This window comes from Xenopus laevis, chromosome 2L (genome assembly GCF_017654675.1).
Source record: "Xenopus laevis strain J_2021 chromosome 2L, Xenopus_laevis_v10.1, whole genome shotgun sequence".
In the NCBI taxonomy this organism is placed as follows: domain Eukaryota; kingdom Metazoa; phylum Chordata; class Amphibia; order Anura; family Pipidae; genus Xenopus; species Xenopus laevis.
Window position 1 is genome coordinate 66,674,508 of NC_054373.1, and position 121,896 is coordinate 66,796,403.

Consider the following 121,896-nt stretch of genomic DNA (forward strand, 5'->3'; position numbering starts at 1 on the left):
TGTTATTTTACTTAGGTACAGGGCTATATGGGTCAACACTTTAGAAACAAATTACAATAATGACTCATTCTTTTACATTTTCTTCCCTTCAAATCAAGTGGAGAACAAAAGTAAACTCCCTCAGCTGAAGAAAAGGAAGAAGAGGCTTCTGCAGCAGAAGAAGTGAGAGCCCTTTCCTTGTAGGGGAAAGAAGAAGGAGCTGAAGAGAAGAAAGAGAAGAATATGCTTCAACTGAAGAAAAAGCTCCTGCAGCAAAGCAAAAGATAGAAATAGAAAAAGAAGAAGGAGCTCCCACTGAAGAACAGCAAGCTCCTGCAGAGGAAGAGAATGAAGAGGGAGTGTAAGCAGAAAGAGTTCATGCAGAAGAACACCAAGCCCCTGCAGTGGAGGAGAAGATAGAGAGAGAAGAAGAGGAAGGAGCTCCCAATGAAAGACAGACATTTCCTGTTGAGGAAGAGCAAGAAGAAGGAGTGGAAGAAGAAGGAGTTCCAGCTGAAGAAGAGCTAGCTCCTTAAGTGGAAGAACAAGTATGACCTTCTGAGGAAAAAGAGGAAGGAAGCTCCTGTAGTGGAGTAGAAAGAAGAGGGAGCAGATCGAGAAGAAGAAGCTCCTCAGAAGAGGTAAGAGATCATCAAAGATCCTCCGGTAGTGGAAAACGGGACAGGGAGGCCATCATGAAGAGGCTGCAGAGGGTTTGGGTAATGTATCAATTTACTGACAATTACCCTTCATCTAGAGATGCCTCATGTTTTCCAATGCAGCTCCATTTTACTTCCTGCTGTTCTGAGCATTTTAAATCAGAACAATAGAAAGAAAGTCATACACCCTGTGCGTTCAGCCCACAGGGTTGATCACTTCAAGGGTGTACCTGATAGACCAATGTATGGTTGCATTTAGGGTATAAAAGGCTGCTGACAGATCTAAGTCTGCAGATAAAGTGGTGATTCTATAGTAGGCCAATAACAGGGAAGGTAGGTAACTCTAATAGGGCTGCTGGACATTTGGCTTAGATATCCACCTTTGGAAATGGGTTGCCTCTGGGAAATGGGCTGGCACCAGGTAATCAAAGAGTATAAAATAATAAATGGTGCAGGCTCAGACTGAGATTCATAATAGGCCCTGGCACTCCATGTGTAGAGAGACCCAAACAGTCCCCACAGGCCCAACAAATAGTGCGCTTTCAAAGCCAGACTGAGCCTTTAATATCAGAAAGAAACCAGTATTTCTCTGAAATTTATTGTTATTTCAACACTATCAACTATTCAACTTTTTCTTTCCAGCATTCCACCTGAAGACACGCTTGCTGCAGTCAATTCACAGCCTCCACCTGAGTCATTTCCCTTTAACCCTTTTACTGCGAGTGAATGTCTATGTGTGTGTCTCTGTATGTTTATATCTAGCCATGATCCAGGGTGTAGCACCTACTGCCGCTTCATGGAGTCAGGAAGAATTTTTTACCTTCAGTGCAAATTGGCCCAAGCACTTAGGGATTTGTCTTCCTCTGGATCATCAACTTCTTAAGTGCATGTTAGGGTGGCTGTGTGTAGGAGGGAGGGTGGGGGAGTAAAAGGGAGAGTGGGTGTGTGTGTGTGTAGGAGGGAGGGTGTAGGAGGGAGGGTGTGTGAAGGGGGGGTTGGGGGGTATAGGAGGGAGGGTGGAGGTGGGTGTGTGTGTGTAGGAGGGAGGGCAGGGGGTACGTGTGTGTAGGAGGGGGTGCATGTTTGTAGGAGAGCCTATTGGTATGTGTGTATGTATAGGAGGGAGGGTAGATGTGTGTGTATGTGGGCATCTAGCCATGATCCAGGGTGTAGAACCAACTGCCGTTTCTAGGAGTAAGGAAGGAATTTTTAGTGCTATTGGCATAAGCACTGAGGTTTTTTGGCCTTTCTCTGGATCATCAGCTTTTTCAAGGCATGTTAGGGTGGGTGTGTGTGTAGGAGGGGGGGTAGGTGTGTATAGAAGAATGGGGTGGGTGTAGGAGGAAGGGTGGGGGTGGCTGTGTGTAGGAGAGAGGGTGGGGGTAGATGCGTGTTGGAGGATGGGTGTGTGTGTATGTGACCCCAAGCACTCTAGGATCATCGCCCATTAGGAATGCCCCAACATAAATTGCCTGTTCATTTGAATAGATCCTGTACTCACTGGCAGGTTTCCCCATAAATTACATATATGTCTGTGTTTTTCTTTAATGCCTATGGTGAATATTGAGGGAAGGGGCTCCTGCGCCTCGTTCTACTAAAGATGACTGATCTGTTTTGTGAAGGGCAATTAATACAGCTATTATTGATACTATACCAGACAATTAGTATATGAAGGTGCTTGATATTGGGGAATGCCTATGCTGGATTCTTTTTGGGTACCACTCTCTCCAGATTAGGAGACATCCTTTTGGGGTGGTGGGTTCCTGCTAAAGCGAAGGAGGAATATTAAATTTCTTCTTGCCCCTAAAGACACACTCCGTTGTTTGCTAGGCCAGCAAGCGATGTGAGGGGTAATAAGGAAGGTAGGGGCAAGTCAGGAACCCTGCGCCTGAACCTACAAGCTCCCCATTAAGTACCACAGTTCACATGGACATAAACCCAGAACAGTAACTTTTGGTTAAAGGATTATTAAGCCTGCCACCATGTCAAGGTAGACTCTTTAAGCAGGTACCTAACTCAACCTAAATTCCATTTATTAGTAGAACGTTTCTTTGTTTCTGATGTGTAAATAGGAGCCAGTTGGTTAAATCCCTTGGTCAAACAGTAAAGAGTCCCAATGAGTCCCAAATGAGGAAGTTTGTTGCCTTCAGGAAATCTGCCCTATTGTCAGGTGTCAATTCTCATAAGGGTGGTGGCAGATCTCTACTGCGGGCTAATCTCCCCAAAATGCCTTCCAACCGGCTAGAATATGAATCGCCAATGGGATGGCATACAAATCACTTTGGATTTCTGAAGTTGCCTCACGAGGAAACTTCGGGCGTCTTCGGAAATCCGAAACAATTCGTATTCTTGCTGGCGGGAAGGCATTTCGTGGAGATTAGTTGCCCGCAGTAGAGAAGATTTGTTGCTGGGTGACTAATCTACCCGTCTGCCACTACCCTAAAAATACCTTCCCCTGCTTATAAAAACAGTGGTTGCCAGGGGCCCTAAGAATTAAAAACATTGGTGGCAAGGGGCCCTAAGAGTTAAAAACATTGGTGCCATTTGGTTTTTTATAAGTTAACTTAGTTATATATTTATAAATAAATGGTTCCATTAATGTGTTGTAGGTTTTCTTTATTAAAGACAAATTGTGTGGGGCACCATTTGAAGCACATACCTAGGGTACCTAAATATTTTGGGCAAGCCCTATGAGGCACTTTTTATATGAAGATGTGTTCACCTGTGTATTCACCCCCCATGCAATTTAAGTCAGACTTGTAGATTCCCAAAAAGCCCAATCCATTTAACTCTCAGAATCCTCTAGAATGGTGAATGTTAAAAGCCAATAATAAAAAGTTCTAGTCCTACTCACTGGCCAGCACACACCAGTGCTACTTGAGTGATACTGTGGTAATGGGCAATTCAGGGAGTAGCATAAATTGCCCCACCTTTCCATTTTCATATACTGGGATATAAGTAATAGTCATGTCTTAATACAAAAAAGGAGGGGCCCCAATTTTTTTTTAAAAAAGAAACGTTGGTGGCAGGGTCCCCCTTACAAGTTAAAAAAAAATTGGGGCCCCAAAATTTTTTTTTTAAAAAAAAACATTGGTGGCAGGGGCCTATAGAATATTAAAATAATAATTTTATTAAAATATGGAAGGTATGGGAGGTAAAATATGAAACACTTTCCTCATGCAGCTGTGTGATTGGAGAATCTAATCCACCAGGTCTATGGGGTGATTGTATATCTAATTGCATATAATATATGCCCTAGTGGCCAGGGGATTAAAAAAAAAAAAAAACAACCCACATTGGTGTTCAGTAGAACTTCAGTTTAGCCTCCTTCCGTGACTTTGGGTCTTTTGGCCGCTTCAGGACTTCAATTTCGGCTGTTTTTGTGGCTTCGGGTCCTCTTGGCACTTCCACATTTCGGCTGGCCACACGCACAGCATCGGCGCTCGCAAGGGGGGCCTGCCTCTTTTCAAAACGACAGCACTGCCGGGCCCCCCTTCATGCCCGAGACTTGTCCCCCCCCCTATGGCGGCCCTGAAGCTTAGCCTGCCGCCAGCAGTAAAAAAGAGGAGGGCTGTGGGTGCATTCCATGGCTAAGTAAAAATGTTTAAATACAATGGAAGTGCTACTGCTTTGGTCCATTAATGCACATTTCCTGGTCCCCTGTCTCATAAGTTATTCAGTATCTATGCAAGTGCATGTATTTACAAAAACGGGTTTTTAGTTATAAAATTATGAACATTAAATTGATAAGCCACCATACCACGTCAAGGTAAACCTCATACAGTGGTCCCTAAAGCTGGCCATAGACGCAAAGATCCGATCATACGGTTTTCGGACCGTGTGTGAAGAGTCCCAACATTTTCGTCCCATAGAGATTGGTCTGCCGATAATATCTCTCTGTCGATCGGACGATTTTCAGTGGGAGACTGTTACCAGCTTTGTCAGACATAACTTTCATACGATTGCTGTCAGGGGCAGAACATCGATTGATCTGTTCTTTTACTACTTTATTTGATCGGAATGGTTAGTGGCAGATCGGGAGATGCAGAAGTCTGATTATTCAAGGATTCGAACGATCGGATCTTTGCATCTATGGCCAGCTTAACTTGTTTACCTCCAGTAATAGTATAAAAAGGCTTGTACCTCCATGCATAGTAGCATTACTTGGGATAAGTGTCTCCTGACCTTGGCAATTTGGCATTTGTTTGTCTGAGGGCTAGGTCCTCCCCCTCCACTAGCATTTGTGGCTTTTAAGAGATAGAGACTGCCCACAACCCTCCTCTTTTGTATATTGTATTACAGTCATGTCTTACCCTTGGGCCAGTGAGGTGTTGCACTACAGTCCAGCCTTCTCACAATGGGAGTGAAAAACCACCTTCCCTTCCACGCAGTGCTGGCACATGGAATCAATATGGAATGAAATGTATGTGAAGGTCACATAGGAACCAAATTATGTGTGGGTTCTAAAAAGAGAAAAATTAATTTTGCTTATACAATATCTGAAGGGCTGGGGTTAGAGTAATGAGGCCTAGGAAGCCTAAGGCTACAGCTCTTTAGTTGAAGGTCATAAAATTAACTAAATGATCATCCAGCCAACAGCTATAAAGCCAATGTTTCAGGCCCCTCAGCTTTTCTTACAACCCAAGCGATACATGATAGATATGTTTATGGGCAGGTCCCCTTGCTGAGGGGTCTGATTTTGCTGCCTAGCATCACAGGCAACTACCATTGTGTTTGGCACAAAAATCATTTGCCAGAAACAGAGCAAATAATAACCCTAAACCATATGTGTCCAGTTGGGTAACTCACCTTCACTATACTGTATCTATTCTAGCCTGCAGCCCGGCTTAACACTCAAAGCTCCTCTGCAGCTTTACATATTGGAAGCAGCAGTCCTGCCTGCTTTATGCCCGAGATTCTTGCTATCTATATAACAGAGAATTCTGTCTCAGTGGCTGCACACATTGTATGTGATTCTTATTGGAAGGTCCAGAAAGTAAGGCCTGCCATGTAGATAATCTCAGTGTTTCTCCACATTTATTGTTGGAGCGGATACATCCTCAAATCAAGGAGAAAAGTAACTGAGCACACGCATTCCAAAAAGAAACAACTGAATATCTCTGTGTTAACATTATTTCTCTACAGAGAACAGATCAACTATTTCATTATATTAAGGGCAATGGCTTTTAGATTTTTAGGCTAAAGCAAAAAATAAAAGTTCAATGGTACATTGAACAAATGTATCCAAAGTGATTGCTACATTTATAATATCACTTTTCCTTCTTTTTACAGTTAAGTTCTCTTTAATTATATCTTCCTCTTAAAAAAATTGTGAGACTACAATGCTATTTGTGACTTCCCCATACTTCCCCATACCCCATTAAAGATGCTGATGTAAATCATCAGCATGGAGACACTGAGGGATACCAACAGGATCCCGAGCATCCTGCACCTCACTCCACCCACCACATTCCTAGACAAATAACTACTAAACTGTTAGGCTCACTTAGTGGTTCTCTTCCTTTCACATATATACACACTCCCACATACTGTATATACCATTACCATTTTCTTTTCTATTTTCTATACCCCTCTTCCACCTGCTACTTTTACACCACTCAAACCAACTATCCAGGTGAAGAAACAATTTATTGTTCACATAATATCACTAAATTTGGATCATTCTCCAATACACTGAACCTAAATGTTTACTCAATCAATGTAAATGGACTCAACTCCCCTTGGTAAAGGAAAGCTTTAGGGCAGGAAATGAGATTTAAAAAGGTTTGTGTTGCATTGATCCTGGAAACGCATTGTAAACTCAATCATATGCCAAAATGGTAGGATAAAAAATATTTTGATCCATAGCACTCCACAACCAACCAAAATAAAATGCACAGCCATTCTCTTAGCTAACAACTTACCATTTGCCATGGAAGCTTTAATGTAGATCCTCAACTTAAAGGGATACTGTCATGGGAAAAATGTTCTTTTCAAAACGCTGAATTTTGCACTGAAATCCGTTTCTCAAAAGAGCAATCAGATTTGTTTAGATTTAATTTTGAAATCTGACATGGGGCTAGACATATTGTCAGTTTCCCAGCTGCCCCCAGTCATGTGACTTGTGCTATGATAAACTTTGGTTACTCTTTACTGCTGTACTGCAGGTTGGAGTGATACCACACCTCCCATCCAGCAGCCTATCAACAGAACAATGGGAAGGTAACTATATAGCAGCTCCATAACATAAGATTACAGCTGCTTGGTAGATCTAAGTACAGCACTCAGTAGTAAAATCCAGGTCCCACATGCGACACATTCAGTTACATTGGGTGTGAGAAACAACAGCCTGCCAGAAAGCAGTTCTATCCTAAAGTGCTGGCTCTTTCTGAAAGCACATGACCAGGCAAAATGACCTGAGATGGCTGCCTACACACCAATATTACAACTAAAAAAAATACACTTGCTGGTTTAGGAATAAAATGTAGAGTGAATTATTTGCGAAAATTCGCCAGCGTGACGTAATTTTGCCACTTCGCCGATTTACTAAGGGTCCCTGGTGTAAATTTGCTAGCGAAGTAGATAGACTCTAGTGGTACTTCGCTCCCTAATGCCAGGGCGAAGTTGCACTCTGGCGAAGGGACGTAACTACACTAATTCACTAAGATGCGGATGTTTCTGAATGTTATCTCTTGCGCCAGAGTTTACTTCGCTAGCTCAGACCAGCTGAAGTGCAACAGAGTGGATAGGAGTTCAAAAATAGTTGAAAATTTTTCTAAGTCCCAAAAAATGCTGGCGTCTTTTAGTTTTTTCAGGGTGATAGGCTGAAAAAGATCGTAATTTTTTTCACCCCTACATTTCCTAACATGGCACCTAAACTATACAGTGGGCACATGTGTAGGGCAATATAACACCTCTATTTTATTAAGGTTCCCTGGCCTTGTGTATTGTAATGTAGTTGCTGCAACATATATGTCCATTGTACTTTAACTTCACGCCGGTTAATTAGGCTAGACTATACATTTTACTCGCATTCTCATAGAACAAAAGACAGAGTAGCACAATGGGATTCACAGATCCAACAGTGTGCCTGGTGCGATCATGATATGATACTCTCTGAGGTAACCCTCCAAATCCCCTCCACCACACTCCCCACATGAAAACTAAACGAAAGGCTACTAGCAGATCCAGAATGCATAAAATACATAACTCAAGAACTGAAAAACTATGTTAAAGAAAATGTGAAACCAGGAGTATCTCCAGTCTGAACATGGGTAGTGCACAAAGCCTATATCAGAGGATGTCTTATCCAATACGCCTCTCGCAAGAAACTGGAAAGATTACCTCTACAGAAGCAATTAGAAAATGATCTAGCTACTCTAAAACAGACCAATTGGTCAAACCTCACAAAACTTGTCTGTTGGCTTATCGAAGAAGTGAGGCAAAAACTGAGAGCCTAAGATAAGAAGAAGTGGTTCCGCACTCCAATTTTAAAACATCGTAAATCTTTATTCATCCATAATTTAAAAGAAACGCACACTACACATGCTGCTTGACGCATTTCGGGCGGAAGTGCCCTTAATCATAAGCCGGAGTCGTGAGTCGGAGCGGTAGCACTGATTTATCTTCTTCTAAAAACTGAGAGCCTGTCACATAGAAAAAGCTAAAACAGCTATTAGGAAAATAAACCATAAGTTTTACCTATATGCTAACAAGCCCGATAAAATGCTAGCCAACCTACTACGCAATCACAGATGCCAACTGTCACGACCGGCACCCAATACCAGAACAAGTGCCAAGCACCCTGGTCTCGGTTTGGCTTCACCAGTAGTGTGACCACCGTTGGGCTTCGGGAGGAGCCCTCAGCTTACTTGGGTGCCACCTGGACTTAACGAGAGGTGCAAGGCAAGATGTTCTGGCTGGCAAAGGGGCACGGCTGTTAGCAGAGTCTTTTGGGCCGAAGGTCACGGTACAAATGGAGCAGGCAAGAGAATCGTCAGACAGGCTGGGTCGAGGCAGGCAGATATCAAGAATCGTCAGGCAGGCAAGGGTCAAAACCGGGTAATCAAACAGATGGGATCAGGCAGAAAGAGTAGTCGAGACGCAGGCAAAGGTCAGAGTTCGGATATTAGAATAGTCAGGGACAGGCAGGGATCAAAACCGGAAATCACAGATAAAGGTTTCAGGAACAAACAGCACAAGGCTCCAGGAGCTAGCATTTCTTTTTTTAAACTGATGTAAACCAATAAAGGATGATTTTTTAACTAATAATCTATCTGAGCGATCCTTTCGACTTTGGTGTGCAATGCAACGACTTGGATGTGAACGGTGAAAACATCTCCCTTAGCGACAGACTTCGGGGCGGCAGCACCCGGGTCACCCCGTGGAGAGGGTAAGCTGATCCTTATGTATATTTATCTATGAATATAAACAACTGTTGGAAAGAACGTGGGAAGGATTGTGTAATAAACGCAGGGCTCTGGGCAGGCGCACCCGGGCCAATTACTACCAACGGTGAGCGGATTTTAACCGCTGTAAATCTCTGTGCTATAGAGGATCAAGCGGACAGAAATTATTTATATCAATTTAGAATCTCAGAATTGGTGTTGGGATATACACTTTGGACTGTTAACAAGGCTTCAGGAACCACTCGAATAAATATTCTATCACGGGCACCCTCTGGAAGCCCATACAGTCTATTTATACGGTTAAATTTGGCGCCATTGCGCGCTGGCGTCATCACGCCAGCGCACCTGCGCCTTTAAGAGACACTGAGGTGCGCGTGCACGCCCATAGTGGGCCAAGACGGCGCTGGAGCATGCGGCAGGCGTCCCCGCAGATGGCGCGGCGTGCGACCCCGCCGCACAGGTATTTCTATTACACCAACAAGGTCACCTCTAACCCAGACACCAGCTAGAACCTTTGCTAACGTTTATCAGAAACTATATACAACTGCCAAAGGAGGTTAAAAAGAAACCCTAGAATCTTATCTCAACAAGTTTGCACCAAGCTCAATTAGCATACAAATTAAGCAAATACTAGACAGTGAAATCACTTATCAAGAAATAGAAGCCACCATCAAACACTTAAAAAGAGGAAAAGCGCCAGGACCAGATGCTTACACTACTCTCTATTACAAAAAATGCCAGGACCAACTAATCCCTCACCTGCACCAACTGCTTAAACATATGTTATCAGGTCTACCCCTATCCCCAGAAATGAATAAAGCCAAAATTTCAGTGATACCCAAGCCCCATAGAGATCTGTTAGCCACAAAGAATGTCCCACCAAATTCCCTACTAAACGTGGATATTAAAATCCTAGCATCAATAATAGCCACAAGGTTTAATAGGGTCTTAGTAGTGACAATTCAAATAGATCAGATTGGGTTTGTTCCAGCCCACCAGGAACCAGATAATATAAGAAAAATCCTTAACTTATTAGATCAAGCAAACAAATCCAAAATTCTGCTATGTTTGCTTGCTGACGACATAGAAAAGGCATTTGATACGTTGAGCTGGCCTTATTTATTCACTATCATAGACAAAATGGAGCTAGGCACCAATATAGGTAATATGATCAAAACTTATTACCACAATCCAAAAACCGAATTAATTAACCTACAACATTCCCCCCCAGACACCATTGATATCCAGTGAGGCACAAGGCAAGGGTGTCCCCTCTACCCAGCCTTATTCGCTATAGCCATGGAACCCCCTAGCTAGAGCTATAAGCCAAAATAACAATATCAAGGGCATAATGGTAAAAGGTAAAGAATACAAACGGTCACTCTTTGCAGATGACCTATTAGTTAAACTTACCAACCCACTTACATCCCTACCTAACTTTATCAAACTCTTACAAGATTTTCAAGCATCTCTGCAACACAGAGATGTCTAAAATACTACCCTGCAACATACCCAATCATCTAACAAAATTGATAGAACTAAATTTTGGTTTCATGATTCAAAGGGATTTTCTAGGTTATCTGGGAATCAAACTAACAAAAAACCCAGCATTATTACATTGATGACGTTTCTTCAGCAAGAACGACTCAACTGGGATGAAACCTGGTTACATACAAAAGAGAGCTACAAATGTGGTTAAAAGAAGTGCATTACATGCAAATACATTTCTGTAACGAAGACCTTTACCTCCACCACTACCACAAGAAACTATGATATCAAACATTATATTAACTGTAATACTATAAATGCGATCTATCTTCATGTGAAAAGTGCAAAAAACAATACGTGGGCCAAACAAGTCGACACTTAAAAGATAGAATTAGAGAACACATTCTTAATATTAACAACAAGGAATCACAACACCAGTGGCCAGACATTTTGTTGAGTGCAATAATAGGACTTCCTCATATTTGAGAGTTACAGGTATAGATCGAGTAGTTACTAATATAAAGGGTGGGAATATCTATTCTGAGTTATTAAAAATAGAGACCAAATGGATTTTTTACTTAGGCACAAGGAAGCCCCAAGGTCTAAATTTTGATTTTGATGTTTCCTGCTATATATAATAGTCATTCTTTTTTCCCCTTTTCTCTTTTTCCCTATTATTAATATATTTACTTTGTACTTTATATTTTGTATTATGTATTCTGAAATTAAGTTAACCTATGTATTGTTTTGGCCTTGGGGGTGTGTCTATTGAATCCGAGTAGCACCGCCTACTTGTTTCCCATTGGCTATTTTACTTTTAAATATCTTGTATGTATTGTTCAATGTTCAGCCTATGACTAAGTGTCCCTGGTAGACACGAAACTCGTCAGGTCTTCCTTCTGTATACGGGCTCACCGTATACAGCGCTAAGCTCAAACAACGCATCTAACCTTAGCATATACTGGTTACATAATTGTATATTTAAAATACTTTTGGGCCACAAAACTAGCAGAACTAGCTCCAGCCCATGCAACCCACCTACTCCCCCTGTGGATGAACTATGTCATGGATATGTGAACACTACTAATTATCTGATCTCTTTCTAAAAAAATTAGATTAAGTTCTGATACCCTAGTGGCTCCAACATGTCTGTGCATACCACAAAAAGAACAATAGGCAGAGCCATCAGGGGGAGATAATCCCATCACTCAGGTTCCAATACATTATCCCCCACCTGCATGGAAGCAATAGGTACTTACTGGTAGGCTGGGCTAATAGGAGCATAAAAATAGCTTCCAGAAGAGACTTGGAAGACAGTTTTCAGAGAGAGAGGAAAGAACTTCTGCACATCAGATCTACTGCTTCCATTACTCTTCGACCATCATTTATTTTGGACTTTTATATTTGCTTGGGACTTTGGAGCTGAATTAATATTACTTGTCTTCCATAGATAATGTAATATAGAAAATGTGTTGCAGTCAAATACCCCGACTTACCGAGTCACAATGCTCTCCCAAAATAGATGGTTAAGGAAAACACTGGAAAATCACCTCAAAGCTTCCGATTTCTAGCATTTCACCCACATAGCATAAGGTACAAAGAATAAACATTCTAAATATGAATTCCAGGGGTCCACTGAACAGTTAGATGTCCATTGTGCATAGGATTACCAAAGTATCTGGCATCTACAGACCCCAAAATAAAGTTAGCGCATACAAATTGTTCCAATAGGTCACACTGAAAAATCAACACATTTACTATATTTTTGGGGGTAAAAACACGAAGAAATATGTTGACCCCCCAATGTTTTCCCAAAACTACTGGAAAATCACCTCAAAGCTTCAACTTTCTTGCATGTCATTCAGTGTCAGACTGGGACACCAGGGGCCCACCCAAAAACCTTTGACCAGGGGCCCACTCTATTATTACTATTATTCTTCCTCTCCTCACTCAACCTCTATTCTCCTAGTCTCTTTTCTTTACATACTATAATCTATTATTCCATCTATTTACTCTCTTTGTTCTCATAGAAATAGGGAATGGCCATGAAATAGGCCAAATGTTTAGCAGCATGAGGGCCCACTGACACCTTGGGCCACCGGGACTTTTCCTGGTATCCCGGTGGGTCAGTCTGACACTGATGTAATTTCCCACATAGCATAAGGTAACAAGAATAAACATCCTAAATATGAATTCCAGGGATCAACTGAACAGTTTTTTCAATAGTTTTTATTTATGCTTTTTCATTTTAAAAAAAAAGAAACACAAAAACAAACAAACAGATGCGAATTTGCCACTGGAGCCGGAAGATAAGTGACCAACTTTATAATACATTAGTTGTCTCAAACTTTTGAGGACAACCCGGGGCTATGTAAGTCAGTTTTTGGCTAGGGAGAGTATTGGTCACAAGTGCATGCCAAAAAACGAAGGTTGGGGGAGCAGTGGACTTCCAGTGAAGCAAAAAAAAAAAAACACAGCCACTGTATCCATTTGGGTAGTAATCATATAGTGTACAGTAGGTCCCCTATATAATAATTTGGCTCAGGCTACTTGGGAACCCATTATCATGGTGGCGGGTTTTCAGATTGGGGGACTATCCACCAATGTGCATAAATTAGTTGGCCACCCATTGTGGGCACCTGTAACGTGTTTAAGCCCATGTGTGGGTGGTCCCCTGCCCATAGAAGCTTGTGTAGTATGGCAAGTGTATAACAATCCCTAGAAACTTGAAAGTTTGTACCACTTGTAGGCAGCCAATTATTAGTGGTGACCCAGTGGGGAGTGTGTCTATTGGGAAGATGATCGATTTTGATTAATCAATTTCCGATTAATACACAGACCAGAGAATTCAATAATTTCCTCTATTATTTCCAGTGCATCATCTACAGCCCTGTGGGGGTTGGCTAGGTACAGGACCATGTCATCTACGTACAGAGATATTTTCTCGACAATTCCCCCAACTGCAAGCCCCTCAATATCTTGAGATTCTCTGATCTGCATTGCCAATGGCTCAATGGCCAGGGCAAATAACAATGGGAAAAGGGGAACTCTTGCTTTGGGATTATGGTATAAGGCCCATATAGGGTTGCCACCTGGCCGGTATTTTACCTGCCTGGCCGGTAAAAATGAAGGTTGAGCCCAATGTTATTAATAGGGAAAAAAGTTAAATATATAGGAAGGCCGGTATTTTTTTCCAGAAAAGGTGGCAACCCTAGGCCCAAACCAGTGCCCAAATCCAAATCTGTTCAGGATATCCCATAGGTAGGTCCAGGAGGCTGTGTCAAAAGCTTTTGCAGTATCGAGTGACACCACTATTCTTTTACCAATGATTTTCTAGAGCCAGGTTATTTTCCAGTCTCCAAACATTAATGTATGTGGGTTTTGGTAACTGGGATCAGCTTTCTGGGGGTAAAGTAACCCACTGCACAATTACAACTCAGGAGAGTGTAGTGTCTTTTCGGCAGTTTATTTTCACTTGCAGCACATAAACAAAATAAACAATACAAAATAAAATCCTTGTCCCTTAATGGGCTTCTAACTAACACAGGTCAATTTTCCTAACTAACCAGGAGGAGGCCTACCGCCTATCTCCCCAAAACCGAGAACATTCAGAAACCATACAAATTCCCAAACCTTGTGGTGATTTCAAATCCTCTCAGTGAGCTCAGTAAGCTCACAGACAGCTTCCCTGTGTCTTTTCCCAGACTGGAACTCTACTTGGCTTATCCAATAATGGGGTATACGCTTCTGCTACCTTGGAGTTAGAGATCCACTTAGGGGGAAGTCTCCATAGCCATGGGGCAGTGCTGTTTCCAGTTAGAGTTAGCAATACTGAGGCGTGATCTGAACACACCTGGGTGGAAAAGTGGACTTTTTCTAGGGCCTGTAGTAGGTCTGTGCTGACTAGGATAAGGTCAGTTCTAGGGCTGAGGAGGAGATAGTGTAACAGGAAAACTGTTGAGGTTAGGGTTTCTCCACCTCCATGTATCTGAAAAGCTGGTTGCCTCTAGCCATTGCGCATAGACTGTAGAGTCCCTCGTGATGGTCTGGGACCATATTAAAATTTCCTGCCCATATAGTGGGAAAGTTACCCAACATGACTGGTTTTTGCAAGATCTCATTAAGAATCTGTATGTCCGCAGGAGGTGGGAGGTACACATTAATGAATATGTAGGTGGTTCCATCTATCTGCCCTTTGAATATCAGCCAACAGACTCTTTCTGTAATTATGCATTCAAATTTGAAGTTGAGGGGTTTCCTAATCATATTAGCAACTAGTCTAGAGTATGTGGAGTATTCTGAATGCCAAATGTTTGTAACCCAGAACCGTTTAAGGGCCCTCAACCTCTGTTGGTCTCCTGTAGCATAATGTATGCTCCCGCTTTCCTTAACTGTCCTAAAATGATTGACCTTTTAATCTTGTCATTTAAGCCCTAACATTCCAGGACAAAAGAGTAAACTTCTGTTGTATCAACATCATACCATCAAATATATTGTTGCATATGGAAAGAACAGCCTGGAGCATTAAGTAGAGTTCAGGGCATTAAGTAGAGATGGTGAGTGTGTGAAGGTGGGCCTCTGGCCCCAGGCCCCACCATGACTTCACAGCAGCATATTACAAAAAGCATAAGAAAAACGTGGCAAAGAAAGGAATACATTAATCCCAAGATAAACAGGGAATGGTAGTCCAACATCAGGTAATAACTCTATCAAGTAATGGAAAAAAAAACAGGAATTGTTGAGCAGGCACTCAAAAAGGCAGCCTTCCACCAGGCAATAAAATTAAGTAAAAATGTTTATTATGTTTATTATAGCCTTACGCGTTTTGTGTTACACAAACTTAGTCATAGGCTAACTACAAACAGTTCAAAACACAATATTTAAACACAAATACGCCAATAAAATTATACTTCCAATTAATTAATTAACAAAAGCCAATAGCAGTTAAGAACATACATGTCAATTAGGGCTATAACTACACTCCCATATGAGGTGGTGGATGCCATCTTTGTAACGCTTTAACATGAAGCAAAATCCAAACAAGAAAAACTTTATTTACAAATAGTAAAAGGGAGATGAACAATCCTAGCCTTATTAAACTAACATAGGAGATAAAGCAAAAGGACAGAATTTCTCCTCAGAATTAACAGGACACATCATATTCATTATTTAATCATTTAGGAAATCTGGTAGCCAGTACAAATATCCATTTGGTATCAAAATGTAACAACATTTTCAAATTATCCCCTTCTCATAAAGAAATCCAAATTTCCTGAAGCTCATTCTAAGAAGTTTTTGACAGCAGTGGTCTCAGACTTGTTTTTAATTTTACTTATATGTTCCCGTGCATGTTCTTTTAGAGTCCTGCTAGTTTGCCCTACAAATTGAATGCCACATTTACCACCATGATATAAGATAAACCACATGGTGGGTATTACAATTAATGAATTGGTTAATTTAAAAGGTTATATTTATAAAGTGAGAGGAAAAGAAAAAGTGTCTCCTACTGCCAGACAATTCTGTTTAGCTGAAAACATAACGACCCAATCAATATTCTGAAGGGCAGCCCTCAAGGCAATAAAATTAGCTTTTCTGAAATTCATGTTTTTTGTTGCCCGAGTGTATATTTGTTTTTTGCACCAGACATTAAATGACATAACATTATGGTCACTATTACCCAGGGGTTCAATGATTTGCACATTTGCTATAAATCCTGGGTCATTTGAGATCACTAGATCCAGAATAGCATTTTTTTTGCTCCTCAACAACCTGTGCCATACAATTGTCATGCAACAAGTTTATAAACTTGTTCCCATTAATTGACCTGGCAGTACTGTTGCTCCAGTCAATATCTGGATAATTAAAATCCCCCATTATCATTACTTTACCCAAACTAGCAGCCTTTTCTATTTGCATCAGGAGCTTAGCCTCCTCCTCCTCACTTACATTAGGGGGTCTATAGCATATCCCTACAATTAATATGATGGACTCTTTACAAATGGGGAAGAATGCCAACCTAGTCCAAAAACATAGAGGTAGTGGGAACACTTACCGACTCAGCTGTGTTCCAGTGTGCTGCACGTTAGCCGCAATCCCCCACAGCCACTAATAATGCAGAATTTGAAGAACACGTAGCACCAAAGGAAACCAGCATTTGTTCATTAAAAAAGTCTAAATTTATTGAGCATTTTTTAAATCCAAATATAGTGTGCCCAGACATATTAAGGGCTGTCCGCTTGAAGAACTCCAACCATAAGACTTCTGCCCCCTCATTTTCTAACATAACCTCCTCCTATATATAAGCTTTTAAATCCTGCCTAACAAACAGACATATCCCTCCTCCTTTTCTATTGCCTCTCTCCTCTGAAATAAAGTATAGCCACTGATATTCACTGCCCAGTTATACGACTCATTCAGCCATGTTTCAGTAACACCAATCACATCATATTTTCTCTCCAGCACCAGCTGGATCACTTCCATTATATTTAGCACCTCCGACTGCTCGCCTGCATTTCCTCTCAACATCACCCGTGGAGTTCTGCCCTAAAAGACTTAGCAGGGACCAAATTAGAATTCAAAACACAGCTAAACTATAAAATTAAAAACACCCTCTCAGGACTGAAAGAAAAATGTTTTGAATATGGCAATAAGACGGGGAAAATGTTGGCCAGAGCACTTAAACAAAGAGTGCAAAGCTTGGATGCAGAAAAGGCATTCGACAGAATGAAATGGCCAAAATGAGAATGCATTCAAGACTTTTATATTTGGAAAGGGAAAAGCAGAAGAATAGGGAAAGCCGCCTTACACAAAATGAAAAATCTAGGAGGCCTAGGAATGCCAGATATGCAACTATATTACCAAGCTACAAACTGAACTAAAACTTTGGAATACACTAAGCCAGATTCAGAGATACATTTGAGGGCCATTGAAGACACATGGGCAACAAGTCACTGTACTTCCTACTACGGGTAAAGAAACAAAGTGTACCAACCCCATCCTAGAACACCCACTGAAATTTAAAGGGGTTGTTCACTGTCAAACACCTAGTTATTTTTAGATCCCCAGAAATAAATTACCTTTTTCTAATAACTTTCTATTTTAAAAATTTTTCTAATATTCAAGTGTAAAGTGCCATTTTTTCACCTTCTAAAGCAGCTGTGGAAGGGGGGTTGTCGACACTGTAAACTATTCTAAATTGATACATTTAGTTGATACATTTCTTATCTGTGTCCCTGCTGAGCAGAATCTCTGAGTTTCATTACAGGCAGCTGTTCGAATTGATACAATAGTTGCTAATACTCCAGAGATGCTGCTGAAAAATGGATCAACTAAATGTTGCAAAATTGTAGTTGAGACAGGGACATTAAACTTAGATTTTGGAAAAATGGTCAAAAATAAATAATGGAAAGTAATTGAAAAAAGTCTTTATTTCTGGGGAACAATCTGAAAACAATTGGACTGAAAAAAGTGTTTGGAAGGTGAACAACCCCTTTAAACAATTTTGAGTGGAGGATCTCTAATCAGAGTTTGCGCTACTCCTATAACTGCAGGCTGCATTCAGTAAATTAGATACTTTATATTGCCCTCTGATAGTATGCACTTAAATGTAAGCAGTGTCTTTTAGCTTTGATATACCTATACTTTCCTCCACTTACACTCTGATAAATGACCCACACAATCATATAAATATGGAAGGGCCCATTTTATCAAACATACTTTTCATAGTTTTGAAAGCCCTGAACTGGTTAAGATAATGTTTCTTTAACATATTTTTCCATATGACTGTAAATGAAAAATTTGAGCTTTGTTTCTAATCCTACACAAAATAAAGAACTTTCTGTTTTGTAAGGTCTGATTGATGGAACTTACTGATATCTGGTGACAAGTGAAGATTCAGCATAAGCAATTTATTGTTCCATTACTTGAAAGAGTTTGTTAACAACTTGATAGAGAACGGAAAAGAGGTCACAGGGCACACCTGCCTCAACAGGTGAGGCAGTGTATTAGAGCAGTGTTGTACTAACTGGCTGCATGGTGGTTTGTCTGAACAGCAGCAAAGCCTGTAAAACAATAATGTATTTTCCAGCTATCATTTATGGGATATGGGCAAATAATGAATGTACACAAATAAAGCAGCTTTACCCTTGCATTAAATTCCTTCAGCACTGACAGTATTGGTTAAACCACATAGGCGCTGGGGTTTTTCACTTTTCATTGATCACTAGCAGTTTTTATTAGAGGGTTTAATTTGGACAAAAAAGTATGCCTTTCAACCTCAGATGCTCCCCTTTTATATTGAAACTGTGCTTTTAGCCTTTCCTATTTGTGCAGAATTGTTGATTGTGTTGATTGTTTTAGGCCCCAAAGTGGTCTGCTGCCAAACATCTACTTCCGAGGGCTTATTAAAGTTGATAGTTACTGGTAGGGAAATTAGGAAGCATTTCAGTTAATGGCAAATAATTGTTGCTAGAATTACAGCATTTTGGTAGAAAGAAAATTACCTTGCTACCTGCGTTGACAAATCCATAAATATGGGATTAACAGAGAAGCATTAAACTCTAGGAATATTGTACTTTATGTGACCTTCAGGTAGTGAAGACCATAGCCACGGCACAGTTTTCGGCACAGAAATGGAGACTGACACCACCTTTTTAAGAGTTTATTTTAAACACAAACAATTCTTCAGCACACTTGCTTCACATAGGGAATAGCAGTCCCACTTTAACAGCCTCACTGGTGTTCACACAGACTCATGTTTCCAGCACTCACAGGCATGGACTTACATAAGTCCCAGAATCCTCTCTGGGGCTCACTCTAGAAAATCTTGTCTCCTGGGAGGGGTTTCAATCTTCCTCTCTTTTTGGAGCTCTCTCCAACTCTTTGCTCAGTGGAATCACATTCTTTTTCCCAGCTACGCACAAATCTTCTTCCTCCACTCAAGATACTGCTGTCAAGGAGATTTTTAAGGCCCCTCACCCTCCTCCACTCAAGGAGGTCTCAAGGGGGAAGCTCTGTGGTGTAGCTCACACCTACTTTTGACTATAGCTCATCTCCAGCCTACTTACTTAGCTACTTTTACCTGGGCAGCTGAACACAATAAAATGGAGCAAGGAATGAAAGGCCCACCCCTGCTCTCCTCCATCACTCCAGGGACCCATTATCCAGCTTTTCCTAAGCCGGTACACAAATTACAGCCATGCTTGCTGCAACAATACACGTATTTCCCTGGAGGTTTATATTCACCAGTCGAACACTGGTAAAATATACACAAGATTGTGCCCTTTTAATACACACATATCTTACATTTAGGAACGTTATTTCCTCCCCACAATCACACAAAGTCAACCCCCCAATCTAACTGTAAATACTGTATAGCAACAATAAAGTTTAAAGTCTCTTTCATAAACTGTGCATTTGCTTCATACAGTATTTGTTTGTTCTTGATATAGTACTTGCGTTCATATAATATGGTTACATATACTGTGGCATATGTGTGTATAAAGTACTAATCCAGGAGTTGCGCAAACATATCTTTCACTGTAACAAAGTGCCAATTGAGAAGCTTTGGAATGCAGATCTGACCAGCTTAGCAGGCTCTGCCTTCTGGGTCTGACAAGGGAATGTTCAATATGAGACAGGAAAGATTGACTAGTTTAAACCAATTGTCCCATCCACAAAATAAAAATATCAATTCCACTATACGCAAAACTTGTTTAATTTAAAGTATTATTATTATTATTAACATGTATTTATATAGCGCCAACATATTGCGTAGCACTGTAAAGTAAATGTGATTATACAACTACATCACATGAATTACATACATAGAATATATGGAGTAACAAACATCACAATCAATACAGGAACAAAAAGGTGAGGAAGGCCCTATGCATAGGCATACAGTCTAAAGGGAAGGGAGTAATACACAAGGTGTGGGAGTGGGCAAGATCGAATTAAGTGGGTGAGAAATGTGGTATTGTATGTGGTGTTGCGTTTGGTAGTTAAGCAGAGTGAGGGTAGGCTTCTCGAAAGAAGTGCGTTTTCAGAGATTTCTTGAAAGCAGAAAGGTTGGGAGAAAGTCGGACAGACCGTGGGAGAACGTTCCAGAGGAGGGGTGCAGCCCTTGCAAAGTCTTGAATGCGAGCATGTGAGGAGGTAATGAGAGAAGAGTTGAGTAGTAGGTCAGTAGAGGAGCGTAGTAAGCGAGTGGGTGAGTATATAGAGATGAGTTCAGAGATGTAGGGTGGGGCAGAGTTATGAAGTGCTTTGAAAGTCAGTGTCATTAATTTGAATTTGATTCTGAAAGGTAACAGAAGCCAGTGCAGGGATTGACAGAATGGCGAGGCAGAGGAGGAGCGGTTGCTGAGGTGTATGAGCCTCGCAGCAGTGTTCATTATGGACTGGAGAGGTGACAGTCTCTGGAGGGGGAGGCCAATTAAAAGAGAGTTACAGTAGTCTAGACGCGATATGATGAGAGAGTGTATAAGAATTTTGGCAGCGTCTTGGGTGATAAATGATCGTATTTTGGATATGTTCCTTGGGTGAAAGTGACATGATTTAATAAGTGACTGGATATGAGGAGTGAATGACAGGGCAGAATCTAGGATAACCCCAAGGCACCGGGCCTGGGGAGAGGGGGTGATAGTGGAATTGTTAACTATGATGGATACTTCGGGGATGCTAGTGGTGTTAGTTGGAGGAAAGAGAACCATTTCAGTTTTAGAGAGGTTTAATTTAAGGTAGCGTTGCGACATCCAGGTAGAGATAGCGGACAGGCAGGAGGAGACGCGAGTTAGGAATTCTGGGTTGAGATCAGGAGATGAGAGATAGATCTGTGTATCGTCAGCATAGAGGTGGTAGTGGAAACCATACGAATTTATTAATTTGCCAAGGTAGGAAGTATAGAGGGAGAATAGTAATGGTCCCAGGACAGAGCCTTGAGGAACTCCAACAGAAAGAGGTAGGAGAGAAGATGATACTCCATTGTAGGAGACACTGAAGGAACGATTGGTGATGTAAGAAGAGAACCAGGACAGGGCTGTGTCACGAAGGCCAAGTGACTGGAGGGACTGGAGGAGGAGAGGGTGAACTACAGTGTCAAATGCGGCTGAGAGATCAAGCAGTATTAGTAGTGAGAAATGATTGTTGGCTTTAGCGGTTAAAAGGTCATTAGTTAGTCGAGTCAGGGCAGTTTCCTTGGAGTGTTGTGGCTTAAAACCAGATTGTAGGGGGTCCAGCAGGTTATTGTCAGAGAGGAATGAGGTTAGTCGGTTGTAGACTAAGCGCTCAAGTAGTTTAGAGATGAAAGGTAGCAGAGAGATAGGTTGGAGGTTGTCAAGATTGGAGGGATCAAGAGAGGGTTTTTTCAGAATGGGGGTGACAAGAGCATGTTTTAGTTGAGAAGGAAACAGTCCAGTTGAGAGCGAAAGATTAAATAGGTGAGTTAAGGCTTTGATTAGACAAGGATTGGTATTGCGGAGAAGTTTTGAGGGAATTGGATCAAGCGGGCAGGTGGTAAGGTGAGAAGAGGCCAGAAGCTTTGAGACTTCCTCATCAGTGACAGGGGTGAAGGAGCACAGGAGAGACTGGGGAGTGTGGAGGGAGGGTGGTGGAAGTCTAGGGGGGTTGAGTAGTGTAATGTCCCTTCTGATAGTGTCAATTTTGTTTTTGAAGTGCTCAGCAATATCTTGAGCAGAGACAGATGTGCATGGAGGGGGTGGAGAAGGGGAAAGGAGAGTGTTAAAGGTGGAGAAAAGTTGTGCTGGTTTTTTAGAAAGGGAGTTAATGAGTGAAGTAAAGTATGTTTGTTTGGCTTGGAAGAGGCTGGTATTAAAGGAGCGCAGGGCAGATTTGTAGCTCCAAAAGTCTGATTCTGAACGGGATTTGCGCCAGCGACGCTCAAGTGCACGTGAATGTCTTTGGAGCGCTTTTGTATGAGCAGTATGCCAAGGTTGAAGTGGTTTGGGTCTAGAACGTTTAGTTTTTATAGGAGCAAGCTCATTTAGGGCAGTGGTGAGAGTACTATAGTAGACAGAGGTAGCCACATTAGGACATGAGATGGCTGAGATATTAGAGTGAAGAGAGTCAAAGGCAGAAGAGAGATGTGACACGTCTACAGCTTGCAAGTCACGGTAAGTACGTGTTTGGGGAATAGCAGGGGGTGAGGAGGGAGCTAGCGAGAGTTGAAATGTGAGCATATTGTGATCAGAGAGGGGAAATGGTGAGTTAGTAAAATTGGTGGTTGAACAGAGTCTGGTAAATATGAGATCCAGAGCATTACCACTGGAGTGAGAGGGGGAGTCTGAGCACAAAGATAAGCCTAGGGAGGAGGTTAGTGAAAGAAGTTTAGAGACAGAAGAGTTATTAATGTTGTTAACGGGTATATTAAAGTCACCTAATATGATGGATGAGATGTTAGATGAAAGAAAGTAAGGAAGCCAGGCAGCAAAGTTGTCCAGAAATTGTGCAGTTGGTCCTGGTGGTCGATATATAACAGCAATGCAGAGTGAAACAGGAGAAAAGAGCCTAATGCAGTGAGCCTCAAATGAGGAGAATGATAAAGAGGGAACAGGTGGAAGAACTTTAAAAGTACAGCGGGGAGAGAGAAGCAAACCTACCCCACCTCCAGGTCTGTTACCAGGTCTGGGAGTATGAGTAAGGTGTAGGCCCCCATAGGACAGGGCAGCAGGTGAGGCAGTGTCAGTAGGAGAAAGCCAGGTTTCAGTAAGTGCGAGTAGGTTAAAGGAATTTGCAATGAAATGGTCATGTATAGCGGTGAGTTTGTTGCAGACAGATCTGGCATTCCAGAGAGCACATGAAAGATTAACTGGGTTTTTGGGTATATCAGTAAGAGTTCTGTACTGTTTGAATTTGCTCCGGAGAGAAGGAGCTCGTGGCCGTGTTATAACTGGGATGGGGTAAGGGCCAGGGTTTGGGGAAATGTCCCCAGCTGCCAGTAATAGAAAGGAAAGAAAGACTAAGTGAGAGTGGGATTTATAAGTCCTTAGTTTGTATGAAAAAGAGGAGTTTTGTGGAATAGCTAAACAGAGTACTTTATAAACTTCATGTGTGGAGAGGGAAGGAAAGGAGAGAAGAGAGGCTGAGATTTGTATAGAAGTGGGATTTGCCGGAGGAGGTAGTGAAAGATGTTTTATGAAGCATGAGAGTGAAAGGAGGAGAAATGCAGGATAAAGCATGTTTGGAGTAAGAAGTAACAAACTAGCAGGTACAAACAAATCTGTTTTCTTCTTATCCCAGATGGTTCACTGTTGATTGCAGGGGAATCTTGTTCCTTTTGCCTTGTCAATCCTTGTTTAACTGTTATTTCTAAGCACTTGTGAAATGTTAGCACTCGTGCCATGCCCCAGACACTCGTGCCATCCCCAATACTGGTTCTGAATTTATATGTAGCTGATTGGGAAAACCAGAGCCTAATTTATCAATTAAATAGCTAGCAAAGGGCAGAGTTTTACAGACACCAGAACCAGCTTTGGGGCTATAAAAAATATCTCTTGTTCAGCGAGGAGTGGACACAGATGTGTGCTTGAGATATTTCTCAAAGAACTAAAGTAGAATAGGCCTGACAGACAAAAGTTATTGGGGTTAACAAATACAAGTAGGGATATACCAGAATAAACAGTTGCAGTATATGGATATGGCAGTATATGGATATAGCAGAATTACCAGAATAAACAGTTGCAGTATATGGATATGGCAGTATATGGATATAGCAGAATTACCAGAATAAACAGTTGCAGTATATGGATATGGCAGTATATGGATATAGCAGAATTACCAGAATAAACAGTTGCAGTATATGGATATGGCAGTATATGGATATAGCAGAATTACCAGAATAAACAGTTGCAGTATATGGATATGGCAGTATATGGATATAGCAGAATTACCAGAATAAACAGTTGCAGTATATGGATATGGCAGTATATGGATATAGCAGAATTACCTGTAGGAATGAGAAGAGATAGGAGTTACTTCCATGGAACTGCCTTGTTTAACTGTCATTTCTAAGCACTTGTGAAATATTAGCACTTAGGAAATGTTAGCACTCGTGCCATGCCCCAGATTGCAAGGTGAGGTATAATTATTCCCCCCCCCACCAATGTATTGTCTATAAAGATATATAAAGGAGTCAGCTTTATCCAGATACTGCTGTCATTTGAGGTTGGATCACCACAGCCTTTCAAATCAGCCCCCAGTAACCCTTCCATTATAAGTCCTAAAGCTGACAATATACTAACTGTCCCTACAGACTACCCATTCATATATATGACTGGTCATGCACATAGATCGTAAGCTCTTTTGGGCAGGGTCCCTCATCCTTCTGTATTGGTTATTGGGTGCTTTGTATGTAAACCTGTATGATCAGTGTATACACACATGTATTGTACAGTGATGCAGAATATGCTGGCACTTTATAAATACGTGCTGTTAATAATAATAATCACAACCATAATAGACATCCAGCAGCATGAACAATTGGAACTGCAGGAGGTAGCTGCTGAAGTCTCACTCCTTTATCTATTAAAACAAGGGCCATAACTAGAGGAAGGTAGCAAATGTGGCTGACTTGGGCACAACTTGTGGTGGGTGGCACAACCTGAAGGAGGGGCTGTGGTTTATTGACTGGTGGGGGGGGGAACGTGAATGGTAGTTGTGCCATCATTAGGGATAAATACAGTATGAGTCACTGACTGCAGGGGGGAGGGGTAAGGTAAGGGTAAGATCTGCCAAATTCAACCTCCAAATATGCCTTTAACTGCCTGCACAGCAGAAGACAAAACAGTGTGATTTTTTAGAGACAGGGTCAGACAGGGGGGCCCGAGGCCCATGGGGCCCCCCTCTTACTCCCTGCCCCTTGCCCCACCGTGGTGAATCACAATTGTGCATGCATGCGCACTGTTTTTTTCCCCGCATGCGCACGCATACAGGTTTTTTGCTGTGACCTGAAAATAATTTTTGCAGGGAGTAGGCCCAGTCCAACCATGTTAAGAGAGAAGGTGAGATCTGGAGTCAGTGGGCAAGGGGCCAATTAAATAGGCATATAACAAAAATATGCATTAGCTCAAAATTCGTAAAAATAAATTTTTATTATAAAATACATATTAAAAGAAAATGTAACATATTGACCCCATGATAATCACCTATGATTAAGTACCGGAGGGTATCCCGTCTCATATATATATATACGTATATATATAGTATATGGAATGCACAACCATTAGTAGGATCACCCGTAGGTCCTAATAGGGAACTCGGGTCCATGGCTGCGGGACCAATAAACAAATTAGTAACATGTTCACGCCCTAATTGGTTAATTGATAAATCAACCCCATTGGCAACAACACTTAATTGAAGGAAGGGAGATGGTTTAAATAACCCAGCTGACAGAGCAGCCTTTCTTATTTGAGAAAAAGCACCCTCCCACCCTCCGCTGGGTTTATCAGAATTTTCTGTAATATTGTTTTTTCCACTGTTTAATTTTGTTTTGTTTTATTGTCACAGCTTTAATTGGCGGAGTTATGCAAATGCCATGATAAAGGAAATGGTGGGTTATGCAGTTAAGGATCTGTAGCTTACGGCTTAGATCCACATCAGGCTGCTGGAGACCCCTGGGATCGATTGTTAATTCGCGCCTGCAGTCCTCATTGGCTGCAGCAGGCGTATATGTTGTTTCATGTTTAATAAAGCTGTGGCCAATACAATTGCAATCAAAATATGTGTATTTGTTATTATTTAAGGTGGTGGGCCCAGCTACATATTTTGTTCACAATTTTAGATTTGGTCCCTTGGCAAAATACAATAAAAAATCACCAAGAAACCCAATTAAAGCAAGAAATAAAATGATTTTATTTATACTGGTAATCAGCAATTTCCTGTGGTTAACAAAATCAGTGTCGGACTGGAAAAAACCTGATGGGCCCCAGTTCTCATAGGCCCCGTCGGCCCAGACATGCTCCCCGGCTGGCCCCATAAGGAAATAAACCGGAGCGACGTGAGCGCTTATGGGCGTCCAGCGCCACCATGTCCTGCTCTCGCAGCTAAGAAAATAAACCGGAACGACGTGTATGCGCTGCCATGACCTGCTCCCCCGACTGGCACATAAGGGTAACTCCCACACTGGGTGTTTTGGGGAGATTTGGTTGCCTGACGATTAATCACCTCGTCTTTGCTGCAACCAATCTCCACCAAACACCTTCCCTCGCTCTGCGCCAGCTAAAATAAAAAAACGCCGGCACTAAACACATGCGGCGGTTCGTTTTCTGAAGTCGCCCGAAGTTTCCACTTCGGGCAACATCGGAAAATGAATCGCCGCGTGTGATTAGCGCCAGGGTTTTTTCTCAAGAAAATACTATTTGGTTACAATAGCATAATAATGCATTTTTTTTCTTTTTCATCCCAACAAAACTTTTTAACACCATATTTTTTATAAAACTTTTCCTTTACTGACAGAATGCTCAGTACCACAAACTCTTTTATTAAGCAGGCTACAGCAACAAGTAAACATAACAAATTAGCATTTAAAATATGTACTAACAACATTCCTGAAGTGCATGATTGCCCCTGGAATTTTACAACACACTATTGAGTGAGATTTGTGCTTAGCACATGCCTGATTTTCCTCTTGTGCTCATTTTAGTAAGTTATGTGACCCACATTATTGTTCTTGAATTGTATTGCAGGTAGGGTTGCCACTTTTTCTGGAAAAAAATACCGGGCTTCCTATATATTTATCTTTTTTTTCTTTTAATAACCTTGGGATCAACCATCATTTTACCGGCCAGGCCAGTAAAATACCGGCCAGGTGGCAACCCTAATTGCAGGCCATAAGTTGAACCCTATCATTTGTGAGCTCCAGGGGCTCATTTACTAAAAGCACAAAAATACACATAAAGGAGGATTGTAGGAGCACTCCAAGGCCAAGTAAAAGACATAAGTACAATGGAAGCGCGACTAATCTGCCAAAGTTAGCTACAAACAAGAGGGGTTTGATCAATGTGCATTCCCTGGTCCCCTGTTCACTAGTATTGTAGTAGTATCTATGCAAGTGAGTATATATTTTTATAAACAGGGGTTTTAGTTACAAATTTATGATCATAAAATTGATAAGCCACCAATAACACGTAAAGGTAAGCCCCATATGGTGGTCCATAACTGTTTACCTCTGGTCATTTTTATAGGCTGGCGCCTCCCTGCATAGTAGCATTTCTTGGGATAGGTGTCTCCTGACTATGGGAATGGTCTCACAAGGCTTAATCTTCCAATTTACTAATAGCAGACACAGTGCTAGGAAGAAAAATATTCCACATGGCATGACAAGGTGTTACGTGCAACATTTCCTTTGCACACTGCATGTATCTATTTATGTATATTTTTGTTTAAATGTTAGTTGCATATGCCACTATTTACATTAAAACAATACATTAATAGAACACACTAGGGTCAATACAATAATATACCATAAATAATAAAATATAGTACAATAACATTCAAAATAAGGTCTAAGGGGAAGATTTATCAAAATGTGAAATTGATGTTTACTACAGAAAAATCCACCCAACATTCTGCACATTCCTATGATTTTATGAAACAGTGAACTCATTGATAAATACGATTCTAAAAATCACATAGGTTCTAAAAGAAAGTGGATTTGTTTCTCTGTGGGGAGCTCTTATCTCACATTCTGATAAATTTGCCCCTACATGTTAAATAGTCAAGAGGAATGATATCCCTTCCCCATGCAGCAATGGAGGCATTGCCCAATAAGTTGAGTTATTTGTTATGCTGGTATTACTACAAGAGGTAGACTTTGACTTTGTTTGAAGAGATTCTCTACAGAGCAATTCAGCAATGGAGCAGCAAGCAAGAAAGTTTCAAGATGGTGACAGTAGAAGTGGGTGGTAAAACCTGGTGGTGGCTCTGAATGGAATGGAGGAGTTGGACAGGAATGTATGCAGACACAAATGAAAAGCTGTCATGCTATGCAGAGGAATGAAGGCCTTTACAGTTATGTTTTACTCAATAGGCAATCATCGTAAGAGTTTTAGTACAGGTATGGGACAACCTGTTATCCAGAAAGCTCTGAATTATGGAAAGCCAGTCTCCCACAGACTCTATTTTAAACAAATAATTTTGATTTTTAAAACTGATGCTCTTTGTCTCTGTAACAATAAACAGTACCCTGTACTTCATCCCAACTAAGATATAATTAATCCTTATTAGAGACAAAACAATCCTATCAGGTTTATTTAATATTTAAAATAATTTTGAGTAGAAAATGTATGGAGATCCAAATTATGGAATATCCCAGGTCCAGAGTCTTCGAGATAATATTTCCTAATATAAAAAATAGTCAAAAATTACAGTATGTTCAGCACAAGCTACTGATTGCACCAATGTTGAAAAGGGGTTATGCTGTCCGCTTCAAAGCAGTGCAATAAAATGTATGCTTTAAAATTCATATTAATGATGGATCATCACTATGTCAGGGTGTTTTTTTTTTCTTGTTAGAATATGATAATATGATAAAAGATATTAAAATCTAACCTGCTTATTGGTTGCTATGGATTACCAGATAAGTAGCAAATTTAAGACCATTTCTTACATTACTCTCTTAGTTCCTTGTCATATTTATATAGCAAAACTATACTTGGGTTAATATGAGCTGGAGCCAGTTAACCTTCATGTGTATTTTTAGAGTGTGGGAGTACACTGAAGCACCCGTAAGGAAAAAACAAATAACTTCCTAGGGGCTTCATCCAAAACAAATCACCAGCCCACTGAGAAGCCTTCTGTACAAACAAATTCCTGCCTTCAACCAATTAAAGTCTGGTAGGCTGTGAGATAAGGAGTAGCCATATTAAAGGCAGTGGCCTATGGGGAGATTTGGCACCAGCCATTGAAGGCAGGGCCAATGAGGGGATTTGTCGCCCCTGGTTCTTCAGGCTCGACTGCAAGGGACAAATCTCCCTAAAATAGCTGGCAGTAAAACCAACATATTGTCAAGTCGCCCGAAGTTGCCTCTGGAGGAAACTTTGGGTGACTTGACAATATGTTGGTTTTACCGTCAGCTGTTTCAGTTATTTCAAATAGAGACGCATTTTTGGGAAATGTGCCGCTAGCAGTCGTGCATCTTGTCCCTTTACACATTCCTATATTTTTAGCACATGTACAAGACACTGGGCACTCAGCTTTAACACCCGAGTTCTTATTTCACAATGTCAATTCATGATGTTAATTCACAATGTCAGTGTCAATTCATTGGTAAAGGGGTTGTTTATCATTAAATTAACTTTTTGTATAATGTAGAGAGTAAAATTATGAGACAATTTGCAGTTGGTTTTCATTGTTTATTATTTGTGGGTTTTTACTTATTGGGCTTTTTGTCCAGCAGCGCTCCAGTTTGGAATTTCAGCAGTTATCTGGTTGCTAGGGTCCAATTTACCCTAGCAACCAGGCTGTGTGTGATTGAGCAATTGAAAGATGAATAGGAGAATTCTGAATAGAAATCAGTATTTGGACTACCAGGGTCAGTGAGCCCAATGTGAAAGCTGGAAAGAGTCAGAAGAGGAAGGCAAATAATTCAAAAGTAAACTTAAATGTGAACTACCACAAATACTTAAAATACTTATAATGTTTGAAAAAAAAAAAATACTTTCAATGTTTCAGAACTTAGGTGGACAATGTTGAAGGTGGTTTGTATGTCATCTAGTGTGGTTTCATAAAGAAGTATGGTTGATGGCAGGCATAACACTTCGGGGGTTATTTGTCAAAATCCATTTTTTTTAAAATAAAAAAGTCCGACCAGACTAGAATCCTCAACCTTATTTATTAATAAAAAAGCACAATATAATCAGATCGGGGAAAAAACTTGATAAAATCTAGCAAAAATCCTGATTTTTTTTTTTAATAAATCGTACCATTTGATTTCCCGAAAAGCACAAATTTTTAAGATTTTTGGCCGAAAAGTCAGAAATACTCTGATTTTCAGGCTAATTCCAGCGCAGACCATAGAAACTTCCAAATAGGATAGGGACCTCTCCCATTGACTTATATACAACCTCGGTAGGTCTGAGATGCCCAATTTTCAGATTTGGACTCTTTACATCCTTGGAATATTTTAGTTTTTTTTCATGAAAAATTTAAATTTTCGAGTTTTTGGCTTTCAGAATTTAATAAATAACCAATGTTATTAATTGAGAGGCTTACTGACACCAGAGATTTAAACTTTTTTTTGCATCTATCAAAACATTGTGTTTGCATGCTATTTATAATTTTGCCATAAAAGTATTTCCCCCCCCCCATGTTCATCTAAGAAATGCTGCCATTTTTGTGCAGCAGTAGTTAGTTAGCATTAGAAACTGTAACTGACAGGTTGAGAAGGGATATTCAGGTTGGCAAAAAAGTCAGGTTTACAAACTCCAATTATTAATTACTCACAAAAGCAGCCCTATCAGCAAAAAACAATCAACATGACCTATAGACAAACTTTTAATGTACATTAATAGTTCGAAGAGTAGTTTTTTAGTGACACTATCACTGTAAAAAGGTTGAAAATAGGAAGGACCGAACAAGATTTATTATTATTGTTATTATTAACTTCTTTTGAACTGTGACCTTCTATTAGATTCTATGAAATTGTTTTGGCTTCCTACTTTTGCTACAACATAAAAAATTTTGAAATGGCTTTATTGTTTGTAACAAGGTTGCACTTAGCGAATGCAGTGAAGGGCAGAGAAACCCTCCCTGTGTATCTTGACACTAAGCACTTCAATATATAAATTACATACAGTTTATACAAGGGATTTCTTTTTACTCTGCAATACCTCTTTTGGTGAAAACTCTGAACTGCAGACTTCTTAAAAATAATCATATTTAATATGATATTTTTTCTGGTGATATACACACATCCATCAAGTTCAACTTTTTAAGTCTATATATATGTAGATCCAGAGGAAGGCAAAACAATCCATGAAGGCTCTCCAATTTGCCTCAGAGGGGGAAAAATTCCCTCCTGATGCCAAGATGGCAATCGGACCAATCCCTGGGTCAACTTGTACTGTTGATCCAGGGCTGTCTTTTATAATCCTGTATTCCCTCAGTGGGAAATGTATACTTAGCATTGAAGCTATTTGACTTTTACTTTTTCAAATTTTATAGCAGCTGGAAATTAATGGAAAAATACAAATTCTAATTTTGTTTTTTACCATGACTTAACACAATCATCATGAACCCATTCAAGATTTTTCAGAAATATGTGCAGAAAAAAGTAATCACAGGAAAAATGACACATTAGCCATTATTTCCCCTGATCACATACATATTGATCACATACATATATTGATATGTTCAGAAAATACAGCTGATTTGGAAAGTTCCATGTCTCGACACACAATAATAAATATGTATAGTTTTTTGGAGATTGAATAGATTATGAATCCCATATCACAAAACGACAGAATTTTCAAAGCACTGCCCAATACTTTAGACTGCACAGAAACAAAGTCTACCCCAAACATATACAGTCATATGAAAAAGTTTGGGAACCCCTCTTAATTCTTTGGAGTTTTGTCAATCATTGGCTGACCTTTCAAAGTAGCAACTTCCTTTTAATATATAACATGCCTTATGGAAACAGTAGTATTTCAGCAGTGATATAAAGTTTAATGGATTAACAGAAAATATGCAATATGCATCATAACAGGTGCTTACATTTGGGCACCCCAACAGAGATATTACATCAATACTTAGTTGAGCCTCCTCTTGGACGCCTCCTATAGCCTTTGAGGAGTGTCTGGATTCTGGATGGTGGTATTTTTGACCATTCGTCCATACAAAATCTCTCCAGTTCCGTTAAATTTGATGGATGCCGAGCATGGACAGCCTGCTTCAAATCATCCCATAGATTTTCCACGATATTCAAGTCCGGGGACTGTGATGGCCGTTCCGGAATATTGTACTAGCCACCAAATTTGACAGTAGGTAGCAGGTGTTTTTCTTGGAATGCGGTGTTCTTTTTCCACCAAGCAAAGTGTTTTGTTATGACCAAATAACTACATTTTTGTCTCATCATCATTCACTTTGTTCGAAAATGAATGTGGCTTGTCTAAATGAGCTTTTGCATAGATTTTTCATACAACAAGCGACTGTCGTGCAGAAATGGCTTCTTTCTCATCACCCTGCCATACAGATGTGCAAATTGCGCTGAATTATAGAACGATGTACAGATACACCATCTGCAGCAAGAAGTTCTTGCAGGTCTTTGGTGGTGATCTTTGGGTTGTCTGTAACCATTCTCACAATCCTCCACATATGTTGCTCCTGTATTTTTATTGGCCTGCCAGACCTGGTTTTTACAGCAACTGTGCCTGTGGCCTTCCATTTCCTGATTCCATTCCATACAGACCCAAAAGCATTTGAATCAAGAAAATGATATAGTTTTTAAAAAAATACACATTATGGGAAATCCTAAATGGTTAAATATATTATGAGTAGGATTAATGGACAGTACACATGTTATAGACCAGGTCATACAAGTGCCTTGTAGCTCACTGTTTTATAAGTTAAATTATTGAATTATTTCTTTGAATGACAATCTCTATTTCAAGTTGTAGATCATGTAGCTTGCCTCATGAAAAAAAAACATAAAAGTATTTTTACAACAATTATTTAGTTTCTAGTCACGTACACAGCTAATGCCAAAAGTCAAATTTGATCTATAAAATGAATATTGTGGTTCAGCCATGTTTTAGTGATTCCTACATGACTGATGAAGTCAGCATATTTTATTGGTGTCCAGTGTTACCAACAACTATCTTTTTTTTTTTTTTTAAAGTTTTATTTATTACTAGTGCAAGGTCCAGTACACAGGGATATACACTTGTTGTACAATAGTGAAAGCAGATACAAAGGACACATTGCACCAGTGATTTTTCAATTACACCCTGGGAAAACAATTAGTAGATGGGAAGAGAGTAGAAAGGAAAAGAAGAAGAAAAGTAGAAAGGAAGTGTCGGCTTATAGGAGGGAAATCCATTACAGAGAACATGGTTATAGTACACAATGACTCATTAAACATATATACCCACATTCAGACACATTAGGTGAGACACTCTGTCATTATGTCCTCAAAGTCCATGACTCATGCCCTGACGAGAGACCCGGTAGCTTATTTTCATTCTGGACCAAGTAACCAATCAAGTGTAAGTTGAGACGAGTCTGGTTCCCTAGAAGAATATGACTCATTTTGTAATATCCACAATGACCAGATGGCGTTAAATTTAGTTGGGCATCCTCTCGAGTAGTAGACTTGCTCCAAAATCGGGAGCGCTTGCTCCACCAGAGTAATCCAGAAAGCAATAGTAGGTGGATGTTCCTCTTTCCACTTGATAGCAATAGCCTTTTTGGCATAAAAAAGTAGAAAAGTGAGGAGCGTTTTTTCCGTGCGAGAAGTGACTGTATCCGAAAGGTAGTTAAGTAACAATACTGTTGGATGCACTTCTACTGGTAAAGCCATAAGATGGGAGATGTAAGAGGCAATGTCCATCCAAAATCCCTCGATTAGCGGGCAGTTCCAGGTCAAGTGAACTTTTGCAGCGATTGCAAACATCAGGGAATGCAGGATTGATCCTGTGAAGAATATATGGGGTATAGTAGGCCCAATGCAAGTATTTAAATTGGATCAACCTATCACGGGCTCGTATCAACGGCGAGAAAGAGTCAGCTAGGATGACAGTCCATTGCTCCTGAGTTAAGTCTGGTATATTTGTAATCCATTTTTGATAAAGCTCTGACATGGATAAGCGTCCAGTAGGTCTAATGGAGACATATATGGTAGATAAGGGCTTACGAAGGCAGTCCTTACGAAGAACATTTTCAAGTGCAGAGATTTCAATACGAGGCTCAATTGAGCGGAATTGTTGAGTCAGGGCATGGCGTAATTGAAAGAATCTAAACAGCATACTATTAGGAAGGTTGAAAGTGTCCTTGAGCTGTTGGAACGAAAGCAAGGAATTATCATCATCAAAAACATCCCCAAGACATTTCACCCTGCATTGAACCCACGCATGTGGGTCCGGGACTAAAGCTAGCTCCTGCAAAGCAGGGTTGTACCAGAGCGGTGTGTGTGGTGAAAACATCTCAGGACCCTGTTGTATTCTAGCAAAACACCTCTTCCATGCCCTAACTGTATTGTGTACCATTGGGTTAAGGAAGGCTATGCCCGGGGGTTTCCTATAAACCAAGTTCCTCAGCCCTTCTAGTGAACCAACCATTTGTGCCTCCAATAACGTCACCGGATCCTCCGGATCTGTACTAAACCAGCGCCTAATAGATGTCAAGTGGGCAGCTAGGAAATAACCTAACATATCCGGCGCAGCCAATCCCCCCTCTGTAATTGGGGAAATCAATACTTTATATTGCACCCTGGGAGACCCTGGCGACCAATAAAGTCTAGTTAGTTGGCTTTGCAGGTTCCTAAAGAACCCAGTCGGTATCCATGACCAACAACTATCTTTAATAAGGAATGCCTTAAAATACTAAATAAGTAACACATACCCTGTCAATTCATAAAGATGTTTCAAAACTGTACGAAATGGCAAACAGACTTTTATAAAAGTTATAGCTTGTTTTATTGGCAATTCTTAAAGGACAAGGAAAGGCAAAAAAATAAAATCCCATTTTTACTTTCTTTAATAAAAAAGAAACCTATCTCCAATATACTTTTAAGGCCAAGGAAAGTGTGCTTGGTCCTGAATGTTTAAAGGGATGGTTCACATTCAAATTAACTTTTAGTATGTTATAGAATGGCCAATTCTAATTAACTTTTCAGATGGCCTCCATTTTTTCCTTTTTTATAGTTTTCGGATTATTTGCCTTCTTCTGATGCTTTCTAGCGTTCAAATGGGGGTCATTGACCCAATCTAAAAACAAATGATCTGTAAAAATGGCCATAGACGCAAAGATCCGATCGTATGAATTGAGGATTCGTACGATTTTCGGACCGTGTGTGGAGAGTCCCGATATTTTTGTCCGGCAGAGATCGGTCGTTTGGTCGATCGGACAGGTTAAAAAATTTCTGTCAGCTGCCGATAATTTCTCTGCATGTATTGCCGATCGTACAATTTTCAATGGGAAACTGTCACTAGCTTTTGTTGGACATAACTTTCGTACCATTGCTGTCAGGGGCAGAACATCAGCTGATCTGTTCTTTTCTACTTTATTTGATCTGAATGGTTAGTGGCAGGTCGGGAGATGGGGAAGTCCGATTGTTCGAAGATTCGAATGATCAGATCTTTGCATCTATGGCCAGCTTTAGGCTAAGCACTTACTGTACTCCTTGTTCTATTTATTGCCTATTCATATTCCAGTGTCTCACTCAAATAAAGACATAGTTGTTAGGGTAGTTTGGACCCTAGCAACCAGATTGCTGAACTTGCAAACTGCTGAATAAAAAGCTAAATAACTCAAAAACCACAAATATTGAAAAATGAAAACCAACTGCAAATTGTCTCAGAATATCCCTCTCTATGTCATAAATTTAAAGGTGAACAACAACTTTAAGGGACCAGCGAATATTGCAGTTAAATCCTTAGTAATTAGCAGTTCCCTTACTATTATATGACTTTATAGTAATATACAAAGGTCACAATTTTTTTTTCATTTCATGCATTTTGGGGGGGGGGGTTGCTCACATCTGTACCTCCTTGGGTGGCTTATAACATCCTTATAGTTTACAACATTATTCCCAATATTATATAAATATATTCATACTTGATGTAAGTTCCCGAACCAGTTTTACTATTATATGACTTTATAGTAATATACAAAGGTGACAATTTTTTTTTCATTTCATGCATTTTGGGGGGGGGGGGTTGCTCACATCTGTACCTCCTTGGGTGGTTTATAACATCCTTATAGTTTACATTATTCCCAATATTATATAAATATATTCATACTGGATGTAAGTTCTGTACAGCAAATATAAATATATAACATTGGGAATAATGTTATAACAACAAAAGACACAAGAAATGAGAATGCTCCTAGAACTCTTAGGGATTAGGATTTTAGGGGGGGGCATAAAGGGGAGGGGACAGGGGCAATGAACAGCATTGGGCCTAGGGGTGCGCACTACGTAAATCCGGCCCTGTAACGATTACCCTCATACAACCAAACACCTTGATGTCAGATTTTCTGGGCAAATCACTAAAGGTGGCAATCAACATACTGATAAAAAAGTATGAAAACATTTTTGAACAATATTCCGTGCTTGTATGGTGGAGGATTCGCCAACCATTATTGGCAGAAGACTTTGATATTGGCCAGCTCGTCGATCAGGCTGTCCGGAAAATTTTGATCGGGCACCTTTGAAGGCACCTGAACATCAGCAGTGCTGAATCGGCAGATAGAGGTAGCATTATATTCTACCTGTATACTGACGATTCAGCTCTACCTATGCTATGTTGAAAAAACTTGTTTTCCAGGAAACATTGTGATTGTAACATCGATCACCAACTTAATAGACAAGTTCGATTTTTCACGAATACCACTAGCCAAGAAGGCAGAGCTACCAGTTGTCACTCTCATTAGCCATGGTGGTTATTAGATGTAAGCAAAAGGACCGCTATTCAGTATATTGTTACAGCGATTAAGCCGAACTATATGCTATGTTCTATGCACTTTTTAACGCATTCTATAAGTATTCCAGTCTGTTCAGGTTCCTTCCATTCGCCTCACTAATGTTCCATTCGACCTCAAAAAACTCACAACTTCCCCATCGTCTCTGCCATTTTCTCTCGCTAATTAGCGCCTCCCTCAAACCTGAAGCTGCTTTCTGACCCCGGAAGTGACGTTGCGTAGATGGCGGCCCCAGGTTTGGTGGGCCCCTGCTCCGCCCTCGGGTGACAGTGCGATGACATGGGGTAGCCTCGATCCGGAGAGCGGTGACCCAAGAGCGGGTAACACCCTGGGGAGTGGACTTATTACCGTGTATTTGTATAGTGTCTTATTGATTCGGGTTCCTTCAACCCTGCAGCTCCCTCCCTTCCTCGTGTTGCTGGGAGTTTTAGCACAACAACAAAAGTTTAAGAATCCCAGTATAATTATACGCATGGTCATATCGTGATAAATCTGTTTCTAACTATACAATGGGAGTGTGAGCAGCATGCTTTATATACACTTCTTCCTCGTTTCCGGGTTCTTTTGCGTCTGTATTGTAGACTATACATTTACATACAGAAATGCGTCTGCATACCTATTAGCCCGCTCTGCAGCAGGATACAGGATACTATAATGTTCAGTTTCAAAGTATATACTAAAAATAATTTTTTTAGCATAATGAAATTATTGTAAACAACGTTTATAGATTCGCGAAAAAGTTTCATTGGTTTAAAAGCTATGTGTTAATGCAATTGCAGGTATTTTTCTCTTTTTTTTTTTTGTCTCCTGACTCATGAAGTTATGTTGCAAAAGGTCTTCATGTCTAATAAACTGGCTTCTTCTATGCCTCAGAGGCAGAGTGTAAACTGACACACACTGACTTCAGTTACATACATTTACAACTACATTTAAACCCATTGTTGGAAAGTGGTTTAGGATTACATTCTCTTAAACTTTGCTCTTGTATGAAATACAAACTTGGTTGTAGTCATAAAGAAGCTTCATTTAAGATGAACACTACTTTTTATTAGGGATGCACCGAATCCACTATTTTGGATTCGGCCGAACCCCTGAATTCATCGTGACAGATTCGGCCGAATACCGAACCGAATCAGAATCCTAATTTGCATATGCAAATTAGGGGTGGGAAGGGGAAAACATCTTTTACTTCCTTGTTTTGTGACAAAAAGTTACTCAATTTCCCTCCTCACCCATATTTTGCATATGCAAATTATGATCCGGATTTGGTTCGGCTGGGCAGAAGGATTCGGCCGAATCCCGAACCAAATCATGGATTCGGTGCATCCCTGCTTTTTATATGCTTGTGATTTAGAATTATTGTTATGTAATGTAATACATAGGCTCTGCTATATTTCCCATTTATGGTTTATTAGTGCGGTTTCTTTCTTGTTTATTGCAATCAATTTTAATTGCAACCCCCATGTTGCTAAACTTTTTTTGGCATGAAAATAAAAAAAGTGTCTTGTATGAAAACATTGATATGTAGCACTCCTTGTGCTTGCAGCCCTGTACATAATAATAATATGAATAATACATTTAATAATAATATGTAAAAATAATAATAATATTGAATCTTTAATATTTAATAATATGTAAATAATACATAAAATAATAATAATATGAATAATACATTTATAGAACAGACATGGGCTAATACAATAATAAATTATAAATACTAAATAAAGTTACAGCAGTGCAGCAGTGTTTTATTTAAGTATTTTACCCCATTCAGAAGTTATCCTACCACCATAGTCAAATTAGACCAAACATCCATATATCCAAATGTATAAAGGAATGATGCACAACCACAGCAGCAAGTCAATTACTGCTCAACATATTTCAGATGGATACCAGTTTTCAAGTAATGCATAGTGCATTAGAACCAACCATTTAAACCCATATGCCACATCACCAATGTCAAACATGCCTATAATATTCAGGCTGAGAACTGCATTGTTAAAAAAAAATAACAGCACCCTATTAGTAATTTGCCAATCTCTCAGCACTATGCCAGACTTCAGATGGGTCCTGGAAGTAAAATAAATTGGTTTGGCAATCACAGAGCTAAGTTCTTTAAAGAGGAACTCTGGCTTCCAAACCAAAATTTGATAAAGAGGGCCACATAACACAGAAACCCCTAATGTATCCATCACAGTTACCTGTATCTTCAAAACTTATGAATCAATGCCATTTTCTATGATGAAATCCAGCTGTTTGACAATTCTTCTCTTTCTCCGCCATTTGAAATCCTGGCAGGGTAGGAGGGACTAAAACACTGATGTTACAAATTGTAAAAACTACTCCTCAGTTTACAGACAGCATGCAAAAACTACATAACCCAAAATGCATTGCACTGTGATGTGCCTTTCCTTATTGAAATAACGTGTGCAGGGAATTGTAGGGTTTGGAGGATGCAGGCTGAGGACAGCTGGCTGTTGTTACAAAGTAACAGTAGTCAGCCAGCTCAGCAAAGTAGTCAGAGATATCAGCAGAAGAGCAGAGGGCTAGGCTTAGGGAACTGTCAGAAACCACAAAAAATCATGAAACTCTGCATATTTTTTAAATTATATATATTTCAAAGTTGCTTGAAATTATGTTTACTTTTCATAAAGCTCAAGTTATGTTTTTGTGGAGTTCTCCTTTAAGTACCCTATGCTTAATACCATGAGACTCTAGTTTCTCAGCTCTCGTCAACCAATTAACCTCTTTCTGATAATGGTAGTGAAAGACTAGAGGGATGATTTATGATTTTTAAAACCTGCATCTCAGAAGCTTTTAGGTGGCTAGACTTTTATTATTTTTACTTGTTTTTAACACAAAAAAGTTATTGCAGAACACTACCTGGGGATAAAATAATGTACAAATAACATCCAAACACTTTCAAAATGATAAATTAGTTTCTTAGTAAAGGAAAATTAAGTTGGTCAGTGTGTTCTTAAAATATATTTATATAATCAGGTTGAGAAATCTAAATGTGATTCACTAGTCACTTTAAAGAAAGTTACTAGTAAGCATAATGTCACAGGTGGAGTTTATTCAGTCTAAGAAGTATTTCATTTTCTTTGCAGAGCTTTTCTGTTGAACAAACTAAATAGTTTGTGAGTTTGATACATAGTAGTAGTATCAAACTCCGATACTGTGGCTTTACTTCCTGCCACAATCTTATTTCTACCATTTTCCCAAAATTTAATTTAAAGTTTAATGTCTCTGGTGTTTCTGTTTCAGTCTGGCAGCTCAGTAATTCAGCTGCAGACTCTAAACAGCTACAATTTTGCAACATTTAGTTGATATATTTCTCAGCAGTATCTATGGAGTTTTAGCAACTATTAATATCAATTCTGACAGCTGCCTTTAATGAAACCCAAGGAGTCTGCTCAGCACGGACAAAGATAACAAATAGAAATAATAGAAATAAATAAAAACATTTTGCCTGTTTTTCCAGAATTGTAGTTAAACGTGTAAGGGCTTTAGCACACAAGCAGATCCGGGGAGATTTAGTCTAATCGCCTCTTCTTCGTGGCGACAATCTCCCTGAAATGCCTTCTCCCTGCCTTCCGCCTGTTAAACTGAAAAATCTCCTGCTTCAGTGCACTCGCGTCACTTCGATTTCCGAAGTCGCCTCACGAGGAAACTTCGGAAATCGAAACGCCGCAAGTGCATTACATAATAAATGTATCAAGTAGTTTATCAATTTAGAACAGTTTACAGAGTCAGCAACCCCCCCCCAAGCTGCTTCAGAAAGATATAAAAAGGTGAAAAATAAACTTTAAGCTTCAATATGAGAAAAATGTTTACAAATAGAAAATAGAATGTAATTGTAAAAACTCCTTATTTCAAGTGAACTATCTGAAAAACACTGAACTGAAAAAAGTGCTAGAAGGTGAACAACCCCTTTAAACTTGTGTTTCAATGCATTTATTCCAAACTGTGAATTGTAAAATTTCTTTTTTTTTTTTTTTTTTGCTTCTTAGTAATGCCAAATGCCAAAAGCATCTGACATCGTCTTGATAAAAAAACATCATAAATTAACTGCCGTGCTCTTTGCTCTGTTTTCAGTTCCTTGCTATGGATAGTGCTATTACTTTGTGGCAGTTCCTTCTCCAGCTCCTACAGGAGCCACATCACAATCAGCTTATCTGCTGGACATCAAATGATGGAGAATTCAAACTTCTGCAAGCTGAAGAAGTGGCCAGATTATGGGGAGTCCGCAAAAATAAGCCCAGCATGAACTATGACAAACTAAGCCGAGCACTTCGCTATTACTACGTGAAAGTAAGTAGGAATTCATTTGGCAGAAGTAACAAAAATAATCAGTTATAGATATTCCTTTTTACTCTGTAATATAAATTCTGTAATATCAATTACTACCACCTAAGATGCATTGTCTAGCCACCAACTTTAGATCTACTATCTACCCCCACCCTTTTTGTTTCACTGCTTTAAATAGCCTTGTAAAGCTAAAGACAATTTACAGTTGCATAATCCTGCTTTTAAAATTAAATTTATATATTTATAAATATAGCCATAATGGTAAAGTTAAAATCCTCTTCTGCAGAAGGCCCAAATCTGTCAAGAACATAAGGAACCTCCCGTTGGAGTCAAGCAGAAAGGCAGAGACTGAGATCTCTTTATATCCACTAATTTTTAGAGTAGTGGCACACTGGGCAAATAGAATGCACTGAATGCACAGTATAGTGCAGTGGATGGGGGACCAATCTGATCTTTGCTTTTGTTTTCTAGCCGATTGGTTCCTCAGGGCAACATCACTTTTAATGTTTTACTCCACTTTTTACACAGCATGATAAATGGGCCCCTTAGGGTAAATGTATGTGGTTTGAACCCATGAAGCCTGAATACTATTGTTTTGGGAGAAGTCAGAAATTAAAAGGGTAGTCCGCTTTTAGAAATAAATTATTATGATGTAAACAGTGATGTTTTGTTTTTGAACAATTTGTTTTTCATTTCTAGGACTACAGCTTTACAATCAGGAATCATATTAATCCTTAGCCTATACATATGTTGTTTATATATTTTTTTTATAATTTGTCTTTTTATTCACCCTTCTCTCTGCAATTCAAAGTTTGATTGGTATGATAAAAGGGTTCATAGTAAAAATTATAAAATCCAAATAATTTTGTTCTAGGAGACTTATTTATTACAGAATGGGATTACAGGCTTGCAATGGCGATGCAAGTGGTTCTTATAATGTATCTAACTATATCATTAATGAATGTTTATATATTAATGCTCCATTTCTAATTTCAGAATATCATTAAGAAGGTAAATGGACAGAAGTTTGTATACAAGTTTGTCTCTTATCCTGACATTCTTACTATGGACCCACTTACGTTGACTCGTGGGGAAGGTGAGATGGAATGTAGTCCTTCTGATGCTGTTGCCTGCCTGAGCCGGGAAAAAGAAAACTATGGCAAGGAGCGAACTCCAGCCCTTCCCATAAAATCCTCAGGACGAAACGACTACATACACTCTGGTCTTTATACCTCTTTTACTCTTAACTCCTTGAATACAGCTGGAGTGAAGCTCTTTAAAGCTACACAAGTAGAACATCCTGGTGAGAAGAAAAGTTTTCAGGAATCCCCTTTATCTGTGATAAAATTTGTGACAACACCAACCAAGAATCCTGAGCCACCACCTCAGGTTGTCTCTTTCCCACCTCCACCTCCTGATCCCCATGAGAAACCAGCAGAATCAGAAATTCCTGTAAAATGTACAATATCACCCCTTGCCTCTTCAGTTTCCACAGTCCCAGAGCCCACAAATTCAACATCACCAGCAGTAGAAATAGAGGTTAATGCTGAACTGGAATCTGAGACTTCTGAATCCCTGGATTTTTCTCATGATGTGTCCTTGGAGGTGACAGATCCAGAACCTGAACAGGAACCCTATGTACTCGACATAAAAAGCACCTCAAAATCTAAAAAGCCAAAGGGGCTTGAGTTGGCTCCCACTGTGGTCATCACCACCAGTGATTCCAACCCTTTGGGAATTCTTAGCCCTTCACTAGGGACAGCTTCCCTGACACCTGCATTTTTTTCTCAGGTAAGTGGGCTTTTTTTTTTTTTTTGAAGCACAAGCTTGCTTATTCATCTGTTACTTTAATGCAGAATTTTAATTGATCACTTTGTTTAAGCCATAGCATTTGAAGGTTATGTTTTATTATAGTTTGAGAGAGTGGAATCACATGGTGTGGTTAATCAATGTGTAAAGTTCTTGTCAGACGACTATTAATAGCCATGTAATGGGGGCACCACCAAAGCACAGTGTGCAAGGTGCAGTACAAGAGAAATAGGTGTATAGTAGTGGTAATTAAAGGAACAGTAACACCAAAACATTTAAGTGTTTTAAATTAATGCAAATATCATGTACTGTTGCCCTGCACTGGTAAAACTTGAGCTGTTTGCTTCAGAAACACTACTATAGTTCATATAAACAAACTGCTGTGTAGCAATGTCGGAAATTTAAAAAAAGCTAAATGGCACAGGTTAAATAGTGGATAACTGATAATACCATTATGTTCTACAGATCTTATCTGCTATCTGCTGTGTAATTTGAGCATTTTAACCTTTGAATGGCTGTCCCCATTGCTAGAGAGCAGCATATTTATATAAACAATAGTAGTGGTCTGAAGCACGCACCGTAGTTTTACCAGTGCGGGGCAACACTGCATTATTTTTATATTTTTATTACTTTAAAACACTTTTAGTTTTGTTTGTTACTGTTTCTTTAAAGGAACAGTTCAGTGTGAAAATAAAAACTGGGTAAATAGATAGGCTGTGCAAAATAAAAAATGTTTCTAATATAGTTAGTTAGCCAATAAAGGCTGGAGTGACTGGATGTGTAACATAATAGCCAGAACATTACTTCTTCCTTTTCAGCTCTCTAACTCTGAGGTAGTCACATGGTACATATCTGTTCAGTGAGTTTGCAATTGATCCTCAGTAGTCAATGTAAACCAAGAGAGCTGAAAAGCAGGAAGTAGTGTTCTGGCTATTATGTTACAAACCCAGTCTATTTACCCAGTTTTTATTTTTACACTGAACAATTCCTTTAAGGCTAGTGCCACACAGGGCTGACTTTCTGCCTGTGGAAAAATACATGTTTTTTTTCCTTGCCTGCACCCGGAACAAGGTGATTTACAAAGATTTCACACCAGTTCCAGTCCCAGTGGAACTTGCAGTCTAAAGCTCTCCATAGACGCGACGATTCTTCTTGCTGAACAACCGATTTTAGGGAAGTCCGACCAATCCTTCGAAATTATCGTGTGGTTATTGGGATTCGAAAGATCGTACATCTTGCGATTTTTCGGCCGACATCTGTCAGGAAATTGATCGGCCATGTCAAAAAATCTTTGTCGGTCCCAGTGCAATCTATCTATGTTTGCAGGGCCAAGCAGGCAGCTCCCCTTTTGTTTTCCTCGCAAATTGGTCTTTTTAGTTGATGGTAAATTCGTACGATCGTTCTGAGAAGATCGTGGTCTCACGATCAGGATCTGATCTATTAAAAATCTCAACATCTATGACCAGCTTTAGGCTCCTATCACATTCACGAAAGTTTCGACATTATCAGGAGCCAGTTAAATATGTTTTATTTGAACTGTGGGAAGAAACCAGAGTACCGAGAGGAAACCCATTCAGACACTGGTAAACATGCAAACTCATTGCAGATAGTGTCCAAGTCAGAATCAAACATAGGACCCTAGCAAGGCAAAAGTGCTATCCACAGAACCACTGTGCTGCCCCATTATTATTATAAAGGCTTGAAAACAGGATATATTGGAGCAGCAGCAGCAAACAGCGCACCCTTCAGAAGAGAGAGCATAGTCATTCAAGCAAGGGATAAACCGTAATTCCATGATCATTCCTAAGGTAAAGGGACTTTTTGGATATTTTGGAATTGGTCACCATTTTTATAATTACATTAAAGATCATCAAAATGGGGCTGTTTCAGAGCTTTAAGTTCTGTATTTGTGAGTAGCCTATTAATTGCAGTGTAACAGAGAGTAACGATGGAAGCATGAAAATGCGCCTGTACACTTATCACTGGATAAGAAAAGTATTTGTCATAGGATTGGGGGCTGCTTTGCCCTCTTTATTTCATAACTTTTGGACTTTTCAAAAGCGTTCATGTTATTAGAGGTACTACTACCAGTACAACAGAGCAGATATATAACATCCCTGCATGTTTTTTATGTAACAGTGATGTTTCAGGGACACATAATGGATTGGATTATTGTCTTGCATATAAAGGTAGGTCTGTTGGAAATCGTATAAAGCATGAAAACAACGGTAGTGCTGTATGTGAATCCAAGGTGAGTCCAAAAGGCACAAATGTTGCGTTGTATGACATAGCTCTTCCCAGCACATCAACACTGTTATATTTAATGGCCTTCATTTGACAACAGGAAGGATTTTCGCCTGTATGGTTTTTGTTATTTCTTGTAATAAACAAAGACTGAAACTGGAAGTATTTTCACTTTCAACTTTGTTTGGTACTTGTAAGCAACTGTAGGAGGAGGAGAAGGTTGTTTAGCAAATTACCGGTCCAAAGATGAGTACTTTCTTATCTGAAAGCCAGACGCAAACTACTGCTAGAGCTAGAGAAGGTAACAGTTTTTTTAATCTAGTATAAGTCATTCTAAAACAACTGGACTTGCTGAGTAATCATTGAAGACGTTTCACTACTTATCCGAGTATCTTCTTCAGTTCAACTTCTTCTTCTGCATATAAACTCTTCCACCAATCCAATCACAATGGCACATTATAACTCTTTAGAGAGGTGACATCTGAAATTCACAAAGGTGTGATTCTATGGGGTTACTGTGCTAGGATTACCAAGGTGTAAATGAAACGGATCCACACACACAACGATTAATGCAGTCGGGGATTATCCCCTTTTATTCAGACACCAAACATGTTTGGTGGCTGAATAAAAAGGGATAATCCCCGACTGCATTAATCGTTGTGTGTGCGGATCCGTTTCATTTACACATTGGTTGCTAAGGGACCCGGCCGGGTCAAAGGAAGGAACGCACCACCAGCTTGCAGGATTGGTGAACTACAGGTGTGCGGTAGGAGAATTACATTGTAATCAAGGATTACCAAGGTATCATGCAACTCCCAGAAACAGGTGTTAACTTGTCAGTTGCATGAATGGATGTGTGAAGTGTTCTTTAACCGCCGGGGTTTAGAACAGCATGGTATGTAGCAGACAGATGGTGTCGAAGGCCCCTGCCTCTGTTCAGGGGTGTTTTCTCCACCTTGACATTAATCGCCTCTTTCACACTTCATTCAAACCAGCAGTCTTCTTTATCCAGGACTTGGACATTGTTATCTTTAAAGAAGTGTCCTTTGTCTTTTTGGTGTAGAAAGAGTCTTGCCCTGTAGAGTTCGCCGTCTTATGTTGAGCCATTCGCTTGGTGAGTAGTTGCTTTGTCCCCCAAATGTATAGGTCAGTGCACTCCTCACTAGACTGGACTGCGTATACCCATTGCTTTGTTTTTCATTAGGTGTTGGATCCTTTGGGTGTACCAGTTTTTGTTTTGGTGTGTTGCTAGGTTTAAAAAACACAGGGATGTGGTGTTTGTTGAAAATCCTCCTGAGTTTCTCTGACACTCCAGCTACATAATAGGATTTTTATGTTCTGCCTACCGGGAAGTCATTTATTTTGGACAAAAGACCAAAAGGAGTGGAAAAAAGGAGAAAAGACACAGTTATAATAGCAAAGAATAGATAAAACACCATTGTATTGGACAGGGCTTATCGGGTATGTGCTATGTAAGATGTGCCTTTTCTCCTTTTTTCAAGCTTGAATTGCTGCCCCCATGGCTATGAAGCATGTTTATATAAACTATAGTAGTCTTTAACATAATCTATTTTATCAAATTTAAAGGGATACTGTCATGGGAAAAAAAGGTTCCCTGGCCTTGTGTAGTATAATGTAGTTGCTACAACATATATGTCCATTGTACTTTAAAGGCATACTGTCATGGGAAAAAACATTTTTTTCAAAATGAATCAGTTAATAGTGCTGCTGCAGCAGAATTCTGTGCTGAAATCCATTTCTCAAAAGAGCAAACAGATTTTTTTATATTCAATTTTAAAATCTGACATGGGACTAGGCATTTTGTCAATTTCCCAGCTGCCCCCAGTCATGTGACTTGTGCCTGCACTTTAGGAGAGAAATGCTTCCTGGCAGGCTGCTGTTTTTCCTTCTCAATGTAACTGAATGTGTCTCAGTGGGACATGGGTTTTTACTATTGAGTGCTGTTCTTAGATCTACCAGGCAGCTGTTATCTTGTGTTAGGGATCTGCTATCTGGTTACCTTCCCATTGTTCTTTTGTTTGGCTGCTGGGGGGAAAAAGGGAGGGGGGTGATATCACTCTATCTTACAGTACAGCAGTAAAGAGTGATTGAAGTTTATCAGAGCACAAGTCACATTGAACAATTGTCTAGCTCCATGTCAGACAATTGACAATATATCTAGCTCCATGTCAGATTTCAAAATTGAATATAAAAAAATCTGTTTGCTCTTTTGAGAAATGGATTTCAGTGTAGAATTCTGCTGGAGCAGCACTATTAACTGATTCATTTTGAAAAAATTTTTTTTCCCATGACAGTATCCCTTTAACTTTTTTTATGGTATTGTCTTTTGATCACTGTTGCCTTATATCAGTGCCTGATTATATCAGTTCTCATGGACAATAGAAAGGAAGAGCAGTGTTTCTAGGTTATCAGTTTAGTCAGTTGACACTAACAGCCGGCTTTGAAGATAACCAAAAATCTTGTCATCACCAAAGTACTAGTTGCAGTGTTCCATTTTATATCTGTTCATATTAATCATTTTAGAGAATTCGTTATACTAAAGCCTTTCAGTTTGATTATCTTGCATGGAACATAAACCACAGATGTCTTTTAGGGCAATCACATAGAGCCACTTTGAGTTTCTTTTAGCACCATAATTTAGTTTTTTAGAGGCCAATTCATCATTTCATGGGCTTGAATGTAAGTGGCTGAAAAGTGGTGGTGCAGCACTTACAGGTGACAGTAGTTTGAAAAAGAATCCAAGTACATTTCTAGTCAATTATTGCCCTTGAGACTACTTACATTAAAGTCTGTGGCAGACTGCTTTTTGTGCTTTGGCACTTTGTTTTTTGGGCTACCAAAACATGCTTGAATATCCCCAAATAGCCCTTGTATGCCTTTGCTCAAAGGCTACTGTCTCACAAGGCTGTATCACGGCCACAGAAGCTGATGTGTTCCCCAAGTTTCTGCTGTGTCTCGGCACTCACAGACATAGCGCTGACCTTCAAACACATAGAGTGAATATCAATGAGAAAACACAAAACTGGGCATTTTCTTACCTATATCCATTCCTTGTGTCTGCACATAGGCTGACCCATGCCTGTCAGTTCAGGAAGAGTGGAGCACATTGGCTTCTCTCCGCCGGTAGAGGAAACACAGGTGAAGAGAAGCCAAGGTGCAACCTCGTTTAACATTAGCCTTATAGTGATGATGTTCTATCAATGAATGGAATCTGATCAGTATTTTTCTGTGTTACAGTACTTAGGCTAAAGCCACACATGGGAGTTTCTTTGCTTGAGAAACAGGATCTGTTTTCATCAGTTCCTGTGTGCATTGGCATACACTGTGTTGGCCTGTTTGCAGACACCTGGAGCAGAGGTTGGCACAAAAATGCATATTCTTGCATTTTATCGCAAAAATCAGTTCAATGTGTCTGCACATAGGTTGACACAGCATCTGCCAGTGCAGATTGAGAAAGGAGCAGATTGTTAACCTAACATGGGTCCATGTTTTAGTGTTCAGAGTTACAGACTGCAATTTATATATGTAAACTAGGTTCTGGTTAGATAATTTTAAGAACACCGTTTTTCTCTTCTCTCATTGCAATGAGAATGCTGATTTTTGTTATTGCGGTGGCTATTAAATCTAACTGACATTGGCTTTTTGTTTTAGACTCCGATTCTGCTGACCCCCAGCCCCCTGTTATCCAGCATACACTTTTGGAGCACTCTGAGTCCAATGGCCCCTCATAGCCCTGCCAGGTTACATGGAGCAAGCACACTGTTCCAGGTAAGTAATCAAGGAGAGTGACTGAAGAGTCAGGTTTCATTCTCAGTAGTAAGGGAATCTAAATACCAAAAATGACTTTATATAAACTTTTTTAGAGTGGTCATCTGAGATCTTTTGCAATTTTGGCTCAACAGCTGTCATTGAGGCTCAGAGTGTCAGCAACCCTAACACGTACTCCATTTCTATGCTTTTCTGTTAAAGTTAACAATGCTGGATTTTGGATACAGCTGTTGAGGCAAAATCTGGTATAAACAGTCTAAAACTACTAATATCTCAGACACAGCTAAAAATATAAACTAGTTGCAAATTGCAAAAGTGCTCAGAAAAGCAAACTTGTAAGTTTACATCTGTTATTTTTATGTAATGCTGCATTTGGAGACATCCCCAAATGTGTTGAAACTGCATCAAGACCATTTCATTTTTGGAATTAAAATGTGTTCAGATTGCCATTGTAATGCTTTCTTCACTTGCAGTCAGCCAACATCTGCATGGCTAGGCATGTATGGCAAGTGTGAATGGCTTTGTAAAGAAACCAAATAATATTTAACCTGAAGGCCGAATATGTTACTAGCATTTTGACAGTTGTTTCTACATTATATGTGCATTATTTTGCAGCATCTGACATTTGGTTTCTTCCTTTAGTTTCCATCTGTGTATAACAGCCACATGCCGTTCACCTTATCAAGTTTCGACAGCCCAACCACACCAGGACCCTTTTCTCCTGACCTGCAGAAGTCCTAGCAGAAACCTTGTAACAACAGAGCAAGCCTAGAAAATTAGTAGAGTGGGGTGTACTTGTTCAAAGAAAAAGTTGTATTATCATAACATAGTAAATATGAACTGCAAAAAAAAGAAGTATGACCTGCTGGACTATTCATCACAGAGCTTCTATATTTTGTTGTGCAATTCCATTTTGTATATGTTTCTAAATTCAGGGACAACGTGTTGCTGAAAATGTAACCAAGGTAATTTCTCGACTGCAAATTGGATGAAAAGTAAGGTGGAAATATGCTGAAAGGGCAATTAGGAGCCTACTGTCTTATTGAACTGATTATTTTCTTATTTCAACAGATTATTTACTTTTAGTTAAATATTATAAAACTCCTTAACTGTTTTATGCCCTGTATCGAATTTGTATAACAGGAGACAAATGCAGTTTGGAACAAATGGAAACCTTTGAACACCTCAAGCATAATTTAAGGATCAATCGAGGTCCATTTTGACTCAGGTGGAGGTACCGTTCAATTTGTATTATTTAAAGAGAATCCAAAGCACTTAAACACATATTAGGCCAAAGGGAAATAGTGGTCTTAATGCCATGTTAGCTATGTTTGCACTACCATAAAATCCTGTGTTCTAGTAATGTTTCTCAGCTAGCAATGATCAAACGCTTAAAATGTAGCCAATAAACAGGCATCTAGTCTTAATGGTGCAGTATCTCCAAGCCCAGAATCATTTTAATGTATGTACAAAATATGTTCAGTCTGTATAGATTAAAGGTAAAGCATACATTTTGGTCATAAGATGAAAGAAAAAAAACCCTTTAATGGCCCACACAACAGTTACATTCAATATATCTCTAAAATGGGGCAAAAACAGCAGAAATCATCAAAAGGCTTGGCACTAAATAAATTTATCTGATAAATGGACTTTTTTTTATACTAGTGGTGTTGGTAAGATATATTGCAAAACGTTAGGATTCCTTCTGGATGACTCCCTGTTGTATAAAGATAATACAGCAGATCTTGTAATTACACTTTAACTCCTACGATGAAGAAGTACCACATGGTAGATGTGCCTATCACGGGTCTTTCGTAAAACAAAAATATTAATGTGTTTGAGACAAATGCAAATGTAAAGGTATATATTGGAAATATATTTTGTCCCAGTTAAAGATTAGTACTTATTTGAGTGTGATTTTTATATGCTAGGCACATTTGTTTGAAGAAAATGGCTTTGTGCTTGTGGCAAGATAAAATTTGGCACATGCCATTATTTACAGCCTCCTACATAGGACCAATATGTAATATCAGTCACATGTTTGTTTATTGTGAATTTATTATGGATGTGATTGTTGAGTATGACTGGGTTTTAAGGCTGACTTCCATTTTAATGCTTTCCTTTGGCCAGATCTATATATGCGACATCTCTCTCTTGAATTGAGAGCTTGGAGGAGCAATACATACTGGCAAACCTGTTTCGTTTTTTGGCTCCTTCATTTCTGTGTTAACAGATCTAGGAGCATATGTACTGCAGTATATGTTTGAGAAGAATTAATTCATGTTGTATATTTTAGCTGGGTACTTGAACTGCTGTCTGTGAGCATTGCATTCCTTTGTTAACTAACTGAGCAGCAATTGCTAATTACAATTTTTTTAAATATTATATGCATAATACCTTTTTTTATATATTTCAGTTAGTGTTTTATTTAGCTGCCTGTAATGCTGTTAGCAGGGGTAGTTGTTGACCTATCTTTTCCCCAGAAATTGAAGCTTGCAAAGCTGATCCGATGCCCATGTGCTGTATATAACTCATAATAACTTTGCCTGCCATATTGGAAGGGTGAAACCTCCACTCCAGAGGAATGCTTGCCAAAAGGTAAAAAAAAAAAAAACTACAAAAATTGTCTGGAAAGTGGAAAAACTTTACACATACATTATACCTAGAAACCATATAGTATTTTTGAAAGTGTAGACTAAGGGAATATAGGGTAAAGGCATATATGACATTTGCATTTCCTGGTGTAACTTGCCCTTTTTACAGAAGTTTATAAATTTGGCTTAAAAAAGCTCACTCAAAAACCCATTATTTTAAAAATGAAAGTGCTTACTTTGTCTGTGAACAATGTGTAATATTGAGTAAAGTAGCATTGTTCCGTGGAAATGATTTTAATGGTTGAAACATTTTGGCATGTTTTATACTTTAGTTACTGGCCTTTCAGGAAAACAAGTAAAGCTTCAACTTCAATATTCTCATGTCGAAATCTGCCTGTGACGGGTGCTTGCCGGCATGGCTAGCATTGGTTGTTTTAATGCCAGCAGAGAAAACAAGGAGTGTGATAGTACCCTAAGGTTATCGTTATGTTAAATGTTCTAATAAAAGGGGGTAATTATTTGATAATAGTATCCCTTGAACAGAACAGAATACCCCCTTTTTTAACATTTTGGACATGCTTTTTGCCTATTGTTTTAATCAAAAAAATCTTTGGTTTATGTTATTTTTTTATGTAAACAGGGAAACTGAAGCTACTCCATGTTTAGTCTTTCAAGGTAGATAATACGAGTACCAGTATACCCCCCCCCCCCCGACTCACCCTTTGTTTTAACTGTTTGTTAGCAGGAGACCATTATGCCAGGGGATTATTTGAGCACTTGTCATCTAATTATTTGCCTCGCAAGGAGTAACTTCAGTTTCCCTGTTTACCTAACAAATAACGAAAGCCATAGATTTTTCATGATAAAAACAATAGCCAAATAAGCATATTCTTTGCAGTCATGTTGTACAAGGGGGTATATCGCCCCTCTAAGTCCATATAATGTATTCAAGCTTTTTGATCTTTGTACCTAAGCAAGGCAAAAATATGCTGCATATTTTAATGTAATTCAGGAAAAGGAATAATATGCATTATTTTAAATATAGGTGATTTTAATATGTACTTTTAGATTTGATATTTTAGCAAAGGGGTGTTTATGCAAATTATATATTTTATAAAAGACATTTGGAGCAAAGCAGATTTGGATAGAGCACTTGCACACACACCTCTGTAATGCATGGCTTCCTTACTTAAGACTGTTGGCCTTAACAAACAAAGCAAAAGCTATGGTTATCACTGTGTATGGCCAGTCATGCAGTAGCCATCTGTTCAGCCCTCAGGTTCCCTGAAAGGTTGGTCAGCGCATGGTCATGTTACATTAAGAGGAAACATGAAGTGTTGCATTTAAATGAACAGCATCCATTTCTCAAGCTATAGTTTTAAATATCTGAAAAGGAAGCACAGAAGGGTGATCTAATGGAACTGTTTTTGGTAGTGCGGGGCTTCTGTGAACTTCTTGTCCTCAGCTTGAGATTAATTGGTAAATCACAGCAATTGTTGCACCGCATGGTTTGCATGGACAAGAAAAGGGCATCATTTTCCCAAAAGAGCACTTTTCTACTCACTGATTACAGACACAAAACCCTTTTATCAAAATTAAGAAATTATGCACTGAGTTTGGCCGAAAAACTGAGCTGAATAATATATTTGTTTTTGTTTCATTATACAATCAAAACTTGTCTGTGGTTGCCAAATACTATGGACCGCTGGCTTAAAGGACAGAGAAAGTGCTTGCAGTGCAGCCCCAGTGAATATAGACTCTAACCGTAGTCCCTTCTAAGGTACCTTGTATTGTGAAGGCACCATTTTTATTCAATCTCACAGAAGTTTGGCATGGCAGTGCAGACATAGAAGATACCCTGGGCTAGTGTGATTTTTTTTTTAGAGAGCAGGAGCACCTGCCGAGGGTCAAAAGTTTGCAACTATATTTACTTGGGGGTCCATATTAAATTGGCACCCCAAATGTGAAGCAATTTTTTTAAGAATCTTTCTTGTTGAAGTGTATGGTTACAGACAGATAGAAATGTGTACATGTAGTCAGTGCAGCTCTGTCACTCCCATATAGGGTATCCAAGAAAACACTGACACTCAAAGGCAAGCAAAAGCAGGGTTATACCCTTGCGTATTTATTCTGCAAACGTGCACGTGTTTTCTTGGCTAGTTTGCTGAGGAGGGTGCCAATCCCTCCAACACCGTGCACCAGGCGCTGAACTGCCGAAGGCCAGGGTGTGCGAGCGGGCTACAACACATGACTCCCATATAGGGCTCACATCTGATAGCACTTGAATTAAACACATGATGTATAAAATAGGAAGAACACTATTGGAAAATGGAGAGCACAGTCTGTGTGTCAAGGTTTGGGAATACTTACCTGTCTTATTGTTGAAATGTGCTTTTTTTATACACAATCAAATGATATATGTTTCGAATGACTGTTGCTTAAACTTTTAATCAATACCTGGTGTTTTTGTCAGATGAATATCTTGTTAAATGTTTTTTATCCTTCTTCATTTGTTTCCCTAAATATTTGTATCTTTGTTTGCATTCTAGTATTTTTGTAAACGTAGGACTTGTGGATGAAGTACCATTATCTATAATATAAAAAAAGCATTGGTTTGTGTGACATATTCACAGTATTGTTTATTCTACAGGCATAAGTACATACTGACAAGACTAAAATGCAATGCAATATACATATTTTGTACAAGACATATAGCTCTATATTCAGCTGAAAAACCAAAAAGCCTACATTTTATCTGCTTGTTTGTAAATGCTTTGCATAAATTCAAATATATTTCTTTTTTTATTAAATACTTTATTTTATGGAAATCTGTGTTGTTTTTTTTGTACCTGTGAAAATTGTAATGAGAAGTTAGACCTAAAGGGTAAGTAAAATATCTACATTTCTCAATTAAATGCATTTGGGATTTGCTAGTGTGAGAAAACAATGGTTTAGAATAACAAACTACAAAATGGCAAAAATTACATAGCAAGGGCTTGTTCCCCTGTTTTATACTATGCAAGGGGGTGGGAAGTGGAGGGAGCAGCTGATGAGCTTCACAGAATGGTGATTTTGCTTGTCCAAATCAGAGAAAATGTGTTCTTTGATTGCCAGTACAAAAACAGAATTGAAGGTTAAAGTCATCTGCCATAGGACTGCTGTCTTGAATGTGTACAGCGTTCTGAAAGATTTAAAACATTAAATCCTCTGATTTGGTACCAATTGTCTCTTGAACTCTTCAAGCATAAAGGAGGCTGATCAATTGAATACCCATTACATGGCCAGGGTACCCTGTGTTTCAGATTTTGTCAAAATAATGATTCACCAGCTGCTGTGAACTCTAGGGTGTACATTGGTGCAACCAGCAGTCTGTAACCCCAACAAGTATATTAGTAAAGTAGTATCTGTATCCCTAGTACCTAAATGCACAATACTTTCCCCCATAACATTCTAATGCTATATAGTAACACCCAATGCACTATTCAGCTGACAAATAATCATGTCCCCTTGCAAGTGCATTTCTCCAAAGATGATAACCTCAAACTTTACAGTATACCCTCATAGTTTAAATTTTCCATCCCTCTTACCATTTTTGTTGCACTTCTCTGCACTCCATCTCATTATCAAATTCTTTTCTCTAAACCTCTACTTTTCAGCATGCAGCTCTCATACTGGATTTCTTATTTCAGTTGTTAAAACATGATGCTATACTGCCTAGGGTTGCAGGATTCCAACACGCATGATTTTGCAAATCATTTTGCTTGCACTAGACCAACCGGAATACAAGGAGTGATACAGAACAGTAAGTTTATCTTTTGTTGCACATGGCATATTTGTTAACATTGGAGACAAACATAATTGGTGATGTTGCCCATGGCAACAAATCAGCAACATACAAGTTAGAAAACAAAAGCAAAGATCTGATTGGTTGCTATCTCAATATCACTGGTGATGTGATACAATAGCCCTAAGCCTTGGGAATGCTTGGCATCTGGGGTTTTCTGGTTAAGGCATCTTTTTTTATTGTGGAGTACCATGTGTTATGCCATCAACATGAATATGTTCTATTAGTTAATATCAAGGTACAGGTATGGGACCTAATATACAGAATGTTCAGGACCTGGGGAATTCTGGATAACTGATCTTTCCGTAATTTGGATCTTCATACCTTAATGTGGTGCTGAGGAGAGTAATACACTGAAATCCGGATGTAGGCAGGCACCATTCCGGAACACCAAAGTCAAGAAGTAGAATCCAGAAGCCCAAAATTTAAATAATACAAAAATCTTTATTTTATATTATATATAAAAATAAAAACCTTACGCGTTTAGTGTCTCAAGGACACTTAAAGGGATACTTTTCAAAATGAATCAGTTAATAGTGCTGCTCCAGCAGAATTCTGCGCTGAAATCCATTTCTCAAAAGAGCAAACAGATTTTTTATATTCAATTTTGAAATCTGACATGGGGCTAGACATATTGTCAATTTCCCAGCTGCCCCAAGTCATGTGACTTGTGCTCTGATAAACTTCAATCACTTTTTACTGCTGTACTGCAAGTTGGAGTGATATCACCCCCTCCCTTTAGGAGGGTAACAACAGGCTAGCAGTTCCTCGGTGGATCTCTGGTGGATTTTGTGATTTGCCCAGGCCCTTTTTGGGTCTGGGTGAGTTTTTTCCCTAGAAAGATATACTGTAGCCGTTTTTTATCCCCTTTTTTTTTTTTTTTTTTTTTTTACATCAAGATGCCGAAAGGCAATGCTGCTGGCCCCAGAAGTGTATGTACACGCTCCAGGCTTGGGCCAGGGAAAGGTAAAAAGATGAAAGAATTGACAGTAGCTCCTGACAAAAAGAAGCCAAGTGATCACAGAGCAAAAGCAATGGAAAATATAAAATCAGCTGAGCCCCATGAAAGTGTCTCTGTCCCTTCTGATGGTGAAGAAATGGAGTGTACAGCAACACCTTCCAATGCAGAGGCAGGCAAGATGGCGCCTAACCAGGAGGTGGAAGCTCCTACAGGACCATGTGACTCCCAGTGTGCAAGCCCTGTGGTGGAACCGGCCAGTGGTGATGATGTCTGTGAAGAACCGACAGCAGAACTTCAGGCTGGAAAAGTGGCAGCACAAGTGGCAGAAGGAGTACTGCAGGAGGCAGACAAGAGGGACAAGCTGCGGAGGTAAGCGACACTGCCAGCTGGAGTGATTTGGGGCAGCAGGAGAGGCAAACAGCAAAGGAGCCTAATCAGTATGAGAAGGTTTATGGAGACTGTGTTAAACATACTGACAATGGGGAAAGTTTTGCTAAAGACTCTGTTCTGGACACTGACTGGGCTCTTAGAGCCATGGATGGGTTGAACAAGAAAAAGCAGTTTTTGGACAGTAACATCTGTAGGATTGCAATGGACTTTAAATTGGCAAAGGGTGAGAGCCGAGCAAGGAAGATACGGGAGCTTACAATTTTAAATAAAGATTTGGAGGAGGTGGAAAGTGAAATGGAGACTGTTCTTAAAAAGATTGAGCCCTGGAGAGAGACATATACTGTAGTAATAAAGAGAGATTTCAGCAAATGCAGAAAGGAGAGTCTGCAGCACAGAAGGAATTTGTTTCTAAAGTGGTGCTTTCTGGTAAAGCTGTGCAGGACATGGAACTGACTATTTTGGACGATTCAAACCCTAATGAGTTAAGTGAAAATGAACTAAGTAATGGTTTTAAAGGAAAAAGATTTAAATACAAATGCACTTAGCAAAAGTAATGAAACTGAAAAGGATTGAAAAATAGTCACGCAGAAATGAATTGAATGTTTCTAAGGTTCCTCCTGTTTCCAATGTAATCTAATAATATTGTTTTAAATGTTATGAGTATGGGGAAGCAGGGGGATGTGGGTGAAGGGTTAAACACAAAAGCAAAGGTGGTTGCAGAGAAAGCAGGTTCAGGTTGGGAACAGCAGTGCAATCACTGATAATGCAAAGTTGCCCTGAACCCAATGATTCTAATGAGATGCGGGGGAAGGGGTGGAAAAAGGAAAAGTGGATTTTCAGGGAAGAAATGACTCAGCTACTGTTTGGAGATGGAGCAGTTTAGGTCAGAACAATGGTAACATGGATTCAAAATACATTTAAGAGAAAAAATGTTGCAAAATCAAGTGGACTGGAGAAAAAGGGAAGGAGCCTGGCAGGAGGTTTGTAGCCAAGGAACCTTATTAAACAGGTCTCTGGGTTTTACACCTGATGATGTTTTTGCTTTAATCACAATATCTGACAGTGAATATGATGTAAGCTTTAAGTTAACACAAACCTTAGAGGCTTTTTGGTGTAAATATGAACAGAACAAAGGGTGCGGCTGAATGGGAAGGTTTTAAAGCAGTACCTGTTTCTAAACCTGACACTAAGTTGTAACTGTCTCTTTTAACATGAATCTGTCCCCCCTGAGGATGTGTTGGTTTGGCCTGCGCAGGCAGTGCACTGTGCTCTCCCTCTCACTAAGGTCGTATGATGAGGAAGGCTTCTGGGATTGTGGCTGGAAGGTGCAGGTTCGTTTGGAATATGGAGTTGCATGTGCCCAAGCATCTGCCAAACTCTTTTTTCATTGGCAGAGAGAGAGGGGTCTGTTTTTATGCCGGTCAGCCTAAAATTGTGCCATAGGTGTGGGTCCAACAGGCCATTTTGCTAATAAATGTGAAGTAAAAAATGTGCTTTGTGTGAAGGTCTGGGCCATGACAGTAAAGAATGTGATAAGATAAGGTGTAATTTGTGTAAACAATTGGGACATATACACCGGGACTGCCCAGAGGCATGGCATAATGTGCTGAAAAATTGCCCAAATATTGAGAGGGAATTTCAAAATGATCAGGTTTCTTCCCCAGATGGAAATACGGAACAGTCCACAGAGCAAGAAGGAATCAGTCAGGAGAACAGTGTCAGAAGGAAAAATAAGAAAGGTGCAGGTACTGAAAGAGAGGAGGTTGTTGAGGCAGGTAAAAAGGAGGTGGTAAAAAACAAAAAAGAAGTGGGTAATTGGACAGTGGTTGATAAAAAGTCAAGGAAGAAGCAAGACAAAATAACTGTTGCTAAAGAGATCCCTGTGTCAAACAGATTCATTCTCCCTGATGGGAAAAGTTGGGGGGAACTTGCAGAGGAGGATGATCTGAGGAGACTTGAGGAGGAGAAGGAGAAATGCTCTAAGGGGGTCCTCGGGCAAACCAGGAGGAAGAGAAGTAGGACAAGTGAAGGGGGGAAAGTTAAAAAGAAAAAAGATCGTAATTCTAATGAGGAAGAGTGGGAATCAATGGAGGAAGATGAGGTGATTGACTGGGATGAAGAAGATGGGCAGCCCAGATTTCAGGTTAAGAGAAGAGGTTCTATTGAGGAGCAGAATGGGGGAGGTAAAAAGTAATACCATGCCAGATTTTTCCTTTAAATTTTTAACATCAAATGTGTGTAGTATAAAATCAGATAAGGCTCGTTTTGTTGCATACGAGAGTCTGAAGGATTCGGGGGCTAATGTTATCTTCCTTCAGGAAACAAGGCTCACAAAGACAGTTGAGCTTTTTAGAGCAAAGAGGGACTGGCAATATGGCTGCTCTCTATGGTCTATAGCAGAAGACTCAGCAGGAGGAGTTGCCATCCTTTTAAGGGTATCAAGATTTTGGAGTGTTAGTGATGAGTCTGAATAGGATAGAGATAATATAGATGAGATTATATTAATATTGTCTTATGTATAGATGATACTAATAGAAGTAATATTGCGTGATAAATAATTAGAAATATTATAAGGTAGATAGAAGGAGTAGAGAGTAAGTGAGAGGAGAGAGTGGAGTGGAAGTGGTGCGCCGCCATAGAGAGAGGAGAGGAACAGGAAATATGAGATAGAGGGCGAAAGGAGATAGGGGGGGAGAGAGAGATTGCTGAGAAGTAAGAGTAGATGAAATTTGCTGAAGGTTGAGGCGAGTTTTGTGGATAGACAAGTTCCATCCCGTGTCTTCTGAGCGAAGGGTGAGAATTTAAATAAGGAAGAAGTAATAAATATAACAAAGTGTGTAAAGAAGTGTGTAAGTCAAGAATAACAATTGTAAAAGATAGATATTAGAAGGAGTCGTATGATGTGATCGAGAGATAGTGAGTACGTAGAGAAAGTCAGAGAGAATGAGGTCTGACCATTTAAGGGTATCCTGTGCTTTTGGGGGATTAGAAGGGTTTTAGGAGGGGAAAAGGAATATGGAGACTTAATGGGAGTTTGTTGGAAGATGAAGGAAGTTCAAATTCTTTTTAAAGATTTTTTTTCAGTGTCAGATGTCAAAGGTGGATTTTTTTGATTCTATATCCCAGTGGTGGGAGGGAGCTAAGGAGGAGTTACGTGTATTTTTTAAAAATGAGTCCTTTAAACGGGTGCGTTATAATAACAAAAAGTATCAGTGTTTAAGAAAGAAACTGGAAGCTTGTATATCAGTAGGGGCGGATGGGGAGGAAATTACCCAACTCAAGTTTTTAATGAAACAGTGCCAGTACAGTCGATTCAGATCGTTGGTGTTAGAGAGGGATTATGGGAAATCTGCTTCTCCCAGATCCTTTTCAGAACTTTAAGGAATCCGTTAGTAAAAGATGATCAGTGGCCCTTTTTTAATAATGATGGTAATTTAGCTGAGACAAAGGAAGGTATCCTAAAGGTGGTGAGGGATTACTATGCTGCTTTGTTTAAAACAAAAGCTTTGCAGAGGGAGGAAATAAAACATTTTTTGGAAAAGACCCCTGGGCCTGACATTGGTAATGTAGACTTTTCCTTCCTGACAGCAGATATTACAGGTGAAGAGGTGGTGGAAGCTATACAGCAGCTAAGGAAAAAGAAAGCTCCAGGACCAGATGGGTTAACTGCTGAGTTCTATATAACTTTCAGGGATCTATTGGTGCCTGTGTTGGTGGAGGTGTTCAATGACTGTTTACAAGGTGGGGGTCTTCCTTTCTCTATGAGGGTTTCTTCCTTAATCCTGTTATCAAAAGGGAAAGATCCGAGACAGGTAGAAAACTGGAGGCCAATTGCTTTGTTAAATACTGACAGAAAACTTCTAGCAAAGATTCTTTTTTCCAGACTCTCTAAGCTTTCTGAGACACTTCTGGTTCCCTTTCAGTACTGCACGGTTAAAGGGCGGAATATTTTTGGAGCTTTGTTAACAATAAGGGAAATTCTGGAGAGGTGTAAGACTCATGGCCATGGGAAGTTTCTGCTGTTATTAGATCAGGCCAAAGCTTTTGACAACATTAACCAAGAGTACTTATGGGCTACTTTGACAAGGTATGGTATTCCCCAACAGTTTGTAATTTGGTTAAGAAAACTCTATGCAGGGGCAAAAAGTTTTCCGTTGATCAAAGGCTGGATAGGGGAAAATTTTGAAGTTGAGTCAGGTGTAAGGCAGGGGTGCCCTTTAAGCCCACTCTTGTATAGTTTTGCAATAGACCCTTTTTTAAGATCATTGCAGGAATGTGGATTGGAGGGTATTGGTGTCTCTGACTGTCAGCCCACAAGATTAGTAGCCTATGCGGACGATGTGACTATTGTCATTTCTAATTCAGATGAAGTTGAGGCTGTGGATAGGCACATCAAAGAATATTCAAGGGCCTCTGGTTCTTGCATCAATCAAGCCAAATCAGAAGCTTTTTGGGTTTTGGAGACTGAACCTGTTTTTAAGTGTGGGGATTTTCCTGTAGCCTCTTCCCAGGTTAATATATTAGGTATCAAATTTGGAACAGGTGATAACGCGCAGGTTAATTGGGAAGAAAAACTGGTAACTGCCATGTCAAAGGTTCAGAGATGGAAATCCTGGAGACTGACTTATAAAGAAAGAATTGCTGTTATAAAGACTCTATTGATTCCGATTTTTCTTTACATTTCATATGTGTTTCCTTTACCAGAAGCCTTGTATGCCCGGATGTACAGCCTCTTCTTTCAAATGCTTTGGGGAAATAGGCTGAATCCCGTGAAGAGAGGGATAACATTCTTGCCAAGGGAGGAAGGGGGTCTGGCTATGATATGTCCCATTTTGTTCTTTGGTATAATTTTTCTTAAGTTTAATTTGGAGGTTTTATCTAAAAACAATATGTCTCTGTGGGAAAACAGTGTAAAATCTTGGATATTCCCCTTTACTAAGGAATGGTTGCAGGGAGGGCGAGTGAAGGAGGTTCGGGTTCGTGGTGGTTCTCTCCCATTGTATTTGGTGTTGGCTCTGAAAATGCTGAGAAAGTGGGGTATTAGCCCTAGAGCGTTGAATCTGACCCCTAGAAAGACCCTTTATAATGAAGTGCTTAAGACTCATTTTTGTTCCCCCATTGTCCTGAGAGACTGCCCCGGTGCCACAGAACAAGAAAGTATAAAGTATCTGAATAGTAAAAGGCTACCTAAAAAATTATTTGATATTTCTTGGTTGGCTTTTCAGGGTAAGCTTTTTGTTAAAGGCAATCTCAGTTACCTGAATGTGGTGGATAGGAACTGCCCATGGAACTGCGGGGAGGCTGAGACTCAGGAGCATTTTTTGGTAGAATGTCCAATAACAAAAACCTTTTATGATCAAGTCAGTAAAAAACTGGGATTTGGTTTTTTGAGTAATTTATGTTTCTCTGAAGCTGCATACGGGATACTGATCCGGGACTGTCTGTGTAATAAGGAAACACTGTATATCATAATTGCAATAATCCGGTATTATTTATGGCATTTACGTTGTAAGAAATCAACAGGTCAAGATGTTGATTCTATTGAATATACTGTCAATGCGGTGTTAAGGGAAATCCTCGTTATTAAGGCACAAGAGGTTAAAATCTATAAGGGAAATCTTAGATTATGGGAAAATGTTAATATCTCCTTTTGATGTTTTCATTCTGATGATATAATGTTCTGATTATTTTTGTGTTTGTTTATTTGTATTATATTAAATTTAATAAAGAAAATTCCCTAACACAAGATAACAGCTGCCTGGTAGATCTAAGAACAACACTCAATAGTAAAAACCCATGTCCCACTGAGATACATTAAGTTACATTGAGAAGGAAAAACAGCAGCCTGCCAGAAAGCATTTCTCTCCTAAAGTGCAGGCACAAGTCACATGACCAGGGGCAGCTGGGAAATTGACAAAATGTCTAGCCCCATGTCAGATTTCAAAATTGAATATAAAAAAATCTGTTTGCTCTTTTGAGAAATGGATTTCAGTGCAGAAGTCTGCTGGAGTAGCACTATTAACTGATGCGTTGAAAAAAACATGTTTTCCGATGACAGGATCCCTTTAATCATAGGCTAATGATTAAGTTTCCTTGTACCAGGGGTCCTCCTTTCATGAGGCTAGGTGAGAATGGCAAAAAGCTGCTTCTGGTAACTTTCAAGTTGTTATTTCAATTATTAATGCTGAGAGGGTAAGTGATTGGGGCATCGGGAAACCCTGTGGCCCTGAATCGCCCCTGCCTTGTACTATGTACAGGTATAGAATCCCTTTTTCTTGAAATTGATTAGCCAGACAGCTTTGAATTAAGGTGGCCATACACGGGCCGATAAAAGCTGCCGACAGACCGTGTCGGCAGCTTATTGGCCCGTGTATGGGGGCCCCCGACGGGCTTCCCCGATCGAGATCTGGCCGAAAGTCGGCCAGATCTCGATCGGATGGGATTAAAAATCCCGTCGGATCGCGGCCGCATCTGTTCGTTGATGCGGTCCCGCGATCCGACCGCCCGTTTGGTGAACGCTAGGATCCGATCGTTGGGCCCTAGGGCCCACGATCGGATCAGCCCGATATTGCCCACCTCAAGGTGGGCATATCGGAGGGAGATCCGCTCGTTTGGCGACATCGCCAAACGAGCGGATCTATCCGTGTATGGCCACCTTTAGACGAAGGCCAAATCCCAAAGAGTCCAACAATGAAAATAGCCGATACCTTCTTATGCATCGAACGGGGTGATCCCAAGCTTTATTCCATGGTGCTCTCGACACTGTTCACAAGATCAAACATTTCGGGACCACATGGCTGGTCCCGAAACGTTTGATCTTGTGAACAGTGTAGAGAGGTCCCGAAACGTTTGATCTTGTGAACAGTGTCGAGAGCACCATGGAATAAAGCTTGGGATCACCCCGTTTGATGCATAAGAAGGTATCGGCTATTTTCATTGTTGGATTCATTGCTGGCAGGTGGCTAGGCCAGTGCCAATGCCTACATCCCCTCCTGCCTTTCGTTATTGCATATCCCAAAGAGTCCTTTTCCCAAAGAGTCCATTTTAAGCAAATAATTCTAATTTGTATATTGATTTCCTTTTTTCCCATGTAATAATAGAACAGTATGTTGTAGTTGATGGTAACTAAGCTGCATGAATCCAAATTAAAAGGGCTGTTCACCTTTAAATTTGATTTTAGAATGATGTAGAGAGTAATAGTCTGAGACAAATTGCAATTGGTTTTCATTTTTTATTATTTGTGGTTTTTGAATTATTTAGATTTTAATTCAGCAGCTCTCCAGTTTGCAATTTCAGCAATCTGGTCCAAGTGCAGCCATGCATTGATTTGAATAAGAGATTGGAATATAAATATGAGAGGCCTGAATAGAAAGATGAGTAATAAAAAGTAGTAATAACAATAAATATGTAGCCTTACAGAGCATTTGTTTTTAGATGGGGTTTTTAGATACCTGTACATAGGATTTAGTCCTTTACCACTGTCACCATTTATTAACTTTTATAATTCTGTATCTTCCTTTTCTCTGTCCATTTCCCATATATTACAAACATCTCAGCCTGGCCTCCAGTGGAAACACCACAGCCTGGAGCAACAAAGAGCTGCGTCTGTGTGGGTCTTATATTTAGGAATTAAAGCAAGTTTAAAGTTAACTGCATGAGCCTTTTTGTATTCTCTTGTAAAATCCAGACAGTGTTTGCCATAATACAGAGTCAGTTAAATGACATGCAATTTCTATATGGTGGGTCCTATAGGAGGATGGCTGTGGAGGTGGATTATAATGGACAGATGAATCACCTCAGCCAATTCCCATTGAAATAAAATGCCTCCCACAGACAAGTGGGCTCAGTAAACCATAAAATGTGTGCTTACTCTAGTCCCTACAAATGACAAGACACCAACTGTTGTTAATAAAGCTTAAGGGTAGGGACACACTGGGCGATTTGGGGAGTTTTAGTCGCCTGGCGACTAATCGCCGCGACTTTTCTCCCCGAATGCCTCCCCTCGCTCTGCGCCTGGCTAAAATGAAAAATGAAAAAAGGGGTTGTTCACCTTTGAGATAACTTTTAGTATGATGTAGAGAGTGATATTCTAAGACAATTTTTTTTTCATTTTTTATTATTTGTGGTTTTTGAGTTATTTAGCTTTTTATTCAGCAGCTCTACAATTTGCATCTTAACCAATCTGGTAACTAGGGTCCAAATGACTCTAGCAACCATGCATTGATTTGAATAAGAGACTGGAATATGAAAGGCCTGAATAGAAGGATCAGTAATAAAAAGTAACAATACATTTGTAGCCTTAGAGAGCATTTGTTTTTTAGAATGGAGTCAGCAACGCCCATTTGAAAGCTGCAAAGAGTCAGAAGAAAAAGGCAAATAGGTAACTATAAAAAAATAAATAATGAAAACCAATGAAAAGTTGCTTAGAATAGTCGTTCTGTAACATAATAAAAGTTACCCTAAAGGTGAACCACCCCTTTAAGAATCTGCCTCCCTGCACAACACAATCTATCTCTAAAGTTGTTTTCTAAGAACTAGTATAGAGACGTAAATCTGAAACTTGTTGCTCCTTGGCTTATTTAATATCCTTATAGTAAAGGTCAGAATGATCTTTTTTACAACAATGAAAGAAGTGTTTGCGTTTCCTGGAGTCTGTTCATGAAGACAATTGTTTAAGTGTAAATGATGTAGCTGACCTCCGAGGGAGCTTGGCAGTTCATGCTGACATACCTACCATATGAGACCCATACTGGAAAAAACTCTATTTTTACTGTTGCAGTGTTTTTGTTGTGATCTGTAAAATGTAATTCTTTGCATGAATAAACCTTTCACAAAGACACATGCCAAATTGATTGCATTAGGGGCCTATTTCCAGAGTTACACCAATAAACATTTATTTTCGAATGACATTGGCTGGTAACCAAGGCACTGGCAGATTTTATCTGAACCACAAAATATCGTCATGCAACAGCATGAGATTTTGTAGGATCCTACAAAATCTGATCCCCATAACTGTAATGTAAACTCGGATCAGATAAAGTCAGATGGTGTGTTTTGCACATGAATCTGCGTCAGACATTTAATTTATTTTAATGAGAAGAAAACGTCTGTCACACCACCAGATTTTATGCGTCACATCGGTTTCAATAGAATTCATAGATATTTAATCATCACAATACAGCAAATAGTTTGGCTATAAATGCATATATAAGGAAGAATAAGGCTCTCTTGGTGGAATAACTTGTTCTCATATTTATACTGAACATCTGCGGGCCAAGATCATGAAAGTAAACCTTTGGTTTAGCTGCATTAGTACCCCGTGAAGGCAAAAACAGAATTTTTATTGGAAACTACCATATGATGCAAGTGTGGCAGTTGCAATGTACAGTAATGTGACCTGGTAATTTAACATTTCTTTTAACGTGAATTTAACTTTTAGCACATACATTGAGCAAGAATAATCTGGCTCCTTCTGTTAATTACAATACACTGATGTAAATTTAAACAGAGGGGTCTAAACTATTTAAGCACAGGCACCAGATAAGCCAGAATATGGTCCTTCTGCCTAACTGGTACATCTGGAGAGCTACTATGGCAATGCATATTCCATTATGAAAAGACTATAACTTTTCTTAATGGGTAGAATTCTGTACCCCCAATAACATTATTTACCCTGGAATTGCTTTACTACGGATAGCTGGATAGCTGCAGTTAAAGCAGCTAGGCAGAGCCACCTGTTGACTGAACATATTGTAACAGATATGCCGTCATGATTTATAAAGTCCCAGGTTGTTTTGACTTGAGATATTAATGATGATTTTTTTATATTGGATATCTATTATAATAAACATTTTCACTTTTCTCTAAAGCTATGACTGAACAAAGCAAAAACATTAATTCGGCACTAAAGTATAGTTCTGGAAGCTCTTTCTTCTGCCTTTGCAGTTTTTGGGGATAATAAAGTTGCATAATTTACCAAGTCTTAAATAACCCATAGCAACTACTCAGATGTTTGCTTTAGAACAGTGTTGGTGCCTAGGAAGTGCTAGCTGCTGATGGGTTGCTAAAGGTTGCATATTTTATTACAATACCGTTTTACGCTATAATCAAACACTTTTTGTGACACTTTTAAAGTCCATGTGGTGCACGCTCTCACACAAATTTGTTCGACTAATATCATTTGAAATGCATTGTCCATCTTATATCTTTGACATAGATGAGGGTGACAAAAGCAGTGCATTCTTTTTAGAAAGTTCATTTAGCTTTAGCTCTGATATGAAGTAGCTTCTCCATCAAGTTCTGGAGGTTTGCATGTAGAATCTACAGAGGAAAAAACATTAGTAAGAAGATGCTAATATTTCCCCATTTTTGCAGGTTTGAGCTGGAGTCTTTTCTGGTAATTGATTGGTTGGTACTTGTTCAACACTGCATACAAGCCTGATCTGGATGTCTACCATTTTTGTTTATTTTTTCAAAGAAACCTGGGTATTTAATAATTTCATTACCACTGAATAGGTGTAATGGGGTCTGTGGTCACAGGCTACAGGCAAGATAAGATTATCAAACAAAGCTCAGACTGACAGGAAAGCTATTGGATAAAGTGGACTATGGAACAATCAAATGTATTTTCATAATAAGTTTAGAGAAAGACATCAAAATGTAGAAGAAGAGGAAAAGGATATGTGAAGAAAAAAAAAATAAGAGAAAATTTGAGATTATGTTGCAACTACAGTAACTAGAAGAAGAGTTGGGAGGCCTGGGTAGTTTAACATGTTTGGTATATGTAATGTGGGATTGGACTAGTGATGAACCTGCACCTGACTTCCCCCTTCCATTTATAGACCTGCACCGACCCGACCCACTGATGACATCACAAAAATGGGTGGGGCAGGCAAAAGCCTATAAAACAGGAAGCCAGCAGTCAAGGTCTGCAACCTGCAAGAGGAGCAGCGAGGTTGTCCCGTGGGTATCAGGCAGCCCGCATATCGCTAGCCTGGACACCAGGGGGCAAATTCTCTAAAGTGCGAAGTGCCTAACGCTAATGCAAAGTCGCCAGCGTGACGTCATTTCGTTACTTTGCCGATTTACTAACGGGTGCTGGTGTAAATTCACTAGCGAAGTGGACCTACTCTAGCGCTACTTCACACCCTTACGGCAGGCGAAGTTGCACTATGGCGATGGGACTACGCTAATTCACTAACTTGCGCATTTTACTGAACGTTACCTCTTGCGCCAGACTTGCCTTCGCCACCTCAGACCAGGCGAAGTGCAATAGAGTAGATAGGGATTGCTTCAAAAAAAGTTGGAATTTTTCTAAGTCCCAAAAAACGCTGGCGTCTTTTCCTTTTTTAAGGGTGATAAGCTGAAAAAGATCGTAAATTTTTTTGGGGGTACCCTCCTTCCCCCCTACATTTCCTAACATATGGCACCTAAACTATACAGTGGGCACACACAACACCTCTATTTTATTTTATGAAGCTTTCCCAGGTTTGTGTAGTGTAAAGTATTTGCTGCTACATATACGTCCATTGTACTTTAACTTGGCGCCGTATGCAAATTAGGCATCACTAGCGTAACTTCGCTTTCCATGACGAATTAACGCTGAGTTACATATGTTCAGAGCTATGGCATATTGGGCGTTCTTTCAATCCAATTCCATAAAATAATCCTTTACTGCTGACAGTGGTATATCTGCCAAAATACACAGGGATCTGTAACAGTAGGTTTCTGTTTAAAGTTCACAAGAATTGAATTAGTGCCAGAGCCAATATAATAATGCAGTTTGCCTGAGACACTAGTACATACCACTATACTGGAATATATTATGGGACACCCAGATATCCATATTTTATGAACTGACAAACTTAGAACAGCAATATAGAAAAGAAAGACCTTTTTCTTCTAAAAAAAAAAAAGCCTTTTTTGGGTAAGATCTCTTTTATGGCTGACTCCATAATTAACATATCCAGGGACTATAATAATTTGTATCATGTTATAAATAAACATAATATGGCTAAGTGGGGCACTCTTCTCTACCGTAAAAATGCTGAAAACAACAAGCAAGAAGTAGGCATAGTAAATGCAATGAATACACCTTACCTTCTGACTCCCTGTTATGCAAACTGTCTACTACAAGAAAGACAGCATAGAGTGTGAATGCCAGTGAAGAGAGACAGATTCCGCACACCAGGAAACTGTAACTGCCCTGCGTCTGCATCACCTGCAAGAGCATAAAAAAAACAAGATTGTTGCACAGACAATGGCATAATGTAACAAACATTACCAAAACCACAATTTTGCACCAATACTGTAACCAACAGCAACCAATCAGCTGCAGGAATAAAAAGTTGTTCACCTTCCAACACTTTTTTTCAGTTCAGTTGTTTTCAGATAGTTCATCTAAAATAAAATACTTTTTTTCAATTACTTTTATTTTCTATTTGCGACCATATTCTAATATTGAAGCTTATACATTCACCAACTCTGTAAACTGTTCTAAATTGATACATTAGTTGATACATTTCTTATCTTTGGCCCTGCTGAGCAGAATCCCTGAGCAGCTGTTATAATTCAGTACACAGATTCTGCAAAAATGTATCAATTAAAGTAGCAAATTGTAACTGTTCAGGATCTGCACCTGGATCACTGAGCTGTCAGACTGAAACACCAGAGGCAGGAATATTAAACTTTAAGGGGGTTGTTTATTAAAGTTCAAGCTGGGTTTTCAAAATTTGAGTTTGTCAAATAGATTTTTTGTCAACACTCACATTTTCGGGTTATAAAAACAACTCAAATTTTACAAGATTTTTTTTTTTTTTAAAAAAAAAAAACTAAAAATTTTCGACATTTATTATACTTTGACCCTGGAAATAGCTTGAATCCAAAAATACACCATCTAAAACCTTTTGAGGTCATATAGGAGTCAATGACAGAGATTCCTTGAAACATTTGAAGATATTAATAGCCTGCATGATGTTTGAGTTTTTTCCAGAGGATTTTGCCTGAAAACTCAAATAAATTGAGCGATTTGAGTATTTTCCTGCGGAAAACTCGATTAATGCGAGTTTTCAGGTTTCGCAACTTGAACTCGCAGAATCTATTTTTTTTCCATTCAAGTTTTCTCTTAAGTAAGAGAGACCATTCTAGTTCATTCAAGGTGTTCAAAACTTTTATATTCAACTTTTGATAAATAACCCCCTAAATTTACATTTTAGAAAAAAGCAGTAAAATGTTTAAAAAATGGTACGCTATTGAAAAAAGTATTTTTGGTGCACAATCTGAAAACAACAACTGAAAAAAAGTGTTCTGGAGGAAAACAACCACTGTAAACAAAACTTCTGACTGAATATGGGTTACAACCAATGTTCCCTCTAAACAGGGGCAGATTAATGCCTAGGCTCTCCTAGGCTATAGCCTAGGGGCCCATAGTGGTCAGGGGCCCATAGTGGTCAGGGGCCCATGGGGTTTTTTGCAATTTAAAAAACAAAAATGTCACCGTCCACTGTCTGCACCGTCTGGCTGTAGCTCAGGGGAGCCCAGGACATCGATTGCAGACGCGGTCTACCAGTAGATGCTGGTAATATACCTGGTAGACAGCAACCTGCCAGAAGTTGAAATGGCGCTTTGTGGGCGTGACGTCGCAAGTCTCGTGAGATGAGACTTTGCACTGTTACGGCCTGGTCTGCGCTCGCCCATGGCTTCTCCCGGACTCTCTAGCGGCGCCCAGGCTTTCCCGTGGCAGCTGGACACAGGAGCTCAGGATGTGTGGGTGCCGGGAGCGGCGGAGAGGTGAGCCCTGAGCCTGGGGTAGGGAGGGGGGGGGGTACAGAGAGAGAGGGGCTTCACTGACACCATAAGACAGGGACACACACACAAAAGAGAGAGAGACAGCTAAAGCAGGGGAGAGAGACAGAGAGAGAGAGAGAGAGAGAGAGAGAGAGAGAGAGAGAGGACCAGGCATAGAGAATAGAGAAAGAGAGAGACTTAGGTGTAGAGAGAGAGAGGCATAGAGAGAAGAGAGAGACCCAGGTATAGAGAGAAAGAGAGAGAGTTGGTCATTCTGTGTCTTTTCATTATGAAACAATTCTTCTGTGCACATGCAACTCCATTTTTAGCCATTAAAATACACTCTCTCCTTGCCCCATCCAGTTTCAGATAAACTGTGACAACCTTCCCTTTAAGGTGGCCATAGACGTTACAATTACGATCTTATCCTGGAAAAGATCTTTCCAAGAAAGATCGTTAGTTTCAACACACAGGTGTAGAACTGAATTGTCAGATATACAGGCAGGGCCATATTTGTCTTTCCGGCACCCACAGGCTGGGCGCGGTGTCTCTGCTCTGCGCCCCCCCACATCCTCGTGCAGAAGTGCGAGCAAAGTGCACACTCTTCCCCCTGTCCCTATCTGCACCGAGGACTTGCGTGCACCAGGTTAAGGTGGCCATAGACTCCAAGATCCGCTCGTTTGGCGACATCGCCAAACGAGCGGATCTTTCTCCGATATGCCACTAAACTGCATGGCTATATCGGGGGTAATTCGAACGTTCGGCCATATGGCCGAACGATCGACTTACGATGCGCCAAGCGGCTCCGACGGGTCGGTCGGGTAAAAATCCAACCTTCCCGATCGATATAGTGGCCAGATATCGAGCGGGAAGACCCGTCGGAAGCCCCCATACACGGGCAGATAAGCTGTCAAATCGGTCCAAATGACCGATATCGGCAGCCTTTTCTGCCCGTGTATGGCCACCATTAGAGACTAAGAAATTTGCCATGCACGCAGTCCTCTGTGCTTCGGCAGGTGGTGCGGCTGGGCAGCATGCCGCCCCTGAAATCTTGCCGCCCTAGGCCCGGGCCTTTGTGGCCTTGCCACAAATCCGGGCCTGTATACAGGTAGAAACAATACTGATATTCAACACTAACAATGAGCAATGTTCGGGTGCTTTGAAAGAAGCCCGATCAAAATTTTATTGATTATGTGAACTCTGCTGCTGCTTTTAGCTACAGATTTCACAAGAGTCTTTTGTAGTCTAAAAGTATGATTTTTCATAATATCCAATTAGCTCCTAGCCCTCTCTCCCCCCCCCTCTGCTATAACTGAGCCTGGGGTAGGAAGGGGGGGTACAGAGAGAGAGAGAGGGGCTTCACTGACACCATAAGACAGGGACACAAACACAAAAGAAAGAGAGAGACAGCTAAAGCAGGGGAGAGAGAGACCCAGGAATAGAGAGAGAGAGAGGACCAGGCATAGAGAATAGAGAAAGAGAGAGACTTAGGTGTAGAGAGAAAGAGAGAAAGGCATAGAGAGAAGAAAGAGACCCAGGTGTAGAGAGAGAGAGTTGGTCATTCTGTGCCTTTTCATTATGGCGGTCGTGGGTATGTGTGGGTATACGGGGGTGTGCCCCTGTGGAAAGTGTAACCTAGGGGCCTCACGTAGTGTTAATCCGCCACTGCCTCTAAAGTCTAAAGCTGGCCATAGACGCAAAGATCCGATCGTACGAATCAACGGACGATCGGACTTTCCCATCTCCTGACCCTCCACTAACCATTCAGATCAAAGTCTTTACCATTCCGATCAAATAAGAACAGATCACCCAATGTTCTGCCCCTGACAGCAATCGTACGATACTTATGTCTGACAACACTAGTGACAGTCTACCACTGAAAATCGTACGATCGGCAATACACGCAGAGATATTATCAGCAGGCGACAGAAATTTTCTAACCTGTCCGATCGACCAAACGACCGATCTCCGACGGACGAAAAATGTCAGGACTCTCCACACATGGTCCGAAAATCGTACGAATCCACGATTCGTACGATCGGATCTTTGCGTCTATGGCCAGCTTAAGGCCAGTGCACACAACAAATTGTGGTGCACTCAACACATTTTAATTGAAAACACTTTTTTTTTTTATTAATTCTAACCAGAGCACACAGTTTTAAAAACTGTGCAAACACGTTTAAAATGTGTGCCCAAAAGAATTTTTTGTACACACAGCCAAGAAGGACTTAGAGGGAACATTGGTTACAACACTGGGAAAATTATATCTGATTTTAGTAAATAATCTCCTGTAACTTTTATGGAGATACCTTTAAAAAAATAAATAAATAAATATATATATATATATATATATATATATATATATATATATATATATATATATATCAAATGGAGAATCAGCACACACTGTAGCTGAAGTGAAAAGGTGATTTATTTTCATATAATGTTACATATTAATCCAATGTTTCGGTCCCTCCTTGGGACCTTTCTCAAGGATGAAGGATTAACATGTAACATTATATGAAAATTAATCACCTTTTCACTTCAACTACAGTGTGTGCTGATCCTCCATTTGCTATTTACCTCATCTTTGATCGTGCACCACTGGCTTTGCATTGTTTTGGATGGTGTGCAATGGTGCATTGCAGAGGGGGTCATGGTTACAAACTTTATGTATTGTTACAAAGTATAGAACAAAGTAAATGAAAAAGCGTACTTAAACTTTAAGTGGAATTAAATGTAAGATGAATTGTGTTGCATGATTTCTTTTGGTATCTGCTAAAGATAAGCATTTGTATATTACTTTAACAATTAGTAATAGTAACTTACTGATCCAACTAATATTTGAAGCACCATTTCACCCATTCCAGCTCCGGTAACAAGGGCTGTGGTGGCACAACCTGCAAATGTATATACCAATAATAAATCAATAATAAATATGGTTGCATAGAATGGTAGTTATTGAAGGCAGAGTGAAAATCAAACATTATTTGTGAGGTGGAGAAATTGTTTGATAAGAAAGCAAAATGATCATAGGCAAGCGACATAAAACAGTACTAATCTATACCATAAATGTAAGCATGCATTAGATGAATGCTCTTTCCTCACAGACACAGACCTATTATTATTTTCCCACTAGTACTAACAGTGACAATATACATTTAATACATGACACCTGTCTTAATCATGGCAGTTCTCTGCTTAAAACACATCCTGACTCACATCTAAAATGTATCATTAACAGTGGCGTAACTAGATATTACTGGGCCCCACAGCAAATTATTTTTCAGGCCCCCAAAATGTTTTGGGGTTGACTTGTTTCTCCAATATTTAGTGAAATTTTATATGAATTAGGGCCCATGGGGCCCCTATACCTCCTGGGCCCCCCTGCAGCCGCAGGGTCTGCTTCCTCTATAGTTACGCCCCTGATCATTAACTTAGGCACTCAGAGTTGATTACCTTGGTGATACACAGTGGATATACATTATGGACACAGGCAAGAATAACCAAACTTAGCTGATGGTGACAGAGACAGACCAAGAGGTACTGACATCCAATACAAATACCTCGCCCCCTCCTCAACAGCACCCCCACCACACACCCAGGAGTACACTTGGCGTACACAAAGTCAAGGCAGTTGAGGCAGGGGGATCTACTTCCTACCCTGGTTCCAGTCCTGGTTGGTAAGATACAAGACTGACCTGGGTAGTTAGATCTCTGTAAAAATGGTCTGCCCAGTCACTGGAGTTTTCAAACTTTAGCTGACTTAACAGTTAGCTTGCTTAACTTTAGCTGGCTTAAAAGTTTTGATGAATGAAATGTATAACCAATTCTTCTGTGCACATGCAACTCCATTTTTAGCCATTAAAATACACTCTCTCCTTGCCCCATCCAGTTTCAGATAAACTGTGACAACCTTCTCTTTAAGGTGGCCATAGACGTTACAATTACGATCTTATCCTGGAAAAGATCTTTCCAAGAAAGATCGTTAGTTTCAACACACAGGTGTAGAACTGAATTGTCAGATATACAGGCAGGGCCATATTCATGCCGCCCCTGAAATCTTGCCGCCCTAGGCCCGGGCCTTTGTGGCCTTGCCACAAATCCGGGCCTGTATACAGGTAGAAACAATACTGATATTCAACACTAACAATGAGCAATGTTCGGGTGCTTTGAATGAAGCCTGATCTAAATTTTATTGATTATGTGAACTCTGCTGCTGCTTTTAGCTACAGATCTCACAAGAGTCTTTTGTGGTCTAAAATGTGTATGATTTTTCATAATATCCAATTAGCTCCTAGGCTATCATTTTACAACCGTGTCCATTGTTTTTCTAAAGAAGCATTTCAGTAGATTCCCCAGTTAACCACTAAAAGTCTGTAAATTTTAAAGGGTACTTAACCTTTAAATTATCTTTTAGTATGGTGCAGACTAATCTTTTAGCATGGTACAGATGCACAGAGACAATTTGCAATGTCCAAAATACCTTAACAACCCGGCAGTGGTTTGAATGACACTACAATAAATAGAAAAGGGCTCTGAATAGAAAGATAAATAATAATTAAAAGAAAATTCTAGCCTCACAAACAAATAGATTTTTGGCCATCAGCGTAAGTAACCCCAAATTAAAAAAAATGAAAAAGGGAGAATAAAAAAGCAAATAGTGATGGCGCATCTGACTTGTTTCACTTCCAATAAAATTCACAAAGCGACAAAAAATTTGCCAAAAGCATTGAAGTCAATTTTTGAATGCGTCATTCTTTAAACTGAACAACTTTTATTCAGACTCTATACAATAGAGTCTATGGGCATATTTTTGCATCAAACATGGCAAAATATTTCGCTCATCCCAAAAGGACTATAAATAATGAAGACTGACTGAAAGGTTACTAATAACAGGCCAGGACTATACTGACATTTAATTTATGCACAAACTACCCTTTAATTCCTTGATCATTTTAGTGTATTTTGTTCTGGTTAGTGACTAATCATTCTTTAATTATCTTAACCCATATTACTCTTTCTTCAGCCTTGTGCCTCTTACTCTTTCTTTCTCAGTGCGCATTGATGGTGTTCTGCACAAAAGAACATGCATGCAAAAGCTTGGGTGTTTTACCTTTATAATTTAAGACGTCTTCTGTGTAGGCCAACATGCTGGGAAACACACTGCTGAGCCAAAGACCAAGTAAGGCTGTTCCTACAAAAATTCCAGTTGTGCTATTTTGTGAGAACAGCAAGAACAGGAATGTGGCAGTGACCCCAATCTGGCAGCAAAAAATATACATAGGATGAAAATGCTATGTGTAATTTTTTTAAACATAAGCAATTAATTCACATAAAATTACAAGATGCACTGACACAAATTAAAATAGCCCAAGTTAAATTTTGCCATCTCCAATAAACCCAGACATAGGCAAATGACAGCTGAGACACAGCAAGCATTTTTCTATTGACACTCAGCAGCCACTGTGCATTTTAAAACTGCAGACTGTTTGCTTTCCTTAAAGTGATACTGACACTAAAAGAAAATCTTTTCAAAATATTAATCTACAATAAAAGTTACATATGGGTCACGCTTTTGTAAGTAATTATTACTTGAAGTTCCTAAACCTGACTTGTTTTGCAAACCTGACTGTCCCTCCTCAACCTGTCAGAGTTTCTAATGCTAACGGACTCCTGCTGCACAAATATGGCAGCCCCCTCATAGAGGAACATTGGGGTAAGAAAGATAATTTAAAAGCTTTAGGCAAATACTTTTATTGCAAAATTATAAATAGCATTCAAAGATAATGTTATAATAGATATAAAAAATGTATTTTCTGGTGTCAGTATCTCTTTGAAAGATAGTGTTAAGGAGTTGCTACATACAAGGCTCTAGTAGCTCCGTCCTGCCTGCAACATAATTTTATGCTGCAGCTGTACACATGTTTGACATGTTACATGAGTTGCACCAATACAGGGGGACCATAACCTGTCAAATTTGGAAATATTTGAAGCCTTGTGCCACAAAACACAGAGAGACCAGGATATTTCAATCATTGCTAATGATGAATCAGCAGCAGGAAATTTATCCGATGAACAAGTGCTTTTCTGAAGTCTTTTTGCAGGTGGTCATCCGATTACCATGCAGTATTTTAGGCTAAGGGTAGACGTGTTATTTTCCATTGTGTCAGGCAGGGTGCAGGTAAACGCAGCAGATTATGCAGCCGAAACATGTGAGAATGCATTTTGTGCTGAAAGCCCCACATGTGCATGCACCCAGAAGGGGCACTATACTCCCTTGTATAACATGAGTACAATGAGCATGCTTATTTTTTGCCTAGTGTTTTAATCACAAAAGTTTTTATTTCTTAAAGGGAGACTGTCAAGGGAAGATATGTTTGTTTCAAAAGGTGAAGGCCAGGAAGAAGCTGATTCTACTGCTAGGAGTGGATTCTAGGCCTGTGCATTAGCCTTTACATTTTTATTTCTAAATTACACTGTTTACACTGCAAACAATTCCTGGGCTTTCAGAAAGAGCCAGCACTTTATGGTGGAACTGCTTTCAGATAGGCTATTGTTTCTCCAACTCAATGTAACTGAAGTAGTCCCAGTGGGACTTGGATTTTTACTACTGAGTGCTATTCTCATATCTACAAGGGAGTTGTTACCTTGTGTCAGGGAGCTGTTATTTGGTTATCTTCCCATTGTTCTGATGATGATGCTGGGCTGCTGGGGGGGGGGGGCAGGGGTGTGATATCACTCCAACTTGCAGTGCAGCAATAAAGAGTAAAGATGGCTATATATACGCACATATATTATCGTACAAAACGAAGCTTAGTACAATATTCACTGCGTGCATGGCAGAAAACAAGTCAACCGATATCGGCAAAAGACTTTTTGGCCCATTCATCGGCCAAGTCAGAAAATTTTGATCAGGCGCCTTGGATGGCACCCAAACATCAGCCAGTGTTTACTACTGAATTGTCAGCTACAGGTAGAATTCTATTGTTTCTATCTGTATATCTGACGATTTACCTCTAAATGTCTGTAATGAAAACGAGCAATCTTTGACAGAGCACAAATCACATGACTGAGGACACATGGGAGACCAAAAACATGTCTAGCCCCATGCCAGATTTCAAAATGAAATATAAAAAAGTTTATTTTTTTTGAAAAACAGATTTCAGTGCAGAAATCTGCTGGAGTGGCACTATTAACTGATGCGTTTTGAAACAAACATATCTTCCCTTGACAGTATCCCTTTAAGAAATAAAAACTTTTGTGATTAAAACACTAGGCAAAAAATAAGAATGCTCATTGTACTCATGTTATACAAGGGAGTATAGTGCCCCTTTTAAATATCCTGTTCTGTTTAAGCTATAGGAATGTTTTACATACAGAGACTATGCAGCCATACAAAGTTATTTTTGCCATTTTGTCTGCTAGTGCCAATATGTTTGTTACCCCCCCAGGTGAATTAATACGTGTAGATTCAAGAGGTCATTTATGACCCCCTAGGCAGAGTGCAACAAATGGGTGCACACTGCCATCCTGCCATGCAGAATTGCTGAAGGTCTCTGGGTTCCATTTCAGGGCACAGAGACCTGCTGATACCGCAAAAAATATTTTGCTGACTTACACCAAATTTATTCAAACCAGAGTAAGGTGCACGACGCAGTAATTCTCTTCTCTCAAGGGGATATGAAATTATCCTATTAGAATTGCTCATGTGCAGTACACTAGAAATTTAAGATTTTAGTTTACTGCGTAAATATAAGTCTACACTTCTAGAAATATTGGTATGTCTTTTCTCCAGGCCTGCTCTCCTCTTTAGATAAAAATGCACCTGCCCAATGAATTAATCTTTCTTTGTCCTTTAAGGACTACAACAAAGCTTTATAAATATACCATCCATTTTGCACCAAATTACATCACTCAACTGAAACACTATAGTCATGAATGCAATTGTAACTAATGCTATATTTATATATTTCAACTACAACAGAAGCATTCCAGATTTATTATATGCTTCTCAGTCAAAACCATTATTTTTTTTGAAAAAAGTCACATTTTTTAAACTTTTGAAACTTTTTCTTAAATTCTATCATAATTTGTAAACTAAGCTTTCTTACCAGATTGATAAATAACATGGAACGAGGTGCCATTTTGTAGGACACTGGAATGGAAATCAATCTTCCCAAGGTGATGAAAGCCCAGAAGAGACTAGGTAGGTACCCGGCTGTTTTATGAGCTAGATTTAGTGGCTGCTCTACAGCATAACTATACACAAACCCAGAGTATTCCCCCTGCAAGAGAAAGATGTGAAATATGTGATTCTCTACTACACAGTGAGGTTATCCTGTCATATTACAATCACAGACTGTTTTATTCTATCTCTCTATCTATCTATCTATCTATCTATCATCATCATCATCATCATCATCATGGCCTTCTCATTGCTATAATATAGCTTATTCCCCTTGGAATTTATCATGCAGCTATGATACCTATTATCTGGAAGGCTTGGGACCTGTTGTATTCTGGATAATGGATCTTTCTGTAAATTTAGAGCACCATCCCTTAAGGCTACCTATAATATTTAAACATTTAAAAGATGCTTAGTAATCATCAAGTAAAGTATACTGTTTATTATTACAGAAAGAAGAAGAAATCAGTGAAAACATAACATTGCTTTCTTAAATAGGATGCATGAGAAGTGAATTTCCAAATTTTGGAGCTTTCTTGTATAATAGCACTTACACCCATAAGTACAGTGAGCAAAGTGTAATTTGTCCCTCAATGCAGCATTTTCCCCCAGAATTCCAGTCCCATTGCAGGCACAACGGAACAATTCACTTTGTGCAACTCTATCGTGCCTAAAGTAATTGAGGGCATTCATCAAAATTATTGCAATTATGTGTGTGCTTTGTCGCAAAACAGGCACAATTGTGATTGTCTGATAAATCTGTGGATGGGCCTGGCTTGTATGACCCTGCAGCCCTGGATCCCTGTTCTCCCATGAACAGGTCTGTTCCTCTATAGTTACACCACTGTGAGAAAGTAAGCAGTAAAAAAAAAATATTACAATGATAGCTATGTAAACAGCAAACTTTGTGAGTATTGTATTTTTAAAAGGGATGCACTGAATCAATCATTTTTGGATTTGCATAAGATCTAGTCCTTCACAAAATATTTAAGCAGATATGGACTATATATATATATTTATACTAAAATATTGTGTATTTTTCAGCCAAAATCCACCGTGTGGGCAGATAAAGTTGGATTGCATTCCAGTCACTGCACATGTAATCGGTGCAGTAATAATGCTGGCAAAGAAATTGGTGTGTGTGGTGTTAGCCTTCAGTTAGAGTTTATGGAACTTTGGTGCCACATTCCTATTATTGTTATCCTTCCTGAGACCATACAACAAGCCTCCCATCCACTATCATACAGTACCATGCAGTTATGATATCTGATTTTAGCAAAATTTGTGACTGTTGAAACACACATAATTATTGCATTTCCTATCTACTGTTTGCCTCTGTATCTTCTTTGACTGTCAGTCACAGCTATCGCTCTATTTTCCTATATCTCTTCCTGCATTCTTCCATCAGTTCTAACCCCAACATAATACAAACTATAACATTGATAGTCCTCCATCTATCCCGTATTGTTGATCGGCTGCTAGAAGTTGTTTTGCTATTTTTTTGTTTTGTTTCATGTACAAATTGTAGCCTAGCTGCAATTTAGCTTATAGAATAAGTATTCTATTATTGGTGTATCTTAATTAGTTTAGGCTTAAAAGCTTCTCTGCTCTGCCCAATTAGAGCTTTCTCAAGTGGTGTAATAGCAAGCTACTACGCCATACAGCAAAATCGTTTTAGAAAACTTTTTTAAAAAAACCTGCATTAAAATATCTAATTAGAGCCCCAACAGGCCCTCTATACCTTGTGGTATGAGTAAGGGGTATATGTTAGTGTATACTTTTCTTGGGAAATGTATTTATTTTAAATTTACCTTAAAGTTGAGTTCACCAATAAGGCAGTGTATGAGCTGCCTTGGACCTATCAAAGCCCCAGATTTTATAACATTTTCTTATTTAAAATTACAAAGGCTGATATTGTGCTTGTAATTTTTCTCTTTGTGTGCATTAGCATATATAACCTGGCAACAAAATTGAACTCACCACTATCCCATCTGTCAAGAAGAGAGTTATAGCTGCACAGGCGTGAAAAGCAAAAAAAGTATAGGGAGCATTCAACATCTTGCTCTGGCAGCAAAGTTTTGATACAGCGTGACCTGAATTCAATTGAAAATAAAAACAGATATTTAAACAGCTGCTGGCATTGTAATGTATGGGTGATCAGTGAAATAAATGCTCTTCTGATTCTTGCTACTTTTTCCTTAAAATGTTATTCTTAAATATGTTTCACTCATACTTCCAGCTCTCCTATCTTAAATGAGAAATTGCACCACTTTTGGACTAGTTGACTGCATGCATGACATGTATGGTTTTATGTGATTTTATTTGATACATCATCCACAAAAGCAACACTTTCACAAGTATAGCAAATTTACTTTAAAGGGATACGGTCATGGGGAAAAAACATTTTTTTCAAAATGAATCGGTTAATAGTGCTGCTCCAGCAGAATTCTGCGCTGAAATCCATTTCTCAAAAGAGCAAACAGATTTTTTTATATTCAATTTTGAAATCTGACATGGGGCTAGACATATTGTCAATTTCCCAGCTGCCCCAAGTCATGTAACTTGTGCTCTGATAAACTTCAATCACTCTTTACTACTGTACTGCAAGTTGGAGTGATATCACCCCTCCCTTTTCCCCCCAGCAGCCAAACAAAAGAACAATGGGAAGGTAACCAGATAACAGCTCCCTAACACAAGATAACAGCTGCCTGGTAGATCTAAGAACAACACTCAATAGTAAAAACCCATGTCCCACTGAGACACATTCAGTTACATTGAGAAGGAAAAACAGCAGCCTGCCAGAAAGCATTTCTCTCCTAAAGTGCAGACACAAGTCACATGACCAGGGGCAGCTGGGAAATTGACAAAATGTCTAGCCCCATGTCGGATTTCAAAATTGAATATAAAAAAATCTGTTTGCTCTTTTGAGAAATGGATTTCAGTGCAGAATTCTGCTGGAGCAGCACTATTAACCGATTCATTTTGAAAAAAATGTTTTTTCCCCATGACCGTTTCCCTTTAAAGTAAATTTGCTATACTTGTGAAAGTGTTGCTTTTGTGGATGATGTATCAAATAAAATCACATAAAACCATACATGTCATGCATGCAGTCAACTAGTCCAAAAGTGGTGCAATTTCTCATTTAAGATAGGAGAGCTGGAAGTATGAGTGAGTAGCACTATTAACTGATGCGTATTGAAAAAAACATGTTTTCCGATGACAGGATCCCTTTAAGCACAGAGATGCAATATTATACTAGCATTAGAAGCATATATTCTAGCTTTTAGGAAGCAAACACTTGTGTTCAATTCAAATCTGAGTTCAGCAAAACATATATAAATTCTAACCTGTATCACTGATTTCTTCCCTGTGAATTTAATATACATTTAATATACATATGTTGTCCCACATTGTTGTATACTGATTATTTGTTTGTTAACATTTCCTGCATTGTATCAGTAAAAATTGTCTCTTAAAAAACTTGCAGAGGCAAACCTGGACAAAAAGCTATAACTAGAATCCTGTTTTGCAGCACAGGTTAAACCCCTGTTTTGTCCAAATTATGGATAAAGGAATATTTAGAGGTCAATCTGAGTATGTATATGATAAAATGGCATATGCTTCTAAATCAAAAGAAAGGACAGAAGCACAAATATCTGTAGAGAAGCAGAGAGTGAGAAAGTAATAATGTAAAGTGTATAAAATACAATGTGTTAAAAGAATAAATTGCACTCACTTCTCACAAATGTAGATATATATCCAATAAATTGCTTGGAAACAGGAATTCAGATTATTGCCCTAATACAACATGAAGCTAGAGAAACCTAGTTGGTTACACAGGGAGTAACTACAAAGGAAGCAGACCCTGCGGCTGCATGGGGCCCTGGAGGTATAGGGGCCCCATAAAGGACAACCTCTGGATATGTTGGGGGCCTTAAAATTAATTTGCTGTGGGGCCAAGTAACATCTAATTAAACCACTGTTGTTACACCTATTAGTTATTGTGAATCTTTGAGGACAACATAAGCTTTCCAGTACATAAGGGTTTATATGACTTATCTTCATTAGTACTTTCTACTTATTTCCTTACTTTGTGATATCTGTTGGATTCACCTTGTAAAGCAGTACCAGAGGGGGAGTGTTACATGAACTTCACACTCATACCAAAAGTACTCTTTCATTAAAAAGTTTTGTCATTTGTTGAATGGGAATAAGTAAGTGAGGCAAAAGGCATGTGAAGGGGAAAGAGCAGAGAATGAGTGGAAAAAGACAGAAAGGACAATGAAATCGTAAAACGAGCAGGGAGAAGAGAGGCCACAGAGATCAGGGAAGAAGACGAGAGGAGGCAGAAAGAGCACAAAACTGGGGGAGAAAGTGGTGAGCTATTTAAGAAAGTATTGGCCCATGCAGCAAAATAATTACACCCTGTATTTAAATATTAACATCTGTTTGCAATCCTTTTGGTGTGGGGCACAGCCTTGGTAGGACAAATATTTTCATTTAAACTTTATATAATGAAAAAATTATGATAATAGGAGGAAATTGGATAATAGAAGTTATTGCGCATTAATGGAACCTGATACGGGTAATACAGTGCTGAATAAATTATGCTTATAGGCAGTTATGTAAGTCCATCAACCAACATATAATTAAAAGGGTTGTCCACTTATTTTTAAATTATTCACTAGAAATACAGAGTTGTTTCAATTGCTCTGGTGTTTTAGTCTGGCAGCTCAGTAATCTTTGTGCAGAATCTGAACTATTACAATTTACTACGTTAGTTGATTCATTTAGTTGATACATTTCTTAGCAGCATCTGTGAGATATTAGCAACTATTTTATCAATTATAACAACTGCCTTTAAAGGGGCGTATCACCTTTAAGGTAACTTTTATAGAACAGCCAATTCTAAGCAACTTTTCAGTTGGTTTTCATTATTTTTTTTTTTTATAGTTTTTTTTAATTATTTGCCTTTTTCTTCGGACTCTTTGCAGCTTTTAAATGAGCATCACTGACCCCTTCTAAAAAACAAATGCTACAAATGTATTGTTATTGCTAATTTTTATTACTCATCTTTCTATTCAAGCCCACTCCTAGTCATATTCCAGTCTCTTATGCAAATCGGAGCATGGTTGCTAGTTTTTTGGCCTGTAGCTACCAGATTGCTTTAAATGCAAACTGAAGAGTCGCTGAATAAAAAGCTAAATAACACAAAAAGCTTAAATAATAAAAAATGAAAACCAATTGCAAAATGTCTCAGAATATCACTCTCTGCATCATACTAATAGTTATCTCAAAGGTGAAACCCCTTTAAGGAAATTGAGAAGAAATGTACCGACTAAATGTATCAGTTTAAGAACAGTTTACAGACCCCCAGAGCTGCTTTAGAAAGACAAAATAAGGTGAAAAATTTTACATTTAAATATTAGAAAAAAACAAATCACAATAGAAAAAAGACAGTAATTGAAAAAAGTCTTTATTTCTGGTGAACTATTTGAAAAGTGCTGGAAGGTGAACGACCCCTTAAAAGCGACAGATGTGTTCATCCAGCAAGCTAATCAATGTGTTTTGTACTAAATACGTTTGAATCACCATTGTATCCCCAGTAAGGGTGATTTGTGGTAATACAAAAGAAATATGATGACTGATTACTCTGTACAAATGCTTGGATGCTTCTCTCAAAAAAAATGCTAAGTGAATTTCCAGGTTTATTTTGTTGAGACAAAGTATATTTAAATAATCTACATTACAATGGTTACAAAAGGTTCTTATTTAAGGCACTGACTCTGGTTATTATCCTTTCATTAGTTTATCATGCTTTCAATTTACCATGTAAAATGAAGACATGAAACCAAGTGTATTATTACCCCCCCCCCGCCAAAAGTGAAACCTTTATGCCATACCATGCTTCTCATGTGCTTCTATTTTTTTAAAGTCATTTCCATTATGGGTTTCCATGGCCAGCTCATCTTCTGATAATAGGCCACCACTGTGTATGGAACATCCTGGAACCATGCCTTCCTTGTATAGTAGGGAAAAAACTGCAATGGGCACTGGAAGCTGAGAAAAGGACCATTTATAATTTAGAACTGCTGAAAGGGAAACTATGTTATAAATTACAGTAGTTAGAGAGACAAGTTGACCCAGAATATATTGTGAATAACTCACCAAATAGTAAATGTGGTCTGGGTGCACCAGCCCCAGGCCCCAAGCTTTAGGGAGCGGCATGCCAGAAGATATGAAGAAAGTGCAGGACAGTCCGGCACTCAAACGGATCCACAGGACCAAAAGGAATTGTATACTGATGGAGATGCAAGTATACATTTTTTAACTTTGTATAATAAACATATATTTTTTAACTTATTCTTTCTGGTCCTGTGGATCCATTTGAGTGCTGGACTGACCTGCTCTTTTTTCATATCTTTTAGGAAACTATGTTATGTCATTTATGTAATAACGTCATCTTTTGAACCCTTTGCAACACTAGTAACCAGTGAGTTATTTTAATACTTAAGGGGTTATTTATTAAAGGTCGGTTTGTGTTTTCATGAAAAATGGGTTTTTTAGAGGGTAGTTTCACTGAAAAAAAGCACATTTTTTGGGGAAAAAACTTGAATATCTCGAGATTTGTTATGCCCTAAAGCTGCTAAAAGCCCAAATCCGAAAATACTCTAAAACCTGTCGAGGTCATGTAGAAGTCATTGGCAGAAGTCCCTTGAACCATTTGAAGATGTTTTTTGCCTTTTATGATTTTCAGTTTTTTTTTTCGCTATTCAAGTTTTTCCCCCCAATTGCGTTCAATTGAGTTTTCTTACATTTGGGGTTTTTCATAAATAAACAAACATTCAAGTTGCCAGTTTATTCAAAGTAGAAAAAAACTCACAAACTAGACCTTTGATAAATAAACCTCTTAATCTAGTACTTAAATCTAAGGGGTTATTTTTGAAGGTTTGCTTTGTGAGGTTTGATAAATAACACCCTAATTTTATTTGTGAATTTATTTTTAATGTTTGATGTATAGCTCTGTGTACAAAGGTAGCTCTATATAAAAATATATACATACATAAATTGGATTAGTAAATACAGCTACTAAACCATAATAGTAAGTCTGTCAGTCTAGCTTTTTGTTAATAAACAACAGTAATTTATTGTCAAACTAAAGAGCTGCATAAATAAATATTTTAAAAAAGCACCTAAAAATGAATAAAAAAATGTAAATAGAAATAAAAAACTGCTATTTGTAGGAAACTAGTGAACACCACTAGTAAAAAAATATTATAAAAATATGAATTCAAAATGGGGTGTTTTGCATATGAACTTTCATTATTACTCACATTGATGGCAGCCATGATCCAGAATGCATATGACACTTGTGTTACTGAAGCCCCCTGAAGTGGAAGAACATAATGGGAAACATTCCCAGGGTGATGAGGTACTAAAGAGTTTCTGATGTGCTCTAAGTTGTGGCTTTGATTCTGGGTGGCATTTGACTGGATGCAGTTGGTCTCAGAGAGAAAGGGATCCGCAATGAGAGGACTTAATAGGGCCCCAAATCCAACAAAGAAATGGAGAACCTTGAACAAAAATCACATATATAATAGACGTAAATAGTGTTCCAATCCATGGACTCAGTAGCTCTTCCAGTCACTCTGAAAAAGTTGGATATTAAACACAAATAAAGGGTCATAGTTATCAAGACACAATTAAACAACTTTGAGTCTAAGCGATCCATTTTTGTCAGTATGTAATTTGCTACTTGTTTCTAAGGAATGACTTACAAGATTCTGATTTGTTTTGATCAGTAAAGGTGATCGTATTTCATTTTATGCAGACCATTTACTTACCTGGAATTTTAATTTTACTTCTAATATTTTGTTTATTTGTAAAGCAACTTGCACTGGCAGTGGAAGTCTATACATTTACAATCTATTCAAGTGCTTAGATATAGGTTTTCTTCAGTCCATTGAATATCAATGAGAGTAGCAAGAATTTACTTAAAGGACAAGGAAAGTGTACTAAACACTATAACTCATCTGAAAGGCATACCTGCAGTCAGTTCTGCAGCGTTCCAGAACCTCCTCAATTTTCATCCATGCAAATGTAGTCTCAATAATAAGTGCCAGACTTATAAGAATATTGCAGAGAAAAATAAAAAAAATCTCACAAACCATCTCTCCAGCACTTAGAGACTGTGGCGCATGTGCTTTATTTCCAATTGGGAGAGAGAGTATTACTCGCAGCAGTAGTGCGCAAGAATCTAGGAGTAGGAGTGGGAGAAGAATGCTTTGCTCATGTGCAGAAGAACTGCAGCAGACATCTTGATAATGTAACGCAAGTCTGCAAATAAGATGAGTAAGGTGGGCGTTTGAGAAGTTAAAACAGGGGGAAAACAACTTTATTTGTTTCTAGAAAAGTAGGGATTAGGGACAGTAAGGTGGGCTCTATAACATACTGAACACTTCAGAGGAAGGCTTTCCTTGTCTTTTATTTTATTTTTCAATTTCTTTCTATTTTGAATTTTATAATAATCCAGCAAAATACAATTCATTCAATAAATTGACATGACAATTTCAAAATGACAAAATAATAAATTAATAAAAATAAAAATGTATGCATCCCTTGTCCTTTCCTTGCGTTAATTTCTTCTTCACTAATCTAGACTCTCCAGATAATAAAACTACAGATTTTTTTCAACACAAAGAACATGTAAAACCAATTTTCAGCAGAAGGCTTGTGTTGAAAATAGGTGAGTGTTATATTTAAATAGACTTTAACATAATATATATTTTGTGGGTATCAGTTTCTGTTAAATGAAAAACAAGTGCAATGGGAAAGGCACTTCTTTTTAGAAAAAGAATATGTGACATTAAAGTTAACAGTTTTAGGATCAAAACTGAAACAAATACGACAATGGTGACATTGGATAGCGAGGGTGAATGGCAGATTCATCCCAACTCCTATGAAGTGTGTTCAAGATATTACCAAGGAAAAATTCCTAAAAAATATTTTTTAACAGAAACAAAAATTGTATTAAATTCCATCACATTGCCTTGAGTTAAAAACAGCATTCCTAAAAGTTGTAGGGGCAAATTTACTTACCTCCGAAGTTGGGACAGTGCTGGCTTCACCGCACTTCACCAGGTGTAGATTCGCCAGGGCTGCGCAAATTCTCGAAGATCCGAAGTTACGCACAAGTTACTGATCATTTTTGAAGTTGCGCTTGAGATATTACGATCAGCGGTTCGAAGTTACGCCAGCGATGGCAAATTTGCATGCGGCGTGCAAAGTATAATGGCCGTATATGCAGCAGAAAACACATTACACTACACAAGGCCAGGGAACCTTAATAAATGTGTTCTAATGCCCTACACATGTGCCCACAGTATAGTTTAGGTGCCATATGTTATCAAATGTAGGGGGGAAGGAGGGTACCAATCCCTATCTACTCTATTGCACTTCGCCTGGTCTGAGCTGGCGAAGTAAAGTCTGGCGCAAGAGGTAAAGTTCAATAAAATCCGCAAGTTAGTGAATTAGCGTAGTTACGTCCCTTCGTCAGAGCGCAACTTTGCCTGGCGTAAGGGTCGGAAGTAGCACTAGAGTCTGTCTACTTCACTAGCGAATTTATGCCAGCACCCGTGGCAAAGTGGCGAAGTGGCAAAATGACGTCACACTGTCGAATTTTCGCTAGCGTTAGCCGCTTCGCCCTTTAGGGCAGGGTTTTTTTAATTACAGATTGAATTCTCTTTTAAGTCTACTAAACCCATAGGCTGGTTCTGCTTCCAATAAGAATTAATTATATCTTAGTTTGGATCAAGTACAAGATACAGTTTTATTATTACAGAGAAAAAGGAAATCATTTTGAAAAATTTGGATAAATGTAGTCTATGGGAGACAGCCTTTTGTAATTCAGAGCTTTCTGGATAACGGGTTTCCGGATAACGGGTTCAATACCTGCACTGTTACATATCCACCATATTGCAAGACAAATGAGAAAGTCAGAAATCCCACATCATTGGTGAAAGATATACTATCCACTGACATATGTTACACCTTAAAATTATATTGTGTAGCGTAGACAGTGAAATTCCAAAAATGTTATCTCTCCTTAATTACTCTTAACAACCAAAGATGGATCTGATATCAAAATGGAAGATAAATAGTAAAGACATTGAAAACAATGATTAAATAATAAAAATGAATTTGTTTTATGGTTGCCAGTGTCAATGCCCCTGACAATTAATGAGACAATGTTTTATTCAGGGCATTGTTTTCTCTTTAAAACTAACTCAACTGATCTTTTTTTATTCTCTCAAAAGCATTTATAATAACTGCAATTTTATTTTTGTTCCTTCACCAACTCTGTTATAGCCAGAACCCCTCTCACCTGCAGGAAGATGGCCGAGTCCTGCTGATAAATCTTTACCAGCTGCATATTAGATATTGTATCTATGCAGCCCATGGCCAGACCAGCTATTGCCAAAACCAGTGCCAGCATGCCAACATGGCCACAGAATGGAATTATAGCAAACACCACAGAGATGGTCAGAGAGGACAAGAAGAGCAGGAACAGAGACTGTTTCACCCTGTAGATAAAAATCACAGAATAATCAATCTACCTGAAGCATGTAAGATTTCAAACAGTTGTATAAGAAAACATGCATGCGAATTACACTATGCATAGCCTTTAGTCATGTACCCATCAGTGGCGGAACTACCGGGGGAGCAGGGGGTGCGAGCGGGCCAGGGCCCGAACCCCCTCAGGGCCCCCCGGCAGCGCCGCACGCCACTGAAATCAACCCGGCAGCGCGCCGTACGGAGGGGGGCGGGGCCCGGCTGCGCATCACACACCAGGGCCCGCCCCCCTCTAGGAACGCTGCTGGTACCCATTACCCTAATTCTGATGAAGTGTTTAATGCAAGATTGTTTGCAGAGCTCATCTGGTTTGCTCCCTTAGGGGGTTATGTAATAAAAGGCACTAAGTTTGCCCAGGGGCAAATGTTATTTTTTCAAATAAATTTAATAGCCATCTGATGATAATGGCACACATTTTGACCATGGCAGTAATCTCAAGGAAAATCTAGGCTTTCAAAACATGCTTCACTGCTGGGATCCATGTTCCATTAATTTGAAAAGTAATCAAACTTCTTATTCCACATGGGTCAAATGTATAAGAAGAAGGTATTATTGGGAAAGAGTGGTTTCAATTTTCACTGAGTGATCATAAAGCAATGTATGCCATTAGCCATAGGACACAGGTTGTTTCGGTTGTACTCCATAGCAACAGTTTTATATACACCATTGGCTATGGCACTAACAAAAGGTGAATTATACAAATTTGGCAGCACTAATTCCTTTATTTCAGGGTTGTCCAACTGGCAGCCTGCGGGCCGCATGTGGCACACAATCCCCCCTTGTGTGGCCCCCCACATGAAAGTCTGCCTGCTGTGTCTGCTTCTCTTGTTTAAGATTTAAAAGGTACCACTACAGAGATTAACTGCCCCTGCATTGTTTAAACCTGAAATTCAGACTGTAATCCCCTGTATTGTTCACACATGTATTCCCCCCTGCATTGTTCACACTTGTAACACCTCTATTGTTCACACCCCTAACGCCCTGTACTGTTCACACCTAAAATCCTGACTTAAACTGAAACATTGTTTACACTACAAACTGCTGAAGGAGCACCAGCACTGTGTCACTGTATGTAGTACATCTTAGAGTGGTTCTGATAGGTTTCCCTGTCTCCTGCTCTGTTCTGCCTTCCCTATACTTCCTGTGTGTCCCATACACTGCCTTCCCTATGCTCCCTGCGTGTGTCATACTCTGCCCGCCCTATGCTCCCTGTGTGCCATACTCTGCCTGCCCTATTCTCCTTGGGTGTGCTATACTCTGCCTGCCCTATTCTCCTTGGGTGTGCCATACTCTGCCTTCCCTATGCTCCCTGTGTGTGTTATACTCTGCCTGCCATATGCTCCCTGTGTGTGTGCCATACTCTGCCTGTGTGTGCTCTGCTGTGCCTGTGGAACATAAGCCTGGTATTTGTTTTTTAGCACTTTAAAATGACTGTTAGTGACCCCTAAGGTGTTTAATCAAATGCTGGGGGGGGGGGTGCTGAGTTATCCACAGGGGAGGAGGAGGCAAATGGATAAAGGGTATGTCTTAATATGACGTAATGTGGATATAGACTTGTGGTAACATGGGTGTGGTTTAAGGTGTGTGTGTGTGGTTTAACAACAGGGAGTGGTTAATACTGGCTTCCATTACAGGCTCTCCACTATGTAGGCCGGAAAATATCCAGCCCTCGGTGCAACAGAAGTTGGACAGCACTGCTTTACTTCATGCTTCAGTGCTAAACTAATTAACAACTGTACCAGTAGTTAGTGAATAGTGAAAGCAGTTTGATGGATCAAGCATTAGGGCAGCTTCAATGACCAATAAACATTGAAACTAACATCAGAACCATGTTTGCCCAGTAAATGCATTGTCTGTTTTTTTCCTCTATTTTGCTCATGTTTTAATTCACTTACTGAGTTTCCACCACGTATGCAGGAAGGCTTTTCAATGTGTCCCAAAGCCAGTTATAAACAGGGTGCTTGTGATTAGAGCATGATAACCATTTTTGAAAAAAAATGTCTAATTTACAAGTCAAGTTTGCTTTTGGAGTATTTTCATGTAAATTAGTTAATGATTATAATGCCTCATACTATATGGATCTTGAATTAACAACGGTTTGGCTGAAAAAGTGTAAATGCAACTTGGCACCATACAGGTTATGTATTTTCTCTTCAGAACTATGCATGCTTTTTAATTAACAGTCATAGGCATCCCTTACAAAAATCACTAGATGTTGAAATTAAGCTCCTGGGCCCCCCTGCAGCTGCAGGGTCTGCTTCCTCTGTAGTTACACCCATGGCTGCTTCAAGGTGTTATCAGATTTGTCTACTTCTTTGCAAAAAAAAAAAACTAAGAATCATACATATCAGATACATGTGAGAGCACCGAAAAAGATGCAAAACCATCAGTAAATACTGGCCATTCTTTTGAATGATACATCCACCTCAAAGGTGTTTCGGAGGCCTCAAATGCCTTTTTTGCATATCGGTTGGGGAAAGAACACTGGATCTGACTCCTTCTGAGGAGTGACATTTAAATTAGACAAGGATACAATCAAAGACTTCTGGGTAAACACATGGTGGAACCTTTCCCTTTACCAAAATTGTAATGCCATAATCAGGGGGACACTGTATCACATCCATTGCAGGGTACCCAAATTCATCTCAAAGTTTAACATACATGTATCTCTAGCAATGTCATATATTTTCTTAAATGTCCTTGTGGATAAGACCAACTGCCTTGTTGGAGTGAGACTGATTGAACACCGTATTGCCATTCGCAAACAAAAGACAAAACCTAGATCAGTCGGCAGGTTGGAGAGTAATCACTGTGTATAAGGATGGCTGGTACAAGCGGAGGACTCTAGAGGTTAAACATTTACAAAGGGAGAACTATTGGATTTGGTTGTTTTGTTTTTTTTTGGCTTCCTCTGGATCAACAGGCAGTTAGGCAGGTTAAAAAAAAAGGTTGAACTTGATGGACGTGTGTCTTTTTTCAACCTAACTTACTATGTATACTAACCATTTATTTTTACATTGCAGCTTGGGAGAAGGATGCAACATACCTAAATATGATTGAGCTAACAACATCCTTTCCCATGGTCTAGCTAGCCAGGGCCAATATTGCAAACATTTGTAAAACAAAATGTGTATACTTTACTATGATTCCTTGCTGTATGTGTATGTGATTTTTTATCCAGATTTTATGGGCATTGGACATCATTTAAACATTAAGGGACAGATTTATTTAGGTCCAGTTGTTTTTCCACAAAATATTCGAGTTTCTGAGGGTTTTCAGTCAAAACCTTTTTTATTTTATTATAACCCTGAAGTTGGAAATAGCTCAAAAATACTCCAGCTAAAACCTGTCAAGGTCATGTAAAATTCATTGACAGAGGTCCCTTAAACCATTTGAATGATGTTCACGTTTTTTTCGGTGGGTTTCGCTCGAAAATTGTTTAATTTGAGCACTTTCAGTGTTTTCCTCTGGAAAACTCGATTAATTAATGTTTTTGGTTTGTTCACCCCGAATTAACTGATTAAAGTTTTTTTCTTAAATGGGTGGTTCACTTTTGAGTTAACTTTTAGTATGTAATAGAATGGCTTATTGTGTGTGTGTGTGTAAACCATAAATCTATGCACAAATTACAAGACAATTCTTTCAATACAGACCTTAAAGCATCTACAGAGTTGTACCTAGCTATTTTAGCTGTTTAAGAATTACAATTCTACATTCTATTATGTTTTATTACCTATTTAAGTCCCTCTGCACTATTTAAAATTAGCAAGTCGCATGGTTAGCATGGTACAGTCTGCAATACTTTAGTGCAAGGTGACCTCTTATTCAAATACCAGACTTGGAAGCAATGACAGGGATTTGTTCGTTTACACAAGAACTAAGAAATGGTAGCAAATATCTGACATAACAGTTAAAGTGATACTGACACTAAAAAACTACTTTTTAAAATATGAAAGCATATTAAAAGTTACCTCTAGATCATGTTGATTGTTTTTTGCTGAGAGGTTTGTTTTTGTAAGTAACTGTTAGTTGAAGTTCCGAAACCTGACTGTTTTGCCAACTTTACTGTCCCATCTCAGCCTGCCAGTTTCTAATGCGAATGGACTCCTGCTGCAAATACTTTATGGCAAAGTTATAACAGTAGCTTTCAAAGGCAATATTATGAGAGATGTAAAAAAAGAGTATCTCTTTAAGGTGAGATGTGTGTTTGTCCTATGATTATATTGCTTTTGATGCCAATAATGATTATGATTACGATTTATGATTTAAATGGTTTATAATTGCACGCGTATACGATTTTAAAGCAAATAATTTGACTGTTGGACAGCAGAACATAAATCAAGTCCTGAAAAATGATTTTACCAAAGCTTACATGAATGAAGTTTGTACAGCAGGTCTATGATGGGTATAAAACATATCCTGAAAAGAGAAAAATACAGGTATGGGATCCCATATCTGGATACCTATTATCCAGAAAACTCTAAAAATTACAGGAAGGCCATCTCCCACTGAGTACATTTTAAACAAAAAATTTGTTCTCTGCAATAATAAAATATTATCATGTCCTTGATCCCAACTAAGCCACATGAATCCATATTCATGGCAAAACAATACTACTGGGTTTATTTAGTGGTTCTTTATTAAAGGTCGAATTGTAGAGCTTTGTGAGGTTTTTATACCTCAAACGAACTCACAAACTCAAATTTTTTAAAATTTAAAGGGGTTGTTCACCTTTGAGTTAACTTTTAGTATCATGTAGAGCATGATATTATGAGACAATTTGCATTTGGCCTACATTTTTTAATATATGTGGTTTTTGAGATATTTGGCTTTTTATTTTGCAGTTTGTTAGTTCAACAATCTAGTTGCTATGGTCCAAGTTACCCTAGCAACCATGTATTGATTTGAATAAGAGATTGGAATATGAGTAGGAGAGGGCCTGGATAGAAATATATAAATATTGTGAGCTTCCGGTAGCAACACCCCAGGCCCTGGCTCAGATTTTAACACAGAAACTGAGACTGACCACCTTAAAGAGTTTAAATTGCCGCTTTGCGGGCTTTTATTTAAACAAAACACACATCTTCAGCCCACTGGCTTCACATGGGGAAATCACATAAGCTTCACATAAACAGTCCCGCTTCTAACACCCTCACTGTTGTTTACTTTACTCACCGTTGAGGTTAGCCCTCACTGGCTTTCAGCGGACCACAAATCCCAGAATCCTCTCTGGGCACACTTGAGACACTCTTGTCTCCTGGGAGTGGTTTCTCTGGTCCTCTCCCAGACCTTTGGAGCTCTCTCCAACTCAGGGGAATAACACTTTTGTTCCCAGGTGCTCACAAGCACTCCTTTCCCCTAACCCTCCTCCACTCCAGGAGGTCTCTATGTGGAAGCAGCCATGAGATGTTGCTCCACACCTCCTTTTAACTACCACCTACCTGTAGTTAATTACCTCTAACTGCCTTTAGTTTGGCAGCTGCAAAACTCTTTAATCGAACAAGGGATGGAAACTAGGGATGCACCAAATCCAGGATTCGTTTCGGGATTCGGCCTTTTTCAGCAGGATTCAGATTCGGCCAAATCCTTCTCGCTGGTCGAACCGAATCCTAATTTACATATGCAAATTAGGGGCGGGGAGGGAAATTGCATGACCTTTTGTCTCAAAACAAGGAAGCAAATATTTTTCCCCTTCCCACCCCTAATTTGCATATGCAAATTAGGATATGGATTCGGTTTGGTATTCGGCCGAATCTTTCGCAAAGGATTCGAGGGTTCGGCCGATTCCAAAATAGTGGATTTGGTGCATCTCTAATGGAAACCCACCCTGCTCTCTTCCATCCACTCCAGGGACCCATAATCCAACTTTTACTAAGCTGGTTCACCACTTAAACAGCTTCTCTATAAATCTCTATAAACAGATTCATGATGCCACCCTATTCTTGGTATAATGTATTTTCAGTACTTCCTATATCAATACAACCAAAAAGATGAGTTCAGATCATAGATATCTGGTAGAAGCTGAAGATGCAGACCTATCTACTATCAGTCAGAAGTTTAGGAATTTTTAGAAATAACAAACATGTTTTTTTTTTAAAGTTTTATTGGGTTTTACAAAAACAAGCAAGATATAACATTGGTGCATTGAAGGACTATAACACAATAAACATGCTATGGTGAGAACAACAGAGATTTGATTTGCATTTCAGCTGGATATTAGCTTACAAAAAATATATTTTTGTTGTACCAAGTCTGATATCTTTAACCTTTTTCTGTCCTTTTTTTATCGTGTTCTCTACCTCCCTGACAAACAGTTTGGGTTAGTTCTGAGCTAATATTTATACTTCTATATACAAGGCTTTACCAGGAAGTATGTTAAAATATATTTTTATAGTAAAACAATAACGTGGGGAACACCTCGTATAAGTAAGGTTAGACCTTTGTGTTCTTTAAGAAATTATTATGAAATCTATACCAATATTATTTCCGTCATTCAATCTATGCAAGGGAGTAGAGGAAAATGACATTGAAAGAGACCAACATTGGTTTACGTTTCATTGCCCAGTGGTACAGAGAGAAGGTGATATCTCTAATAGTCCTGAAAAGGGAGTGTCTTAAACAGGTTTTAAAAATGAATCTACCTATTACCCAGTGCAGTCAAAGAGCTATTCTATAGAATTGTATCACAAATAAGTACAGAATGATTTGGAATCACTATCTATGGCACAAAGACAATGGAAGGGGGGTAATCTCACTCGCGTGGAGTCCATGGCACTCACCTCTTTAAGCTGCAACAAAGATATTGTCATCAAGTGCTGATAAAGGTGGAGCGGTGGTTTTCATGGACTCCCCCATTTAAGAAAAAGAGATTATGAGAGAACTTTTGGATGTTAACACATGCACCAAATTACACAGATACATTTATGAAGGAACTTAGAGATTTGGTAGACAGTGAATATGAAAAAGGAGTTCTAAATAAATCTGAATGTGATTTTCTAAATTGCAATAACCCTGTGATCCTCATTTTTCATATCCTTCCCAAGGTCCACAAATCTTTGGAGGATGTAAAAGGCTGTCCTATTGTGGCCAGTATTGGTTCATGGAATGAAGGTCTCTCTAAATATGTTGACATATTGTTAATCCGCTAGTAGAAAAATTACCCACCTATTTGAGAGACTCGACTATGTGTATTAACAAACTTGAAGGCATTCCGTGGAGACCCACCTATAGGTGGTTTTCCATGGATGTTACGGCCTTCTAGTCTTCCATTGAACATGACCTTGGTTTACAATCAATTCTTTTTTGGCTTTCAACTGAGAGATGTTTTCCGAATGCTCAAAATGAATTCATTATAGAATCTATTAGGTTTTTGTTATATTCCAACTATTTCTATTTCAATGGTGGTTTCTATCTCCAGAAGCATGGCGCCCCCATGGGTGCCTCCTTCGCCCCCATTTACTCCAACCTTTTCATGGGTTGGTGGGAGAGACACCACGTTTTTGGAGATGCAAACCCACATCTTAAACATCTTATCTGTTTTTTCCGCTATATCGATGACTGCATCAGAATTTGGGATGGAGATGAAGAAACATTGCGAATTTGTATTGAATATTTGACACACACAAAAACTTTTTGTCTTTTTTGGATATCACATTTACAGTGAGAGAGGGTAGGATTGAGACTTTGTTATATCGTAAGCCTATCACACAGAATGCACTGCTACATGTCCAGAGTGGACGTCCTGGTTCCTGTTTGAAGGGCGATCCCTGTAGGACAATTTTTTGCAGTTACGCCGCATATGCTCCACTCGGGATGTTTTTCAGGAGGGTGCCATGGAACTCTGGGATTGTTTTCTATATAGTGGTTATGATACCAAAGATATTAAGTCAGCTTATGATCAGTCAGTTTCTAGGAACAGATCAGACTTATTGAAATATAACAACAAAATGAATTCCACCCAGAGGCGTCTTATGTGTGAACAAGAATCCCAACCTTGTTTTAGCACTGTATATACTAAGGATGCCCATTTTATTCAACATAGTATTCGTAAGCATTGGCATATTCTATTGCAAGATCCAATACTTAAAAATGAGCTTGAACTATTTCCATCCTTTGTATTTCGAAAAATATTTTGGCATAACGGCTGTTCCCAAGTCTATATGATACGAAAAAGGGAAATACACGTCCAGTGTGTGAGTGAGATTTAAAGGTACATTTAGGTGTGGCCGCATTAGATGCAAAGAATGTACATTATTGCTAGTTTCCCCCAGTTTTACCAGCACATATACTGGCAGACAATATACCAATAAACAATATTTTAACTGTTTATCAAAAGGGGTTATCTATTTAGTTACCTGCATTTGTGGGGCCCAATACATGGGCAAAACCACAAGATGTGCAGGAGTTAGATTTCTGGAACACATGTCAGCAGTGGAAAGAGGTGATACTAGATCAGCTATCTCTAAACAAATAATCGAGAAACATGGTGGTATCTCTAATATCTATTTCCAGATAATAGATACCCCTAAATGCAATAAACGAGGAGGAGATAAAGAAAGAATATTATCTAGAATGGAAGCGTTTTGGATATACCATCTTAAAACAATAGAAAATGATAGCCGGTTTAAATTGCGAATGGAAACTTACATGCATTTTCTAATAATAATTTTTTTAATTTTTTCTAAATTTTTCAATTTTTTTCTAAATGGCCTAATGATAATTTATGGATCTATTTGTATTGATTCTGATGAATTTTATAAAACATCCTAATTAATTTTTTCAATAATTTGTTAAAATATTATCAAGTGTGAACCATGGTGTGCTTCAATATTTTCAACATTTTTCAATATAAGAATGCTTTAATCCGGCTGGTGCTCCGTGGATTGCCCAGTGGTGCACGAGAATAGGTTATTTTTTATTCATTTCATTTTTCCTGCTCATTAATGTGTGATTTCTAACTAAATTAAAATTTACTGTTACATACATTAACCTATTTACAGTTCTGAAGTTATAATTAACATGTACTACAGAATCTCCTGCTAAAGATTATTTCTAGGAGGTTAGTGGTTCTATCATGCGTGGACTATGTGCAAAGGGATATTAAATACAGTTAAGGTTTTATTTGCCTTCCTCTAGAACAGGGGTGTCCAACCTTTTGGCTTCCCTGGGCCACATTTGAAGAAGAAAAATTTTCTGGGGCCGCACATGAAATACACAACACTTTTGATTTATAAAAATAAAGGAAATACACAGAAATTAACTACAATACCAGCTAGATAACCATATTGAGCTATACACTGGAATATGGGACAAATATAGAGCAACCTTCTCTGCTATATGATTACTAATTGGGCAATAGGTAGTCCCCCTCCTCCCTAGGTCACCAACCTGGCATAGTAAGCCTATTCCTAACAAGACAACAGACTGAGGTGGTAATGATTACCCGGTAATGATAATCATTACCACCTCAGTCTGTCATATTGTGAATAGGCTTACTATGCCAGCTAATCATGTGTTTGGACAAAAAACAGAACAACAACATGTTATTTCACTCTTTTATTTTCTCCATACCTTTTATTAATTGTTCATTTCTTTCTTTTTTTCACTTACTTTCCTTTTCTCTCTCCACATGCAATGTGAAGCAAATATATGGTTGTACAATGCACAAAAAAGAAGATAGAAGTAAAGTTTTATAAAAAAAAAAGAAAAGAGAGCAAAACAAACCATCCTAATGGGATTTTTGACATTGCACTTGACTTGATAAACTACTGCTCAATGGAACCAGATATTGATGCATTAAATTAGAAGTAGTTGCAATTCTCAGTGAATATTCAAGGTGCTCATCAGATAATTTGGTTCTAATTTTGTGGCAAGCAACTCCAAAAACTACATGGCTCTTCTCCTGCCTAATGAAAGGCTAGCTTCAGCCTGCAGCTTACTGGTAAACGTTACAAAAAAAGTAAAAGAAAAGAGCAAATTAAACCATCCTAGTGGGATTTTTGAGATTGTGTTTGATAAACTACTAATGCATCAATATCTGGTTCCATTGAAGTAGTTGCAATTCTCAGTGAATATTCAAGGTGCTCATCAGATAATTTGGTTCTAATTTTACTCTTAGTGTGCTTCATTCTTCATTCATAAGAAAAGAGAGCAAAATAAACCATCCTAATGGAATTTTTGACATTGCACTTGACTTGATAAACTACTGCTCAATGGAACTAGATATTGATGCATTAAATTAGAAGTAGTTGCAATTCTCAGTGAATATTCAAGGTGTTCATCAGATAATTAGGTTCTAATTTTACTCTTAGTGTGCTTCATTCTTGAAAAAAGTTGCTCACAAATATAGGTGCTGCCAAAAAGTGATGACATGAATAAGGCATGGTTGTGCAGTGAGGGATATTTATCTCTGGGAAGATAAGACCTATAAAAGTCCAGTAAAGACACATGATCAAATTTTTCCTTAAGCTGGAAGTCAGATTGCAGCTCAATGCATTCCATTAGAAAATTGTCAGGTAACATATATGTCAACTGAAAAAATGTGTTGCAAATATAGCAAAATGTTGTTTATTTTCCCTGAAATCCTGAAATCGTTTTTCAAATTCTTGTATCAAATCATAAGAAAAGAGAGCAAAACAAACCATCCTAATGGAATTTTTGACATTGCACTTGACTTGATAAACTACTGCTCAATGGAACCAGATATTGATGCATTAGATTAGAAGTAGTTGCAATTCTCAGTGAATATTCAAGGTGCTCATCAGATAATTTGGTTCTAATTTTACTCTTAGTGTGCTTCATTCTTGAAAAAAGTTGCTCACAAATATAGGTGCTGCCAAAAAGTGATGACAGGAATAAGGCATGGTTGTGAAGTGAGGGATATTTATCTCTGGAAAGATAGGACCTATAAAAGTCCAGTAAAGACACATAGTCAAAGTTTTCCTTAAGTTGTCTACACATGCAATGTGAAGCAAATATCTGTTTTTACAATGCAAAAAAGATGATAACTGTAAGAGTAAAGTTTACAAAAAAAGTAAAAGAAAAGAGAGCAAATTAAGCCATCCTAGTGGGATTTTTGACATTGTGTTTGATAAACTAATGCATCAATATCTGGTTCCATTGAAGTAGTTGCAATTCTCAGTGAATTTTCAAGATGCTCATCAGATAATTTGGTTCTAATTTTACTCTTAGTGTGCTTCATTCTTGAAAAAAGTTGCTCACAAATATAGGTGCTGCCAAAAAGTGATGACATGAATAAGGCATGGTTGTGAAGTGAGGGATATTTATCTCTGGGAAGATAAGACCTATAAAAGTCCAGTAAAGACACATGATCAAATTTTTCCTTAAGATGGAAGTCAGATTGCAGCTCAATGCATTCCATTTGAAAATTGGCAGGTAACATATTTATGTCAACTGAAAATGGTGTTGCAAATATAGCAAAATGTTGTTTATTTTCCCTGAAATCCTGAAAACGTTTTTCAAATTCTTGTATCAAATCATAAAGCAAGGCTGCATATTTTTCAGTGTTCACAGGAACATGTTTGGCCAATGTGTTGAAATGCATAAAATTGTTTGCCTTAATTTGATCTTCCCATAATTTTAGTTTCGTTTGGAATGCTGTTATGCCTTGGAACATTGTGTTGATAAGCTGGTTTTTACCTTGAAGACGCATATTTAAGTCATTTAAATGGGAGGTCAAATCCACTAAAAATGCTAAATCTGTAAGCCAGTTTTCATCATCAAGTTCAGGCACACATTTTGCTTTTGATACCATAAATGACTTTACTTCATGTCGCAAATCATAAAATCTTTTCAACATTTGGCCTCGACTTAGCCATCTTACTTCTGAGAAGTAAATGACATCACCACAGTCAGCATCTATACTTCTAAGAAATTCCTGGAACTGGCGATGATTCAAGCCCTTGGCCCTTATGAAATTCACAGCCTTTATCACTATTTGCATGATGTTATCCATTTTTAAAGCTTTTGCACATAAATTTTCTTGATGTACTATGCAATGATACTTCATTAAATGTGAGTTTTTGGCAGCAATTGCATCATTTTCTATTAATTTTACAAGTCCCTCCCTTCTACCTACCATTGCTGGGGCACCATCAGTAACTATACCAGATATGTTTACAAAAGACAGAGAATATCTATTTAACATATTTTTTACTGCTTCATATAAATCTCTTGATTTAGTTGTGTCTTTTAATGGCACTAAAGAAGCCATCTCTTCAGTAACATTATATTCATTATCAATACCTCTCATAAAAATGGCAAGTTGAGCCGTATCTGTAGCATCAGTGCTTTCATCCACTGCCAAAGCATAATATTTAAATTTAGCAGCTTTACTCTTCAAACATCTTTCAACAGATTTTCCAATGTCTTCTGTTCGCCTGGCTATAGTCTGGTGAGACAAACTAATTTTAGAAATATCCCCTTTTTTTTCAGGGCAAATTATGTCTGCCACACTTTCCATACATTGCTTAATAAACTCACCATCAGTAAATGGTTTTGATTTTTTTGCTATTAAATATGTTACCACATAACTAGCTTACAATAGATTCTGTCTGAGTAATAACTTTTTTAAATAAATTTTGTTGAGAAGACAGACTTTTCTTAAGTTCCATTGCTTTGTCCTTACGACACATTCCTTGATACACAGAGAATTTTGCAGCATGTTTTTGCATATAATGCCTTTTTAAATTATAGTCTTTGAAAACTTGCACATATTCACCACAAATTAAGCAGAGTGCTTTAATGTTTGCCTCAACAAAAAAGTACTCTTCTGTCCAATTTTCTTTAAACACTCTTCCTTCCTCTGTAACTTTTCTTTTTCTGTGTTCTTTTTTCGATTCAGAGATTCTGAAAGCCATGCTAAAAAAAATAGGGACTATATTTATGATGTTGTTAATTGTGAAGCATGGCTAGCAATACTTAATGTGCTGCAGATGTACTGCTTACCTGCCTTTCCTAATAACAGGACTGTAGTAGGAGGTTGATGACTGCTATTTTTCTGCACTTTGAAGCTGCACACCACCACATGGGAACAAATAGCAAGAGTTTGCTAGAAGAAAAATAGGGACTATATTTACCAATTATGGCTGCCAACTGTAAAAAAGCATAGCAGGTGATGCATGAGGTGCCACTTAATAATGCTTACCTGCCTTCTAAATAACAACCAAGGCTCACTTGCAGGTTGATAGGTTAAAAATGATAAGCTCTGTGTTTCTGCTATAGGAAGCTGCACGGGAACGAATAGCAAGATCTATAAGGAAAATATGTACTATATTACCATTTATGGCTGCCAAATGTAAAACATAGCAGGCGATGGGAGAGGTGCCACTTAAAAATGCTTACCTACCTTTCCAAATAACCACCGAACGCTCACTTTCAGGTTGATCAGCTCAGTGTTTCTGCTGTAGGAAGCTGTGTACACCTCACAGGAACAAATAACTGTTTAAAAAGGGAATGCTATGTAAAATGCCCGTTCATGGATGGCACACATCGCATACAAACAGGGTTGCCAGGTCTAATTTTCAAAACCAGCCCAAAACTAGCCAAGTGGCATTCAAAGGTAGCCCAAAAATAGCTCAATATTTGCAGGAAAAAAAGTCTAAAAAATAAATGAATGTATGTGAAAATAAGCTTTTTTTAAATTTTCACTGTTTTGCTAATTTTCCAATAAAGGTAGGTACAGACTTGACCATCACCAGGGGCGTAACTAAAAGAGGCCCAATTTGTAACTGGCGTATTTTCATAAAAAATTATTTATTTCACTGCACATATTGTGCTATGTTTGGGCTACTTTTGAAGTTGAATAAACAATTTATTTATAATTCATTTTTCAGTTACAAAATTACTTCTCTATTTTTGATACTATGAACTGTGAATTTAATTAAGAAGTGATAATTCATTGCAATGCACTTATAAGCTATTGAATACATTTACCTCATAATTAATTATCTTAAAAAACAAATCAATTGATTATTGGGAATCACAGGGGGCTTGGGAATTCATTTCTTTTTAATTAATTTTTGTATTAATTCTAATTTATTGCACTGCTCTTTAATTAGCCTACAGACCTACACACAGTGAATTTAGTGAAAATAATAATTCCAGAAAATTGTGGAATAGGTATATGGCCCAGGGGAGTTATTACACAAATCCCTACTTCCAAATTTATCATGTCAAATGCAAAGCACTAAGCCAGACTAAAACAGTAAAAAATTCTGTACCTGTAAAAATACTGTGCAGGTGTATTGTGCTGAACCAGGGGAGCTGAGGTAATAATAATTGGTTGCTGTGGAGTGCAAGAGTGCCAGACTTGCCAGTAAGCTGCAGGCTGAAGCTAGCCTTTCATTAGGCAGGAGAAGAGCCACGTAGTTTTGGGAGTTGCTCGCCACGTAGTTTTGGGAGTTGCTCTCTCTCTGTGCCTTTTATCACGCTGCCAGACAAGAGGGGGCAGGGCCCAGCAAAGACAGGAAATTGGCGCCAAAAACACGCGCTGCTAGCTAGCAGCAGCTAGCAGCCGTTGGGGAGACTGGAGAACACAGGCGGTGACGTCATACGCAGAGCGCCGGCGCTGACGTCACACGCAGAGCGCCGGCGCTGACGTCACACGCACTGCACGCACAGCACAGAGAGGATGCAGCCAGCAAAGCTGTGGGGAGAGGAGGCGTGCCTTTCCTCTGACGCGCGCTTCCTGCTGGGCCGCACGGATCTCCATTCCGGGCCGCATGCGGCCCGCGGCCCGCGGGTTGGACACCCCTGCTCTAGAATAACTATCTTAATATAAACTCTATGAAAAAAAGGTTACATTTGATGGGCACATAGGATTTTTCAACTCTGTAATTATGTATGTAAGCTCTACCTCTAGCATCACTAGTACCAAAGTAAGTCTTACTAGTGTATACTTTTTCTAGTTGCAATCTTCTTCAGTCAGCCTACCTACACCATAATTGTGGCAACAATCCTGATAATCCTGATAAAGTAGTCCAAAATAGCTGAACAGAATATAACTGATCTCCCATCCAAGATGGCGCTGTATCAGTCTGTACCACTGATTCAGGGAGAGAATTCCACATCTTCGCAGCTCTCACTGTAAAAATAACCTTTCAAATATTTAGGCGGAACCTCTTTTCTTATAATTGGAATGGGTGACCTTGTGTCTGCTGGAAAGACCTACTGGTAAATAAAGAAGCATTAGAGAGATTATTATTTGATCCCCTTATATATATATATATACATAGCTATCACCCCTTCTCCAGTGTGAACAGCCCCAATTGGGCCAGTCTTTCCTCATAGCTAAGATTTTCCATACATTTTACCAGCTTACTTGCCCTTTTTCTCTAATTCAATAATGTCCTATTTAAGCACTGGAGCCCAAATCTGTACAGCATATTCTAGATGGGGCCTTACCAGTGCTCTCTACAGTGGAGGAATGACCCGCTCCTCCCATGATTTTAATACCCTGTTTAATACAGCACAAGACCTTATATGTCCTTCATGCTGCTGACTGGCTACAGCCAAGTTTATTATCTACAAGGACTCCAAGGTCCTTTTCCATTATAGAATTGTCTAGTGCAGTCCCATTTAGGGTATAAGTGACTTGGATATTTTTACATCCCAGGTGCATGACTTTACATTTATCAACATTGAATCTCATTTGCCACTTAAAGGGGTTGTTCACCTTCCAAACACTTTTTTCAATTTATTTGTTTTTAGATTGTTCCCCAGAAATAAAGACTTTTTTCAATTACTTTCCATTATTTATTTTTTACGTTTTTTCCAAAATCTAAGCTTAAAGTTTAATGTTCTTGTCTCCGGTGTTTGAGTCTGGCAGCTCAGTAATTCAGGTGCAGACTCTAAACTTGTACAATTTTGCAACATTGAGTTGATACATTTCTCAGCAGCGTCTCTGGAGTATTAGTAAATATTGTATCAATTCTAACAGCTGCCTGTAATGAACCCAGAAATTCTGCTCAGCAGGGATAAAGATAAGAAATGTATCAACTAAATGTATCCATTTAGAACAGTTTACAGAATCGGCGACCCCCCCTCCCAGAGCTGCTTCAGAAGGAGAGAAATTACACTTTACACTTCAATATTAGAAAAACCGTCACACATAGAAAATAGAAAGTAATTGGAAGAAATCGTTATTTCTGGTGATCTATCTGAAACCAACTAGTTGCTTGAGATGAACAACCCCTTTAACTGCTCAGATTGCCAGTTTGCCAGTCAAGATCCTGTTGCAAGGATGCTGCATCCTGGATGTAATTAATTGGACTGGATAGTTTTGAATCATCTGCAAACACTTATACATTACTTACAATACTCTACCCTAAATCATTAATGAACAAGTAAAATAAAAGTGGACCCAATACCGAGTCCTGAGAGACCCCACTAAGAACCTTACTCCAAGTAGAGAATGTACCATTAACAACCACCCTCTACATAGTAACATAGTATCATAGTAACATACAGTAGTACGTTAGGTTGAAAAAAGACACACGTCCATCAAGTTCAACCTTTTGACTTTTTTTTTTAACCTGCCTAACTGCCAGTTGATCCATGTGCAAACGACTTCATTAAGCCCAACAGCCCCTAGTTTAGAAAGCAGTCGTTTGTGGGGCACGTATCAAACGATTTGGCAAAATCCAAATAGATCATATCTACTGCTCCCCCACTGTTCAGCATCTTACTTACCTCATCATAAAAAGCAATCAAATTTGTCTGACATGACCTATCCTTCATAAAGCCATGCTGATTGCTGCTCATAATGCCATTCACCAGGACCACACTGTGGGTGTATGCCATCTGGTCCTGGCGTCTTGTTTACATTAATTTTTATTAAAGCTATGAATCATATCCGGAGTCAGCCACTGACTAGATGCAATGTAAAATAACAATAAAATAATAATGATAATAATATTAAATAATCTGGCATTATCATGGCTTAAAATTACACACACCTTGATAAATTTTCCATTTATTTTACACAGCTTTTTTTCACAGTTTTTTCAGTAAATTTCATTTTACACAGCATAATAAGTCTGCCTCTAAACCTCTGCAGGTTTTTTTAGAGGAGAAGAAAAGCAGATCTGCTCTTAAACACACAATCCCGTAGCTCCATTGACAGGCCTTGTGTGGAACTGTGGGGAGCTACATGGAGTGGAGATCAGTGCAAAATTGCATACATTCACGTTCTGCACTGTAACTAGCTATAAGGCTTTATGCGGATCAATTTGCAGAGGAGGGCTCACAAGCAGCTTCCACCAGCGACAGACTAACCTGAAGGTGAGACAGGAAGAATGCGCTGTAAAAAAAGGCCGGAGAGTCCGGACGAAGTAACAAGGGTGAGATGGACGAGGTCAAACAGATCTGGGTCAAAGGCAGGCAGCTCAGGTTTGTAATGAAGTCAGGCCGAGTTCAGATGCAGGCAGATCAGGTTAGCAGTGAAATCAGGCCAAGGTTGGACGCAGGCAGAGTTCAAGCGAGTCAGAAATAGCCGGGTCAACAACAGGAGATCAAATATAACAATGCTGGGGTCTCTTGGAAATGAACTAAGATAACCTAGCAATTTGTTTGTATGTCAACTGAGTTGATATAGGCCCAGCGTAAGCTCGCACATCAAGGCGCACGCTTGCGCACGAACGCACGGGCGCATCTTCGCTGGCGACTGTGACCAACTACTTGCCTGCAGGGACGAACAGAACCGGACATCCCCTCTACACAACAGTGAGTGGCCTTACACTAGCTTTACTTTAGAGACCATGATTAAATAAACTAACACACACTAAAATGGTCTAATTTTTTAAACTTAAAAGATTTGTGTTTGGTTCCCAAGCATGGATCTTTTCATCCACCAGAGGTGCCCTTCAATGAGCATGAAAAAAGGCTGTAGGTCTTCTTCTCTAATCTGACAAATTTACAAGGAGCAAGGGCCCTTCAAACACAACTCATCTGTTAGTTCATCAGCAGTCTCTAAGGAACTTAGAGATAGGCAGTCTCTAAGGAACTTAGAGACTAATTTTAGCCAAGGTTGAAATGACCGGATGTCTAACATAATAGTCAGAACACAACTTCCTCCTTTGCAGCTCTCTAACCTGTTACTAGTCAGTAATCAATTGGTGACTTGACGGAGGTCATATGGGACATAACTGTTCAGAGTTAGTTTGCTTTTGAATCTGACCATGTGCCCCCCTTCAAGTCACTGCCTTACTATCAGGTTATAAATCTGCAAAGGAGGAAGTAGTGTTATGGCTATTATGGTAGACATCTGTTACACCAGCATTTAGAGATTGCATTTTTAGCTAACTATCTATATTAGAAACATCAGCAAGCAGCATTTACTGGCCTTTTGTTTAAAAACAAAACATCTTAGCTGGGTAAGCTGTGAACAGACAGATGCAACTTTCAATAGCAATTACATTTACAAATAATTATTATTTTAAATGAATGTATATTGGAAACTTGTTTAGAATTACATTTTTTAATAAGAACAACAACAGTTTTTTTGGGGGGGGCAATCTAAAGGACATAACTGATACACGATTATTAATTGTTAATAATCACTAGATTTACCTTAAAAGCTATTCTTGCTAGTAACATTCAACATTAATGTTGGCTGGTTTACTTCTTACACACAGCTGCTGAGAAGTTGTACCATGCTTTCTGTAGGCAATTTAACTTCTGTTTTTGCTTTTACTCCCCTTAAGAGTCCAGTAATCATAAAACATATTCTGTGTCTTATTAAAAATGTTTGCAGTTTTAAATAAAATATCAAATATTTAATCAAGGACACAAGGCTCATGGCTCAGGACATGAGGGTGATACTGGCAAATCATTATCATGAAGAGTCATTTTCTTCCCACTGACTGAACAGAGTGACAACATTTTACTCAGGACTGCATTGCTATTCATTTGTGAATAGCAGTTGGAAAACATCAATGGGGCAATCACAGGGAGGCTAGAGGATCCCTTGTATCTTCATGCATCTGCACTGCAATTTTGGTTGTGGTGTTCTGCATTGACATCTCTACAAGTTATTCAGCAGTAGTGCCATTCAACAGAATAATAGAGGTGTTTGTATACCTTCTTTTATAATAAGCACAGTGCCAGGCTATAACTATAAGTTCCTACATTGATGTCACTGTCAGACAGGTGAACCTGGACATTCCATTTAGGACTGGAACTCGGGGTAGGCAGAAGAGGCAAATGCCTGGGGTGCAACATTGTGGGGCACTAGGCACAGACCTCGTCTGCCTACCTCTAGTCCGGGCCCTTGATCCCCAACTGAAAATGTGAGGTGGCCAGTGGGTTTGCCTAGGGCATGCAATGGCTCAGCCCAGTTCTCATTCCATTACTTTATGTGTAGGTTCTACACATTGCTGCCTTCCAGTGCAGCATTTAAAGCACAATATACTACCACAGCAAACCAGTTGCTGGCAAGAACCCCATCAATGGTTAATACTTGGTCTTGATCAGGCCCTGAGGCACTTGTGTGGTGCAGCTGAAGTGGCTGCATAGAGAATGCTAGAAGCAGACAATGGTATACCTTGCTGGTAAATACGCCATTTAATAATAGCCACAGAAAGTGACAAAGTAATGTTTCAGAAGACAAGCCTCCCTAAGAAAAGGCAATGGATCCAAACAAATGTAAATGTATCAAGCAGTTTTAAATCCTGGCCATCAGTTGCACCAGCACTAGAAGGCAAGAGAGTTTCACGTCTGCCTACTGAGACTTTCCAGGAAATTAGCAATAGTATCTCAAGCACTTGGTAAAAGACAAATCTGCTAGCTGTCACCAACCACCCAATAAATCTCACCAGAGCAAGGATCTGGTGTCTAAAGCTGGCCATAGATGTAAAGATCTTTAAAAGATCTTTTCGTTATCGTGAAACCACGATTATCTTGAAACGATTGTTTAAATGTACAATGTTCGCGTCTATCGGGACCTTAATGTTGGTCAGGACTGTGATCAGGTGGCTTTGTGTGATTTTTCAAATCTGTCACTTGAGGGATCAGAGAAGGTTGGGCAACTGTGATGAAGTATCCAAATTGCATTTAAAACATGTACTCAAATAAAATAATTGAATGTAATTCAATTAAAAAATGTAATACAATAACCGATAACCCCTAATTGCAGATTTTATCATAGTCCTTAATTTGCATATATTATGGCCTTATATACCATCAATATGCACTGAGTATGTGTTGCAGAAACCCCAGTGCGCAATGCCATATATAAATTCTCTCTGGGAAAACACTATGTACGTTTGTAAGCAAAGGTATCAAAATGGTTATCAAAAGTAGGGTTTTATTTCTACTATAGCAAGTCCAAGGACATTCTGGTTATAAGTTAATTTAAAACTATAGATTTCAAAAGAAAGAGCAAAAGCATGTGAATTAGTTCACTCCACCAAATACAACAGCCATTGAAAAACAGACCAGCACTGAAATAATTACCAGCCTCAAACAAAAGAATGGATATAAACCACATAGAATGTCTAACTACAATTACACTGCATATTTCAGTTTCAAAGGGATACAATTAAAAACACTGTGGGGGCTCCTCTGCATATTATCAATACAGTAGCCCCAGTTTATCTGAGTGATATACCGTACACTGTTGGTTCTCAAGCATATAACTAGGTCGTTCTAGGTTAAAATATTTAGATGCAGAGCTTGCTGCACTATTTAGAGGGGATTTTCACACTTCCAATGCGGTTTGATAAAGTTGCTATCTAGATATTTATACATGGGTAGTTAATGCTTATCCAGTCTTCAGTTCCCTACACTCTGCTTAAGCCATGGGTCTTCCACTGTTCAGCTTTGTAAGCAACTGCTGCCAACGAAAGGCCAATACACACCACACCAATACACACAACAGAATTAATTTGTCTGTATAACAGCATTGTATCAGCCAATAGGATCAATAACTTGCAAATAACTACTGTGAAATAACTACTGTGCATGCCTTTTACTTTCCATGGTTATTTGCAAGTTATTGATCCTTTGATTGATGTGTAAGACACTGCCAAAATTAGAATGATGTCATATGCAATAAAGGGACATAGAAAAATTCCAGTGGCACACTGAATGCTGAAAAAGTGTAAAATTTATTCACCCCAAACACATACAGAAAAAGGCAACTTTTCAGACCACTCGGGCCCTTTATCAAGCCTGGTGCAACAATCATGTAATCCACTTTTTAAAGTGTGAGGAGGGGGTGTGGATAAAGTCTCCTCCCCTTCCTCATTAGTGACATCACAACCCACGTAATCGTATTTAAACCATTTTTGGTGTAATCAAAGTCCATGAAGTTTCAAAGTCCAAAGTCCAGTGTGAACATGAAAAAGAAAAAGTCCTTAGTGATTCTCAAAAATTGTCAATAAACATTCAGAGTTAATATTCAACAATAAAATATATTCTAAAATTATTGATGTAGAGCCCATTGAAAAATTTTTGAACATTTTTTTTTTAAACAATCTTGAAACATAAAGGTTATTGTATGATAAATAGTATTTACCTGAGACGCCAAAGGGACCCATTCCACATACTGTACTCAGCACCTTCCTGAGACACATGGTAGTATGTTGGTAATGATGTTAGCACTCAGTGTGTTTAATACTAATAACCTTAAAAGAAAAAGAGAAAAAAAAAATATATATATATATACACACATAATACATTTATATATATATATATATTTATATTTTCTCTTTTTCATTTAAGGGTACATGATCAGGGGTGGAAGCACTCTACCATTGTTGTTGTTACATGCAATAAAGGGAAGCATCCAAAGAAGAACTGTGCATGCCTTTTACTTTCTATGGTTATAGTGCAGTAGTAGGAAGCTTCCCTTTATTGCATGTGACATCATTCTAATGTTGGCAGTGTCTTACACATCAAACCATTTCCAAAGGAGTTTATAATCTAAGGGACAGGTCACACAAAGCGTAGGCTCCACTCAGGTCCGGACTGAGAATTAAAATAGGCCCTGGCATTTCAGGTACACAGAAGCCAAATCAGCCCACATAGAGGCCCAAACAGCCCCCACCAGCCCACTAAATACTGATTTTCTATGGGACCTTATAGCAGCCCCTCTGGCATTTGCCAGAACTCACAGATTGCCAGTCCGGGCCTGGCTCCATTGCTTTCAGCCTGAGCTTTTTTTTGCAGGTTGAGAGAACTGGATATGCTCCCTTCCCTAGTTCTGTTGATCTGCACTAAAGAGCTCAGCTTCCAAAGTGGAGGTCAGCTTGAAATGGCTCTGCTTTGGCAAATTCTTCATTTTTACTCCTTAACAGCTGTTGACCTATCCAGGATTTTTGCAATTGTTTTCAGAACGTGATATTTTTTAAAATAAGCTGCATGCTCATACTGCATATGTACTCAGAGTCGCATAATTGTCAAGAGGGTCATTCAGTTGTTCATAAGCCTGAAGTAAAATGTTATTTGTATCATTGAGATGGAATCCTGGGAACTGTAAATAGTAGGGGGATGCTGGCGAGTGGTCAGTGCCTCCAGTAGATGGGTTGAAGTTTTACTGAGAGCTGGTGTAAGGTGGCAAGAGGAAGATATGTCATTGGGTACTGCCAGTCTTAGCCAGCATAAAATATTATTTGTATCAGTGAAAGGCAATCCTACTGCTGTAGGTGGCAAGGGATATGTTGTCCTGTGGTAAATGCCCCCAGTGGTTGGGTTGAAGGTTGATAGTGAGCTGGAGTGAGGTGGTGAGAGGAAGATATATTACTGGGTACTGCCAGTCTAAGCTATTTGTTACCCTGCTTAGCCTCCACTGCCTGCCTTCTCATCAACTGCCCCATTACTCTGCTGAGCCCGCTGCTGACCTTCCCCCTCCCCGTGCTGGGCTCACCCGCCTCCCTCTTCCTGTCACCCTGCTGAGCCCCCGGCCACTCTCCACATCACCCTGTTGGCATAGGCCCTTGCAGACCTCCAACTGTGGGACCAAATACAATTTTTCCCTTCTTTTCCCATCTTTAAATTTGCAGGAGGCAGAGTGGGGCAAAGAGCATGGGAGAACTGAGAAAGAAGAAAAGTTATTGCCATTCTGCTTGTTGAAAGGCGGGTTAGGTAATGGTCCATTCTGCAGTGATCTGACATATACAGTATGAGATTAATATGCTCATTGCCCATTTCTTAATGGCATGTCTGAGGTTAATATGCTCATTGTCTGCTCAAGTCTGCGGATAATGGTTATTGTCTATTTCTGCAATGATCTTACTTGCACGTCTGGGTAATTGTGGCTACATGGCGTGACAAAGAGCCAAAAAATGTTGGCACCATGCTAATGTTTGAGGCCCCAAGCTTCACTTTCATTTTAGGCCCCATATTTTGTTGAAACAGCCCTATTGTGTATGTACATAGTGGGGTTGGGGTGTCATCAACTGTGAAGGGTAGTGGCGGCAGTTGCAGTAGCGGGTATGCTTATGTGTTTGTTGGGACCCATGCCTGAAATTCTCTGGTGGGCCCCAGTCCAACACTGTATGAAACATATTGGAATAGCTGCCTTGCTTGAGTCTAATATGTGTGTGTATAAAGTATTGCCAGGAGCAACAAAGCACAGAATTAAATGCAGTTTTCCAATGATTGCCAAGGTAAACACAGTTCAGTTAAAGGATTATACACTAATACAACTTAATGTAAAATTGCTCAGACTGCAATTTTAATAAGTTTTGTAAATTTTTATTATATTACCAGTTGTACACTGTTAAGTCAGGAATTTACAAAAAGAGTCTTCAAAAGCTTAAATTACTGATACAGGAAGCATTTCCTGAAACGTCTTTGTTTGATTACTCCAGTAACAATTAGTGATAGAACTGAACAGAGAAACTAAATGAACAGAAAAAGATCCATATTGCAAAAGTGTTTAGAGAACAATTTCCTCTAGTTTGGAAATTTCCCCTTCAAAGGAAAAAAAAGGGGATTTATATTTGTTAGTACCTCTGAAGGGGCATCTGGACCCCTCCTGAACTGCTCCATCACAGCAAGGTTTGATCTTGCACAAGGATCATGTGCAGTCATGTGGACACTGTGCAGGCACAAACTACAATGGGTGGAGGGCACTCCAATTAAGAAATTAAGCTTGAAAAGATTTGAGAGAGGTGCAGCAAAAGCCCCAAACTACTCCCACAAAGTGGCCACAGATACTCTATTGTAGATATTCAGGGCTCTCAAAAAATAATCATAAACATCTTCACACAGTGGTATTCTTAAAAACTTTTTTATGTAATATAAATGCAGCCACAAAAATACTTTATACAATCAGTATAAATCAGGAATTAAAACATATTTTTTCTTTTACATACCACCGATTTGTAATTCGTATACCAGACTGAACAAGTGAGCAGACACCCTTGCCAGAAAATGAGAATTCCCCCCCCCCCGACATTTCTGCGAAAAAGCATTTATCAAGGGGAATTCTGGTATGCTTGTGATTACCACTAGCTTAAATACCCTAGACGCTAACCTTTCCAATTTTGCATGTGGAATTTTTGTCTTCCAGATATGTGACGTCACATTCGATTGAGACTTCTGCGGACCGCTCCTCCAGCAGAGTGACACAAGCCCTCGCTTCAGTTTTGTCTACTGGTATGGAAGACATCCTAAAGTGGTGTGAGATAGCACCCTCTAAACTTGCTGCACTAATTTGCTTTTTCTGAACAGGTAAGGGCTACACTACACAACAGATTTTGATTCGATTTTGTGTATCAACACTATGAGGATTTTGTAGGTTCCCGAGTATAGGATCCTACAGTTAGATTACATGTTTTGTTTATGCATCTATATCAATGACAATCAATGTATACGATTTTTTCTTGTTGGTTGAAGATGCAGCATGCTTAGTTGGATGCCAAACCTTTTATGTAGTTTACACATCAGATTTATGTATCAGTCCCAGACTACATCTGACTTGTAGGATGCGTTCTGACCCAATCTCTTGTCTAGTTTAGCTCTTAGCAAAGGGGCAGCGTTTGTGGGAGGAGGGAGCTCATTGGTACAGGAGGGGGAGGGAGATTGCTCGAGAAGTACTAATGTATATAAATGCCTTTTAGTCTCCTTTAATTAAAGGGGAACTATCGCGAAAATGAAAATTTATTATAAGCTTCAGCATATTGAAATAAGTTTTCATTGACAGTTAGATCCAATATATCTTATAGGGGGGCTCCTTTTGCCTAGAAGATGTATATTATATTAAGATAATATTACATTTTCATTTTCATACTTCACAGACTGGTGCTGACAGTATATACACCTATAAAGCTATCTGAAGGCAATATTTTTAACAATTTCATTCCTTCAGTAATGACATCCTGGAGCCTCCCGAAAAGCAAATATGCCAGAGGACAGCTGGAGTTAAACACACACACAACGCACCCTTCACAGCAATGTGCTTTTTTCACCAATTTATCCAAAAGTGTATGAAAAAATAAACATAGAAATACATGTATTTATTACGTTGGCTATATTATATTTCTTGTTCAAGAAAATAAACTTAGTAACAAAAGTCAAGGCAATTGTTATGATTGTAATTGTAAAATGTAAAGTGGATGCTAGCAAGAAATTTAATTTTAATCCCTCTGTGTCTGTTGTGATTTTGTGAGGAAGAACCAATCTACTGTTTTTTATTGCTGTTACTGTTTGTAATTGCTGTAACTTTTGCTGTTTGCCAAGGATGTCCCTTAAAAATTGTAGCCTGTTATAAAAGGACTGCACTGGCCTGTTAAGCTCCCCATAGACGCGACGATTCTTCTTGCCGAACAACCAATTTTAGGGAAGCCTGACCAATCCTTCGAAATTATCGTGCGGTTAGTGGTATTCGAACGATCGTACATATTACAATTTTTCGGCCGATATCTGTCGGGAAATTGATCGGCCAGGTCAAAAAATCTTTGTCGGTCCCAGTGCAATCTATCTATGTTTGCAGGGTCAAGCAGGCAGCTCCCCTTTGTTTTCCTGGCAAATTGGTCTTTTTAGACGATGGTAAATTTGTAGGATCGTACGATCGTTCTGAGAAGATCGTGGTCTCACGATCAGGATCTGATCTTTTAAGAATCTCAACATCTATGGCCAGCTTTATTGTGGCCCTCTTCTCATGAGTCAGCATAGTCCTGCATTATGATCCAACCAATGGACCTAATGGTGCTGATCACAGAGGTCATAGTGGGTCTGGCGGTTCTGCCCACCTTGCACTCTTCCACCGTCAAATGCCGGCTTCCGACTTCCAGGTTCGTCTTTTATAGACGCTGCACCTGGTCACCCCGTCCCTTTTGTGATATCATCTGCGGGGTGGCGCGGGTCTATAAAAGCATTTTTAGTTGTTTAAGGTACAAAATGTTGTACAAAGATGTTCTACAAAGATGTCAGCATAACAGCAGTTTTGTGATCACAGAATACAGTATATCCACAAAAATTATGAACCACAAAATAGACAAAACTAACTAGGAGGCGTGTACATATATTTTCTTCTTTTTGTCATGAAGAATATCTCTGTATCCAATCAACATGCCAACTCTCAATTCTCCTGTGCATAAATTAGGGATACACTGAATCCACTATTTTGGATTCGGTTGAACCCCAGAATCCTTCCCAAAAGATACCCCAATTACCGAACCCGAATCCAAATTGCATATGCACATTAGGGATGGGAAGGGGAAACGTTTTTTACTTCCTTGTTTTGTGACAAAAAGTCACTTGATTTCCCTCCCTGCCCCTAATTTGCATATGCGGTTCGGCCGGGCAGAAGGATCCGGCCGAATCCGAATCCTGCTGAAAAAGGCGGAATTCTGGCCGAATCCCAAACCAAATCCTGGTTTCGGTGCATCCCTAGCATCCGGTGCATCCCTAGCATAAATACAAATATTTAAAAATAGAACACTACAGAACTTTAATGATTTCTGTACTGGCCACAGCTTTGTTTGTCTGGTACATACAGGAACATTTTTTTTTAAAGGAAAACTGGCACAGGGTAAGAAGCAAGTGACTAGAATCCCTTGGCAACCCTCACTAACTCTACCTTTGTCTCCTTTAACAAATAAATTACTTGTATTACTATTCCTTTTTTCTGAATTTACAATTTTAAAAGATCTAAGTCAGCAATGAAAAAAAAAGAAAATTTATGACGTTGAGTCTGGCATTCATCTGTGTTTGTTTTTATATACACACACCTCTTAAAGCCTAAAGAAAATATTACAGAAGGGTGTAAGTAATCCATCTTGAGTTCTTTGAGTAATTTCTGGCAAAATGTTTATAATGCATTGACAGATGGCAATGAATTTATTGAAGAGAATTTCATTATTAAAAAGGGCCAGTAACACCTAAAAGAAAATGAAAGGACTTCATATATAGTCAAGTACGCTGTATGGCTACTTTGCACTTACAAACAACATGTATTTACAGTATATAAACAAAAAATGTAGGTGTGGATACTCCCATTCAAGTTTCATTAGGTTTGTTTAGTACTTAAGTGGTGCTAAGTGAACATTTTATTCATGGCTCTCTACAAACCTACAGTTTGTTTCTTATATATAAATATTTTCATTGAAGTTGCTAAAGACTCACATATAGTCTACAACAGTGTACCAAGTATTTTCAGTGTTTTAAGAATTTTATGGGAAAAATAATAAAATTCTACATCCAGGAAATTTTTTTTACATACATAAGAACATGTTTAGCTTTCAAACCCCTTTTTTTTAAGTTTAGTTGGGTTCAATTAATACACCCATTTTAATTATGCTCAACAGATAATATAAGACATTTATCAACAAATGTATGAAATTAGAACAAATAAAGAAATCTATCAACAAATTTAAGAAAATAGAACAATTTACAGAGTAGGTGGCCCTCCTCTATCAGCAAACTTGCTTAGTTTTACACTTTTTTTTGTAATGGCAATAACAAGACACCGATTGCAGAAGAGAGGAGTACACCACCCACCTCTGCTGCTGGATTTATCTATAAATGTTTCAAGGGCTGTTGCAATTCTTTATAGGCAGGGCCAAGGGCTGAACCCCCATATATGGGACTGCTCAGTGCATTTGGAGCATACAAGACACAAACTGCTCCTAAAATCTGCATAATTGCTGTTCTCCTAACCAATCTGATACAACAGTAAAATATACTTTTGTTTTATTGACAAAATAAGAATTTGCAGGAGGTTTATTTCAGCTTTACGTTCAGCACATTGTATAGAGGGCTTGTCAGGGTTGAACTATAATTTCTCTCATTAATTTCTAAAAATTGGGACCTTTATTCTATGGCCTCAGTCTTATAATGTTCCCGATAGGTCAGCCAACTCCCAATGAGTATAATTGGCTCTCCTTGCAATGCTGTCCAATAAAGTTGACTTGGTGTAAGTCTAGGCTCCACCTCAGCACCCAGTAGTGTAACAATGGTGTGCTGGTCCTGCTCCCCCACAAAAAAATCTTTCCAGGGGCCCATCACCCAGCCCTCCCTCCACTTGCCCACCCTATTGCTTACTCTTGACCCCCACTCCCCGCCACTCATGCCAGGTAGGTAAGATTGTGGCTGTAGAGGGATTTCTTAAATCTAAAGCAGACACCACGTTCCAGGCTCCTAGTGTTCGTGGGGTTTGAACTATGCTGCAAACAGCAATTATGATTGTAGCCACTATGAAATCCCAAGCAAACAGATAGGGTGGCAGTTTCTTAAGGCCCACACTATGAAAAGGCATTCGTTTGGACTGCCCCACCACATAAGGCCCTTCCTATGTTGATTGCAATTTATCTGACCCCATCAGTGTCAGCAGTAGCACCTTATCCCCAGGAACAAACTGACATTCTGTTTGGTCTGAGCTGTCTAATACCCCCTTACCAGTGCAGTCAATTACTCTTGATGTTTATGAAATTGTTGAACGTAAGTTATTACAGGAAATCCCCTAAAAGGAGAATTGAACCCTAAAGTTAAAAAAAATCCTACCCCCCTACCCTACATAGACTACCCTCCCTCCTCCCCCCAGCCTAAGTGTTTCCCCTGGGCAAATGCCCCAAACATTTTATTTACCCCTCAGTGCAGATTCAGGCATCAGGCAGTTCACGGGAACCATCTTCAGCTGATTCGGTAATCTTCGGAATGAAATGTCGCAATTTTTGCCAAGCAGGTCTCATTCTGAAGATTTCCGACGAGAAGAAGATGGCGCCCATGAACTCTGACACCTGAATCTGTCCCCTTCTCCAGCCTCTACAAAATTGTGGAGTATCAAAATGGCCATTCCATTGGGGATGATATATAAGGAGCAAAGCACTACCACAGACACTGAAGTAACTGCAATGTAAACTGTGGTCCCTGATCAAATAGGATCTCATTAGAAAATCCTACTAAAGAAGATTTTGAATTCAGGCATCTGCACCTGCTAGGGCACAAATCCTCCTTAAAGCCACCGCCTCTGGGTAGCATAGTACCTTATTGTAAATATATATTGATTATGTGTCCGACTGTACTGGCTAAGGGGTCCAACTAAATCTACAGCAACCTTGAAATGACCCCCAGTCACTAATAGCATCTTACAGCTGTCACGAAATCAGAAAAACGACACCACTTGTGACAACCCTGGGCAGGAGTGGTGATAGCGATTGTGACCCTGCAAGGCAGTGGCGGATTAAGGACATGTTTCCTCTGGGCCCCCTTCTAGGGGTGGCGCCGCAGTTTTTTAAAGAAAGCCAACCGCTGTTTTTTAAAGAACGCCAACCGCTGTGTAAATATGCTAGCAGTTTCAAGCTTAGGCAATGGCACATGATGCTAGTGTATTTACGAGGAGAAACAAAAATAACAAAAATTATTTGTTTAAATAAAATTGAAAAAAAAAAATTTAAAACCCATGGGCTCCTACCACTAATGGGCCCCTAGGCTATAGCCTAGGGTAGCCTAGGCATTAATCCGCCCCTGCTGTAAGGGGTATTTCAAGGCGACATAATTATGTCCTAAATATGGCATGCACCAACAACTGATGGCATGCTTGCTTTTGAGGACTATATATTGTACAACACATTCTCCTTACCCTGCTTCTGTACCCACCAACCCTTCCACAGCTATCTCCCTGTGTCTTAACACTAGTTTATGCTGCTTGTTGGGCACTTAAATCTTGCCATCTTGTCATGAAGGTTATCAGTCACATCTTCCCATTTGCCTCTTAGGCAATTGCTGGTGGCTCACTCAACACTGCCAGGTTTCATGTGATGCTGCAGCAGTCTCCCACATAATTACTTAGCAGGACATCAGCAGGTAGTGGATCTATGACTCCAACCTCATGCATCACAGGCCTTTCTCCCCAGTCCGGAGTCACCTCTCACTGCTGCCCTCCAATCTAGATCATATGGGTCATGCAATATAATATGAGCACACAAAGCTCCCCCAGAATTATAAAGGCACATGACACTTTCTACAAGGAATCACTTGGCATCACTTCTTGGATTGATCCAGTGTCGGACTGAGGGGGGGTCTGGGCTCACCGGGGCTGCCACCTTAGGGGCCCGCACACCCCCACTACGGGACTCTGCCCCCCCGCCAACTTCAGGGCTGTCTGCAACCCCCCCCCCTGATTGGCGTGTATCTGCTTCTTCTTTCAGTTAGCTTTTGTTTTGTATAGTGGCAACACGTGTAGCAGGTCCCCCCTTTGGGGGCCCTAAAGGAGGAGTAACTCATTGGTTTAGAGGGCAAGAAGCTCAACCAGGGTCCCTGCATCCAAAACACTTTCTAAATGTGCCCCAAGGTGTTGATTTGTATCACAAGTACACTACTGACCTGGCCAAGCATACATACCACAAATCTCTGATTCTTTGTGTGAAATGTGCTTAAACTTGCTACAGCTGTGGCTGTGTTGCTGTTTAATTGCACATACCAACTGGCAAATCCTACCCATCCCATAACCTCCTGCTGGCAAGTGTTTGGGGGAACTACAAAGTCTGAAATTACTCACGTTCTCTTGAAGAAACCCCCCAGGGTACTCCCCACCAGGAGGCAGAACTGTTGGGCAAAAAAGACCCAGGTGATGTCCTGCAGGCTACTGTGTGTCTGGCACCTCAGGTCCAGTAGTGTGGGACCCAGGAAAGCGATGCACAAGCCAAAGCTGAAGAAAACGCTCCAGTAAGTCAATGTTGGCTGAAAATTTCTTTTGAACAGGCTCAGGAGCCGCTCGTCCAGCCACATCCTTTCTCTCTTTCACTGGCAAGGACAGAGGCAGGTGAGTGGAGAAGCCAATTACTAGGTCCTTCCCTTAAGGAACAGGCAGGGCTCTGAGCTGTGAAAATCACAGTGAAGTACAGTCAACTCTGTAAACTTTTGATCAGAAAATTTTTCCCTCCCACTGACTACTTCCTCCTCCTCACAGCATTCATCATAACTCTTTCTTATAGCTGCGTCCTAGTGTGCTTGTCTGTGTTATGTGTTCTTACACTTGTTTCATTTTTATTCTCCCTATTGCACTTCTCCCCCCACCTGTTACTTATAACAACTCTGCGGTCCCGGCTCTTCTCGCACAGCAGGAGTACTGCTACAGACATTTTTTCCATTATTTGATTTAAACAATTTCATTATTTTTAATCTTTGGGTTGTATCTGAATATTATAATTAATACTTCAGGAGGAGTGCTGGAGGTGGAAAACAAATCCCGGCCAGGCAAAAACAAAATTGTTTGTACTAAGAGAGCGTAACTGGGCTTTGTCTTAAAGGTTTCACTGAACTGGAGGCTAGTCATGCCTCTCTCAAGGGATTTGTTTGTCACACCAGGGAACTATATAATACTAATCTTGATCAGCGCTAAATCGGAGTGTCTGTGTATACAGTATTTCTCCTGCATTTGTAATGACAATAAAGCTAAAAGTCATAAAAAGTGTTTGTAAGGTGAACAACTCTTTTAAAGATTGAGAATTACATTGAAAGCATTAACTCACTCCACTTACACAAGCTGTATAACATAAGGGAGCTAGCACACAGGCAGATTCGGGGAGATTTAGTCACCTGGCGACTAATCCCCTCTTCTGCGGGGCGACAATCTCCCAGAACTGCCTTCCCCGTACCTGCCTCCTGCTATAATGACAAAACACTAGCGCCAATGCACTCACGGCGCATTGATTTCCGAAGTCGCCCGAAGTTGCCTCAGAAGGAAACTGTCAT

The 121,896-nt window shown here is 39.2% G+C and overlaps 2 protein-coding genes across 2 annotated transcripts; one reads left to right on the forward strand and one right to left on the reverse strand.

Annotated features, from left to right (window-relative positions):
• Positions 1-37,439: 37,439 nt before the first annotated feature.
• Positions 37,440-51,956, forward strand: elk4.L (ELK4, ETS transcription factor L homeolog; the record flags this gene model as incomplete). Its single annotated transcript, NM_001092639.1, is given in 5 exon segments — positions 37,440-37,509; positions 41,288-41,503; positions 42,497-43,291; positions 49,226-49,342; positions 49,985-51,956. Coding segments are annotated over 4 exon segments (1,218 nt in total). The 3' UTR covers positions 50,084-51,956.
• Positions 51,957-67,212: 15,256 nt separating this feature from the next.
• Positions 67,213-121,331, reverse strand: mfsd4a.L (major facilitator superfamily domain containing 4A L homeolog). Its single transcript, XM_018246502.2, has 10 exons — positions 120,701-121,331; positions 89,489-89,687; positions 86,439-86,678; positions 85,008-85,164; positions 81,085-81,197; positions 79,031-79,204; positions 76,033-76,180; positions 73,746-73,816; positions 69,231-69,351; positions 67,213-67,451 (listed from the first exon to the last, which is right to left on the reverse strand). Exons 1-10 carry the CDS (start codon positions 120,928-120,930, stop codon positions 67,396-67,398), a joined length of 1,509 nt encoding a protein of 502 aa, XP_018101991.1. The 5' UTR covers positions 120,931-121,331; the 3' UTR covers positions 67,213-67,395.
• Between the last annotated feature and the right edge of the window lie 565 nt (positions 121,332-121,896).

What these genes read in the sequence shown, in the direction of transcription:
- mfsd4a.L (XM_018246502.2), bottom strand. Translation starts at nt 120,930, where the DNA reads ATGTGGCTGGACGAGCGGCTCCTGAGCCTGTTCAAAAGAAATTTTCAG. An exon ending in AGAAGCACATGAGAAGCATG is followed by an intron (nt 81,198 to 85,007) that starts GTATGGCATAAA and finishes AATTGAATTCAG; the next exon opens with GTCACGCTGTATCAAAACTT. An exon ending in TTCAAATATTAGTTGGATCA is followed by an intron (nt 69,352 to 73,745) that starts GTAAGTTACTAT and finishes ATGCTCTTGCAG; the next exon opens with GTGATGCAGACGCAGGGCAG.